Below are 121,896 nucleotides of genomic sequence, written 5' to 3'. Positions count from 1 at the left end.
TGCATAGTCTACTTATCCCCTGGAGAGTGTCTGGAAAAAGGTAAAGATAAGTCACGGCAGGGGAGAGTGAAGCCTGTAGGGGAAGTGAAGATTAGGAAGATATGATGCTGCTAGTCATGGCTGAAAACATTTAAACAAGGAGGAAAAAGGCCTAGCCACCAATGTAACATTTAGCATGAACGAGCCATGCTGGTAACTGAAGCTGGTTGACATATTTGCACAAAAGAAGTGTTATTGAAAAACAGCCTTTACAAAATGAAACTTTTGGAAAACATCGTCGATATTATTGAAATTTTGATAGTATATTGAAGTGTTTTTTTTTTTTAAATTTTATTCAAATTTTTTCATTTACCAAAAACTGTTTTTGTACTGCAAACCGCATTTTCAGTACACAGACATTTTTTGAAAATTTTGGTAAAACAGATCATGGAAAATTTGGCCAAAATTGGCAAAGGGATCTATTTTGAATCCTGTCAAATGGAAACATCAACATTTTTCATTACCTAACTTCTCCTGTATTTTGATCTCTTAGTAACTCCTTAAGCCGGTTCCTATTTACAGCAGCTGAAGTTTTGATTCTCTGGATTTCAATTCTAAGATACATTTTTGCATTGGAACAAATGAGAAGGAAAAAATACCTTTCCTTTCTCTTCCCCTTCATTTGATTTACGAGACATCAGTTTATGGAGTATTTGATAGCATTTCTTTTATTGTCAGTGTCAGTTAAGTGGTTCTTACATGTCAACAAATACGTATTTCAAGTCATAATTACACATAATGCTATATGATAACAATAACCTTAAATTGTAAACTGATTGGCAACCCCAACACAGGAGAAGGAAAAAAAAAAGTCATTTTAAGAATCATGGAAAGCAGCTGAAAATATGACGTGTATAGCCAAGCTGTGCAAAGTAAGTAAAATTGTCCGTAAGCAGCGATGAGATTGACTGCTCAAACTTTCAAAATTTCCTTATGATGAGCTGGAAAATAATTGTGCCCTTATCCCTGCGTCCAAAGAGACATCTCTCTCTCTTCCCCCAGCTTCCCTCTCCAACATACTGCAAAAGGGTGCCAGCAACTAATGCAACACTACCAAACAACAAATCTAGCAAAGAACACGTGCATAATCTTGGCACTACAAGCAGGCTGCTCCAACTCTTTTTTTGCATGGTAACATGCCATGGAAGAAAAGGAGGCATTTACTAAGATTTTAGCATTGGTGATCGCGATACTAAAGAGCCTCAGTGCTAGCTAGAGAGAGTGTTGGCCACATGCAGACAGGCTGCTGGTCTGGCTATGGCCTGGCTGAGCAGTTTGTTTCTGACCCCACAGGCCAAGTTCTACCCTCAGTTAAATGCCTGCAACGTGTACTGAAGATTCATGACTAGCAAGGGCAGAATTTGTCTGCACCTGTTGGGGTAAGAGAGAGATCCTGGTGCCCACATTAGCTGCATGAAAACATACAAATACATAACACAAGTGATCTTCATGAGGCAGTGACATTGCATTAGAAAACACCTGAGTGTTGTGCTCTGACAAGGGAGGCTCCTACCAAGTGTAAGTGCAGTCTGAGGGGAAAACATGAGCACCAAGGCTGCAAGTACACGGCCAATCCACACTGCCAGAACACCGAGAGATTGACCTTGGGGTTTGTATTACACACTTTAGGTTGGTTATAATGGAAGCACCTTTCGTCTGTTAATCGAGTTTAGCTTTCAGGCGAGCCTGGGAGAGGGCGGTAGGAGAGACGGGGGAACCTGGGTATGAGAAACAGATATGCCCCTAATCTGCTCATTTTCATTTATTAATATTCGTATCTATCATTTGTATTACCATAGCACCTAGGAACTCTAGGCATGGACCAGGGCCCCACTCTGGGGTCCAATAGGAAAAGCTTTTAATCTCTCCTCTCTAGGAAAGGCCCTGCCTGGCCCCACATGCGGTCATTTAGAACTTCTGCAAAGCGGGGGTAAAATGCTTTCAGGCTGATCTGCTGACTTTTAACATCCACTTTACACAAGTCACATCAGGGCAAGGCCAATGGAGAATCAGGCCTGGAACCACACGGCATTTGCTATCAGATGGTCTCATGTCTAACCTTCACAGAAAATGAAATCCCTTTCATCAGCCAACCCAAGCATGATTTTAGACATGGGGAAAATCTCGTATGTGTGATTGCCGAATCCACCTCCACATCCCCCATCATTGACTTTGTATTGTCCCTTTTTAAAGAAAGCCAATCTGAGTTTTGATGACCGGGATTGTGCTGATTTCAGGCCACGCAGCATGTTATGACAGCCGAAAGCAATTCCAACCGCCCCCTGCGCCATGCAACTACTCTGTTAATGGAGGTATTTGAGGATTTATCAAGCGCTGATTTAAAAGGCCCGTTGTAATTACACAACACACTGCAGGACTGTTCTGTCTGACACATGCCTCCATCCTCTTCCAATCTAGAGCACTAGACCTGGCTGCCGTGAAATTTACACAGTTTCACTGCTTTTCAAAAACACCCCCTCGGGATGTAGGACACTAATTCTTTCACAAGACCAGAACTTCAGCTGAAGTCAATGGAGCGGTGCCAATTTACACCAGTATCCTTACTGAGAGAACCAGCAGAAATTGGCCAACAACCAGTAGGTCACCATTAGAAGAGTTAAAACAGGAACATTTGCATCCCAGTCCACTGTGCATAGAGTAAAAACAATGAGGAGTCCTTGTGGCACCTTAGAGACTAACACATTTATTTGGGCATAAGCTTTCATGGTCTGGAATCCAAATAAATTTGGACTTATGCCCAAATAAATTAGGCTCTAAGGTGCCACAAGGACTCCTTGTTGTTTTTGCTGATACAGACTAACACGGCTACCGCTCTGAAACCTGTGCGTAGAGTAGTCCCCTCCCCCATGCCTCACGTCTCATCAGTTAAAATAGCAGCACTCTGTTGGGGGCTCTTCAGAATTGCTGTTTTAATAGCAGGATTGAATAAACCAGCCACTGCCCACAAGGATAAGATGAGCTGTATTAACCCATCATTGGACCCTACACAAATGTACGCTTCGAGGTTTGGCCCGGCCGCCCCTCTGTCATGGCTTTGCAACCTGGCGCGCAGAGTCACAGTGCCGCTCAGGTCTGGCCAGTCCATTTTGGGCTCCCTCCAGGAAGGTGGGCCCTAGGTACATACCTTGGTTGCCTATGTGTTAATCTGGCCTTGAGCATTGGCTGCTGAGAATGAGACAGTCAGGGGAAGTATGGGCCGTGACCCCCTTAGCACCAAAGTAAGCTCATGCACAGCCCAGGGCTAAGGCTTGTATTCTGAACCCAGGCCAGGGAGCAGTGGGCAGAAAAGGAAGAGGCGTAAGCAGCAGACGTACAGGTCCCCAACCGAGGGGCTTCCTCACTAGGGAAAAGCAGGATGTTCTTAACTGGAGATAACTAACCTGAGATAAAAAGAAAAGGAGGACTTGTGGCACCTTAGAGACTAACAAATTTATTAGAGCATAAGCTTTCGTGAGCTACAGCTCACTTCATCGGATGCATTTGGTGAAGTGAGCTGTAGCTCACGAAAGCTTATGCTCTAATAAATTTGTTAATCTCTAAGGTGCCACAAGTCCTCCTTTTCTTTTTGCGAATACAGACTAACACGGCTGCTACTCTGTAACCTGAGGTAAAATCCTAGCGAAGACGAGGCAATATGTAGCTTTCATGAGTTAGCAGGTCAAGAGAAAGACTATGGGGGATCTTAGGACCTACCTTGACCTGATAACCAATCTGTTTGGTCTTCATTAGGATTTTACTTGACGTTACCTAGCAGGGCGGGCAGAGTGGCTCCAGCCCTCCAGTGCCAGGAGGTGCGGCCTCAGCCCTGGGAGGGAGGGCAGTGCAGCCCCAGCCCTCCCCCCAATGCCAGGAGGATGGGCTATGCTGCCCCAGTTCCCCCTCCCCCCCCAGAGCTGGAGCACCAGGAGGGCAGGCAGCATGGCCTGAGGACCACCGCACGGGGGAGCCGCAGAATGGGAAGCAGGACAGGGAAGGCCGGGGGGGGGGGGGTGGGCGAGCGTGGGCGTGGCCACACCTGGCTGTTTGGGGAGGCACAGCCGCTCCCAGCCTATGATACCCACCAGCAATGAGCACCTGACAGCCTGCCCAAGAACGAGCACAGATTAGTGATACCAGAAGCCAAGCATTACTGTTTCTCTACCTTGGGGGCTGCATTCACATCCACTGCCGGCATGCAGGGATTTGCAAGACCCCTGGTGCTGCTGTCTCCATGGCTCCATGATGGCTAGGCACAAAACATTCCCAATGGCTCAGCTTCCCCTCCCTGCTCTGGTATGGACAGCTGGGATGATTTAGTCCAAATTCGTTGTGCAGGGTGGAAGATCAAAACAGAATATGGAAGATATCAGATTACAGAATTAGTCAGCAGCAAGATCACTCTCTCCATGGCCAAAACCATACACGTGAGCCGAGAATGTAGTGCAAAGGCACCCAGGAGAAGGAAGAACACCTGTACCTTTTACGTAAATTGGTCATTATTCAGCTGTGCAAAGGGAGGAGAACAGAGTGAGCGTCTGGATCCCAAACAGGGACACTGCTTTTGAACTGCACATTAAAATACCTTATTTAATCCTAGCCCAAAGCTGTCAATTAAGTTTTCACGTGGTTGACTTAAGTTTTGAATGGAATCCAACCTTGTAAAACAAAACATGGTGAATCTCTTCTGAGCAGGGAGAAGATCTGCCTGCGTGTCACCACCTGAACTTTTGGCTTCAGCAGACTTGCCCAGAGGAAAGAAAGAAAAGCAAAATTGCCCCACTCCTGGGCTCCTCCCATCTCCCACAAGTCATCCCAAGAAACAAAACCAAACCATGTCCATCACAAGGACAGGTCATGAACATACCAGGGGACCTTCACAAGCCCATCCTGGAAGGTCCTGCTGCTGTTGCTCCCAGAAAACACACTCAATGCTGTTTCAAATACAACTATTTTGCCCGATCTTTACATGTTTGTTTGTTACTCATGGGTCTTGCAAACAGAGAGAGACTGCTCAAGGCTGTGTGCATATTGACCCTTGTGAAAGAGCATTCTAAACAGTTAGTAAATACAGCCCACCCTCTGCTGGTGAACTGACAGCTGCTGAAACTCTATTCAGAGATATACCAAATCAAAAGAGAGCTGGTCAGGGAATTATTTCCCCCATCAAAAATCTCGGGTAACATTTTCAAAAAGTACCTAGGTGACTTTAGGAGCTGAACTGCCATTGACAATCAATGGGGCATAGGGTCCAAAAGTTACTCAGCTGCTTTGGATGAAAATTTCTTAACTGTCTCTAGTTTTTAGCCACTGGTTGAGGTGTGCCGCTGCAGCTGCATCTGTTCAAACCCCAAGTCTAGACGGGCAGTCCACAATACACAGTGACGTGCATCCTGTGTAAGCTACCCCCATGTGAGACATGTTCGGTGTGTCTAAATTAGGGGTTTGCACCAGTGCAGCCACGTCACCGTAGCTACACCCAGGGCTGAAAGCCGAATGTTCTGATTTGTTTCAATGCATTGCAATGTGCAAATAGTTATAGTGAAACTCTGCACCGTGCACAGCTGTTCCATGTATGTTCTTCTCTATACATTTAAGAGGTTTCCACTTTATGCTACTTCTAATTAAGGGAACAGGAATGCATCATGGGAAATGAGGCAATAAATAGGTTTCCTCTCCAGCTAAAGGCACTTAGAAGCAAACTCAATGAGACTGACAAATGTTTAATTTTCTCCAGGTACATGGCAAAATGTTCTTTCCCCAATTTAATGACTCAGAAAACTCCAGAGAATTAGCAGAACAATGTTTATATAAGGTTGTGCAAACTTCCTTCCTGAAACCCAAACCTTAACTCATCGCAATGAAACACAGGGCAAAGGGATGGTGGAACTTCCTTCAGGAAGATTGCCAGGAATGGGTACCCAAAATACAGCATCCACATGAATGTACAGACAGTACTAGTTGCTCAGAGTTTAGTAACAATAAAAGGATCCATTCTTTTCTTGATATATGCTTATAATTCCAATATGGACAGTAATTTACTTTCCGCTGTATAAATGAAAATGATCATTTGCCTCAATGACAGTTGCTGGTGTGATTGAAGGTTAACCTCTAAACGACTTATATACTAACCCCAGTGCATACACACAGTGACAACTGACTTCCCCAGAAGCTGAGCATGTGGACTGAGGGGAGTATGAGCCAGAGGGCCAGATCCTCAGCTGGTGCAAATCGACACTGAGTAAAGTGACAGACCTATCTAGTGCTAGGGGACTTTTAAAGGGAGGTTCTCTCTGACTTGAGGGGCCTTACAAAACGCTTTGTGGGGCAGAACCATGTTCAAGTCAAGAAACAGCTAAAATGGTCTTTTTGGCTCTGTTTGGACTATCCCTAGTTTCTTCCTTTCAAAAAAAATTCTGCATGCCATAGTGACATGCAATTGCTTTGTTCCTCCAGAGACATCCTGTAACACACAGGGAAGATCACCTTCAGGGTATGCGAGGGCTGAAATTTCATATGGCAGCAAGGTAGTAGCATGCTCTAGCTCAGCCATGCTTCCCAAGGCAGCAATACATTTGAAGTCTGCAGGGAGCACTTGCTTCACAAAAAAGGTCCTTAAAAACAGCAGTATAAACAATGCACACTCTCATTTTCACTGTTTACTGTTGAAACATAAATTAATTGCATGAAGGTCTTACAAACCATGCATGTCAAAGCCTTTGGGGGCATTGGTATCTGAGGCCCTCTTGCAGTATGATGGGATGAACAAACACAAACTCAAGAAGGAGCAGCTTAAACAGCAGAAGCAACATAAAATTTCTACGAGGTTAGACCAGAGTGACCAAACTGTGTCTTATGAGTCTAATGTAGCCCATGGCTTTCTACAACGCAGTCCATGGATTCCCTCATCTTTAATGGGGAGGGCAGTGGTGGTGGAAAGAGTTGGGGAGACATGGTCAACGCCTTGGAGAACTAGAGGTCCAAGAATTCAATGCTCCATAAGTGAGATAACACCAACTGTCTTAAAAAGGAGGCCATTTCCAATCTGCTTTGCTTAATGCAAAGTACCTGCAGCCCTGGAGCTCTGGGTAAGTTGCCCAAGTGATGTTCAGTTGGGCAAATTTGGTTGTCCCAGGTTAGACTGACTGAGAAATGACTCGCTAACCCTACAGCAGAAACCCCATTTATCTAACTAGGACAAATGAGCTTTTGGGGTAGGCAGAAGACTTAAATGCAAGCTATTCACGCTGGGGCATGTAACCCACTGTTAGCCATTAGGGGATTTCAGATAAAATGGGTCCAGATAAATGAGGTATTACTGTTCTTAAAAGAAATGCTGGTGTGTACGTCATCCCCTTTAGAAAAATATGTATATGTATGTAATGCCCTTTAAAGACCCTCTCCCAAATCAAACTAACAACCTTCAGGTTGCTTTTAGCACAGATCTTGCCTTTGTATTGTCTTAAATCATCTGTGAATCCAGAACCAGAAGGGAATCTTTTTGCTTCACCCTAACTTTGACTCCTGAGTTGCTTGGTTCACACAAGTGCTTGTTTAAACTCTGGATGTATCAAGCCACGGGATCCAGAAGAGGATAGATTATACTTTGCTGGGCAAAGTCTCCTTCACAAGGACACTTACTGGTATATTCAGCAAATGTTGAAACAGGTTGAAGCTTTTTCTGGTAGCCCTTTATTATGTAAAAAGCCCCCGGAAAAGATGCTCCATTCTAGGGTGTGACTATCTTTGGAGATTCCTCTTTTTGTTAAGTTTTCACAAAATACAAAATTAAATGCATTTTCTACATACAGAACCAAGACTCAAGTAAGTGACTAGCATATGTACAACAACTTACACATTCTGTCTTGTTTTTAAAAAATATAAATATCGATAACGTTCAGGAGCATCATGGGTTGGTTTTATTTTTAAGGCTTCATTCTTTCAGATCCTTCATTATTTAACGATAGTGCCTCACTCTGATTGAGATGTTGGGGTGGGGGGGAAGCAGAGGCAACCATGCCATGTTACCAAAGATGACATCTTTGTTCATGATGAGCTGGCCCATTCAAAAATAAGTGCCTCCTCCTCATACCTTGTAGCCAGAGAAATCTTTCACCTCCCTCTAGAGTGAGCCAGGCTGGATTAAGTTTTCATAGTGAGCTCTCGGGGCGATGGCATAGGGAGAGGAAAACAAAGACTTTATTACTGGTTTTTTCCTTCCTTGGATTCTCTTTTTAAATCCATCGCTCCATTGTAATTGTTGAGAGCTCTCCGAAAAGTATGCTGATTAAATAAACTCAAGCAGAAGAGCTGTACCCGAGGCTTGTCCGGGAAAGGTTAAAGTGAAGAGGCCGATGGTGTAGGTAAACTACTGCTGACCCCCGGGGGGGTTGTGGCTGCTGTGGCTGGAGCCGCTGCTGCTGTTGTGTCCGTGAGGATGAAGTCTGTAGGGAGGCTTTCCGTCAGGCACTTGAGCTGTTCCTGACCCAATTTAATCTTGTCGTCCAGCTCCCGCTGCTCTATGAGAAGCGCGGACTTCATCTTCACAAAGTGCTGGTACTCCTGGAGCTGCTCCTCCGAGAGGTAATTGCCCAAGATGTCCAAGACCACACGTTCTCGCCGGTCCAGGTTCTCCTTCAGCTCCCGGGCATCCTCATGCTGGCCAGCCAGCAGCTTCCTCTTCTCATTCAGAGAGCTCTGCCACATCAGAGACAGGGAATTAACATCACAGTGCTAATCCCACGACCTCTTCCCCTCCCCACAGACAGCCTTTCCCTCCTCTGGCAGTGATGGCCTGGGGACTATGCTTCCCTCTTTCAAGGTCACACACATGGAGAAGGGGAGTAACATTTCACTGCGGCTCAAATATGAATCCTACTCAGTCATACTCTGAAACTGTTTGGTCAAAATGGTGGGTGAGGTCATATCTTTTATTGAACCATCTTCTGTTGGTGAGAGAGACAAGCTTTCGAGTTTACACAGAGCTCTTCTTGTCTCTCTCACCAATAGAAGTTGGTCCAATAAAAGATATTACGTCACCTACTTTGTGTCTCCAATATCCTAGGACCAATACTTCATACAGCATGGCCAACATAGTGCAGATGGGGTTAGAAATTGTTAACAAAACACGATCGAGCCATGGTTTCTACCATGCTTTTGCCCCGCGAGCATGGTCTGGCCACACAGGGCTAAAACATGGTTAGCTGGAGCCAAGAGACCACCATTTGTCCAGCTATGTGCTGCTTCATCTGCAGTTCAGCTTGCACAGCTGATGGTAAGACCAGTCAAAATAAATTCTTTTTTTTACATTGCCAAGATACACGGGGCGAGAGTCATTTGTACAAAATATCAGCCAAGATTCGTGGGGCCAGAATCGTGTTTTTTATACCCATGGAACAGGCTCAACTGTTGGCTCCACTTTGGAGGCTACAATCCTATATATGGCTGGGAGTTTCAAAGGTTCCTAAGAGACTTGGAGGCCCGGTTCCCGTTGACACACCTAACTCCTTGAAACCCGTTTGAAAGTCCCAGCCTATATGTGTGTGTTATTCTAATCACCCATTTGTTCAGCACTCTGAAAATCACCAATGTTCTAAAGTTTACAAAAAGAGACATACCCGCTCTTCAGTATTCACATCTTCACCTAGGCTGCTCAAAACGTTCTCTACCCGGGCCAGACGCCCTGAGAGAGAGAGCAAGAGGTTCACCACTTTATCCAGGTCGCCTATGAACATCTTGTATTTGTCAAACTCGTTGGGCTTGCATAACTTGCTGATCAACACCTCCACCTCCTCTCCCAGGGCATTATTCAGCTTGATGTCTTCTAGCAGGCTCTCCTTAGCTTCCTTCAAGATCTCCAGTTTGTGGGACAAACTCGTGATGAGCTCAGCCTGGTAGGAGGGAAAAATTATTACTGGTCTTTATGGTGTATGCTGTGCTGTCTGTGTGACCATATGAAAACATGGGCCTGGTCCCGTTAGAATGAAAATTCAGCAAATGCTGACAATGATCACAGTGGGATGAGCTGGAGAGAGAAGAGGAAATGGAGGAGACAGTGAAACTCAATGGGAGAAGGTTTGAGCTGTTGGCCAAATGATATTAGGATACCGCTTTACTTGCCTAGTAGCCCAAATCATAACCTGCTTTTGTAATGACTGGGCAAGATTTTTGGTGCCACACCTTGATGCACCACTTGATATACCTTAGAGGGAATATTGAAACTTCCCTTCCTTTGTAAAGTGCTTTGAGATCTCTGGATGAAGAGTGCTTTATAAAACTGTATATATTGAAATCTATGAGAGTTAGGCACTTAAGTACCTTTAACAATCTGGGCCAATATCACACTCCCACACCTTCAGGATTCTTGTTTGCATGTTACTTTTTGCACTGTCCTTTGTTCAAATAAACATTATTTTAAAAATTGATTGAAAAAAGGGAGCAATCATGACTAATTAACCAAGACTCTGGCCAGGGTTGTTACGGGGTAACAAATGCCAGGGCTGCAAGTTGTTAGCTGCATAGTGCATGCTGGCTCAAAAAGCCTCGAGGGAAAAGAGAAAAAAAACTTGTCATGTTTTTCCCTCCTATTTTTGTCCTCTTAGATTGTACTATAAAGTGCTAAAAGCTTGGGCCTCTGAAGGACTTAGAAACCTCAGCATCAGGAGCAAGTGCCACTTTCAATTTCAGCTTCAGCCAGAGCTATGGCATTTCTCCCTTGGCAGAACCCACCGCCTGGGCTGAAGTGGCCCTCGGCAAAGAGAAACAAACCAGCATATAGCTTTACCATCATAGAATAGAATATCAGGGTTGGAAGGGACCTCAGGAGGTCATCTAGTCCAACCTCTTGCTCAAAGTAGGACCAATCCCCAATTTTTGCCCCAGATCCCTAAATGGCCCCCTCAAGGATTGAACTCACAATCCTGGGTTTAGCAGGCCAATGCTCAAACCACTGAGCTATCCCCCACCCAAAGTTCTTCTGAAGGAGAGTTAAAGCTCATTTTGTGAAAACCCCTGCAGCTGTTCCACAGCCAATGGGAAAATCACCCTCAAGTGCAGCCATACTGTGCATGTCCTGGAGTGCCTGATTCCGATTAGGATTTGGAGGAAAGCAATGAGTACATGTATTCCCTGGAATGAGGCTGGTAATGCTACAGTTCTGCTTTCACTTAGCAGTTAGCCACAGCAGAGTGTGCATCAGGAGCCGTTGGAACACCACGTGTTCTGCTTTTGCTTTCAGCTTCCTATGGAGTAATAATATATCATTATAGCTAGTTGAATATGCATTGCACACAGAGGCTACAGGGTACAATATGAGGTCTCATTCCAAAGAGTAAGTTCCTGGGGTATTGAAACGTTTCAAGGAACAACTCTCCTTCTATCAGAAGTGCCGGTAATTTCATGTAGGCAGACTCTGTGCTTCAAATAAAGTGGATCTTTCACTACCGTCAAACAAACTGTAGTGGAAACTCTGGGGATGCTTGGAAGTGGTCTTTTAAAGCAAAGAGATGCCCATTAGAGGTGATTTTCAATGCAAACGTCCCTCTATCTAATTAATACAGTATCGTTTAGCCGGTTACCACCAGATGGCTGCATGATTCACAGATCTGTTGGGAGTCTAGAGCTGTCACCAGCAGTTAGTTTTCTGATTGCCGAGTCCATTAGCATTTCTGTGGCAGGGCCGAGGGTCAGTGAAATATGAACAAATACTCTTAACCATAGATTTCAGCTGCCCAGGTTCACAGTGGTGAGGCACAGCTAAGTCATTTCATTTTATAGCTGGGAATCTCCAAGGGGAAGATGACTGGTTGTTGGGTACTAATGCAGAACGGTTTTTGGAAGGGGGAAGAGAAATTATAGGCTCAGCTCCTGATTCATTAGCATTACACTGTAAGCTCATCAGGGTAGGGACTGTATCTTCCTATGTGTTTGTGCAGAACCTAGTCCAATGGGGCCCAGCTGTGACTGGGGCCTCAGAGCTACTGGAATACAAACACATCGTAAGAATGGCTCTGATCCTGGGTTGTGCTTTGGTCACTTTGCAATGCTCTCCCCTTGCAAAGTGGCTCTAATCTCGGTGAATTCAGCCTTCCCAGTGCAGGCAGATCCTCAGGGGGATTATCTGAACCACCATAGCTGCTCCTTCACCAAACTCTGTTGCAGCCAGTGCAGGGGGTGTGGCCATGGAAAAGGGGCGTGGCTTGGGAATTCCTATGCCCTAGTGCAGGGTTCCCAATTTTTTTCCCCAGCGTCTCACTGGTGCAGCTGCAATGGGCACTGCAGCCCACTATTAACATTCGGCCGTCAGGGAGAGGGGCATCACTGGGCGTGAGCTGCCCCTCGCCTCAGCAGAAACCAGGGCCAGTGCAAGGGGCGAAGGGGCCATGCAGGTGCCACAGCTAGCCCCTGCCAACACCTCCAGCCTCAGCAGCCTGCTGAGTGCCTTGATCTTGTCACCTGCAGCAGCCTTGATCTTGTCACCTGCCTCAGTCAAACACCCAGCACTCTGGGGTGCCTCCCGGCCCCCCCCACCTGGGAATGAGGAAAGGGCTTGAGGGCTGCCACTGTCAGGAAGAGGCCCAGCCGTTTCCTTGACGGTCCCCATCATGGCATCATCCAGGTGGAAACCGAGTGGCACCACCGAGTCCTGGTACCTGGGGGAGCCACGGGACCAATACTCCAAAGAGCCTGACACTCACTGATCATGGGTGCGGCAACTCAGAGCAGAAACAGCCGTGAACCTTCCAGCCTCCTCCAGCCACCCTGGGAGCCACCGCCTTCTCCTTGCCCTCCATTTGGCAGCACTGCTTTGCCCTCTTCCAGCCCAAGGCACAGGCCATCTCCAGCAGCACTCTGCCAACAAATACAGTTTGGTGGGGGCAACATTCCCCATGCCCCTCCCAAACTCCACTCATGGCTGACCACCCGGGACTATGCCATGGCCCACCTTTAGGCTGCGGCCCCCAGTTTGGGAACCCCTGCCCTAACAACCCCTTGTTGCCTTTGGCAGTTGATGTAGTTTAGAGCAGCCTTCAGACTGTTGTAATCCATGCTAGAGAGCCAAGAGGCACAGAGCAGCTCCAGGATAATGGGAGTGAAAAGAGCATCTTTGTGCTCCTTGGCTGTAGCTGAGGATCCAGTCATTCTAAACACATAAGAGGACCACACTGGTCTCACCACATGTGATCAAGAATCCTTTGCTACTCTGACCCCCCCCCCACCATACAACAGCCAAGCAAATACCAAACAGCACCCCCTGGCACTAATACTTCTGACTGCAGACCAAGTTTGCTCCTCAGTAGGAAAGAATATGTTTCTACTGTATGCTACAGATGGGCCCCCGCTTTTGGGCAATGTGAAACCATTAGCTGTGCGGCTGGGACACAGGACATCATCAGCTGAATTCAGGCTCATCCTATTAAACTGGGCTGGGTGGCAGAACCTCCTTGTGCCAAACTGTTTGTCCTGAGCCTCGGCTCATTTGCTCCTGGGTAGCTCCAGTGGCTTCAGTGAATTCACTCCAGATTCACACCGGCATACGGGAGAACAGAACCGAGGTCCCTTGTCTTTTGCAAGGTGCCGTTGTAGTGACCCAGCTAGAATTCAAGCGCCTGGGAAATGGGGGGCAAAAGCGTCGGGAGCCAAAGGAGCAAAGAAGGCAGCTGAATTATTACAGGTTTCAGAGTAGCAGCCGTGTTAGTCTGTATTTGCAAAAAGAAAAGGAGTACTTGTGGCACCTTAGAGCTGTAGCTCACGAAAGCTTATGAATTATTACAGTGGCAAATGGGAAAACACCACAGAGCCACTCAAAGGGCCTGGTCTAAAGCCCAATGGGAGCATTTCTATTGACTGCCACAAGCTTTGGATCAGGCCCGGAACGCGCTGCATTGGCGCCATTCACTGGTGATCTGCAAGTTTTGCTGGAGAACCATGACAGGTCATTCAGAATGTTGTCTGTATATAGTCCCTGTCCTTGAGCCCCTGGTACCAGGACAGTGTCAGGTGCTGGGGGTGGAGGCCGGGAGCAAACATACCTTTTAATCAGAGCTTTGTCCTGGAATGCCTAGGAGTCTGAAATGGACCTGAAAGCACTTGCTTTGTATTCATTAATCAGTGACTCCCCTGCCCTTCCAAATGCCAGCTCACACAGTCCTTTGCATATTTACAATGGAATGTGCTTGGTTTACTCAAATGACCTCTTGGAGTAGCTGCTTCCCCTCATAATACCTATGCAAATGTTACTTCACACAAACGCCCAACAAACATGCCAAAGCAATCTCGCTAATTACTCAGATCCATTTCTGTTTTCCCACGCAAATGTAACCTTTGATTCTTGGGACTTGTCCTCTTCTGGCAGGCTCACACCTACTTGCTGGCTTGTCAATCCTTCACTACATGCATCTGAATTATTAGCTCAACCCCTTATCCTTCTGTCTTTTTGTTGATACGGGCGGATGGGCGTTAGCTATGTTCAACAGCACTCAAAGAATTAATCCAATGCTGCAAAACTTGGACTGGCTGTAACTAGTAGCTTTAAAGTGAAGTGTGCTACAAACTGTGGACTAGGCTAATTATTTAAACCAGGTGTTAAGTGGGGCCGAAGGCACAAGCTAAATGTTTATGATTACTTGCGCGTTGTCAAATCATTTATTCAGTGTGCAGTTATTATCCCGCATCTCTGCAGAATCATAGAAACGAGACAAGGCCTGTTACCTTAGCTATATTACACTGCCAGGGTTGGATTGCTCCCTACAGAACATTTTCTAGCACATTGCTGAGGTTTATTTTAAATTTCCTATGAAATGGGGCTTCCCAATTCTATCTTTAATTATTTGTATTCCGGGTGCACCTAGATGGCCCAAATGAGATTGGGTTCCCCTTCTATCTAGGCCTTGTACATACACATAATAAGAGACAGACCCTGCCCCAAGGAGTTTACAATCACTGTAGACAAGACAGACAATGGCTGGGAGCAGACACAGAAGGGAAACTAGCATTGAGAGGTGAAGGGACTTGGCCAAGCTCACACAGCAGGCCAGTTGCCACACTGGGACTAAGACCCAGGTTGCCAGATTCCCAGTCCAGTGTCCTAGACACTAGATCAAGCAACGTGTGAGATCAGTGCGCAAAGTATATACACATGTGTTTACAACACAGGGTACTTGTGCAACTCTTTGTATATTTCAATCTGTTCAAACTAACCTGTCACACTGAAGGAATAAAAATACTGTTATGTTATCCTGTCCCGTGAGACACAATGTGCTGTCAAGTTACAGCAGTGATTTGTTTTTGTCATGGGGGGCAAAGAACGTAGAAATATGTGTGGGTTCTCTCCAGCAACAACCTGCCTCCAGGGATTTGCGAGCTTTTCAGTGTCCATCTTTAGTGGGTCACAAAGGTGAGAATTCCCCTGGCAACCTAGGAGCCCTGCCACCAACCCTGCCAGAACCAAGTTCTAGGAACGGACATCAAGAGCCTCAGCAACAGAATGGAACAAGAGAGAGCCCAAGGCACTGGGCTGGGCATCACAGGACCTGGGTTCTATTCCTGCCTCTGCCACTTACCTGAACCGGGACCTTGGTTGGGCAAGTCACTACGTTTCTGTTTCCTCTCCCACCTTCTGTAAGCTCTTTGGGGCAGGGACTCTCTTTTCATAGAGACCGTATGGCACCTAGAACAACTGGGGCAAACCTCAAGCTGACACTAGGAAAGCCAAAATTCGCACCAGTTGGAACCAGTGTTTCCTCTAATTTTTCCCATGTGCGGAATTGATTTTGTTATATGCACCAATATGGAAGTAATGTGTGACTTCATATTGGTACACAAAACAAAATTCATGGGGTGGGGGTGGGGCCGAGGGGTTCGGAGTGTGGGAAGGAGCTCAGGGCTGGAGCAGAGGGCTGGGTGCAGGGGGGGAGGGCTCCGACTGTGGATGTGGGCTCTGGAGTGGGGCCAGGGAACAGGGGATCAGGGCTGGGGCAGAGGGTTAGATTCAGAGGGTGAGGTTGGCTGGGGGTGTGGGCTCTGGGGTGGGGCTGGGGATGAGGAGTTTGGGGTGCAGGAGGGTGCTGAGGGGCTACAGTGGGGAAAGAGGGCCCCCCCCAGCTCTCTCTCCCCGCAGCAGCACACGCAGACCAACAGAAACCCATGCTGTGAATTTACCTTCTTCTCATTGATGTCCAGCTGCTCCTCTTCCTTGTCCACATCTTTTGGCAAGTCTCTGATTTTATTCAGCAGCTCTGCTTTGGGGGCCGACATGTTATAGTAAGCAGTGCAGGTGACCAAAGTTACAGCAGCTTCCTTTTCTTCTCTTCTATACCACAGTGAAAAAGACGCACAACAGATCCAGAGAGGGCTTAGTTTAGATAAGGGAATAGAGAAATGTCAGGGTATCAGCTGGGATAGTCTATTAATAGGGTCTATAAAGGAGACTGCCACTTCCCACCAGTAGATGGTGCATGTCAGCCATTTTTAAACCCCTCCACACTGGGAAAGCCAGCACAATCGCACTGATGTTTGGTTGTCTGCTAACAACTTGTCTAAACACTGGGGCCGGATCCTCAGCTAGTCTAAACTGATATAACGCCAATGAAGTCAATTTAATTGAATATCTTATCCAGCATAATCCAGTTATAATTTATTACAGCAGGGCTTCTCCAGCTGTTGTATTTGGCCCTCTGTCTTACACTAAGTATCAGAAGGGTAGCCGTATTAGTCTGGATCTGTAAAAGCGACAAAGAGTCCTGTGGCACCTTATAGACAAGTCTATAAGGTGCCACAGGACTCTTTGTCTTATGTTAGGCATTCTTCAAAGTTTTGGGTAATTTTTGCAGCACACAGTAGTGTTTTTTATAAGGGATTTCCCTGGGCTCCCCCCCAAAAAATATTGCCTCTCATAAACTATCTGCCTTCCCAATGATTTGGTCCCAATTCTGTTCTCCCACCAGTTTTACACTGAGGTAATTCCATTGGGTTCAGTGGAGTTACTCCTGGTCACCCGGGTGTGAGATCAGAATTAGGCCCTTTGTCTCTGGTTTGGGGGCATAGCATGGATCTCAGTTTCCAAAAACATGAGAAATGTCATTGCAGAGATTAGCCAACAAGGGGGTGGAGTGAAGCAATCTTTCTCTCCCCATGTGTCTATACCAAACTCAGCACCATATTCTCTACTGGTCTTAGTGTCCTGGAGCTTAGAGGAGAGAAGGTCCCGAGGTCAATGGCTATGCACAGCCAAGACTGTAGGAATCCCTTTTACAGAATGATTTGCTAATCCCAGTGTATGGGGACTGAAAGCAAACTAGTGCTCCAGCCTCACTGGCAGGAGGAATTCAGCCTGCACTCTTCCATACAAGCGAGCAGGCTAAGAGCACTTCTTATATATCCGCCAAACCCTGAAATGAATCGGGTTCACCTGTCATCCTCAGGCACTGTTCTGCTGGCTTTCTTTTGCATCATTTTCCTTTTCATGTTGTTATCTTTCAGCAAGCTGGTTCCATTGGGAAAGATCCCTTCCATTAAGTCCATGGTTGTCTTCATTCTGGAGTCTGGATCTAGGATATCTGCTAGAGACTTATCCCTGTGGACGATCTCCTTGGCCAGGGCCTCTGACTTAATATCCTCTGGGGTCTTCTTCTTCTTCACTTCAATAGCTGTGCCCTGAGTCCCTGGGCTGAGGCCACCATTTTCCGAATCCTTCCCCTGGGCCTCTGGCTCTTTCAGGTTGCCTCCAAGTTGCTCTGCATTCTGCTTCTCAGAGTTTGGCCACTCCCCTTGAGCAGCAGGTGACTGGTGCAGTGACTCAGTGTTCCCAACAGGTGGTGAAGCGGCCCAGTTGGTTTCCCTGCTGATGGAGCTCAACCCCAGCTTTCCCCTGTCAACCAGACTCCTGGGAAACCTGCCGAAGCTGCTGTGGACAGAAAAATTCTATGACAAACATGGGGTGAAGGGCTCCTTTTGGAGAGTGAAGGTACGGCACAAGCAAGAGAGGTGTATAGTAAATCACATTTCCCTTTCCACTACACGTTCACTGGTCTATTTGAACTGTAAGCTCTTTGGGGCAGAGACTGCCTCTTGCTAAGTGTTTGTACCTAGAAAACCCACTCTAGGAAGCTAGTGGCACCAGAAGTAAATGATCCCCATGATTCTGAACACAGTTGCTTCCTTATTCCAGTAAAGATTGAATGAGTGAGTTACAAACTTCTTGTGTTGGACAATGTGGGGCAACTGTTGTGCTCACTCCCAGTGACACGTAACAAGCTGATCCTTGCTGGGGGAGCTAAAACGACAGCAGCCATCCTCCTAGCAAGCGTTCAGAGATCAGGTTCGTCCACCCTGCAAGGAAGTCAATCAGCTTGACATTCTTAAGCTGGGAACGAGAATAAGCCTGAACAATTCAAATCCTAGCTGTCCTTTTCACACTGACACCAAAGGTTCGTTAACAACTCACTGCCACAGCCCTGCTAATAAAGTCGGGATGGGCCTGATCCTCAGCTGGTGTAACTTTGAAGTCCATGAAGCTGCTCTGATTTACACCAGCCCACAGCCTGCTTTACAAGTGACTCTGGCGGGATAAACTAATTGCATTTGGGAGCTGCGATATTTGCGTAACCACCTCTTGACACCTAGTCACCATGTTGTGTCGGGATCGTTTTGCGCAGGCTCCGTGATATATTCTGGGACACTTTGATCCTGCAAGCCTAGGTTTCATGTGGGATCATCCCCCTCAAAACCTGGGAAGTCCCCCTGACAACTGGAATGGAGAGCACCACCGCAGTACATCAGAACCCCAGGACTGATTCTCCTCTCACACAAGAATAAATAAGGAGTAAGGTCACTGTGCTGTAACTGAGAGGAGAATCAAGCCCAGTATATTCTCTTAGTTACAGGCCTCAGTGATAGCCATAGGTTTATGAGACCTATGCAGCTGCATAGGGCCTGTTTAATCAGGGATCTCCTTGCCCTGCCAGTGCCACTGATGGTAATGGACCTGCCAACTTTGGGTACTGACTCAGGCTCACAGGTCTCGGGCTGCAGGGCTAAAAACAGCAATGTAAACGTTCGGATTTGGGCTGGAGCCTGGGCTCTGAAATCCCAAGACGGGGATGTGTCTCAAGACCCCAGGCTCCAGCCCGAGTTTGAGCGTCGACATCGCTATTTTTAGCCTTGCAGCCCGAGCCCCACAAGGAACAGTAGGTGTCGTGGGGCCTTTATTGCCGTGTAGGTGCCATAGAACTTGAAAACCAGAGGGGACCATTTCGTCTGCCCCACCCCCGGTATAGCACAGACCACAGTCTCAGCATTCTGTGACATCTTCTTCTTTCTTAGTGTCACTGATCCTTCCCTGTCTGCCCACAGAGCCAGAAGCTAGCAAGTTCTGGTGACAGAGACTTTGTCCAACTTCCCTGCTTTCCTTACTGTGTATGTACACTCCCTAGAAGCCTTTCCGCTCAGGTGGTGTCTGTGAATGGGTCCCATGGGTATGCAGTGTGTGTGTGTGTGTGTGTGTGTGAGGTGGTCCATCCCAGATGGATTGGGCCCGGCATATCTTACCCCTTATGGCCCTACAAAGACTAAAGCTGGCCCGGGAAGACACCATGGCGTTACAGCTCTCCCTTACCTTATTTTGGTCTCTTCTATAAGCCTCGTGGATTTGTCTCCTGTTGCCCCACCTGCTTCAAATGCAGCCGGAGGAGGAGGTGGAAATACCTCTGCGTCGCTTGTGAAAGTGCTGGGGCTCCACTCAGGAAGAGGAGGAGGTGGTGGCGGAGGCGGTAAGGGTTTAAATGCAGGCTGCGAGTCCTTGATAAACACCTCATCATCTCCCTCTTCCAGCAGGCCCGGTGGGGGAGTCAGCTGAAGGCCTGACTCAGAGATCCGCAGAGAGATCTTCCCAGAGGGAGGAGGAGTCTCTGGATCAGAAGAAGTGCTGCTTTGTGTTGGTAGGCTCTGCCATCTTTGAAAGAGCTTCTGCCCAGACACCTGAGAAGACACCGAGCTCTTTGGGAAGCTGTCATCATTGACCGAATGAGCCCATTTCACTTTGGATGGGAGGAGTCTCTGAGTCGGCATGGCCGTTCTCTGCATTGCTTCTTCGGCTGAGTCCTCAGGGGAGCTGTCATCATGGTACAGAGGCCATGCCTGACCCTTATCATTGCCTTCAGCGGGGACGGTGTCTAGTTTGGTACGTTGCCTCATTGCCAGGCCGTCCCCAGCAGCCTGCAGATCTGAGGGAGTCTGGGTGGAATGAGCAGCACTAGATGAGGACTGACCAGGGCCAGAAGGAATATGGTTAAGAAGCAAGGGTCTGGTGCCCTGCTTAGGTTCGGAAGAATGATTCTTCAAGTCTGTTGGCGATGAGACACACCTTTGGGTCCTGCTGATATGCCTAGGGGATTCTGAGGCCTGGTGACTCTCAATCAGAGTGGATGAGCTTGTGAGGTCACTGCCAGGAGGATGGGGACGATAATTTGGGATTGTTGGCTTTTCAGGGTGGCTTCTTTTCCGACTGCTGTAGGGCCTAAGATAAGATATAACTAAGATAAATCTACCATTTTCATTCAAGGAACAAACATAGCTGCCGTGTACCCCTTTAAAAAGCTAAGAACTCACATTAGACCTTAATACCAGAGGCATGCTGCCAATTTCTGCCTCCAGTTAAAGCTGATTTCAGTGGGATTGCACTGGTGAAACCAGCAGTTAATTCTGGTCCACTTTTAGAGTAGGCACACAGATATTATGGTGATGGGCTGGGCACCATATAAGGACCTAGAGAAATAAAAATTACAACTAATCTATTAATAGTTTTTTCCCCCCCCAAAGGCTGATGTGTAACAGGGTGAATAATCTGGTTTGAGGACTGTAGGAGAAATATATTTCTGTGGGCATGAGATTCATGAAGTTTGATCCAACTTACAGAAAACAGCAGGAACTGTAGCTAACAATGGAGGCAACATAGCTAATCATGCAAGACCTAAGCAACACAGCTATCTATACAGGGACAACCTAGGTCCAATGAATTAGTTATTTAGCTCCAGTTAGCATCTTGATTTATTATCGGCAGTGCACATAGTGACTCCTAGAGTGAAGGTTGCCAGACACTTCTTATTAGAAGATCCTGTTTTCGGTTGCTTATAATTTTGCCAAATTTAAACTGTGTGGGCTGAAATGTCCCATGCTGGGTGTCTGCTTCAGGCTGATTTTTTTTTTTTGGAACGTTTCAGCTAAAATGCTTCCAAGAATGAGACTAGGGAGAAATATATTGTTTTATCCATCTTAAAAAATTCTTATAACTGTGAGGTCCTCTGGAAAAATAGCATATTATGTACTATTCATGCAACTGTTATTAGACTTATCGTAACGCATACACACAAGGAGGGCCCTAGTAATGTTACAGAGGCAAACTTAATTTTTACATTTCCTAACTTTTGAGTGCTCCACTTTGCAACATCAACGTTCTTTTAATGTAGGGTTGAGGTGTTTTTGTTTTTTTTACATAGTGCCAGATGGGCTCCAGGCACTTTGCAGACAATACAAAGACAAGTACTTTGCTCCAGTGAGCTACCAATCTGAATGGGCAAGAGACTAAATTGTTCACACCACTTTTAAGGATGTTCTCAAATGAATCAGAAATTCAGCACTAGTCTTGAAAGTGAAAGCCCCACTTAGAACATCATATAAAACTCATGAGCCTGAGCAGGTATTTAGCTCAAAAACAAAATTAAAGATAATACATACAAGATATTCCAAGCATGCATTAGGCTGTAGAAAAAAATCCTATAGTATTGCCATTATATTTGTATATAGTTAAAGACTATACTATTGAAATGATCTGCTACAGGTACTGTATGAGATTTGGGGCCAAAAGGTGCTTTCAGTTATGCTGGTGTACATCAGCAATAACTCCATGAAAGCCTGGGGGTTACTCTGGATTTACATTGTGTAACTGAGAACAGAATTTGGCAGCTCATGCCTGGGAAGACGGGGAGATCTGTGGTTCTTGGACAGTAGCAATGTGCAATCTTTGAGCCACTCAGTGTTTGTCACAAGAACCGGATGGTAGTTCTCCAATTTAGAGACCTGTCACACTGTAGTAATATTTGCTGATCCTCAGACTGGTAGAGCCACATCAGTTACACATACTGCACTAACACCACAGATGTTGGAACTTGGCATTTGGGAAGTTGGCTAAGGGCATCGCAGCATATGGAAAGGAATACAAGTCAAGGGACCACATTAGCTCTAACTTGTCCATTTAAAGGACTAACCCTGCTCTAACAAAGCTCTTTGTAAAGAAATACGGTTGGATTCTGGTTGCCACTCCAGCCGCTTATAGAACAACAACCAGGGAGAATTCCACTAGCATAGGAGCTGCACAGTCTGGCATACGTGACCCTTTGCGGCCCTCGGCCTAAGGGGTGCACTGGGGGCAGAGCTGGGAGAGGTATTGAGGATGTGATGTGGAGAAGCTATAGCACTCAGCTTAGCTATTCTGGGCTGCGGAACAGTCCATTGGCAGCCATAGGGAGGCTGTCATAAGGTAGCGCAGCCATTGGGGCTGCTCTAACTTACACCGGGGGTCACACTGGTCCCTGGCAAGTACAATCTGGCACAGGTAGTCCTATTGACTTCAGGGGTCCTCCTCATGTGAATTCACTGATGTGAGTAAAAGAGGATCACAATCTGGCCTGAGTGGGCTTTTTAAATCTTGGAAGGGTCCAGCCCTGTTCCCACTGAAGTCAAAGGCAAAACTCCCACTCACTTAATGGTGTTGGGTCAGACTCAAAACATTTGGGTTCTAATATTAACACCCACAGCTGACTGTGTTAGCAGGTTACCAGGGTGACCAGAGGTCCCAATATGATCAGGACCGTCCCAATATTAGGGGCTTTGTCCTATATACGCAACTATGTCCCTCCTTCCTCCCCCCCTCCCAAAAAAGTGCCCCAATTTTTCACACTTGCTATCTGGTCAGCCTACATGTCAAGTGGGGTTGATGAGACAAAACCACCCACAGAGGATCCTTTGGTGACACATGAACAAAAAAGTGTCACCACTGAGTGATCCATCTATGTTTTTTTCAAGCACATGAATGGCACCAACACAAAACCCAAGTACACAACATGACATGGGCCCAGTGCAGGGCTGCGGTGAGTGGGCACCAGAGTCAATGGAGTTTCAGGGGTGTATTTGGTCCCTGCACTCCATGTTTTATCTATCCAAAGAATCCTGACCATTAAGTGCAGGGCACTTTACATTCCACTGAAAAATATGCTAATATAACAGACGAATTGCGGATGCAGTAGAAACATCACAAAGATGTGAAGATAGTAATAACAATCCAGGAATGCTGCTCTTGGCAGGAAAACACATAACATAATAACCCCTCTCCTGCCCCTCTTGGCTCACTTTCAGATCTGGTGTTAAATTCAATTACTTAGAAAGCTGCTTGGAAACGATGGAAGTTACAATATCATGAAGAATTATGAAACACTGAAGGTAAAAAAAATGGAGAGGGCAGGAAGAGTTTAAGAATAAGAGCCAGCTGCATCATTCTCTAATGAGCACTGCAAACACTGTTCAAATCCTGTAGGAAAACTGCATGTTTTAAAATATTCAAAAATGGTGGTGACGTAGGACAAAATTCTCTTCTGTGGTTTATGCTACAATGTAGCATAGGAGGAGCATAGGAGTCATGAGACTGGATCAGAATCATCTAATCCAATATCCTGTCTCTGACTTGCCCTGTCTTATCCACCTGGATTGCATTTCCAGCACTCGCTGCATTGTTGCCTCGATGCCGTTCGAAGGCGATTTGGGAGATGGCTGGGGGTGTGATTCCCAACGTGATGAAAGGGTGGAAAGTATCTTTTTAGTCGGTGGCTGGAGAGCAGAATTCCCTTTTGACTAATTATCTTAATACTGCCTGGGTTTTGCTATGATCACATGTGTCTCGGTGTCTATAGCTTTGCGTAGGAGTCTTGTTAATATTTAAATTGCAACAAATATATAAAACTGACCACCTTGAAATCTGGTCAGTATCAAAAAGCCTGTTACTTAGCAGGGTCAGGTACTCTGCATGCCCCTGCACCCCCGACCCAGTCTGTGGGCTTTACAATCACATTTAAATGTGTCCCTCTCTCTATACTGAGTGGAAGACCCTGACTGTACAGGGAAAACAAGGAAACCGCCTCACAGCAAAGCCCCCACCCCAGCAAGGTACTTAACCACCTGCCCACCTATAGCCAATGGAAACGTTCATGTGCTAAGACTAGATACCCTGCTGGATCAGGGCCAAATAAACATACAGGAACATTAGGGTAATTTTTCTCCAGTTTCTCTCAGTTGTGGCTGTAGAGATTTACAGAGACCCAGGAATTTAAGGTGTGACATTTAACAATAGCCGGTCACACGTTGTCAGAGAGAAGTGTTATTTTTAAGTCAACAGGACTTCTGCATACTAAACGAGGATAGACCATGCTACAGAAATGTGCATTGGGGAGAGGAGATCGGAGAGAAGGTTTTACCTTTAACTAATTTCTGTGCTGAAAAACAAGAGCTAACAGCAGCTTAGCCCCTCTAACTCAGCCAGGTGTATCACGTACGACAACCAAAATGCAGTCTCCCAGTGCACCCACAGCATATGGTTTGTCCAGCTCCTAATATCCCATTCATTTAAATCGAAGACGTATTACAATTGCTGCCAACAACAAAGGGGTTAGCACCAGCAACTGGAGAAGAGACATAAATATAAACCTACCCATCTCCTGCACCAAACATGTAAGAAGGATTTTTCACCAAGTGGCCAAATTCATTACTTTCCCCTCTCAGCAAGTCCTGGAATACAAAAAGGAGCAGAGTGAGCAGCAAGTTGAAAACGGCTGAAGCTTCTTAACACAAGAGCACTCTGTGTGTCATTTACATTGGGAAGTAAAGAGCAGGAGTGTGGTCTAGTGGTTAGAGTAAAACTATGTCACCAGAGAACTTCTGAGGTGCTCGCTAAACCAAATGGATTCACCCCAGCTGACACACGGAGGCCTGCTTGGCAGCACTTCTACCACCACCCTCCCTAAGAGGTTCCACGGAAGGATGGGGGCCTACGTTCCCTTCAGAGCTGCCCCCCAGTGAAGGCTGCTGTGGAGATGCCATGAACCAGCCATTGCCTTCACTTCCCCAGCCAACACCGCTCCCTTTCCTGCTGGTCACCAAGGAAGGGGAGACTGTGGTGGTTTTCTGTGGCCAGTGGCTCTGTGGCCTGACTTACCACAATGGAAGCCAGAGTTGAATATTGTCCAGAGACTGAAAGAGCCTTCAACCACACTGTGATTCTGAGGCTGCCATTTTCCCATCACGCCCTTCCTCTGATTGGCAGGACAGCCCGTGTGAGCACAGCACAGATCTTGCTCCCATTACAATCAACGCAAGTTTTGCCCCAGGTGGCTTAAATGGGAACCGGATGAGGCCTGTGACTTCCTAAGTGGAAGCTAATTGTCAGTACTGCAGTGGTGCTCAGCTGGCCAGGGTAATTGTGCCCTGTAGCAGCAAAACCCTTTTCCTTGGACACCAAGCCACCATGCAGCTCTTCCTGACCAGAGCTCTGCCCAAGCCTAGCATAACGTGCCATAGCCAGCTCATCACCACTGCTGTACTGTAACAAGTCTCTCCATCCTTTCGGAGCCCATTTCTGATCCATGAGCCCACAGCTAGATCTTCAAAGACTCCCATGCAGACACCAAAATAAATGGCTGCATTTCAAAGGACCTCAGCAGGTTGGCTGCTCTGCTCTTTTGAAAGGCTAATCACTTGTCTCCATGGGAGTTGCTGGGTGCTGTGGACATTTGCAAATCCAGTGTTGAACACTGAAAAATCTGGCCCCGAGTTCTTTTGGAAATCTGGTTCCGACTGCTTCCCCCATAGGATTTAAGTCTATTACCTGACAGGACAGTAAATGCTGAGCATTAATTTCAAGAGCTCAATCTTTCCTCCCTAACTTTTCTAATGAGGTTTTCAGTGTAGGGCCTTCTATTCCAATTTTTCCCAGGTTTTGTTTGGTCTCTTTCCATTGTTGAGCATGAGAGGGATAGGGTTTGTGCTGATCTTGATTTAGATGTTGGGGAGCTGAAAGATAGGTGGGCTGAGACAAGTCAAAAGAGCAGAGAGAGGAAGACAGAGACTGTGCTCTGCAGACCGAGGGCTAATAATTCCACATGGCTATTGATTTCCTCACGTCTTTAAACAAATTCCTACAGCGACACCGTGCTGGGATGCATATTCAGCATGAAGAGAACAGCATATACCATAAGCAAAGCCCTGAATAGCATAAAATGAGCTAAGTAGGCTTATAAAATGAGAATGAATGTTTTCCACAGAGGAGCTGAGCTGGTTAAAAAAAAACAACTGTGTGTTCCCCTCTTCACACACACTTTTACATTTTTGGTTCTGTACTGTGGACTCTAGCCCCAATTCTGAACAACATCCCTATTCATGAAAGCAGACGCATAACTTAAGTCCTAATGGATTTTTAACTATGTGCTTGAAGTTAAACATAAAGATGCTTTCCTGAATCAGGGTCTAAGAGTAAAATTTTCAGTAGTGCCTAATTGCTTTACGGCCCTAAGTCCTATTTTCAAAAGTCAAAAGCCTAAAGCACTTTTGAAAAGTAGGATTTTGGATTGTAAATCATTTAGGACACTTTTGAAAGTGTTACCCTTATTGCTGGATTTAAGCATGTGCTTAAGTGATTTTCTGAACTCGGGTTGGTTAGAGTATCTGCACAGTTGTTATCTTCTTCCCAGCGTCAGTTCCTCAGCTCACACCATTTGGCACCTTCAATCTCACTAATGCATGCATGGGGAAAAAAGCAAAAACAAGCCACCAGGGAAAATAATAATAAAAGGTCTCAGGATGCTCACAATTTGTGCCCCTGATAAAGACAACAGGCTTGGTAAACAGGAGCTTGGAACAACTGGTTTCCAGACTGCCATCGTATAGTACCTTTTAGTGGGGGGGGACGGGGGGGAATATCTTCTGTCTGTACTTTCTCATCTGGAATCCTGGTTATTTTTGTTCCTTCTCTGAAATGCACCAGGATTCAGAATTGGCTTTGCTTCTTGGTTTTCACAATAACTCTTTCTTAAGGATATGTCCTCTTATTGAATATGAAATGTTTCACAATTGACAGCAGTTGTAGTAATGTTATGTAGATGGGTCCATCGTCCAGAGTGGGGAAAAAACGATGGGATGTAAGCACTAGCTAGGTAAGGTGTTTTAGCCATTTGATATTTAGGTGCTGGTTTTTATGCTCTCCATTTAGAAAGCAGCGAAAGGACTGATGCATTTCAAGGTGGGAGATTTAAAGCAAAGTGTACGATGGTTTTAGGAAGGACAGGCTCCCATTCTTGGTGCATTTCAGAGAGGTTCTCACTCAGCAGAGCACTCCATTTGCTAGCTTATTCAATCCTTATTTAATTTACTCTACTAAATACTAGAATATCGCAACTGGATAATTTTTTTACAGTGGCAGCGGTTCCAGATGTAGATGTTCTTGTTGAGTGGAGCTATACCTTAAAATCTGGGCCTACATGGGCAGCTAGGAAACATTTTTAGAAATAATTCTGCCTATCGAGCTTTCATGCTGTGTTTTCGCTCCATCTCCCGCTCTCTCTCTTTCCAGCGAAGGGACCCGATATGAAAACGATGGGACGAATCAGCCCGGCTCCACTCATTGCCGTGGTGTCAATGGAGTTATACACTGCTTTACACCAGCTGAGGATCTGGCCCAGGATCTTGCTATCTTTGAAGTTCACTTGCTTCATTTGCTCTCACTAGAGTCACTCAGCCCTCCCATCCATTTGTGGCAGCATCATGATTTTCACAACAACCGACTGGATGTAGAAAATATTGGCCCGGTTTCTCCCCCGCATTTGGACAGTAGGGGGATTCTCCAGGGTTGTAGAGGTAATTTAATGGCTCCTAAGGCGTACTCCTTCCTGCAGGCAGCAGTGAGGGCATGGCTGGGGAAAAGGGGCGCATGGTTGGGCTTCCATGCACCCCAGCTGTTGTCATGGCCTTTCGGAGTCATTGGTGCCCCTAGCTGGCTCTAATTTATGCCAGGGAAATGGCCTGCTGCACTGCAGCTCCAGGATTGGGGGAGTTTAAGGACACCTTTGTATACCCCTTTTCAGAGCTGTGCTCCGTGCTTCTGAGCTGCAGCCAAGCCTCTAGACCTAGGATTTCAGACAAGGAATACGCAGCAGGAGCAGATGTACTCTTAAAAGCATTTACACAAACATCCTTTCCCCAAGCAAATCTCCCTAGTGTTAACAAAACGGGAAGAGAAATACAGAAGGCGTGTGCTATCTAGCCAACCAGCATTTCAAACTGCACCAGGATAATTTAAACAGACCATATGGTCTATATCGCAGTACACATTTAACCACATTGTGTGTATGGATAACTGAATGTCAGGCAAGCATCATAACACCCGCAGCCCACAGAGACTTCTTGCCTGCGAATATCAATTGGACAATATACTTACCCGGTGTTTCTTGTCGGCTGTAGGAGATGACCTAGAGCGCACATGCACCGTGACTGACTGATTATCAGATCTATCGAGCAAGTCTTCTGCAGACACCGATTTCCCAGATTTCCCAGGCAATGAGGCCTTTTTAAAGGCCTGCTCTTCCATCCTGTAGAGGAGTTGGTCGTGTGAGCCACGCTGACCTGCCTGAGTGCTTTTCAGGAGCTCCGGTTTGGCTCTGTTATCTCGACGTCTGTCCATTTTAAACTGACTTGCAAAGGAACTGCTGCTTCCATCCAGGTGCCCTTTCTTTTGCTCAAACCCATTGAGATCAAAGCAGCCCGTCAGCCCGGGGGGAAGGGTACAGGAGACCCGGCCCGTTCTAGATACCTGCTCTAGCGACTGTCTCCGGCGGTAAAGCTTCTGATCCTGGAGAGAATTCATGCTGGAGGCAGAGGAGAGGCTCTGGCAGTCCAGGCCGCTGGCTTTCAGGTAGGAGCTTTGTGAGTGCTCTCTCAGGACCCCAGCGTCGTGAGAAGGCCGCTTTCCAGTTTTGCGTTCAATGTAGTCCGCGAGCGCGTTCTGTTGGAGCTGCTTCAGCTCCGGCTTGGAGAGATTAATGGTGGAGCGAGCTTTGTTCTCTCGCTCAAAGATCTTGCGCCGATCAGCCACAGTGTTTTCTGGGAAGATGAAATGGAGGCCTTTCTTCTGGGAGGAAAAGGGCGAGGGCTCATGGTCTGAGACACCCACTTCATTTATTTTCTCTGGCTCGGAGTAGGACCTCTTCTTCTGCTCGGCTGTCAGACGCTTCCTGCCCCCGATGCGGGACATGGGCTGTGACAGCCCAGCGTGGCTCTCCTTCTCCGTATAATCCAGGAGAGCGACACTGTTCTGCGTAGGAGTGACGCTGTGTCTCTCCTTGGGGACATGAGGGGAAGCTGTGGTGGTCCTCATTCCAACGTGGGCCGAGGCCGGCCTCTGTGCACTCCTCTTAGGTTTGCTCCTAAAGGATGGGCTGACGTCAAGGTCTTTGCGCCTGAACGATGTGGCTCGTAGGACCTTGGACTGAGCGTCTTTAATGCTGTTTCTGTAGTTTCTGCTGAACGAGATATCCGGCTGCGTTCCAGGAGCATCTTGGACATTATCCCTCCACAGGATTTCCTTCTCTGGCTCGCACATCAGCTGGACCGTGCTTTTGCTCCTTGTCAGACCATAGTACTCACTCGGCCGCACCTGATTTGCTGCCGCCGCCATCTGCTGCTCCACAGGATGCCAGTCAACCTCCTCAGGCTTCGCACTCCCGTTCCTGCTCACCGGCTGCACACACGGTGGCGTCTCACAGCCAGTCATGCTGGGTAGCCTGCATGGCTCGCTGGATGGCTGGCCATGCTCTTGGGAGTTTGTCTTGTTCCGTACGTCCTCCGTGCTGTTAAGAGAGCACCTAGTGCCGGATGATTGGCTTGGCCTATTTGGCCCATAATTATGTCCAAAGCTGGGCACACCTATGCTCGGGGGCCTTTGACTGCCTTGCTCACGTTGCTCGATCTTGCTGACCTTCTCCAGCACAGAACAGTGGGATTTGCTGGATTCCAGTTTCCCAGGCTGGATGCTTTGGGTGCTGCTGGAGCTTAGCCGGCTCCTGCTGAAATCGGAGGCCTTTGGGTGCAGCAGAGAAGAGGGCTCCTCGTACTTTGGCTCTGCATTGTGGAATGGGGCCATGCTGGTGACGTCATCCTCATGCCGTGTGAAGGTTTGTCTGTCCAAATCGCTCCATTGGCCACACCCTTGCCCTCTTCGATCCTTCTCTGCTTTATTATTGCGATTTGTGAAAGACAGTTTGGCATCAGAATAGCCCTCGCATTGTTGCATCTCCTTTAGCTCCAAACTATTTTGCCTTCTGGTGCTCTCTAGGCTGTTCTGCAAGGATGAAAAGCCAAGCTGCTTGGCTTGACCGTAACACCACTGATTCTGGCTGGTGGGGTCTCTCTCACTTTTCTGTAGATGAGCATTTTTTTCCTCCTGCAACTCAGCCGCCCAGTACTCCTTGGGCTGACAGAGAGCTTTGCTTCCACTGGCATCCCTCGAGTGGGCTTGCAGTTGCTGTGAATTGTGGTTGGAGTGCGGGGTGTTGCTTGTGCTCTCTCGGATGCCATGTGATGCCAAATAAAGGGAGCCTGACTTGTCCTTTTGGGAAGGGGTTGAATGGACGTCAGGGCCTGATGTACTGTGCGGTTTGTACTGAGCGAATTTTGCTTCCTGCTTTTTCTCTGCAGCTGGTGGCCCGTGGTCCAGCCGATAGAAGATGGCTGATCTGTTTGTAACACTTCGGTTTCCATTCTCATCGATGCCAGAATGCCTGCAGACCGGGGCCTTCTCATACGAGGCTGGAAGAGGTGGAGCGTATCCACTCTCTTTGGCCAGAGCTGGATAAAGCATCCCATTATTGCTTGCCGAAGGCTGGGGCACCTGGGCAAAGTGTGGTTCAGGGGAAGGTACAGGGTAGACGCCAGTAGGAAGCAAAGGCTGTCCCGGCTGTGCTGCCTGAGAATAGCTCTGCTTCGGTTTCACTGTGGGGCTGCTCTCAGGGCTCTTCTCCACCACAGTGTGCAGCTGCCCTTCCACAAACATGGGTTTCAGCAGCTGTCCCTGCCCCAGGGAGGCAGTGCCAGATGACGGAGGCCAGGCCCCTTTCGGCTGAACTCGACACGGCTTATTTTGATCGAGACTGGAACAGGAGCTGGGCCTCTCGTGGTGCCTTATTGCCGCATAGCTGTCACTGCGAGTTGGTGGCATGGGGGGCCCCTTCGGGTGCTGACCCTCACTGTCAGAGGAGCTCCTCCTTTGCTGGCCCCAGAAGGGGACTCCGCTGTACCGGCTGTGACCATGCAGCCTGCTGTAGCCACGGCCTTCTGTCTGCGTCCGCCCCTTGCCGCTTGTACGCAGCGCGGAGGAGTTCACTTCGTACTCCTCAGAGACCCCTCGCTGGGCGTTGTAGACTGTCTTGATGTACCTGATGTCAGCCTGCCTCATCCCTTCCTGCGGGCTGCCTCGGGAGTGCACGTTGTCCATGGAGAAGGAGCGCTCCTTGCAGAAGGAAGGCGCTGGACACTCGGGGATGCTGGAGTTGGTGGAGAAGGAGCTGTAGGCGGAGTCCCTCTTGCTGTGGAGTTGGGCAAGCTGGTCGATGCTGTTGGTGGACTTGGCTGGCGAAAGATGGCCAGGGTGATATCCAGAAGGAGATTGGTCCAAGGTCTCCATGCTACCCCATGAGCTGTACTGGTCAGGGCTTCTCCTCAGATAGCCATGGTCATAGCCAGAGAGATCACTCGTTGAGGAACTAGAGGAGAGAGAGAGAGAAGTGAAAAATAGACTGTTAGCGAAAGAAACATGCTTTGGCTTATAAACGAGCTCAGAGGCAAGATGTTTAGTTTTTAGAAGAACAGACGAAAACCCATATTTGGGCCTGACTCTGTTTGCTGTCTGCAGTCATCTTGGTTTACTAAGAGAAATTGCTTGACATTGCAACACGTCTCCTATTTATCACTGGGGGCGGGGCGCGCGGAGGAGGGGGAATAAAGGCGGAAGCACTGTGAAAACTTTGGAGCCAGGGAAGATCTGCCGCACCCATCAAACCCATCCAAAGCATTTAAAAAATAAAAATAAATGCAGATGCCAGAGAGGGAAAGAGCAAGGGAGTAGGAGCAGCTTTTGGGGGGAGGAATTGAATCTCTCCCTTTTTTTTCTTTTTATGGAGTTGAAGGCTACACCCTGGCAGTCTTCCTGGAAACTCAACTGTAGCAGTGAAATTTTGTTTGCTGTGAGAAAACTAAACAGACAAGACAGAAAGGAGACAGGGGGCATGTGTGTGTGGATGTCTGTGTGGGAAGGAAATTACAGTAGTGTTTTGATAAGGCCCCAGGAAGTCTTTAGAGCCTCACCATGGATGTAGTTTAGCAGGCAAGGGCGTTCCCCGTTAAGGGATCTGCAGAGCATTAGCTAGGTCAGATATAAGTTGGTGGAGGAACCTCTGATGTGGTCACTGGAAGTCTGTCCATAAAGAACACTATTCAAGTAGTTACTGGGAGGGAGGTAGCTGCTCTTGTTCCAGACACAATTATGTTTCAGAATGTGTTTGTTCACATTAAGGGGGAAGGTGACGAGGTTTTAAATTGTTGGGCGGGACTTTCTAGGCTCACAACTGCTGTTTCACTCAATCAAGTGTTTCTGGGGCTAAAGAGGGTAATTTGAGGTACTACTTTTCCTCTCCCTTTGTCCTATGCAACTCTCTCGGGACACAGCTCACGCTGTAGTCGTTTAAATGCCACTATGAGCAATGGCTGGAAGGAGTTGCTTGGGAGCAATGTAAAATGATACCCTCATTCCCCTACACAAGGAGCTGAGCATGCTGCTCCATCACAGCCATTGTAGCTCATGGGAGATGGGGATTCTCAGTAGCTCTGAACATCAAGTTACCATGTCCTCTAAGGCAGCTGGTGTAAGGTAAAGCAGCCCCCAGGCTAATCTGTAGCCACTAAAGAGTCCATGGTGCCTCTCAAAACACATTCAGACTGTAACCTCCCCATGCACAGCTGGACTGAAGGAGTTAAGCTGTGCAAAGGACAGCTAGAAAGAGAGATGGGTGGATAGCCTTAAGGAAAGGCAGCGAGAAGGAGACTGCCTGTAAAGCAAAGGATAAGATACGTGTAGGAAGGGCTGCAGAGACACATATACGGACATGGAGGGGAATAACGTCAATGAAACCTCAAAACAGCAATGTTGTTCATGTCCAGTGTCAGCTGCTGATCTGCTTTCACATTTTATTTTGTTTCTTTTTTTAATCAACATTGGGCTATGGGTTTCAGACCCCAACAGCCAGATTCTCAGCCAGGGCCCCAGCATCACACCACACACTCCCGATGTGTGGAGTTGGCAAACTGACCACTAGATGCCACTGGTGTTCCTCATTAAAAACACCTGGAGGAAAAAGCAACCCTGGCAGCAGGGAATCCAGGCTGGAGTTCTCTGCCAGAAATGCAGCAGCTGTGATGCAAAGCCCCTTGCTCTCAGATGAATGGGCTGCTAACAGGATAATTTGAGCGGAGGGCTGGAGGGGAACACGCATTTCTACTGTAACTCTTTTTTTGTAATCCTAGTTTGTCTTCCCCTGCCCCACCCCACAGGCTCTTTGGAGCTGGTTCTTGGCTGACATTTGCTGTGCCAGCGTTTAAATTGCCCAGAGGGTTTTCACAGAAGCTGTGAGGAGAATGCCCTCCTTCTGAAGCCCATCTGCCTTTCAAGGGGAAACGAAGAGGGTAGAATTTTGTACATCTCTCCCCAGACTGCCCTTGACACTTACTGACAAGTGTCTTCTGGATCTTCTTAGCGCAGTCGGAGATACATCTGTACAGACTCTGAAAAGAGAACACCTCCCCCGCCCCCTTCCCCCCCCCCCCACAGGCTGGGATCATGGCATTTGTTCAAGTTTGCAGCTTAAATAATGGCTGGAAGGGTCGGATACCATATTCTTTTAACAGAACTAGGATCCCAGGCTTAGTCTTCTGGGACTGGTAACCCACCACACTGACTTAGGAGGGAAACACACACACATAATTATAACTCTGACCCCTGCAGAAAGCAACTGGCAACATCAGGAAATCCCTCACTGAACGTCTCACCCTGGGAGGGCCATCAGTGATGTAATACCTTTGGCTATAATGACTGCTCATGAAAGCTGCTTGTTACACTGATGGGTGATGTTTCCATGCTGCCTGGGTCATTTTCTTATTTCTTTTTATTTGCTAATTGTTGTGAGGGATAGCTCAGTGGTTTGAGCATTGGCCTGCTAAACCCAGGGTTGTGAGTTCAATCCTTGAGGGGGCCATTTGGGAACTGGGGCAAAAATTGGAGATCGGTCCTGCTTTGAGCAGGGGGTTGACCTCCGGAGGTACCTTCCAACCCTCATATTCTATGATTCTACTGTTTTTTCTTCACTGGGGAAAGCAACAGGGTGGAGAATGTTTGTGAGGTCTTGAAGGTCCTGGGAGTGTCTCTCTCAGATACTACTATCGATAAAAACTCAGGGCTGGCTAAACACATTTTTAAAAGTTTTCTGCTTAACATGGGTTTAAAGGAGTTGCCCAGTCAGAGTAGAGCAGGGAACACAGTGTTTAATCTCTGAAGGAACCAGTTTTCAAGACTAGCTCTAGGTCTTGAGTTGTTACATCACAGAAGTACAGTAGGACTTGGCTAGGTCCCTGCCTAGAGTTGTCATCTAGCTCTTAGTGTGATGCTGAGATTTGACTCAGACTCTACTGAGATGGTTGGAATACAGGTCCAGATTTTTAAGGGAGTTCATCACCAACATTTCCTATAAATAAACAGGTTTCAGAGTAGCAGCCGTGTTAGTCTGTATTTGCAAAAAGAAAAGGAGTACTTGTGGCACCTAAGGTGCCACAAGTACTCCTTTTCTTTTTTCATAAATAAACAGGCACCTAAATAAAATGCAGCTGACTGCTTCATTTAGATGCCACGTAGAAGCTGAGTGTTTGTAAAAATCCAGCCCCAACTGTGGATGATGAGCACTTTTGAAAATTTTGCCTGTACATATTAGGGGCAAATGATCGTATTGGCCTGACACATTGTGTCCCATTCCTTTGTCTTTGTTCTATATTTAGGCCCTGATCCTGCAGTGAGCTCCACACAGGCAGATCCTCGAGCCAACACGGAGCCCCGTTGAAGTCACTGATGCTCTAGGGATCATTGGAGCACACTGTTGGCTCAAGGCCTCAGCTTAGAAGCCTTGTGGACTGGTCTTACTACGTGTATGTAAAGTGTTGACAGGCACTACATAGAAAAATAATGATAATAATCATAGCAGCCAAATACTGCAGTACTTATCTAGTGCTTGACCCAGAGCCTAATGAAATCACTGGGTGTCTTTCAACTGACTTCACTGAACTGTATGTCCTTATACACATAAAATTAGCATTTAAGTCAATGGGAGTTTTGCTTGTGTAAAGGCTGGGTAAGGACTGGCAGGATCTGTCCGAATGCACCGAAGTAGGTTGCAATAGACAGGCAGTCCGGCAGGGATGACTGATTTTATTGCTCAGAGAGGAAGTCTACTTTTTCTGGATGAGTAGAGTGTTTTCTTTTCTTGGAATGATACACTAAACAAAAACAACTCTGCTGTATTCCTCTGAGTTTTACAGTACATGGCCAAGACCACATGGCCCTCACCTGGAATGGTAGGACTGATGCCAAGGAGTGCCAATCGTGCCCTGAGATATTTGCATCATGCTGGGATCGGGTTGGTTCTCTATGAATTTGGTTGAATGCCAGGAGTGCGGTCGGCCCACAAGTTCAGCCCGCCTAGGTAGAAAGAGAGAGGGATCCGAAATATTAGCAACACCCAGTCATTTGGCTCTTTTAGATTCATAGATTCATAGATATTAAGGTTAGAAGGGACCATTATGATCATCTAGTCTGACCTCCTGCACAACGCAGGCCACAGAATCTCACCCACCCACTCCTGCGATAAACCTCTCACCTATGTCTGAGCTATTAAAGTCTTCAAACCATGGTTTAAAGACTTCAAGGAGCACAGAATCCTCCAGCAAGTCTATGGGTGTTCTCCAGAATTACAACACATTTTAGCAACACACTTATAGTAAAAGCTCATCATTTTACATGCAGTGCTTTTATATACATTTTAACAGGACAATGATGTTCAGCAGATTATGAGTTTCCAAATAATACCTCACAAGGTATACTTTGTACAAAATGATATCATAACCATATAGAAGTGTTGAACATAGCAGTACAGGATGTCACACCCTGACTCTCCCAACCCCAGCATCCCCCATTACCCCTGACATCCCTAACTCCAGCATCTCCCATGACCCAAACCCCCAGTATCCTCAGCCACTGTGTAACCCCCACACTCCCACCATCCCCATGACTCCACTCTGCCGCTGACCTCCCCACTGGGGCAACCTGTCATCATCCTTCAGTTGCTGCCACTTGGTGTCCCCTGTCTCCCCATCTCTGTGCACCCCTCTCTCCCCATCTCTGTGTGTCCCTGTCCCTCCCGCCCCATCCCTGTGCACCCCTCTCCCCCCATCTCTGTGTGTCCCTGTCCCTCCCTCCCCTTCCCATCTCTGTGCACCCCTCTCTCCCCATCTCTGTGTGTCCCTGTCCCTTCCTCCCCTTCCCATCTCTGTGCACCCCTCTCTCCCCATCTCTGTGTGTCCCTGTCCCTCCCTCCCCTTCCCATCTCTGTGTGTCCCTGTCCCTCCCTCCCCTTCCCATCTCTGTGCTCCCCTCTCTCCCCATCTCTGTGTGTCCCTGTCCCTCCCTCCCCTTCCCCATCTCTGTGCACCCCTCTCTCCCCATCTCTTGTCTGGGGCAAGAGCCATGTAAACGGACATTGGCAAATAAATATCAATCAGCACATATCACTCCTCATGCTTCTGTTTGCTGCTCCTTTTCAGGCAATTAATTTGAAAGAACACCGAGTTATTCATGCCTCCTGCCGCATGTACACATGACAGCACACATTCCCACCCAGGCAAACTCATCCTCATGCCAATATGTGCCCATCAGCACATACTCTGACATGCTTACACACATGGATATGTACAAACATAGTGACCACTGACACGCAAACTTATTCAAAATTGTTACCCAGTCCACTGGCTCCTGGTAGAGATTTTTCTTCGTGTATCTTAATTACAGACATGGGCCCTGATCCAGCAGGATGCTGATCCCTTATACCCACCCATATGGACACAGGAGTCCACCTACATGGATTAGCTTGCAGAATCGGTGCTTTTTTGGTAGCAGCTACAGAATGTACTGTGTGATGCTACTTGATAAAAATCCAATAGATAATTAACATTTTTCAAAAGGTATTGTTTGTATTAAAGTAATGGCTGGCAGAGTTATCTAAAGAATTAATGCCCATAAAGAGAAAGCTTGGGCAATATTACATAGGGTTCTTCAGTCCCTTCAGTGCCTATAAATGCCTACAATGACATATGACCAACGAAGTACCATCTATGATTGTCCTTTACATCTTACAGTACCTTTCATTTAGCCAGCCATCTCTTCACAGTGTGTGTCCCAGGTTGCAAATGCAGCCCTAGCACAAGAAGGGTTTAATTGCTTCAGTCATCATTGCTGCACAGAATCTCAAGCAGTTTTGGGCAAACACACCATTTTAAAGCACAGAGTGGCCGAGGAGAAAGTCAAGCCAGGGAACCAGCTCAGTAGTTAAATGGACCTGAATGGGCTCTCTTTGGTCCCAGAGCCTGATTCTTTCCATTTTTCTTTCTTTCCCTCTGTGTTTGAACTCCCTCTCCTCATTTTTGTCTGTCATTTTGGTATAGCCCCATCACGGTAGCAGCCACGCTCTCTGGGTGATACTCAGTCCAATGCTGAGGGCCAGCACAAGACCTATGTACTACCCACATCTCACAGAAGTCCCAACTTTCTAACAGATGAATCACCTTATAGATAACTCAGCCTGAACATACAGCATAACAACTGTACAATTCAAGGCAAAATAATACTTCTCTGTGCCAGGTCTCTCTCAGAAGTCTTTGTCTCACTGAGATTTTCATACATTATGCACAATGTGTTCCAAATAAATTAATAAATAAAAAGCCCTAGGTAGACACAAAACAGATATTTTGACCATGGCTTCCACTAGTGCTGCATGAAGTTGTGGAAAAGATGGTCAAAGGATAATATAATCTATAAATGCTACTGCTATGAGCCAGATATGCAGCTGGTATTATGCAGTTGATATAAATTGGTATTTACACCAGCTGAGGATCTGGTTCCATGTTCTTCTTAAGGAGAAAGTGCTGAGAAAAATTAGGGCATAACACCATTTCACTATTTTTTGCAAACCATTTTCTAAAGATTCCAGAAGAACAAACCATTATTTCAGTTTTAAGAAAAAAGAAAAGGAGTACTTGTGGCACCTTAGAGACTAACAAATTTTTTAGAGCATAAGCTTTCGTGAGCTACAGCTCACTTCATCGGATGCATTCAGTTTTAAGGGCACCTTTGATCTTCATGAAGGAAAGAGATCTGTTTTATCTCCCTGTTATGACAGGATCTCATTAATAAGAGCTAAACTGAAAATTTAAAAAGGAGGAGCTGAACAAATCAAAATTTTACCTGTAGGTATGTTTAAACAGAGCTCTTTTGTTCCATCCCTTGCCAAGAAAACAAGGAAACTGAATGTGGTCGGGTGGAAGGCTGACGGAACTGGATTTACAAAGTAACTCATATTGTCACCTTCTCTTATTCCTGAAGCGTCCCTTCATAACACAAAGAGACTTGGGGATTTAAAGGATTTCTTTGTCGTTTTGATAGAAGCGAAACCTACGCCATTTTCATTTCTTGCTTGGGAAAGCCCATTGTTTGACAGATAGAAGTATGTTTTCCCTTGAATCCTTCAGCAAAGAGCTGTAAGAATTGTGCTGCCCAGTCCTTTAAGCCATTAATACTTTAAAAACAATTCAACCAACAATCCTGTCATAGCTTCATGAGTAAACAAGGAAGCTGTGAATCTAACTCAAAAGACAAGCACTACAAATTTAAGTGGGGGATAACCTTGCATTGTGTCCACATCTAGTTGTTGCTGAAAATGTGGATTAAGTGTAATAGAATCATAGGAGAGTTTAAACTAATAGTGGTGGTGGGTGCTTTGGTACAGGTGCACAAAACTCTGTGCACGCAAGCTCTGTGGAAAATCGGAGACTGAAACATGTGTTTGTGCCCCAAACTAACAAGACTAACTGATCCAACTCCTATTGAATTTAATGGAAATGCTCCTTGTGACTTCACTAGGATTGGACCCACAAGTCTACAGATAATTGTTCAGCTGATGTCTTCTGTGTAAGTGTGTGTCTGCGCCTGTGTGCATGTGGTACAACACCATAGGTTCCTGGCATGTGCCTTCTAACACAGGATTAGTCAAGGAGCTTGCTCTTTCAGGTATTTGCACAAATCTAGTTTACTCCTAATAAGGCCGTCCTTAGAGGAAGGAGACTGGTGCAATGGAAAATGCTGGATCTGCAGCTGAATATTTACCTCCAATTGTGTATTATGGGAAGATGACCACATTTAACTCATCAAAGCAAAGCACTGGTTTACCAAAGGCAGGTCTTGATTGCAGTCTTTGTAAAAAACATTCCATACATGTGCTTTACCCCAGGGTACAGGTTCCAGGTACCAATATAAAATCACTGCAAGAGTAAACATTTTTTAAAAATGGCCATAGAACTGGCTTTGGAGAGGCTGCAATATTGTGAGAACCTGACTCTTATCCTAGACAGATAGGCACAGTTGTAAGCCTTGCAGTTAATTTCTGACTCAAGACAAACAATGAGCCAGACCCTCCGCTGGTGTAAATAAGTGTAGTTCCATTGGCTTCAGTGAAGCCAGGCCAATTTACAGAAACCAAGAATCTCACCAGAAAGTAAGTATTTCAAAAGGCAAAACTGCTTCAGCCCTGAGCCCGCGCTCAAACCCGGAACCCCTTCCTGTACCCCAAACCCCTCATCCCCGGCCCCACCCCAGAGCCTGCACCCATACCCCAACCCTTTGCCCCAGCCCTGAGCTCCCTCCCCAAACCTGGAGCCCCTGCTACACTCTAAACCCCTCATCCCTAGCCACACCCCAGAGCCTGCACCCCCAGCCCAGAGCCCTGACCCCCTCCCGCACCTCAACCCCCCGCCCCAGCCCAGAGCCTCTCCCACACCCCAAACCCCTCATCCCCAACTCCATTGGGTCACGGCCATCAATAATTTTCTTCAACTGAGTCCCCAGAAAAAAAGTTTGAAAGCTGCTCATCTAGACCATCCCTGACAGGTGTTTGTCTAACCTGCTCCTACAAACCTCCAATGATGGAAATTCCACAATCTCCGTAGGCAATTTATTCCAGAGCTTAACCACCCTGACAGTTATGAATTTTTTCCTAATGTCCAACCTAAACCTCCCTTGCTGCAGTTTAAACCCATTGCTGCTTGTCTTATGTCAGTGGTTAACGAGAACAATATTTCTCCCTTCTCCTTGTAACAACCAGAGCGGGTCTGATTCTCCTCTCACACCTTTTTAACACCAGTGTTGCTCACTTCATGTCACAACAGTTTTGTCTGACTTAGATCAGTGTAGCTGAGAGGAAAATCAGGCCCAGTTGTTGAAAAGTATTTGCTTTATTTTTGACTGAGTTCCTGATCAAAAGGAAAAAAAATTATCCTAATTTCTGTGCTGATTTTGAGAAAAGAAATAAAGCATACCTGGGAAAAAGCTTTTTGGTTTTGCCATTTTAAAAACAAAGAGGAAAAACAGCAATAGGAGAAGGCAACAGTGAGACATTTAAATTCACTTGCTTTTATCAGTGTGTTGAAGATTACTCTGATTTAGTGTTTATCTTGCACTGTGGAGCTATCTGGGTTAGTCAGGAACAGTTAGCTTCTCCACTGTTATACATGCCTATTCATTTTATAGTGCAAAGATATGGATACTTTAAATCATACCTAAGGACTTCACTTACAACAAGCATGGAATTTATTCATTGCTTGACATATCCAGTGATTTATTAGGGAAATTCCTAGTGTTATGGAGAAGTTATACGAAACTCTTCAAGCTTCGGATTGTGGTAAATAGTGTGCTGTGATATATAGATATAGATATAGATAGACAGATATATGAAGATAATGAAAACCACAGGAAAATACATGGAGGAGAGGAGGAAAAATACATGTCCCGAATGCGAAGTTTTTGAACATGTATATATGGGCCAGATCCTCAACTGGTGTAAATCAGTGTAGCTCCACTGAAGTCAATGCTGATTTGCAGCTGCTGAGAATCTGACCCTCAGTGGGAGAAAATAGCTCTGTAGGATCTCTGGAGTGCTCCCAACAAATAAATCGCAGAACATAACAAGGCAGCAGAGCTGTGGAGATGCTTCTTTGCACCTGTCGTTCATCAGAATGTTAGTTAAGCAGGGCTGGATTCTCCACTGCCTTTCACCTTGTGCAGTAACTTATACCAGGGCAAGGCATGTGCAAAGATTACACAATGTACTGAACAATGGGAATCTGGCCCCTAATTCTCTAAGCTCATCTCCAGAGAATACTAAAACACAAAGCAAGATGAGTTCCAAAACAGAGACATTACCTTGTAGCAAACATCAGCATTTTTGACAGCAACCCTCTGGCCAAATCAACATCATATGGAGAAGGTGCTTTGCACAAAACCCTTTCTCTGTTCTTCTTTCAGCCTTTTTTTAGATATAAAAGTTCCCCAGGAGCTCCGTTTTCTGCTGCAGTTGTACATTCTGATCTGACTCCAAGGGACTGAGTTTAGGGAAATTTCATCAACCAACCATTCCACTAACACCACAAATTAAAGCCACACTGGTTCCAGGGGTAGCAGGCATCCCACAGCGCACCATGCTAGAAGAAGTTAACTGCTGAGTGTCACAATGCGATGCAAGAAAAAGCAAGGAGGGGAAGAAAACTGCTGACCACTTCCACTGGGGAAAAAATGCTTCATGGTAGAACCTAAGATAAAATCCAAATTTCCTTTTTGAATGATATCACCAATAATAACTGCAGCCTCCTTCACACACAAAAATGATACTGTTTGCAAAACCCCACGAGAATTCCTTTGGAACACTTCACTACAGGCTTCATTGCAAAACACTGCAAAGACCTTTGGAGGGGAAATGAGCAGTTTGGGGAAGCCGTACATTTTGGTGCCATTCCTATCAAGTGTGGCGCAGTCGTGTTGCATAAAGGTTGCCATACATATATATCAGCTCTGGGGTGCATATCAGATTAAATGAACAGGGAAAATGGGATCTCGGACAAAGCAGTCCTTATAGCACACCAGTGAAACCCCCTGATTCTCACGTCTCAGCAGTTCATCAAGAGGGTTCCTGACAATACGTCAATAAAGTAAGGAGAGAATGGATGTCAGGGCCAGCACTGTAAAATTACCCCGAGTCTATTGTCGGGGTTTAGAACTTGGCTATAAAAATTCATTTCACTTAAAAGGGGCAAGTTGTTTAAGAAGTGGTTACTGCAAAAGTGGGCATACATAACAACTGCCTTTCAATATACCACATGCACATGGCTTAGCAAATCCATACTAAATGAGTAATCTCCCATCTGAAATCACAATCGTCTGCCTTACAGAGTAAAACTTCTGTTTTAATGACAAGCCTAAATAAAGGGAGCTCTTTACATGTCAGGCTCTCTCTCTAGTAATTAATAGGTTTCTCCATCTTTTATATGGACTATTTTTTGTGGTTAGTTACACCCAGGAAACCCCATTACAGTCCATGTCCTGTCAAAGTGCTCTGCACTGTCTTGCTGGGGATCTAGGTTTGAATTAAAAAAATGTTTTTAGGTGAATGTAGCTCCTGATTCAGCCATGCACCGAAGTGCAAAATTAACTTCATTACTGTGTTTGAGTCCCATTTAAGTCGGTAGAACTTAAGCATGTGCTTAAGTACTTGGCTGATTCAGGGCTTTGAGTGTTTATTAAATGGGAGGATTGTCAGCAATAGCTAGAGTCAGGCACAGGATAAGAAAGCACTGGGCAAATTTCTCAACAAAGTCATGCTGCTGCATCGCAGTGGCCTGCAATAGCTCTGGCTATTCCAAAGTATCCCTTGAGCAGAGAAAGGCAACTCAGCGAAATTACACAGAGTTTTGAGACATGGGTGAATGTCTAGCATGAGACCACGAATCCCATCTTCACTCATGAGCTAAGGTAGCTCTGCAGAGATGAAAGGCTAGTGCGTTAATTCAGTACACTGCCATGGGTAGAAACTTCAGATTAAATGCTCTCTCCAACTCGTACTTAAATAATACACACAGAGACCCATCAGGTCCTTCTGAAGACAAGAAGTGGTTGCAATAAGCATTTCAGCCAGACTGGGCGGGTCAAGAGGGCTGCCAAACGTCTAACAGGGTGGTCTACCTTCTCTTAAATGTAGCACTCACTTTGTGGATCTGAAGGTAGGAGGGGCTTACAAATATACACTTTAAAAGCACACAGAAAGCATTCAGTCAACAGCTTCCCCCCTACCCAGTGCTAGATGGAAACATGTTACAGCCCTCAAGGCAGCTATAGCTATAAAATTACCAAATGGATTTACTATTTTTTTAAGAAGTTTTGAGCTTTGAAGAATTCATTTAACATTAACCTTTTTGCTTCTGTGGATTATGGAGCTTCCATTGCTGGTTGAGGGCTTCAGACCAAGAGCCAAAACATTCAAGGGAAAATGTTACTGGAGAGTGGCAGACAAATAGTAATAGGGGACAAGAAGAACTTTAGACTGATGTCCAGGTTTCAGTAAGATGCTGAAGCTAAAGAGGAGGATTCTGTAATGAACGCCCCTTCATCAGCTGGTATATCATAGAAACCCAAGTCTACAGCTGACTAACTTAATTTGATCCATGCAGGGAATAATGGGATGTAATTTAGTCTTTTAGAACATGAATCAGTGTACAGTAAAGGGCCTATCACTGAGTTTGACTGATTACCAACTAAGTCACCATTGTCAACACACCAATCAGGTGATCTTCATTTGTCAATCACAGTATGCAGTGAGGCTACAAGTGTACAGATGTTCATCAAACTCATGGCTGACATATGAACCAAAGAACCTTTGGTGAGTCTAGATTTTCCCAGTAAAAGCTAATCCATGTGGATGGACTCCTGTGTCCATATGAGTGCCTATAACTGTCAACCAGCATGGATCATCCTGCTGGATCAGGGCCCATTTCTGCAATTAAGAAACACAAGGGAAAATCTCTAAGTTAAAGAGACCTGAGAAGAAGGAATTGTATAATGAAAACATTGTCATCAATGGAGCTAGACTGATTTACACCCACTGAGGATCTGGCCCAGAGTTTGTCACATTTCACTGTAGCAATATACTGAGCACCATTATAATAAGGATATGTTCTATGTGCATCCACCAAAATGGCAATCAGTCCTCAGAGCCTGAAAATAAATCAATTGCATTGCACGTCCTGCTTCATATTTATATGGGCCCATCCTCCTCATTGCAGTCCTTGTGCTTTGCTATTAAGCAGAAGGCGAATGAAAACTAAAACACTCAGAAAACCTATTAGGAATCCTACAGAGTGAAGCCACAATCCACTCAAAGAAACATCATTCATAATTAAGGTGCAGTCATGGTTCTCTGACTAGGCCAATTAGAAAAAAAACCAACCTTAATAGCCTCAGCTTTATTTCTCTTTACTGATTCTGTTTGTTTAGACTCACCCAACTCTTCTAAGAAGTTTTGGTGCCAGGCTGGGAGGAAGCTGTGTTCCTTAACAGACATTACTGAAGAACAAGGAAAACTCACCAGAAAGATTACTCAAGTCAATGAAGCGTTACGCAAAATGTCACCAGATCAACATTGGGCCAATCATATCTCCCCACAAGGTTTGCAAAAATGGAACAGAACTACACGCTCACATGCATATGCTCAGGCAACATGCCCACTAACAGCAGTGTGCACCAGTTTAGGTAAGACCTGTGAATATACTGCAAATTGGCTTTTAATCCTGCTGGGTTTTGTTTTTTTTTTAAATAATTCAAAATATATTGAGAAGTACATTATGGGCTGTTTCCAATAGACAACTCTCTGCGTGAGGAAATCATTTTAAAGTGTCCCCAAGATTTCTAGCTTGTTTGATGTTTAGTCAAAGATCAAGAGTAAAATTTATCTGCTGAGCTCACCAGAGTTCTAGCATGAATCAGTTTGGTCCCACTTGTATTGCTTGCCCCATTCCCAGTGCTTAAGACAGGTTTCACTTTTGGCCTTTAGCTGAAACAATCAAATGCTATTTGTTTACTAAAAAAGAAAAGGAGTACTTGTGGCACCTTAGAGACTAACACATTTATTAGAGCATAAGCTTTCGTGAGCTACAGCTCACTTCATCGGATGCATCCGATGAAGTGAGCTGTAGCTCACGAAAGCTTATGCTCTAATAAATGTGTTAGTCTCTAAGGTGCCACAAGTACTCCTTTTCTTTTTGCGAATACAGACTAACACGGCTGCTACTCTGAAACCTATTTGTTTACTGTCTTTGACAAGCTACATTTAGGATACCTGAGTTGTGCCACATTGAATCTTTATAGCTGTGTCATGTTGCATTAGTTGTGGGAGCTTTAACACACCTCTGAAATCACTTTACATTTACTTAGGGCTTGTCTAGATGAGCACTTAGTTTGTGGCAAACTGCGGTGTAAATCGACCTCACACTAGCCTGCTGTGCATTAAGTGTCGACGTGGACCCTGCTGCTCTGTATCAGAAGTTCCCTAGTGAGCTTTGAGCTAGTCCTGTTTCAAAGTGGTGTCACTCTGACTGCTTTAGGAAATGGTTAAGAGTGCAGCAGCAGGGTGCACAGGGACAATGAGTGAAAAGCAGGCTAGCATAGGGTAGATTTACACCTCACCTTGCTGTGAACTAAAGGTATGTCTACACAGCAAAGAACACCCTGCAGCAGTGAGTCTCAGAACCTGGGTCAACTGACCCAGGCTCATGCTACGGGGCTAAAAATAACAGTATAGGCATTCCTGCTTGTGCTGGAGCTCAGGATCTGAAATCTACTGAGCTTTTACAGATGGTGAAACTGAGGCATACAGTGGTGAAGTGACTTGCCGAAGGTCGCCCAGAGCTAGTAACTGGATTATGCTCTAATTAATTATCTAATGCTTAACTGTCATTCAATAAAAAGTGCAACTAACAGACAATATCTCTTAGATTTAAGGCTCATCTTACTCAAGCGAAGAGTCCCACTGACTTCAGCTGACATTAACTGGACAACTCACTTGAATGAAGTGAGCGGGATTTAGCTGTTAATATGAGAGCTGATGTAGAATAACTACATGCTCATTGATTACTAGATTCAACAACTGTGTCCTACTGGAATCTTTTCTGAAGGCAGATTTTTAACAAGCAGTAGTATTTATTTAATCCCCTATATAAAGTAAATGAAAGGGGTATATCAGATCCTAAATTTGAAGGGAAACCATACTGGTGGGGTTCCATTGCCAGAACATTTACGCCGTTCACACATGATTGTGGCTTAGGCAAGCAGAAGTCAGGACCGATTAATTGTTCTTGCCTGGTGTTACCTAGAGAACAGGAAGGCTGGAATGAAAGGCTGGAGGGGTCTGAAATACAGCCTCTCCCCTGTTCTCATGTTCTTGCTACAATTTCATGGGACTTTCCTTTACTGGAAAAAAGGAAGAAGGAAGAGATATGGAAAGGGTGCCTGATTGTATTGTATGGCTTTTATACTTTTCAGCTTATGTCTTGGTGAAGTACTCCAGCTATTTCTGTCTCCCCAAGCATTACCACTCTAGTCTCCTGAAGTGAAGCCAAAACAAAAGACCCTGGGCCAGACCCCCAGGCCCAGCTGGCATAAATCGGTACAGCTCTGTTGAGGTCACAGAGCGATGCTGATTTATGCCAACTGAGAATCTGGCCCAACAGGTTTAATGCAAACAATTTTTCTGGTTCTTCTTCAGTCAATACAGAATTAGTTAAAAAAAGACAAGAGAACAAGGAACACTAAGATGCTTATGCACTCTGCTAGAAAACACACAGCAACCGCATCAGGAGAGACTTCTAAACAATGGATGGAATGTGCTTTCCAACTCTCACTCATTTCCAATAATGAGCCGTACAGAGGCGGTGACTGGCAGGAAATATGTCACACTATAAGCCTGATTATCCAAATGTAATGGGGACAGTGGATAATGGCAGATAGCAAAGGGGATTTGCACTGTAATTAGCAGACACCAGGAACACGATCCTATTTTGGCTAACGGTTTCAGATGGGATATCTGAATTCCACTCTTTTTGTGCTATACGTTCATACCGCTGTGCCGGATTCGCCTCAGATATACCCAGATGCAAATCAAAAACAGCTCAGTTGAATTCAATGGAGTTACAAACATAAAAGGCCTTGTTGCCACACACCTACATTGTTTCTACACCAGTGTATGTACATCTGTATATATGCATTACATACTACATATATTCTGAACCAGACCCTTAGCCGGCGTAACTCACAGATAAACACATTGACACCAACAGGGGATCTGACCCTCTGGTTTCACCTGAGTTCTCCTGATTTGCCCCTGAGCTTGTGAGAGCAGTCTCCAGGCCCTATGGCCTCAATCTCACACAGCCTGGACAGAGTGGAGAGCAGGGCGGCTGCAGGGAGCTGGTTGCAGCTACCTGATTCAGCCCTGGTGCAAGTTCAAGGTACCAGGGTCAACCTAACTTATTTCACTGGCCTAAGGCCTCTTACATCCGTGAAGGGGCAGGCAAAGATGAGCTCAGGTCTGCCATGATCCCTTCCCTACCTGCCCATTCACTGCCCCCTCCTTCCCCTTCCCCTCGGGATGGGAGAGGGCAGAGCTGCCTCCACTAGTTTTACATCAACAGAGAGTTGCCCGGCACAGAGGTAATTCTCCATTAGCCTTCTCTGGCAGCTTGCAGTGCCTAGCAAACCTGAAAATACAGACCATATATGTAACATAACTCAAATATGTAATATAGCTCAGATGACTAAGGAGCCAGCACGTCTTTCATACAAAACCTTTTAATGAAGAGAGTTCTTGATCTGGATTCTCTAGACCTGATTCTTCACTGCTTTGTACCTTATATAGTCATTCATGCCTGTGCAGAGTGGCTGTAAAACAGGATCATTACAATCTAGTAGCATTGTATACCCACTTTGCACTCCACAAAGTGCTGGGCAACAAAGAATCAGGCAGGTGGTACTCAAAGATTACACAGCATTATATAGTTAACGATGCCAACTCCAGGACAGATCCTCAGCTGGTGAAAACAGGTGCAGCTCCCCTGATTTCAACAGACCCAAATTTCCATCAGCTAAGAATCTGGCCCTAGAATCCTGGAATTTCCCAAAGACTGGAAACACTTATGATCCACCCTGAATTTCACAGAATGTTTTAGACAATCAGTGCTCCAAAGCACTTCATCATTTTGGGTGTGTTTATAGAAAGCAAACAAGTTGTGAGGCTGCCCCTGCTGGCAGAGCCAAAGGTTAAGGCCATGCAGCATATTCCCTCCCACTCTCAAATTCTTCTACATTAAGGCTACTTCCTGTTTGGAACCAAAGTGTCAACCATTGATACACAATATAGACAGGCAGCAGACACAGCCTGAAATTCTACCCTCTGTGTAATAAAAAAAACCCCCTGACTATGCCTCTGATGGTAAAATATCACAATGAAGCACTAAACTGTGACGCTTCTCTCAAGTAACTACTGTTGGGAATTAAAGATCTACAAGCAGGAAGTACTAATCTTTCAAAATTTCCATTAGTTTTACTAAAAAAACAATTAAAAACTGGTCAAAATAAAAAGGGAAACATTTTGATTTTGTCAAAATGAAATATTTCTTTCAATCTGAAATGAATACTTTTTTCACTTTTCAATTCACTGAAAATTTTCCTTGATTTTTCAGAATTCCCAGCAAATCAAAAAATACGTTATTTGCACAGCTCTAATCTTCAGATGCCTCGATACCTCTACAAATCTATCCCTTGGTTCAAAGCAATGGAGTTACTCCAGGTTTACTCCAGTGCAGTGGAAAGCTGAATTTGTCTCTACTTCTCTAATTGTCTTCTCCAGGACTGACAAAGTTCTATAAAGAAGAGGAAAGGAAAGCACACCTGAGTCAACCAGTCTCCCCCCTGGGCATATCAGCAACAAGAGTGACTAGCTTCTCTGTGCAGAGTCCCACACAAACATTACCAACAGACAGCAAAGTTGTCCCTTGCTCAGGGCACAAGATTGAATTTATTTCCCTGGTGTTAAGCTGGAGGTGTGGGAAGGGCTAAGTATGAGGTGGGGTAATTATTCTGACACAATCCCACTTCCTGACGCTTCAAAAATTTGACACTTACACGGGTCTAAATTGACTCTTCTCCCCGAAGATGGAAGTTGTGTTTGACAATGGACCCAGCTGAGGATCTGTCCCAGAATGAAATTCAAAGTATACATAAATAACTGGAATATGTAGAGGGCAGGAAGAGAATCATGAATAAAACCATCTTTTCTTTCACCTGTTCTTCAGCCGTGGTTTAACTCCTCCTGACCATGCTGTTTTGCTGTGCTGTAAATCAGTGGGGATACACTCTGGATTGAGGGAGTGGGAAGCTGGCAGGTCAGTGTGTTTCTTTGCTGCACATGTGTCCCTGTCAAAAGAAACCAAGGGAGTGTCAAAGTTCATGGAGTGCCTGAGACAGACAGACAGACAAGCGCATGCACACACACATACATTAAGATCACATTCAAAATATCAAAGAAATATGTAGATGGGGAGTATTACATCAAAGCCTCATTTTTTAACATGCACCAAAGAAAATGTCTGGAAAACAGCTGTGAAAAGCCATTGATGTGCCTATTCTTCTCCATGGGAAAGATGAAAGAATACCTCACCACCAAAAATGGATTTGTAGGGTGAAATTCTGCTCTCTGTTCTATCTAGACAGAGTTTGGTCATTAAAACACTTCTCCCTAAATGTTTTGGAGCAACTGTGCAATAGAGCAACACATATTGTCAGTGATCGAGAAGAATCAACTATGGGATCAAATATAGAAAGGATTCAGAGAAAGACAAAGTGGGTGAAGTAATATCTTTTATTAGGCCAACTACTGGTGGACGGGATAAGTTTCTGAACTTCAGAGCTCATTATCAGGTCTGAAAAAGGTAAACAGAGAGTTAACCAGAGGTCAATGCATTAGCCGACTGAGAACTACAAATGTATTAACAGACTGAGTCGGGGCTGCCATTGTGCCGGTCCGGAACTTACACACAGTAAAAGGCAGTCCTTGTCCTTTGAGATCTTACAGTCTACACCAGGGGTGGGCAAACTTTTTGGCCCGAGGGCCATATCGGGGTTGCAAAACTGTATGGAAGGCCGAATAGGGAAGGCTGTGTCTCCCCAAACAGCCTGGCCCTACCCCCTATCTGCCCCCTCCCACTTCCTGCCCCCTTACTGCCCCCACTCAGAACCCCCAACCCATCCAACCCACCCTGCTCCTTGTCCCCTGACCGCCCCCTCCCGGGACTCCTGCCCCAACAGCCCCCTGGTACTCCACCCCCTATCCAACTGCCCCTTCTCCCTGTTCCCTGACCTCCCCAACCCCTGACAGGCCCCCTGGGACTCCCACAACTATCCAACCCCCCTCTCGCTCCCTGTCCCCTGACTGCCCCCCAGGACTCCCCACTCCCCATCCCCTTACCATGCCGGAGCCAGCCATGCCACCACGCTGCCTGGAGGAACGATGGGCCAGAGTGCTGGCGGCGCAGCATGCTGAGGCTGCACGGGAGGGGGACAGTGGGGGGGAGTGATGGGGGCGAGCATCCCGTGCCAGGAGCAAAGGGGCCAGGCAGAACGGTCCTGCGGGCTGGATGTGGCCCACGGGCTGTAGTTTGCCCACCTCTGGGCTACAAAGACAAGACAAAAGCTACGAGAAAGGAAACATTATCCCCATTTTACAAATGAGGCCATTAGCTATTAAGTGACTTGCCCAAGGTCACACTGGAAGTCTGTGTCAGAGCAGAAACTGACCACAGATCTCCTGTCTCTGAGGCTAGAGCCTCAACCACAGGAACAGCTTTCCTTCTTAGAAGAGTATCAGGAGTGCAGAGCGGAGGAACTTAGCTTGGGTGAGCTCTAGTTCTTCTTGTTTTAAGGCTGTATTACAGGTAATTCTCCTAACAGCAAAGCCATTGATCTTACGCCCGTAGATAAGTCCTACCTACCCTAAATGATGGCGAGATAGAAAGGTCTATCCACAGTTCAGTGTTTTTCCAATTAGATGAATACACAAATGGCTAGCCCACCCCATCAAAAACAACACAGATGATTATTCATTATGTCTATTCTTTTAGCATAGAAAATAAAATATCTTGAAACACTGGGTGTTCTTTCTGACTCTAATTTTCACAGTCAAATGTGGGTCTGGTTTACAGTCACCTCTCTGCCAAAGTAAGGAAAACACTGCATACAAATCTGTATGAGAAGCATGCTCTTTCCCTGTCTTTCCTTCACTCCTGCCTAGCCCTGAGGAGAGCTACAGACTGAGATGGGGAGCAAGTGTCCCTTGTTCTACTTTTAATAGGCTTCAGTCTGAGAGCACATGCCAACATATGAGGCTTTAGATATTTCGGATGGCTTGGATTCCATTCCTGTGAGAGGCCAGCCTTCTTTGTATCCATGTAAATCCTCCCCCTCCAAGTCCCCCTCCCCCGCAAGCCCCCCACGTGTCAGGCAAGAATTTTAAGTCTCACATTGCAGATGAGATATACCAGGGAAGCAGCAGCACTTTCACCTAGATTGGGGAATTTCATTGGTCCAGAACGAGACAAAACGGCCTCCTTCCTCCCTCTGCTTATCTGTGGCTGCGTTTTACCTCAAATCCTGCCTTAGCTGCCTTTTTTTTTTCACCAAATCTCACTCCACTTCGCCTCTCACCCAGTTTGACCATCCTACTCCCCTCTGTATAAACCTCTGGGGAACCTTGTAGGTATGAATAAGGAGGCGTTATTTAGCAATTGAGACAGTGGGCCCTTACAGTTGCTCGAGGCACATACAAAACAATACAAACTCATGGACCAATGCCAAACAAAATAGATCTCCCTCTGTATAAAGCTAACCAGATTCCTCTGAGGAAGAAGCCTGCATGAATACTAGGCGCCAAATTTCTCTTGTTTACACCAGTGACATCCCACTGAAGCCAATGGCTCCACTTCTCCAGTTTAATCAATATAGTTATTATTACTCCTGATTTACGCCTGTGTGGGAGAAGAATATTTCATTGCAGGATAGAGCAGAGAGGAAAGAACTGGTCTTGATAAGATTAAAACGTAACCCCTTTTTTGAAAAAATAAATATTATTGCTTATACTGCAGGAGTGCCTAGAGGACAGATGTGATGAATTCTTCATCATGTTTTGTATGAAGACCCTGTGTGCCTCAGTTTCCCCTATGTGCTATGGTTAACTAGGTTGGGGGGGAAAGGTTGTGTACCTTTTGCAAAGCTCCAGGTGTGACTGATGCCTGGCTGTCTGGGGCTGGCCCCATGCTATGAAGAGTCTCAGAAGACAATTGCTCGGACTTTTGGTACCTAACAAATAACAATTATGGATGATCCATCCCTCTGCAGAAAGCCAGCCTGGTTTGACCAGATGGAGAACAAAGGGCTAGGAGGAGGGCCAGGTGACAATGTTTGCCCAGGAACAAGGACAAAGGAGTGAGGAGGGGCCAGGGGGCTGTTAAATGTGGGTTGCTGGAAGCAGGAAAAGCTTCTGGATTGGGACTAAGAAAGGGTCAGAGGAGAGCTCTGGGCTCTGAACTGACTCAGATGGCCTATGCTGTAACTCTCTGTTCTCTGTGATAATCAGGGACTTTCAATGCTGCGTTCCAAACATCTAATACTCCCTTCTGCTTTTATAGCACTGGCTGGGAGTCACTCCAGATAAAGGAAACTGGGAGTGCATTGCTCCCTTTAGGTGTGTAAGTCTCCCTCCGGGGTACAATCCAGGTGGACTTGATGCAGGGAGCTCATGGCATAAAGTAGGAGTGCTGAAGGCTCCGAGGTTCGGTCCTAGGAGGCAGGGAAGCCAAGGGGTTTACCCCAGTGAGAGTGTGACCCTAAGGGGAATGATGCATTGAAGGGTTTCTCCCAGGGACCGGACCTGTGGATCCGTGACAACATGGCCCCATTATGCCAAGCTCTTTGCAAACATACAGCAAAGAAATGGCCCCTACCCTGAAGAGTTTACACACTTGCTCTACTTGTTTTTAGACAGAGCTGCTCTTGGGGGGATCTTTGTTACAAGTGAGCACATGGAAGGAAGCATCTGAGAAATCTATTCTTCCAAGATTTCCAGCACCCTTTGGCAGACCTCAGCAGATCAGAAAAGCCCTCAGGAGGTGGGTGCTGACTGGTAACTTGTTTCCAAATGAGGAGCTTGACCCTGCATTCTTTGTGTACTCAAAATTCCCCACTGATTTCAGTAGCTTTGGACACATACAAAATGTAGGGATTTGGTCCCTTTGGCGGTTTGCTATCACTAGTACAAAGCAGGATATACAGTTATACTATTGCACTGATACTAGGCCAAATCCTCGGTCCTGTACTTCTGCAGAGGAGAGCCTTACACTGGCAGAGAAGCAGTATGGCCAGCCAAAAACCATGAGTGAGCCTTCCCCCGCTCCATGAGACAGACTTAAAATACACGGAATTTAAGAATGATCCATTTTGGGTTCTTTTCATTTGCCTGGTGGGGCTGGAGCCTTCAGGAGGCAGTCAAGCCTTTCTTGGCAACCAGGAGGACAGAAACGTACCCTGGGTTTATTCACAAACGCTGGGCATCTCCTGTAATTACATGCCTCCAGGAGCTGGGCCTTTAAGAAAAACACCAAATATTGCAAAACTCAGGCTCAAGTTATGAGAGCTCTCAAGTGGCAATATTGGAGCAAAGAGAGCACCGCTTCCACCCAAAACCCTCCGAGCACCGGTCGCTTCTTCCGTGGGAGTGGATTGGGCTGCCTGGCTACAGAGTAGCTTTTCAGCTGCTGCCCAAGAAGCCTGTTCCCCCAGGAGCTGCTTAGTATCCCTGGGTGCTCATATCAGCCAGGCTGTGGGGTTGTGGGCAGGCTCCTTCCCATGCAGCAGCAGGGTCAGGTTGTGGCCCATCAGCTGCAGTTTTGGCCTGACACAACCGTGTGGAGTGGATACAGAGAAGTAGCACTTTTGTTTCCAATCCTCCATTAGTCTAAACATGGAAACAGTAATCTACCATCAGCTCTTCTTCACTCTATGGCAACGGGGAAGAGAGACCCTGGCGTAATGAGCTGTCTCATTCTGGGGAGATGGTGGGATCCTGTTGAAATGTTAAGATTCTCAGGACATGCACTTGTCCTTAGCTCTGGGGCAAATTCTGACATCACTACTCAGGCCCTGATTCTCAGTTACACTTTATGCCCCTCTGGTAGCATAAAGGGGCCTTAAAGTGAGTGTAACTAATTTATGCCACTTGAAGTACCCGCCTTGCACTACCAGCTTGGTGGAGAGTGAGTTTAGCAATAGCCTACCAGAGCTAACTTGAATCTAGCTAGCCCAGGTAACAGTAGCATTGAAGCCAACACATGGCCCAGCATTAATCATACAACCCAGCATGGGCTCTGGGGACATACGCTGCTCACTAGCCCACTAGCCCACCCTGGAGCCTGCGTTCTCTTTGCTGCCATTGTTACCCACGCTAGCCGGATTCAAAGTAGCTGGGGTAGGTTAGCCTGTGCCAGCACTTAGCAGTGTACACATAAGCCCTTGTGTAAATGAGAAATCCTCATTAACTACAGCAGGAATATTCAGCACCAACCCATTCTGGGAGTTAAAAATAATGTATTCCTAGTGTCCCGTACGTGACCCAGAAATGGAAGGATCAGCACCAAACTTTCCGGAAACACCAACAGGTGCTCCTCGGTAATATAACTTCCCATTCTTCTTGTGAAGTTGCACTCCATATGCTTTATGAAAACATGCCTATGAACGTGAATATGATGTCACTGGAATATGCTTTACACAAAAGGTCTCTTGTAAGGTATCATTACAAAGCTTATAATCTAGTGAGTGTTTTCATCCTATTTGTATGCATGTATCATTCTTGTATCTGAAGCTAGAAATATGAAGTATAACTCTGAAGTCCTATTGTAATTATGCGAAGTGTGGGCCATTAATGGTGGTTTAGAATCTTGATGGCTCTGATTGACTAGGACAATTGGTTGTGGATGTTCCTGTGTACGTGTGGGCCAGCCCGTGAGTAATGAAGAATGAGATCTTAGAGTGACATATAACCATGTAACCTGGTAATGAAATCCATCTTAAATCTGGTACTTTTCCATTTAGAAGGCGGGGTGGGGACCCAGAGAGACAAAAGATTCCCGCCTTGTATGAAAGCTATAAAAGGGGGTGGAAGAGGACAAAGGGGGCGGCCAGTCATGCAAACACCCCTGTTTTCTACCTCAGATGTCTGCTCGAACTAACAAGGACTGCACCAGGGTAAAGGATCAGGCCCAGACTAGGAAGGAGTCTAGTCTGTGAAACAAGTTTATTGGAACATCTTTGAGGGTGAGATTTTACCTGTAAACAGTTTCTTAATGAATTAGGCTTAGCCTTGCATGTTTTTGCTTTATTTTGCTTGGTGACTTACTTTGTTCTGTCTGTTATTACTTGAAACCACTTAAATCCTATTTTTTATTCTTCATAAAATCACTTTTGTTTATTATTGAACCCAGAGTAAGTGATTAATACTGGGGGGAGCCAACAGCTGTGCATATCTCTCTATCAGTGACATAGAAGGTGAACAATTTATGAGTTTACCCTGTCTAAGCTTTATGGGGAGAAGAATCTGTGCAGGCCGAACTCTGATAAAAAAGAAGAAATGCTAATATATATGCCAAAATCGCACAGGGCATGGTAGAGAGAGGCTACAACAGGGAAACACAGAAGTGCCGCGTGAAAATTAAGGAGCTCAGATAAGCCTACAAAAGACAAAGGAGGCAAACGATTGCTCTGGGTCAGAGCCCCATACATGCCGCTTCTATGATCAGCTGCATGGCATTCTAGGGGAGAACCCTACCACTACCCCACCACTGTCCATGGACACCTGCAAGGGGAGAGTCTCACGCAACAGGGAGGAGGATTTTGTGGATGAGGAAGAGGAGGAGGAGAATGCACAGCAGGCAAGCAGTGAATCCGTTCTTCCCGGCAGCCAGGACCTTTTCATCACCCTGGAGCCAATACCCTCCCAAGGTGGGATCCCCAATCCTGAAGCCGGAGAAGGCTGCTCTTGTGAGTGCACATTTCTAACTAGAGTACAGGGTTTAAAAGCAATAGTGTTTAATGTTTGATTGGTCCTGAAGAATTGGGATGCATTCGCGGCCAGTATAGCTACTGGAAAAGTCTGTTAACGTGTCTGGGGATGGAGCAGGAATCCTCCAGGTACATCTCCATGAAGCTCTCCTGGAGGTAGTCTGAAAGCCTTTGCAGAAGGTTTCTGGGGAGGGCTGCCTTATTTTATCCTCCACGGTAGGACACTTTACCACACCAAGCCAGTAACAAGTAGTCTGGAATCATTGCAGCACAAAGCATGGCAGCGAATGGTCCTGGGTTTTGGTCGCATTCAAGCAACATTCAGTCTATATCTTTCTGTGTTAGCCTCAGGAGAATGATATCATTCATGGTCACCTGGTTGAAATAGGGGAATTTTTGTAAGGGAACAGTAAAAGGACATCGTTCATGCTGGGTTATTTGCGCTTGGCTAAAAGGGATCATCCTGGAGAATAGCCACACGGCGGGGGGAGCGGTGAAGGGATCATCCCAGAGAATAGCCACGTGGTGGGGTGGAGGGAGGTGTGTGCTGCACATCCATCCGAAAACCACAACCTCTCCTTTTAAATGTGAAACCCAACTGGTATTGCTTGCTATGGGAAAGGATGGCGCTGCAGTTTGAAACCATTCCCACATATTATGAAGGCAGAAGAAGCCAACCCTGTGTACCAAAAGGCTTACCAGGGCTGCCTGGAAACCGAATTTTGTTGCCCAGCCGTTTGTGATGTGTCAGCATACTGGCAGGCGCTCAATATAAAAGGCAAAATGTGACCTTGTACCTAAAGCACATGTGCTGTCTGCTGTGAATTGCTTGATTCACTGTGAAAGAGTCTCCCTTTTGTTCTCAGAAATGTATCATCTTAAATTTTATTCTCCCTTTTTATCTCCCCCCACGTGCAAATGTTTCTATGCTCCCCCTATCATCTCCGTCCCTGAGGTTATCACAAATTAGAAGGCAAAAAATATGCACTCGCAATGTCATGTTTTCTGAGCTCATGCAGTCCTCCCACACTGATAGGGCACAGCTTAATTCATGGAGGCATTCAGTGGCAGAGGCCAGGAAAGTATTAAGTGAGCGCAAAGAGCAGAGGCAGAAGGCGATGCTGAGGCTAAGGGGGAGCAAACAGACATGATGAAGCATCTCTTAGAGCTGCAGGAAAGCCAACAAGAGCACAGACCCACTGCATCCATTGTATAACCACCTGCCCTCCTCCCCAAGTTCCATATCCTCCTCACCCAGACACCCAAGAAGACAGGTGGGGGAAGCTCTGGCCACCCAGCCACTCCACTCCAGAGGATGGCCCAAGCAACAGAAGGCTGTCGTTCAAACAGTTTGATTTGTAGTGTGGCTACAATAAGCAATGTGGCCTTGTCCTTCCCTCCTCCCGCACCCCACCCCACCCAGGCTACCTTGTCAGTTATCTCACTTTTTTTTTTTAATTAATAAAGAAAGAATGCATGGTTTCAAAACAATAGTTACTTTATTTCCTTTGCCAGCTGTGATTGAAAGGGGGAGGGTGGTTGGCTTACAGGGAATTAAAATCAACAAAGGGGGTGGGTTTGCAGCAAGGAGAAACACACACAACTGTCGCACCATAGCCTGGCGAAAACCATGAAACTGGTTTTCAAAGCTCTCTGATGCGCAGCACACCTACCTGTACTCTTCTAATTGCCCTGGTGTTTGGCTGTTCAAAACTGGCAGCCAAGCGATTTGCCTCAACCTCCCACCCCACCATAAACGTCTCTCCCTTGCTCTCACAGATATTATGGAGCACACAGCAAGCAGCAATAACAATGGGAATGTTGGTTGTGCTGAGGTCTAACCTAGTCAGCAAACAGCGCCAGCGAGCTTTTAAATATCCAAAGGCACATTCTACCACCATTCTGCACTTGCTCAGCCTATAGTTGAACTGTTCCTTACTATTGTCCAGGCTGCCTGTGTACGGCTTCATGAGCCATGGGAGCAAGGGGTAGGCTGGGTCCCCAAGGATAACTACGAGCATTTCAACATGCCCAACGGTAATTTTCTGGTCTGGGAAGTAAGTCCCTTCTTGCAACTGCTCGAATAGCCCGGAGTTCCTAAAGATGTGAGAGTCATGCACCTTTCCCGGCCATCCCACGTTGATGTTGGTGAAACATCCCGTGTGATCCACCAGTGCTTGCAGCACCATTGAGAAGTACCTCTTGCGGTTTACGTACTGATTGGCAAGGTGGTCTGGTGCCAAGATAGGGATATGCGTTCCGTCTATCGCCTCACCACAGTTAGGGAACCCCATTGCAGCAAAGCCATCCAGTATGACCTTCACATTTCCCAGAGTCACTACTCTTGATAACAGAATGTCAGTGATTGCATTGGCTACTTGGATCACAGCAGTCCCCACAGTAGACTTGCCCACTCCAAATTGATTCCCGACTGACTGGTAGCAGTCAGGCGTTGCAAGCTTTCAGAGGGCTATCGACACTCATTTCTCAACTGTCAGGGCAGCTCTCATCTTGGTATTCCTGCGCTTCAGGGCGGGGGAAAGCAACTCACAAAGTTCAAGAAAAGTGGCCTTACACATGCGAAAGTTTTGCAGCCACTGTAAATCATCCCAAACCTGCAACACTATGCGGTCCCACCAGTCTGTGCTTGTTTGCCGGGCCCAGAATCGGCATTCCACTGTATCAACCAGCCCCACTGCCACCATGATGTCCCAATTGCCACAGCCCATGCTCTCAGGAACGTCTGTGTCCATGTCCTCATCACAATTGTCCTCATGCTGGCATCTCTTAGTCTGGTTCTGCACATACTCCAGAATAATGCACGAGGTGTTTACAATGCTCACAAAAGCCGCGGTGAGCCGAGCGGGCTCCAAGCTTGCCGTGGTTTTGGCGTCTGCACGGGTAACCCAGGAAAAAAGGCGCAAAACGATTGTCTGCCGTTGCTTTCACGGAGGGAGGGAGGGGCGACTGACGACATGTATCCAAAACCACCCGCAACAATATTTTTGCCCCATCAGGCATTGGGAGCTTAACCTAGAATTCCAATGGGCAGCGGAGACTGCAGGAACTGTGGGATAGCTACCCACAGTGCACCACTCCGTAAGTTGATGCTAGCTACAGTATTGAGGACACACTCCGCCGACTTAATGCACTTAGTGGGGACATACACAATCGACAGTATAAAATCGATTTCTAAAAATCAACTTCTATAAAATCGACCTAAAATCATAGTGTAGACATACCCTAAGAGATCATTCAAGGAGAAGTGGCCCATGAACACCTCTGCAGTCACAGGATAAAAAACGGGGGTTAGTGGGTGACAGACTGTCCTAATAAGCCATAAATCTAGTGTCTTTATTAAACCATGATTTTTAGTGTCTAGCAAAGATATGAATTTTAGCTCCCAGGCTCAGCTTTTGAAGGTGTTGTGCAGATTTCTTTTGTCCAGGAGGACTGAGCAGTCAGATATAGAATGATCGTTTCATGAAAAGCGTTCACCCACAGGTGACAGAAAAAGGATAAAAGACAAAAACACCCCATGTGATAATCAAACAGTTAATAAATAACACAATGAATTAAACCTCACAACAGCTGCAAAGTACCTAAGAGATAGGGATCATTTTATCACTAAAATGCAGATGCCTCTGTTTAGCAGCATACAGTAACACCCCATGACCTTTTAGGACAGGAAGTGAAGAAGAATATCCTGCCCAGGTGAATATGCAGGGGAATTGTAGATAGACAGACTATTGCTAGCTTAATGGACAGTAGGGTTAACACACCTACTCTTACAAAAGGTGCCACAGAATCTACTTATAATGCCTTGGCATGACATGTCCCCTGAAAGATGGAAACTTCCCACAGCACCGCACTCCCATAGCAATCCTTGACACCGCACTGAATCCAGCGACCCGGTAGTAAGTTCACTCTCTAGGAAGGCTCTTTACAAACATGATACCTGGCTTTTCTTCCATTTCCCAGTTTACAATGGAAATAGTCATCTCAGTGCAGGGAATAAATCAACAAAATACCTTGTGCCTTGAACTGTCATTGCTCAGCTCAAGGCCCACAAGTCGCTTTCTTGCCTTCTTTACAGCAACTTTTTTTGGACAATATGAAATCTCCACAAGGGAGCAGGGTCCACACAACTCTCTCTGTGATACCACTTCCCTCCCTGGGAGTGCTCTGGCAGACAGACTAGCAGGCCCCTTCCACTTAAATTGCAGTACCCAGAAAACAACCTCACAGTTACATAGTTTAAAAAAACAAACCACAGTGACCATCTCGGAAAAGCACAATCCCGCAATTGTCCTTTATCTGTCACCCAGATATAACACTGTTTCTAAAGGCTAGCTGGGTCTATGTACCCTCTACCCCCACTTGAAGTTGGCAGCTGTACCCAAAATATTTTCTTTTCTGCAAAGTTCTTGTCGAACTGTTAAATGTTATTTATACTGGCTGCTCCCATTGTGCCTTTGGTATTTAATGCTGCACACGTTAATGACTCGCTGTGCAAAGACATTCTGTCCACCCTTTCCTTAGCTTAGGTGTGTAGCCCTTTTGCTCTTCACTTAACACTTGCTCAGCAGTAGCAAAAGAATGCTGCAGGATTATACATTAAAGCCAAGATTTCTAAAATTAGGAGTCTGAAGTTAGTCTCCTAAATCCATTATTAAGTACATAAGTAAGTAACCTGATCTTCAAAAGTTCTGAGCACCCAGCAGCTCCAATTGACTTCAGTGGAAGCTGCAGGGTTCTCAGCACTTTTGAAAATCAGGTCACTTATTTAGGAGCTAAAACAAAGGTTTAGGAGCCTAATTTTGCCTTAATAATACAAAACACTACCTCTTGGATTAGCGATACTGAAGTAGTTTGGGTCATTTCTGTAGAATACTGAAGTATTAGATATATAAAAAAAATAAGGGATACAGTCTTGTGGCATTAATCCTTTTAGAATTTTGTATACTTCAAGGAAGGCTAATGGGAATGTATTGAAGAGGGAATATCCCTCCTTATCTCCTTTATTACAGAATACAGACCTAGGTTTCCAAGTCATCTTTGTTGTAATCTCTTTAAAACACTGGTTTCCCTCATCCATTTCTTTCCCATTTCTCAAATAGCTATAGGGTTTTTGAATGAAAAAAGGATTTAACACCCTCACTCCACAAATAGTCTCGCTTGGTAAAACCCTGTCCCCACTGAAGTCAATGAAGTTTTGCCATTGACTTCAATGGGACCAGAATGTCACCCAATGAGCTATTTGTGGAATAAGATATTATTCATCATGACTAAGGTGTCAGATTCCGTAGCTGCTTTTTTAAAGTTAAAGCTGACATGTCTACTGTTTTTTGGTCATTCATTAGACCCTTCATAAAATACACTAAAATCTTTATAAGAAATCAATCTTATTAGGCAATCTTCTGTCTTAAGAAACTGCCACTTTAGTATCCACAGTGTAGTGGGCCAGATCCTCAGGTGGTATAAATCAGTATAGCTCCAGTAAAGTCAATGGAGTGATGCCATCCCAACTGATGATCTTGGTCCACTGAGGACTAAGGCTCCAATTTTATCAGAAGACCACCTCCATTAAGGCAAGTTTCAGAGTAGCAGCCGAGTTAGTCTGTACCTGCAAAAAGAAAAGGAGTACTTGTGGCACCTTAGAGACTAACAAATTTATTTGAGCATAAGTCTTCGTGAGCTACAGCTATAGCTCACGAAAGCTTATGCTCAAATAAATTTGTTAGTCTCTAAGGTACCACAAGTACTCCTTTTCTTTTTTCCATTAAGGCAAGTTTCTCTTTGTAAGTATTGCACTATCTCTGCAGTCCATCACTCATTGCCTCTTTTCTAAAAAATGTACCTGCTTAAAGGTTTCCCCATCTTTTACCACCTCCTTTAGATTTCTGAGATGGATCTTGTGTGGCCTCAGACTCATAATTGCCCTTAATCAACTCCCCCAGAACATGTAGTCTGTTTCTAGCATTTGATATCTTTCATCCTCCCTTTACCTCCACCATCAGACCTTCCTTTCTAGAGAATTCATTGAATATTTTAGTAACATCCACCTCTTCTGTCCATAAATTACTTTGACCTCCTCCTAAAGGCTTGTCTGTGTCCTGCACTGACCTCTTGTTAACTACGTACTTGAAACATTTCTTATTATTTATCTTAACCTCTTGGGCACTTTGCCTTTCATTCCCATCTTTTTTGCTTTCTTTATCATTATTTACAATCTCTGCATTCCATCCTGCATTCTCTCCGGTTGTTTTGTGTACCTGATATATTCCATCTCTCTCTCTTATATCACTTTCTTTAATGTACTTTTGGTGTCTCTGTGTATTTTATTGCCAGACATTATACATAATTCTTGGACACACATTTATTTCTCTCTGAACACTTTCTGCTGGCCCTCTGTGCTCACTCTCCTTCCATTGCTTTTGTCCAAATGATTTCCTCCAACACTCCCTGTATCCACTCCCAGAATCTGCACTGCTAACAATCTGCACCATGTTTGCGTCTGTCTATTGCTTTTAGATTAGAGTGGACCTCAACCAAACCTTTGGATCTCAATACCCCCAATTATTACAGTGTTGCCAACTCTTGCAATTCTATTGTGAATTTTGTGCTCTATTTTCCTTAAATCCCCAGCTCCTAGAGTCAACTGATTACAAGAAAATCCTGGGTTTTGTTTAAAAAAGAAAGGAGGAAGTTTTCAGCTAGTATAGTCACAGAAACAAGCTTGAAAACAAGACCCCCCTAAGGGTTAAAAAACCAATAGTCAAATAAAGTGATTCCGTTTATTAATTTTTCAAATATAATTATTTTAAGCCAATTTCATAATTTGTGGGGCCTGACATTTATTTTTAATGTTTGGGATTGACGATACTGTTATGATAAACAGTATTGTGCAGGGTTTACATTTCACAATTTGCAAAAAGGCTGGAACTTCTTACACTGGGTGGAAAGTGAAAGCAGCAATCGGCCATGTGAGTAGTGACAAAAACTTGTCCTCTGCAGTTCCACTGAGCTCTTTGGGCATTTTCTTGTATATTCTGATTGAAAACCCCCAAACACTGAAACATTAAATGATCAGACTACAAACAGGAAAATGACACTCACATCTGACATGCTCACCAGAGGAAGGAAGTGAAGGGGTTAAGCCTCCTTTCTATCCTTATCATGCCCTGTGGTGTTGGGTTGCTGTTACATAATGTCACACATTGTCCTGAAATCACTGCCCCAGCAGCCCTGGGCTCAGCCAGTGAGATAACAGCAGTCTTTTGGCTTGAATTCTGATACCTCACGATGCAGGCTTAAGGCCAGATCTCAAAGGGACAGTTGTCAGCTAGTGAAACATTTATTCCTCCCTGTGAATGAAAATGTCCCCAAAATGAAAATCCTCTATCTCCTGGAAAGTGGAATTGATCTCTTCCTCTTCTACACTATTCCTGACTGTTTTCATGGTTGACAATATTTAAACGAAGGGCTAACCCTATAGTTCTGTGTTTTGAACTAGACATTACCATGTGAGACACACTCTATTAACCGCGGCATGCTCCCCGGCATGCGTGTTGTAGATATCACTGCACTCCACTGGGTGGAAAGACAGCACTGCTCAAGTATCTGTCATTTTGTTCCTACTGTGGCTGGTCCAAAAATATCACATAATCCATACTGCTGGCACAGACAACAGAGTATCTCCTTGAGCTTAAGTGGTTGTGTCCTGTGGTTTGAGAGCACGGGATCCTGAGTCCTGTTCTGGATGCTGTGCATGTGGCTTAGCTGATAACGGCAATGCCTGTATAAAGGTAGCCATGGGTTCAATACACTGTGCTGCCAGGATCTGGGAGCACTGTGCTAAATCTGCCCCAGAACCCTGCCCTTCAGCTCCATTGATTAAGGAGTCCCTCTTGTCACTAGGCAGTGTGGCCTGTAGCCAAACTAGAAATAGCAATGATATGCTCTAGCGCTCAGATGCTGATACGTAAGTTCAGAAAAGCGTCAAGCGGAGCATTCTGCAGCCAGCTGGAAGCAGGGGAACCTGTGGGAAGATGGGAGGAGCTGCAGAAAAAATCCTGCTTAAGATCCATCCCCCTCAAAACAGGAATATTTTTTTTAAAAAATAGAGATTCGTATAAATCACAGTAGCATCTGCAGTTACATTCGCTAGGATAGAATTACAGGGGCTAAGAATCCTCATGCTAGGGCATAAGATGCTCACTGGCTAGGGTCAAGAAGAGAAATTTCTAGGGAACTGTAGAGCACAGTTTGGTGAATTATGGGGGACAGGGACAGAGATTATCCCTCTCTCAATGTGTAGGCTACCATTGGAGACAGATTAAAAGATTAGAGGTCACTGGGCTACCCTGATATGGGAATTCCTAAGTAATAAAGTCTCAGATTGAAGAATCTGCTGCATTTATCCTAAGGGCTCCTTGCTGGCAGCGCAGAGCACATGACATTGCAATGCAAGAAGAAACGAGAGAGAAGGACAAGCCAGCTGAAATGAATTAAGTGTCTCTCTCAGCAAGGTGGTTCCTTTTAAACAACTAGAAACTAGACTTCTGTGAAAAAGAACCACCACAGTCACCCTGCAGAGTGAAGGCAGAGAAATGCACACTGATGTTCAGCTCTGCAGGGGGAAGGCTGTGGAGAGAAGTGGCTGAATTTTGATCATGCAATATTATTTAATCTCAAAGGTTTCTAGCATTTTTTTAGTGTTAGATTGGATCTATTTTCGTTGATCTGACCCCAATCCCACAATCTCGCCACGCTCTGTTCGCGTGCACACACACAAACATACATGGAAATAAAGATGCTTCACCTCTATACCTGTTTGCAAGCAGAGAACTGAATGAGGGATTTTCATTCATTTGGGGAAAATGGGTTCCTTGCTAAATTTGGCTTTCGCTGAGGGATCTTTGAGAAAATGAACTCCCTCTTTGTTTGGGAGAGAGACCTAATCTTCATTTGGCCCTGGGGGATTATCGGGTACTTAGAAAGGCGCTCACATGCACATTTTTAGCTTGTGCCAACAGCATTTGTGTTCACAATATCCAGACTTCATTCTACTCATTAGGTTAGATAATAGGCATTCCACAGAGTTCTGCTCTTTAGGTTAGATAATAGGTATCCAGATCTTGGACCTAGAGATTTTTCACTCTTTAAAAATACCCTAAATTGCTGCTTTCTGAAATGCCTGACATGGTCTTGCATTATTGGTTGTTCTTTCTGTGTATGTGAATTTAGTGCTATGAAAGCCATCGGGCTTGCAGCCCTCATGACTTAAGTCCCTTATTTATCCACAGAACAGGCCATGGATGCTGAAAGGTACCCATCCGGCCTGCCAATGTGACTTAACCTTGACAGGAAGGAATCACCTGTAGGGCTAGAAGGTAGCTCACAGCAGACTTCCCGGAAGTCCCACTTTGACCCCCTCCTGTCCCAATTGCAGTGAACATTTTAATTATTCAGGGCTGCCTGAGGGGACAAAAGGGTCAGTTTGCCCTGGGACCTTGTTTGAGAGGGCCCCCAAACCAAGTGGCATTGCAACCTGGTGCACAATGTCACACCACCACGCATGTTTGGCCTGGACACCCCTTAGACTCTGTCTACAGAGGGGCAACTGGGCCAAAGTTGAGTGGCACTCAGGTTGCAGTGCCAGTCAAATTTACCCTTCTTCTCCATCTACAGAGAAGCAAATGGGCCAAACCTGAGTGGTGTCGTGTCCTGTTTTAGCCACTTGAAATGTTGGGAGGTATAGTTCAAAGTTTTCATGCCCCGTCAACACCTGGCATCTTTGTTAAGAGCGCAGTGCTGGCTTTCATGACGCCCGTCACTAGACTGGGACCACCAAACTATCTGATTATAGTTTAATATTTCTATCACAGCATCACCAAGAGGCCCCAATCCAGCATTGAGGCCCAGTTGTGCTCATAGACATATATAACAAACAGATGGTCCCTGCCCCAAAGAGCTTACAGTTAAAATAATGTAAATGTTAATGAAAATGTCATTTTCTATGTTTCTAAAACTTGAATGTATGAAAATTCAATATTCTAAAATATCTCAATCTTTCATGTAGGCCATCCGCTGGTGGTAATTTTCAGCCACAAGTGAAGTGGGCTGGATTTAAACTATTGACTCAGAGGAAAATTTCACTGAGCCATCCAGTTCCTGCCTTGTATTAACCAACTAACCAATCCTGCAAATGCAGTCTGCACATGAGCAGGCCCATGGACATGAATGGGACTGCTCCTGTGTTTAAAGCAAGTCTTTACAGGATTCGAGACACCACTGACTTTCTGAGGAAACTACAATCCATCGGGGATCTTCCTGAAAACACCCTCCTCGCCACTATGGACGTAGAAGCCCTCTACACCAACATTCCACGCAAAGATGGACTACAAGCCGTCAGGAACACTATCTCCGATAATGTCACGGCAAACCTGGTGGCTCAACTTTGTCCTCACCCATAACTATTTCACATTTGGGGACAATGTATACCTTCAAATCAGCGGCACTGCAATGGGCCCCCGCATGGCCCCACAGTATGCCAACATTTTTATGACTGACTTAGAACAACGCTTCCTCAGCTCTCGTCTCCTAATGCCCCTACTCTACTTGCGCTACATTGATGACATCTTCATCATCTGGGACTCATGGAAAAGAAGCCCTTGAGGAATTCCACCAGGATTTCAACAATTTCCATCCCACCATCAACCTCAGCCTGGACCAGTCCACACAAGAGATCTACTTCCTGGACATGACGGTGCTAATAAGCGATGGTCACATAAACACCACCCTATATCGGAAACCTACTGACCGCTATTCCTACCTACATGGCTCTAGCTTTCATCCAGATCACATCACAAGATCCATTGTCTACAGCCAAGCTCTACGATATAACCGCATGTGCTCCAACCCCTCAGACAGAGACAAACACCTACAAGATCTCTATCATGCATTCTTACAACTACAATACCCACCTGCTGAAGTGAAGAAACAGATTGACAGAGCCAGAAGAGTACCCAGAAGTTACCTACTACAGGACAGGCCCAACAAAGAAAATAACAGAATGCCACTAGCCATCAACTGCAGCCCCCAACTAAAACCTCTCCAATGCATCATCAAGGATCTACAACCTATCCTGAAGGATGACCCATCACTCTCACAGATCTTGGGAGACAGGCCAGTCCTTGCTTACAGACAGCCCCCAACCTGAAGCGAATACTCACCAGCAACCACACACCACACAACAGAACCACTAACCTAGAAACCTATCCTTGCAACAAAGCCCGTTGCCATCTGTATCCACATAGCTATTCAGGGGACACCATCATAGGACCTAATCACATCAGCCACACTATCAGAGGCTCATTCACCTGCACATCTACCAATGTGATATATGCCATCATGTGCCAGCAATGCCCCTCTGCCATGTACATTGGTCAAACTGGACAGTCTCTACATAAAAGAATAAATGGACACAAATCAGATGTCAAGAATTATAACCTTCAAAAACTATTTGGAGAACATTTCAATCTCTTTGGTCACTTGATTACAGACCTAAAAGTGGCAATACTTCAACAAAAAAACTTCAGAAACAGACTCCAACGAAAGACTGCTGAATTGGAAATAATTTGCAAACTGGATACAATTAACTTAGGCTTGAATAGAGACTGGGAGTGGATGGGACATTACAGAAAGTAAAACTATTTCCCCATGTTTATTCCCCCCTCCCCACCTCTGTTCCTCGGACGTTCTTGTCAACTGCTGGAAATGGCCCACCTTGATTATCACTACAACAGGTTCCCCCTCCCCCCCGCTCTCCTGCTGATAATAGCTCACCTTACCTGATCACTCTCCTTTCAGTGTGTATGGTAATACCCATTGTTTCATGTTCTCTGTGTATATAAATCTCCCCACTGTATTTTCCACTGAATACATCCGATGAAGTGAGCTGTACTTCACGAAAGCTTATGCTCAAATAAATTTGTCAGTCTCTAAGGTGCCACAAGTCCTCCTTTTCTTTTAACTCTATAAAGAGATTTTTAGGACACATTTTGTATGGAAAATGACCATAAAACTTTAGGGCCACATCAGTATAGTTCTATTCACTTCAATGGAGCTAGGCCAGTTTATATCAGCTGAGGATCTCACCCATATTGCCTGTTGTGAACGAAGTACACTAGATTAAAAAAATCACCGTTGTCTTGGGTTTTCAAACAGCATCCCAATGGAAGCTGTAGAATTTTAAAAGCAATGCATTCTCTATCTAAATCTCTCCTTGAAAGCTAAACATTTTTGTCCAGTCTGCACTAGTGGAGAACCAGATCTGTTGGGAAAACAGCTTCACTTAGTACAGTTTTAAACAGATACAGAAATACCAAGAAAGTCAATGTCCACTCTATCCCAGGCCAGGAAGTGCTGGAAATCTTATACAAGATTTCACACACTTGCTCTTGACAGATTTCCCACAGAATTTCCCGATTGGAGAGGCCAAGGTGTGTTCAGGTATGTTTAAAACTTCAGATAAGTATAGGTACCATGCTAACAGGCATCCTAGAACTACAAGTGATTATAAATATGGACAAAAAGAAAAGGAGTACTTGTGGCACCTTAGAGACTAACAAATTTATTAGAGCATAAGGATGCATCCGATGAAGTGAGCTGTAGCTCACGAAAGCTTATGCTCTAATAAATTTGTTAGTCTCTAAGGTGCCACAAGTACTCCTTTTCTTTTTGCGAATACAGACTAACACGGCTGCTACTCTGAAACCTGTAAATATGGACAGACAGGCAGATGTCTGAAAACTTCTGAATGCCAAATCAAACCAAATCTGAACCTCAAAACCTTTTAAGGTTCATCATAGACAGTAGTGCCATAAGTCAACCTCTCCACTGTGAAAGCCACAACATTTGGAATGGGATCTGAACTTTTCCAAATTTCAGGGGTGTGTGGATTGGGGAGTTTGGTTTGCTCCATTATAGAAGTAGGGGGCAGTCATAAAGCCTGAATCTGGATCCAAACTTCTCCCATGCGGAGGAGTGTTCAGATCTGGCATTTTGGTTTGACTTATTTCTCATGCAAATAAGAATTCTGCCACGTTGATGTACAGATGATCTACCTCATAATAGAACAATAAGTAACATATAGCCATTTGGTTCAGTGATTGCTCTACACAGGTGAAACTAATAAAATTGTTCATGCACAATATGGCACACATTTATAGTGAGAATTGACCTATGCAAAACTCATTCAGTTCCAATTACACCATTTGTTTCCTCATACACGATACTGTAATGGGAGTAAAGTGCAAACGGCCTGCCAAATGAACAGAAAATCTCCCAGCACATGCCAAGGGAGGCAGCAACAAAAGGAAAACAGGTCTCCTGCTTATGTGAAACAAGATGTCCCCTTTTAGGGCTAATTATAAAAATAAAATAGTCTCTAAAAGAAAAGTTCACTGGATCTAGAAGCTGAAGACACTCTAAGTTGAATTCAGACCAAGAGATTCTGTAAACAAATAATATCCTTCCACATTATTTTTACACTTAGCTCTTAGAACACTGGCATTTTCCAGCTGACTAAACAAATGCTTCATTAGATTAATTTGATCCAAACACCCAGTCCAAACACATGCAGAGCTCAGATTCCAGATCTGAAAGTTACAATTGGCCCTTTTAGGCAAGATTTTCAGAAGGGAACAGCACAGCACAACCAGGGCCAGATTTTCAAAAGTGCCCAGAATGTTGGGTGCTGAGCTTCTTTGAGAATCTGGCCATAAATGTTACACTGGGAGTTCTTGGGTGCTCATCTCTTTTGAAAATTGGGCCCCAGTTGTGGAGGCTGAGCACTCGAAAATCTGGCTGCACATTTCCAGAAGACTGACTAAAACCTCAGATCCCAATATGCTCAAAGTTTGGTGGGGATTCAGAATCAGGATCTGAATTTTAACTTTGCAGCTGTAACCCAGCTCTGCTATCTAATCTGTCTCTTTGCATCTTTTTTTCAAGTGTTTTCCCATATGCTTAAATTCTAATTGCAGTAACATGACAGTGTTATCAACTGGCTGGGGGTAATGGCCTGAAACATCTTCGCTCACACAGGGCCCAATTCCAAGGATATGTCCCTGTTCCCTAATCAGACTTATTTAAACATCACCCACATCTTCTTGGGCCAAACCCTGAAGTTCTTACTCAGGATGACTCCCAATGACTTCTGCACTTTTTGATCTCACTGGGAGTTTTGCCGAAATAAGGAGTAAAAATGACCTGAGGATTCTGCCGATATGGTGTACAGAAGAACTAGCACTCTTTGACCCGGTGATCCACCTCCTGTTGGTTTACAGCCCAGAGAAGGTGGGTGACCTACAGGGCTACAACTACACTGCATACACCAATGGTTTGTAGCCCAGTCAGTTAAGCAATTGAGATGGGAAATAGCTTTGCAGTCCTGTGCATTTGTTAATTGTCACACTATGCTTACAGCCTCCCTGGGAGGGAAAACCACTTAGCTCCATCCTGCCTTTCTCCTGCATATGATGAGAACTATTATTACTTGTCATTCACTCCAAATCATTGTTACCATCCCCGGATGAAACAAAAAGGTCCAAACTAAAGTAATCAAAGAGGTAATGAAGAAGAACAAAGACAACAACTGTTGACCAAAGCTCCTTTAATATGGCAATGCTCTGCATCAATGACAGACCTAAAGGCACAATCTGCCTTCATTTTTTTAAAAGGAGTATTTTACTGCAATTTGAATATCATATAAGATGTGGCATCTTGTTTTCAATGCCATCATTGGTGTAAAGTTCAAAGAGCTATAGTCCTTGGGATTTTTAATAGAGAATAACAGCAAGAAAAACATTCTAACAGTGGACTAAAGGAATCCACAATAGATACACCATAAGAGGGCCTTGCTTGTTTACAATCAAACATGAAGCAAGGAATACACTCACTGATGCATCTTATCTCATCCACACTGTGTTGATTGTCTGGTGGTGGTGGTGGGGGGAGAGAAACTGCCTTTGTGGAGGGTTTGGAAGTGTGCTCAGAAGTTACAGTGGATGATTTGCAGAGGGCTTGTCTACACAAAGTCAGGGGTTTGGGGAGCCTTCCAGATCAGTGTTTCTCAACTTTTTCAAGCTGGCAACAGCTTATTTGAAATAAATGTTCATGACTGCCTGACCTTTACTCTAACAGTAAGAGTAAAAAAAAGTCTCAGTGAGAACAATATTATCTATCTGTTCAGATTGTAAGCTCTTCTGTTCTGTGCTTGTACAGCACCTAAACAACAGGGTCCAGCTCCACGATTGGGGCTCCTAGGTGCTACCACAACCCAAATGATAAAGAATAATGATGTATTTGTGTGTGTGTTTCATTTCAACAGGTTGACAGAGAATACTTGACTTTCAAGGGTAGGATGTGCAAGGAGTGAGATTTTCTTTGCTTAGACAGCGATCACAAAGCATTGAAAATTGTATTTCCCCACCCACACAATTGCCCTTCATGACTTCCTTGGAGTTACAACCATCTAGAAATATTGTTCTAGGTGAAGAGTGCTACTGAAATATCAGGTTCCTGTTGTCCCTTTGAGAGGAAGGGGGGAGATCTAATTCAGAATGAATGCCCATTTTGCAGTGTACAAGCCATCCAGTGCCCTTATGGGACAACTGAGAATGTGTAATCCCTGCAATCATTTACTTTTCTCCTTTGCTTATTGATATGCCCGTTCAAACAGGAGAGAGGCAACAGCATGATATATGCAAAGAAGAAAATAGCAGTTATACTGACACAAGGTTCAACCTCCCACTCCCATGGAGCTTGGCAGCCGATGAGGGTGTTCAGCATCTTGAATGATTGAGCCCATGCAGCAGCTGAACTGCTAATCAATGAAGAGCCTTTAGTCCGGCTGATTTTTAAAACAGAATCTGAGTTTCCTGCAGTCATGGCCCAAAGCCCTGCTACTTGGAATAGAGTTACTGTAGGCTTTGTGCTTAATGTGCTCTGATGTAAATCCGCATAGTTTCATTGAAGTCAGTGGGCAGGGCAGTCAATGGAGTTACACCAATTGACACCAGCTGAGGATCTGGCCTGTGAGTATTTTTCATTAAAATTCACTTTCGTTCTTGGTCACAGCTGCTGACACAGTGTCTGACGCAAGCCGTTTAGCTTCCAATAAGCTCCCAGGGGCTCCCATGACTCATTCATTCAATCTCGGTTTCTCACTCTATTTTTAGCACCTATCTGTCTTTCCCCATTCAGATTAGATATTTGAGAACAGTTTAGGGTGGGAGAAAATATGAAGTCACTCAACATTTCTGATTGCAGGAGACAAGCTATTGGTATCTCTGACCTTGCCCTATGCATCCTGTCTCATCACGACCACCTCTCACACAAACAGAGCTGTAGCTCACAAAAGCTTATGCTCTAATAAATTTGTTAGTCTCTAAGGTGCCACAAGTACTCCTTTTCTTTTTACAAACAGAGCAGCAAAAGAGACCACAGAAGCTGCTTCACACTTTCTCTCCTTTCCAGACAGGTAGAAACCCCAACACAAAGATCCAGCTGTGGGTGAATGGCCTCCACAGGCCAGACCTGGGCCCCATCTCACATTCCTGCTGCTGCCGGTGAGGGGTAAACTATGGGAACTGACACAAAGGAGCTAATTTTAAAGAGGAAGCAGCAGGGAGGCGAAGGAGAGGGAGGACTATAAGAGACAATAAAGCAATTATTCTAATTTCAACAAGGGATTCTCGTGGGCAGTATTGTAAGTGTGGAAAGGATAAATGGGCTCGAGTCTTATGATCAGTTCCAAGCTGAGACAGATGCCTAACATACAAGAAGTAGGTGCAGGCTTTCACAGCTCTCAGAGACCGGAAGGGGCAGTCTGGCTGGAAATTCCCACTTCTCTATGACTTCCTCCTACCGGCAAGTTAGTTTCATCATTTCTAAGCATGAGATCTCTTTGCTGTGCACCACCTCCAAAGCCTCCAGTAATATGAACTGTAAAGCTTTCCCCAAGTGTTGCGTTTCTTTCATTTTGGGTTTGGCTGGCGAGCTAATTGGTTTTGCTTTTGGAACCAAGCTCCACTTGGGCTGAACTGGGATGCCGTTAGCAGAGAACCCAAGGACTGAATGAATATGAAAACTGAGCTATTCCCTCATCTAGAGATGATCCTCACAGGTCACCCTCTAGGATAAGTTCTACTGAATTTAAATGGATTTCCACAGAAATTACTCTATAAGCCTACAGAATTTAATAGAGAATGAGATCCCTACAACAGGATTTTATACCGTCGGTTGGCTTACAAACTCTACAGTTTGGTCCTTGGGTGGGATTTTCAAAATTACCCAAGTGATTTAGGAGCACAAGTCCTATTGGCGCTCAAGGGGACTTTGTTCCTAAGTCATTTAGGCACTGTTGAAAGTCCCACCCATCATCATTCTATGTTAAATTCTATCAGTCTTTTCCTGAAGGGCAGCACTGATGCACATTGGCAAGGCACTGCAGGGAAGGACTGTGCTGTTACAGCCTATGGCACACCCATGCTGAGGCTCCTCCAGGGCTGTCAAGCTGAACCATCATTGCACAATTTAAATACGTGGATCTACTTTACAAGCCTTACCTGAGAGAAGAAAACGCTCATCAGAATTGTTACTCCATGATCAGACGTACGAAACAGCAGCTTTCTCCCCAAAAAAAGGTTCCATCAAGTGACCATTTGTCTCTAAACATTGTCTTTAACGGGCCCCTTGCTTAGGATTCAAATCCACGCTATACACAGAGTGGAATTCAGTGGCGGAATGTATAGAAATCCGAGCTTTGCTTTCCATACCAACAGACAAAGGGTAGCAGTGTGTGCCCCTGGTCCACCCCTCCCCAGGTCCAGAGAACATTCTATCAAGAAATTCCCCCCTGGACTAAATCTTGGTTGGGTCTGTCCCAAACACAGTTTCTCATTCAAGCCACACCAAGAGCCAGAAGTGCCAAACGCTTACACCCAGTGAACTGCAAGTTAAATCCTATTAGGCAGCCATCACTGTCAATGTTTATTCCTAACGATTCAGGGACAAGTTTGCTAATAAAAGGTGTCAGCTGGAGCCTGGGAGATGGAAGTGCAGCAAGAGAGGCGTGGGGGAAAGGGCATGACACGTTAATCAGCACCAACCCTGCAAAACCCTGACAGGAACAAGGTAGTAAACTCATTAACCACTCAGGCAACAAAATCCTTGTGCATTTCATATAGCGGCTACATCTTGCCTAGGCTCCGCAGCTCCACTTGCTTGAAGGTTTGTCATCTTTTAAGGCAGGCCTACTGGGCTTTTTTCTTTCAATCCCAAATGTATCAAAACCAACACAACACGGAGGTGGTTACTACAGACTTTCCCTTTGCCACAGCCAGAGATAATTTGTTCACTCAGGTGCTCTCTTATTTATTTGCTGTAATACCTAGCGGTTCCAGCTGAGATCAGAGCCCCACTGTGCCAGGTTTTGTACAAACATATAGCAAGAGTCCCTTCCCCACCAAACACACAGTTTATATAGACAACAGAGGTGGTGGGGAGGTACCACTACTAGCCCTGTTTTGCAGGTGGGGAATTGGTACACAGAGAGAGGAATTCACTTACCCACAGTCACGCAGTCTGTGGCAGGGCTAAGAGCTGAACCCAGATCCCCTGAGTCCTAGTCCAGTGTCTTAACCACAAAACCATCCTTTCGCTGACAAGTTTTGGGGCTGTCTTATTGAAGCACATGGGATCTCTCAATAGAAGAAGACAAAGTAGCACCTCAGAATTTGCCTTAAGTATCTTCTAGCTAACTACTTTTCTTGTGTATATTAACAAAAAACCTGACCACCCAACTCTTGTCACAGATCAGATAGATGGTGCAATGATTTCTTTTAAAATAGGATGTCTTTTTAGCCCTGCAATACAGCGCTTTTCAAGACAGCACACTTTTTCATCTATCTGGCCTCCATCACCACAGTATGCAAGCAGCTCACAGACACCAGTGGATCTACCCTCCCACTCCCATTTAGCACTCCTCTGAGGAATGGGTGGATGCTTGTCTCAGTTTTGTAGAAGTGGATTTGAGCCCAGAGAGGTTAAGTGACTTGACCCAGGAATTTTGTGCCACAGCCAGGCAGTGAACCCTGATCTCCTGAGCCCATGTGGAGCACAAAAGCATTCCTCTTTGCTTTCTCCATGGTCATGGTGAATGTCAACCCCTCCACAAGTGCAGTAAAGGTGATTATGACTTCTCGGCCCCTTTTTGAGGCGGATCAAAGCAGGTCTATTTATTTGTGTTCAAATACGCACACTCTGTAGCTGTGTGAATGGTAGTCCATGGTCTGTGAAATAAAATATCTGAGGCAGATCTTCAACTGGTGTAAATCCAGTGTGCCTCCTTCAAAGTAAATGAAAATACGCTGATTTACACCAACTGAGGATCTATCCCCATACTGTATGCAGAATCTGTGGGGCCAGACTCTGCTTTCAGTGACACCCATTCAACCCCATTGAAACCAGCTGATACATTTTCTTTTATGCAAGCATTTCCTTTCTTCCCGTAACGCTGGCCACCACAGCCGCTGCCCTAGACAGCAGCGTTATAACAGGTTACTGTCTGAAATAGCCAGGACCCTATTGTTTTGCAATAATTTAAGGCCCAAGATGCTGGGAAATACCGTTACAATGTGGTGACCCAGACATATTGTAACATAGTGTAGTCTGAGCTTCACGGATGGGATAAAACCATGTGACTACAACATTAAGAGAACCATGCCTCAGCCCTGGTCCTTTTTTAGGGCTGTAGCTAGTTTTTGGAACATAATTATAACACAGCTTTGCCCCATCTAAACTGCCACAGCACAGGTAGGGCACATTATGCTGGAAGTGCATATCCTGTCTTGGCTATAATTATACCATGGGCCAGCCGTTAGTAGCAATGTTCACCATGTGCTTTTGCTTAATTTACCCTGACGCCTCCGGACCTGAGTCTGACTTCACATGTGCATCTGCCTATAGTTGTAATGGAATTTGAAGACCGTTCAGCCCCAATGCACATCAGGTCACAACTTAGGAACAACTTACATGGCTATTTTGATTGTCTGACTGAATACTCAATGCCTCTTTAAGGTAACTTAATGAGCAGGAGGCTTTCGGGAGGTTATCAAAAGCACCTAGGGGATTTAGGAGCACACGCGCCATTGACAGTCAATGGGAATTGTGCTCCTTATCCTCTTGGCCTTTTTGAAAGTCTCCCCCTTCATTACCAGAAAGGCGTTTTTTTATTTCGTGTAAATACGATGAAATCAAAACCAGTTCATTTAATCTGGTTTAATTTTCTTTAGATCCCACTTTAAAAAAATGAAACAGAGCCCCAGCCAGCCAGCACCACCACCAGCATAAATACATAATAACCCTTTCCTGCTTAAAAACCACTGGCCACTGAGTCCTCCTTAAAAACAAAGTACTGGTGGTAACTGAAGAAGTGGGAGGCATGTCTATACTGTGGGTACTTATAGCGGCACAGCTATGTTGCTGCAGTGCCATAGCATAGATGCTTCCTACAATGATGAAAGGGTGCAGGGTTCTGTTGCTGCGGGTGACCCACCACTCCAAGTGGCGGTAGCTAGGTTGATGGACCAATTCTTCAGCAGAGCAATGGGGCTCAGGGGTGGGAATTTATCATACCCCTGAGCGCCCACAGCTATGTTGATCCAACTTTTAAGTGTAAACCAGGCCTTAGACAAACATCTGTCAGGGTGGTCTAGCTCTACTTAATCCTGCCTGGGGGAGTAGGAGGAAAGAGCTGGGCTAGATGATCTTTTGAGTTCCCTTCCACCCTACATGACTATGATTCAAGTCATGGCAAGTAAACAGAGAGGTGATTGTCACACAGGTAATGTTAAGCATTTGCTACATCATCGCCACTGAACAAGACTTTTGCTCAGCAGCAGCAAGTTAAATTGCCATGATGCCCTTGGACATCTTATAAAGCCAGCACTGGAGGGGAAAGAGGGGAGTGTTGTTTATCATTGTTAATCACAATATGGTTATTTATATTATTCTGGGCCGCTAGGCAGTGGATGAAACAACCAATCACGCTGCAGATTTCCTTTCGAATGCTTGTGAACAGCCCATGCACTTATAAAATGTCCGTCTCAGTGACTATTATTAATCCAGAGTGGCACTGGATTAATGACAGCCTGTCTCCTATCAGTACAGTACGCACTCACAGAAAGAAAAGGAGTACTTGTGGCACCTTAGAGACTAACAAATTTATTTGAGCATAAGCTTTCGTGAGCTACAGCTCACTTCATCGGATGCATTCAGTGGGGAGATTTATATACATAGAGAACATGAAATACATAGAGAACAGAAAGGAAATGCTGGCCAGGACTTGTCTAAAAATCTGACATTTGCAACCTTTTCAATCTTCTTGTCAGGACAGATGCTACTTGGCGCTCACCACCATTGCTCTCCCAGGGCAGTGGGAGTGGGGGTGGGTGGGCATTCATCTTTTGTTTAATTGCCACTGTCAAAATGGGGGAAAGTGCCATGGTATCTCAGGTCACACAATGGGTAGATTTACAGGATGCTGTCAAACATCATGGCTGAGAAAGCAGTGGTCTGTGAAATCCCAACTTTTGAAGAGCAGCCTCCAAGGGCCCTTCGATTTGGGCTTTGTCCAGAAGCAAAGATTGAACTGGTTTAACTCAAAAAGTTTTACAAATCAATTTAAACTGGTGCAAACCCCATGAACACAGGTAAATCGGTTCACCCTGACTTATATCCATTTCATTTAGAGCTAGGGATTATTATTATTATTCATTTGGTGTATCTTCTCTTCTCTCTTATCCCCGTTTTAACACCCATTCACACGGTCAGAGCCATGCAAAGGTGCTTAGTGTAAGTGAGAATCAGAGCCTCAAGCTATATTACCGCAGGAATGCACAAAAACATAGAATGTTTTTAGAAATGTCTAATTTCAAACACCTGATGTATCGTAGACCTTAGGCCAGATCCTCAAATAGGGCAAATTGATTGCATATTACAGGGTTTCTTCTTTTAGCTTACAGAATATATTTTAATTCCCCGCATTATTATATTATATATATTGTGAATTTAGTGTGCCTGATCCCGCAAACCATTGGTCATAGGAGTCACCTTTCCTTTCTCCAGTAGTCCCAGAAAAGCCAATGGGCCTATTGTGAGTATTGAGGACTACTCACATGATCGAAGGGTTGCAGGATCAGGTCCAATATAACTGGACTTATTAAAATATTTCTTAGCCTCTGAGTTGGCAAAATATTTAAGCATGTGCTTAATTTTAGGCACGGATTGAAGTCCATACCTAGGGCTTGATTCAGCAAGATCTTTAAATACACTCCTAACGTTAAGCCCAGGAGTAGCCTCCCTGCACTTAAAGTTAGGTGCATGCTTAAGTATCTTGCTGAATCACGGCTCTCCTCAGCAAAGCACTTATGCTCATTCTTACCTTTAAGCTCCTGTTCAAATTCCATTGACATCACAATGGGATGTTGCTGACTAGGGACTGGATTACTTACATGTTTAAAATTAAGTAGGTACTTAAATACTCTTTTGAATTAGGGCCTCCTGAAAAATGTGTCATTTAACTTTCCAGCCAATCCCTTTCGCAAGCAGTACCTCTGGGGTGCCCAGAGATCAGACGCCAGCAGATGGTCTTTCCGCACCTCAAACAGTTAAGACAAACCCTTTGTACTTCCCAGTTGGAGTCACCAAACGTTAACAGGCAAACAGTAACATCTGCCAGAAGCATGAATTACAACTGAATATTGAACTTTTAAAATATATCAATTTTTATATTTATTATTTGTATTGCTATAGCACCTAGAAGCCCCAGCCCTGGACTGGGACCCCATTGTGCTAGACACTATGCAAACACAGAACAAAAAGACAGTCCCAGCCCCAGAGAGCTTACAGCCTAAGTAAAGAATGTAGAATGTCTTCGAGCAGCATATTGCACTGGGTCAGACCATGCTCTTCTTGTTTTCGATGACTAACCTCCTCCCAATTGCAGTGGGAGCAGGAGCAAGGCCAGCATCCTTTTGTTTTCTCTTTGACTGGGAATCTAGGATATTTAAAAAAAAAAAACCTAAAGACTCCTGGGATTTTTAGCTGCATTTTATTGGCAGCACCGGATCACTCCCTGCCTTCCGATCCATATGTAGGACTCTCACGCCCTTCAATGGTAGCCCAGTGGGCAGAAGGATGGAAAGGATACTGGTGCAGAGTTTACTGCACATTCAACTCCTGGCTTCTTGGAAAAGCTTTAACTCAGCTAATGATATATTGGGCTCTGGAATGCAATCACTACCAGCCAGGATTGTTCCATACTGAGTTTGCTTCTTTCCCATGATCTTACCCAAACGGCACTAACTGCCACTCAGCAAGCACCAGGGATGACCTGATCCTCTAAACTTTGCTCACGTATAGAGCTGCCACCTCTCCAAGGTACAAAAAAAGGGACATCTGAGATGCTCCTGAGCCCATAGAACTAGACAGCTGGCAGATTTCCCAGGACAGCTACCTCAGAAAAGGGATGATCCTGGGGAAATCTGGACCAGTGGCAACTCTACTCATGTGAGCAGCCTTTCTGGACCTGTGAGGGCACAATGACTTCTCCTAGGGGCTTGCTGGACTAGGCTTCATGTCTCATTCAAAGGATTTCCACACCCCAACCTTTATACCTTGATCCTGCTCCCACTGGAGTCAATGAAAAATCTCCCCAATGTTTTCAATAGGACCAGGAGATTAAGCCCACACTGTTGAGGGAATGCACAGGGTCTGAAAGCCTCATTCACCTGCTTGCCTGGAGCAAGCAGGAATTTGGAGCAGAGGAGTGAGCTGGCTGGGACCCAGAGAACAGAGCAGCTACAGCTACTGATTTAGCGGGCACAAAGCAAGTTGGGAGCAGAGCAGCCCAGGGGCTGCTGTTGCTTTAAGAGATGGGGATGGGGACAGAGTGGCATAGGAAGTCGTGCTCAGTTAATTGGAGGGGAAGGGAAGGGGGAACCCAGGAATGAACCTGTGAGTGGCTGGCTGCATAGGACTATATGTGAGTGTGAGTCTGTGTGGGTTCAGGTAGTGGGGGAGTACATTCGTGTTTGAGTGGGTGCATATGGGTCTGTGGATGAGTGGTTGGGTGCATACATGCAGGGTGGCAAGTGGGTTGGTGGGTGGGTGCATGGACGGGCATCTGTTAGAATGGGTTCATGTGGGTGAGTTTGCAGAGCAGGTACATGAGGGCTAGTGAGCAGCTATGGGGAATGGAAGTGGAGAGAAAAATGTGGGCAGACCATTTAAAAAGCCATACATGATATAGAAAGACAGATCTTTGGGGAGATGCAGGAGATGGACAATATAGACAAAAAGATTGTCTTCTCCTCGCTATCTAGGGCAGAATTTCTCAACCTTTCCAGACGTCTGTACCCCGTGTAGGAGTCTGATTTCTCTTGCGTACCCCAAGTTTCACCTCACTCAGAAATGACTTACTTACAAAATCAGACATAAAATACAAACGTGTCACAGCACACTGTTACTGAAACATTGCTGACTTTCTCATTTTTACCATATCATTATAAAATAAATTGATTGGAATATAAATCTTGTACTTACATTTCAGTGTATAGTATATCGAGCAGTATGAACAAGTCATTTTCTGTATGAAATTTTAGTTTGTTTTGACTTCGCTAGTGCTTTTTATGTAGCCTGTTGTAAAAGTAGGCAAATATCTAGCCGAGTTGATGTACTCCCTGGAGTACATCCAGGGGTACAGGTACCCCTGGTTGAGAAGCACTGAACAAAGCAAGCCTGGTTTTCTTGGCACCCCCGGTGGGAAAAGGGTATGGGGGGGAAATGGGTAGCTTGTACCACTGCATCTCTCCATAGAGCTTCTGCCAGCAGAAGCTAAGGAATACATCAGGCCCTGTGGACCTCACTACAGACCCTAAGGTAGGATATGCTGTGGCAGCTTTTACTGCTGCCATTGGGATCCCGTTGGAAAGCACAAACAAATAGAGGTCATGTGCCAATCAGATATGTGGAGGCTTACTCAGAAGAAGATTGCTGATTGATTAAAAGTGCCCATTTATATGTCTTAGGGAACAAAAAACAGCCATTCAGTTTTGTTTCAGTAAATTCTGCTCTCAGACATATGTTACACCTAGCACACTGAAATGCCTAAAAATGTTAGACTTACAGAGTCCTTACTACCACTAGATCAGAGTTCTCTCTGGTCTGATGATACATGACATGAAAGTTTACAAATATGACACAAAAGGGGATTTATGTGGCTCTGAAGGTGGGAAGGTCGTCCAAACAGGAAGAAGTGAATTGAATCACATCTGGGGAATCGCTATCTTTGGAGGAAGATTTCATATTAAAGTTCCCAGGAAAGTGTGTTAATTAAGAGCCTGATCCTTCATTCCTTTCCCTCCCACTGAGGTCCCTGGGAGTTTTGGATGCACAGATAATGGAGCATAGAGGACTAAAATTATGAAGTGAAAGGAAAAATTAGATCTGAAAACTAAATATTTTGCTAGCACGGGGATATATCTGATCTTGTATCTTGGACAAGAACTGCTCATTCATTGACTCTTTTTAAAGTCTAAGGCTTCAAATTTCAAAATGTAAAAATAACACTCTTACTCAAAAGGTAGCATATATCTGACCTAGCAAACGAACATACATCCTCTGCTAAAACTATGTTGTAATCAAAGAGGCAAAATTGAGGTGAGCAGCAGCACCTCTGGGTAAGATTTTTAAGCTGCTTTGTTTAGGTGATATTAACAAGCTGTGATATATAACAAGCAGTAATATGACAATATGTTAACTGCACACAGGAGACCTAAACTCATTTTCTCATGTACCGTTTTATCACCGTTTTATAACTCCTTTCAGGAAGATAACTGTATTGTCCCTCTAGTGGCCATCAAAAACTAACAATCTAGATAATTGAACTCCTATGACACATTTGTATCGTTTTGTCTCTGTTGAACTTGGCTGGAATTTTCAACTTGTATTATGTTGGCTCTGCTCAGGAAAAAAGGCCCTAAAATATACTTTGATTTCCTCCTTCTCTGAAACATACAGATGACACAGTGAAACAGGAAAAATGTTACAACTTGATCAATTTTTTTGTTGTTTTAAAACATTCCAAGAAGCAAAATGTCAAAGCATTTTTAAAAAAAAAAAATGAAACTAAACAACACATTCCTCAGGCCACATTTATCCCTGGTGGTGAGACCACACTGACTTCACTGGATGAGTTGGGCCCCTGATATTTAAGTCTCCTTATAATCAAGATGAACAATTTTCTTTGTTTTGCTTAAAAAAAAAAAAAAAAGCTAGTTGCTTTCTACCTCCAGAACGAGACATTAATAACAATGGACCTCACTCTGATCTCACGTCAGTTTTATACTAGTGTAACTCCTGACTGGAGTGGAGTTATTCTTGATTTACACCAGTATACATGAGAGGAAAATCAGATTTTCTATTACACTGTATCTCTCTCTCTCTCTCTCTGTCTCCAGCTGTAGATGAAAACATTGTCTTGGCAAATAATTAACCACAGTTAAAGTCATAGGCTCCTCCTTGACCAACCCTCTCAAAATAAGTGCTAACATTAGAGAGAATCCTTCTACACACAAAGCTTAGTACCCCAGATCTGGCTGCCTTATAGCCTTCCACTGCAAATAACAGGGATTTTCTGTTTCTTTCAGGCACTAGGGAAAAGAAAAATAACCCTCCAAGTTCTCAGAATTTGTACGGATCTCTCCAAACGCCCCATCCCCGAGCCAGCACTTACCATTCCTAAAATAAATCCTCAGGTCCAGCCCCAGGGGAGGGAACATGAGCCCCCCAGAATCCTGTCAAAAGCCCAAGTTCAAATCTTTTGGTGTCCCACTCCCTGAGGAGGCTGCAGCCCTGCCACAGCTTCAGCGAGAGAGGGAGGCATTGCTTCTCCAGGGGGGTAATTCAGGAGACTCTGCAACAATAGCCTACTCTCTGCAGCCCCTCTCTCCACGGTTTGTCAAGCAGCAGTGCCTCAGTGCAGTCGTATTTGCTGTGATCCAGCATCCACAGTGGATTTAAGGTAAGCCAGCATGCGAGAAGCCAACTATGCAGTTGACAAACAGCCCTGACAGAAAGCATAACTCACACATATATTTGCTGTAGCACATCCAGAGCTGGTCAGGAAAGCACAACACTTTTCACAGCTCCCAAATGATCATCCAACCCTCTCCTTGTTCCCTCCCAGTCTCAGGTAATCCCACAAGAAACCTGCTCCGATTGGCTCAAGGCTGTATTTGCATTTCAATGGCTCAGAAGGCTCCCTCCAGTTTGAAAATGGATCTAGTATTCCCAGGTCAGGTTCTGCTCTGCCTCCCCATCCCTGCTCTTCCTGTCACTGGGCTACTAGCGAATGGAGACGCACTGATTCCTTGCTCAGCTGGGAGAGGCAGCTTCGTTCTGGATTTAGATTAAAAACAAAGTCTCTGCCTAGTTTGTAGCCACTCTGCAGTCCTGAGTAGATCAAATGGAGCATTGATAATAGGAGGTAAAAAGTTCACTGCTTTTATAAAGCTCACATTACAGCAAGGGGAAAAACCATTTTCCTCCTCTGTGCATTCTCTCCAGTATTGTGATAACAACACAACCAGACATACCGGGCCTAGCTCTGCAGCCCAGCGCCCACTGCAATCTATGGGCCTGGTTCTCCGCTCGCACTGATGTAAATCAGGAGTAGTTCTGTGGGAGCCAGTGGGCCTGATTCTCCTCTCACTCACACTAGTGCCACACCACTGACCTCCACGGAGATACTGATTTCCACCACGGAAAGCGAGGAGGCCCAATGGAGGAAAAATGAGGCCCAAGGGGATACCCAAGAGGAAACCAATCAGTTCAAAAGCTGAACTCCCATCCTTTTGGTACCTAACACTCATCCCTTAGTGACCCGTTTCCCCCCCTTTTGCCCTCTGTCCTCCTTTAGGGCTGTTTCTGTGCTCGCAGCTGATTCATGCTGAAAGGCCCGGTCAGTGTTCTCTGTTGTTCTTCCTGTTTTGCACCAGAGCGTGAATACCGAGTCTAGCCCTCATGCAAAGACCTTTAACACCACTTAACTCTCACACCTTTGCAAGCTGCTAGCAGCACACAGATGTTGAGCAAACGGGAGGACTGCAAACCAGTAGGGAAGTGTGAGGTACATCCAGTACTGAAGGGGAAAAAATCGTTTAGACTCCAAACAGAAGAGTAGATGGAGCCTATAGAAATATAGTTGTTCCCCTCAAGAGATGAATAACTCCATGGAGATATAGGTGAGTTTCCACCAGGAGATAGTCTTGCTCATAAAGTGACTTTTATTCAAGGAACTCTAAGAGCTTTACAAAAGTGGCTATTACTCTGATCTCCATTTTATAGATGGGGAAATTTTTGCCGTGAGAGGATACGGGATTTGTCCAAAGTTCACACAGCAAGCCTGTGGAAGAGCTGGGGATAGAACCCAGGCCACCTGAGTCCCAGGGCTTTGTCTTCCCAAGAGAGTACATTGGTTTAATTTAAATGGGCTTTTAAACTCATGTAGTTAAGCCAGTGAAATAGGTTGTGTGGACAGTCTTATTTTGACTTAAGTGTGTCAAGTTTTGGTTTAGCTTAAATGTATTCCTAATCATTTTAAACTGAACTAAAATGAATCATTCCTAAACTGAAATCAAAGTGTTTACACAGCATTTTGCATTGGTTTAGCTAGAATCAGCTTGAATTCACAACTTACGTTAAACCAGTGCTACTTTTCATGTAGACAAGGTTGCCAGCTTCTGCTCTAAATACCACTTCCATGCTACCAGCCTGAGAAATCTACTGGTTAGCAAGATGCACATACTAAACACATCTATGTGCCACCTTCCCAATTCTGGGATGGACTGGAAAAATGGGAGAGAGGAAAAAGGCTGCGGGTGATGGCATAACTGCTGTAAGTGTTAGCTAGGACCTTTAATAATGAAGCTTGTGACCTGAATGTGGCACTGTCTGCCACAACGGGGACCTTGCAGGAGAAATGTCACTTTCCACATTCTGCAGACTATGCTTCTTCACCTGTCCCCAGCAAACACTGGTATGTTACCACCTGACTGGGCACAATGCCAGTTTATTAGATGGGCATGACTTTAGTTTTATTACAGAATTAGCATGTCCATCAAGTTTGATTAATAAAGGCCAGATTACCATCCAGGAAAGTCAAAATAGCTCCAATACCTACCATGAAGGGGATATGCCATCACCTTTCTAGAACAGAGAGGGATTCATTCTGATACCCAGAAAGAGCTTCCTCAGCTGTGCAAGGTGAGTTTTGGGGTATAGGGAATGAGGATTAAGTAGTATGCTAGGGGTGGGGACAGTGGGGAAAGATTAGACTGAAATCTCCACCCTTGCAGCGTCTCTCCACCAGAATCGGGTTTACCATGGTGCCGGGCCCAGAGTCAGAAGGGGCTCCGGGCTAGCCTGATCCCCTGGCTGGCTCAGGAAAGCTGCCCCAGCCCCTGCTCCACCCACACCCCACTTCTTCCCACTCCTGCCCCCATGCCACCCCTTTCCCTGAGCTACGTCCGGGTGACTGCAGCAGGGGTCGGGAGAACCCTGCACTCACCGGGTGGCGGGAAGTGGAGCGCCCCGGCCCTGACCCACTCCACTGGCTCATGCTGCGGGGCGGTTTTCCCCTGCCCCCCAAGCCTGGGGTGGAGATGGAGCAGTGGGGAAGGGGCATGGGATGGGGGAAGCAGGGGATGAGGAGGAGATGGAGTGGTGAGGAAGGGGCATGGGAGGGGGGAAGAGAAGGGGATGGGGAAAGCGAGGGCAGGGGGGAAGGAAGAGGGTGGGGTGGGGAGGAGATGGAGCTGTGGGGAAGGAGCATGGGAGGGGGAAGAGAAGGGGCATGGGAGGGGGAAGAGAAGGGGCATGGGAGGGGGAAGCTGGAGCCCAGCATGCGGCATCCCCTTGGCAGAAGCTGGGGCTCCACTGTTCAGCAGGCCCATCAAACCCTCACCCTGACAAGCCCTACCTCCCCTGCATCTGTACCACCCTGATGAGCACCCCCAGACACCCTCCCCACTGAGCCCCAACCACCTGCACCCCCACCCAAATGAACCCCACCTCTCCTGCACTAGATCCCCCCGTTGAGCCCCCAAACATCTTCACCTGGATCCCCTGCAGAGCCCCATTGCCCCTGCACTTGGAACCCCGCAATGAGCTTCTGTATATCCAGATCTCCCACTGAGCCACCTGCATCCAGATTGCCCCACAGAGAACTCTCTTACGCCCACCTAGATTCCCCCACACTAAGTTCCTCTGCACTTGGATCCTGCTGCCGGGCTGAGCCTGCTCACCCACACCTGGTGCACCTGGCACAGGGGGGGCAGGGCCCCAGGGTGTTTCTGGGGCAGGCCTGGCCCTTGCACTGTATCAGGGTCAGGTGCAGCCTCACTGCTGAGTCCCTGTCCCGGGGTGGGATGGCGGGAGGCTGCAGGGTAATCTCCCATCTCCATGCAACCAGTGGCCTGTGCTCCCCACTGCCATGTTTGAGCCTCCACATTTATTTATTGACAAATAAAATTTGCAGAATTTTAAAATATTATGCACAGAATTTTTAATTTTTTGGTGCAGAATCCCCTCAGGAATATGGGGTGCTGTGCAGCTGTGATAGTGGGACTGTGAGGAAGCTGGTGGGCAATGTGGAGGTCTATGGGCAGGGGGCATTGGGCGAGCGGTGTGGTATGCAGGGTGCTGTGCAGTTGTGGTGGGAGGCCAGCAGGGGAGGTCTCTGGGAGGGGTGGGGGCTGGGCATAAGGGTGGGGCACTGGGCAGGGGGCTGTGTGGTGTGGGCCCACCCTCAAGGGTAAGGGGAATGCTGGAAGCACAGGGCTGGGCAGGCCAGTGTGCATCTGGCAGCTGCAGGTTCATAAACAGTGCCCTCATGCTGGGCTGCATGGAGCAGGGCTGCTCCCGCCATGCTGTGCCTCATTGTCCCCAGCCCACCCTTCACTCTGGAGACTGACCATCCCGCCCCCCCGCACCTTGCCCCATGGGGGCCCACAAATATGTTTGGCGCCAGGCCCACAAAAAATTAATCCGGCCCTGCTCTCCATGGAAGAATCCCACACATGACACACCTTGCTCAGTGATTGTATAAAGTAGTCAAGCAGTCACAAACTGTATGCCATCTGTGTGGGATTCTTTCACAGAGAGCTACTAGCAGGGTGGAGATTTCAGTATAATCCTTCCCAACTCCCTCACCACTGGCAGACAGCTTAGTCCTGATTTCCTTGAGGCCAAGGGACCATTTCTTCTCAACAGAGCCTTGAATGTTACATTCATTCTGCTAAAGCCTGACGTGACTTTTGCTAGCCAATCAAATTAACGTAATTTCCCTAGATTTTGCAGCAGTCAAGCCAGGGGCTGTATTTTATAGGGCCTGTTCCACTGTAAAATCTATAGTGTATATTGCCGGTTCATGCTCATTCCATTATGAGACACATGGGTCCAGTGTAATTGCACCATATGAAATATGCAACCGAGATGTGCAAACAGTTTTCCAGAACTTTTCTCAGGCAATGAAACAAAGTCCCTTCCTGGGCTATAATCATAAAAGCTTCTTAGCAACAGGCATTTGTTCTTGCGTGTGATAAAAATCTAATAACCACAGCTTGCCCCCTAACACCTTAGATTCACTGTAACTGGTGGTGGTTTGTTTCAGCATTATGCGTTTCTGAGAGTCCAGGTACAAACCTTCAGGCAGCTTGCCACCCCCTTTCCAGCTGGGAATTAATTAGCAGTGATTATAACAAGCACACATTCTGATAGAGGAAGTCCGCACCAGAGCTTGCAGCCTGAGTGCCTTGAGCAATGATCATGTCGGTACTTACAGGATAAGTGAGGCTGGGTCATGTCAGTACTTGGATAGGAGACCCCACCACTCAAGGACTAGGTGCTGTAGGAATTGGTGATTAAAGGCTTCACCTGAGAACTGCTAAGAATCCATAACTCTCACTTAACTTCTCCATACGAGTTCCGAATACGTGGCCGTAATCCCTCTGGGTTAGATTGTGCTACCCTTGCTCACATTGAATAGTATGTTATTCCTTTTGAAGTCCCTGGGACCAATTTGGGAGTAATGTGCTACTCAGCATGAGGAAGGGTGTTAGTTTCTAGCTCTCTGCATCAGTATTAAGCAGTGCCACAGTTTGGTAATAGCAGTTACTATGCCCTGGTCTACACTACAGAGTTAGGTCAACATAAAATAGCTTCTGTCACCTAACTCTGTAAGCATCTACACTAAAATGTTGCTTCCGCCCATGTAAGTTGCCCACTTCCCCGACTTAATAACTCCACCTCCGTGAAAGGTATAGCACTTAGATCGATGTAGTTAGGGCAACGCAGTGTCTGTGTAGACACTGCGTGATTTACCTTGACTGCTGCTGCCTTTCAGAAACTGTCCCACAATGCCCCACACTGACAGTTTATAGATTCATAGATACTAAGGTCAGAAGGGACCACTCTGATCATCTAGTCCGACCTCCTGCACAGCGCAGGCCACAGAATGTCACCCACCCACTCCTATGAAAAACCTCACCCATGTCTGAGCTATTGAAGTCCTCAAATCATGGTTCAAAACTTCAAGGAGCAGAGAAGCCTCCCTCCAGTCAACCATGCCCCATGCTACAGAGGAAGGCAAAAAAACCTCCAGGGCCTCTCCAATCTGCCCTGGAGGAAAACTCCCTCCCGACCCCAAACATGGCAATCAGCCAAACCCTGAGCACATGGGCAAGATTCACCAGCCAGATACCCAGGAAAGAGTTTTCTATAGTAAATCAGATCCCATCCATCTAATATCCCATCTCAGGGGATTTGGCCTATTTACCCTGAATATTTAAAGATCAATTACTTACCAAAATCCCATTATCCCATCATACCATCTCCTCCATAAACTTATCGAGTAGAATCTTAAAACCAGATAGATCTTTTGCCCCCACTGCTTCCCTTGGAAGGCTATTCCAAAACTTCACTCCTCTGATGGTTAAAAACCTTCATCTGATTTCAAGTCTAAACTTCCTGGTGGCCAGTTTATACTCATTTGTTCTTGTGTCCACATTGGTGCTGAGCTTAAATAATTCCTCTCCCTCTCCTATATTTATCCCTCTGATATATTTATAGAGAGCAATCATATCTCCCCTCAACCTTCTTTTAGTTAGGCTAAACAAGCCCAGCTCCTTAAGTCTCCTTTCATAAGACAAGTTTTCCATTCCTCGGATCATCCTAGTAGCCCTTCTCTGTACCTGCTCCAGTTTGAATTCATCCTTTTTAAACATGGGAGACCAGAACTGCACACAGTATTCTAGGTGAGGTCTCACCAGTGCCTTGTATAACGGTACTAAAACCTCCTTATCCCTACTGGAAATGCCTCTCCTGATGCATCCCAAAACCGCATTAGCTTTTTTCACAGCCATATCACATTGGCAGCTCATAGTCATCCTATGATCAACCAATACTCCAAGGTCCTTCTCCTCTTCCGTTACTTCTAATTGATGCGTCCCCAACTTATAACTAAAATTCTTGTTATTAATCCCTAAATGCATAACCTTACACTTCTCACTATTAAATTTCATCCTATTACTATTACTCCAGTTTACAAGGTCATCCAGATCCTCCTGTATAATATCCCGATCCTTCTCCGAATTGGCAATACCTCCCAGCTTTGTATCATCTGCAAACTTTATTAGCACACTCCCACTTTTTGTGCCAAGGTCAGTAACAAAAAGATTAAATAAGATTGGTCCCAAAACCGATCCCTGAGGAACTCCACTGGTAACCTCCCTCCAACCTGACAGTTCGCCTTTCAGTAGGACCCGTTGCAGTCTCCCCTTAAACCAATTCCTTATCCACCTTCTGATGTTCATATTGATCCCCATCTTCTCCAATTTAACTAATAATTCCCCATGTGGCACGGTATCAAATGCCTTACTGAAATCTAGGTAAATTAGATCCACTGCATTTCCTTTATCTAAAAAATCTGTTACTTTTTCAAAAAAGGAGATTAGATTGGTTTGGCACGATCTACCTTTTGTAAAACCATGTTGTATTTTGTCCCATTTACCATTGACTTCAATGTCCTTAACTAATTTCTCCTTCAAAATTTTTTCCAGGACCTTGCATACTACGGATGTCAAACTAACTGGCCTGTAGTTACCCGGAACACTTTTTTTTCCTTTCTTAAAAATAGGAACTATATTAGCAATTCTCCAATCATTCGGTACTATTCCTGAGTTTACAGATTCATTAAAAATTCTTGCTAATGGGCTTGCAATTTCAGGTGCCAATTCCTTTAATATGCTTGGATGAAGATTATCTGGGCCCCCCGATTTAGTCCCATTAAGCTGTTTCAGTTTCGCTTCTACCTCTGATATGGTAATATCTACCTCTATATCCTCCTTCCCATTTGTCATGCTACCATTATCCCCAAGATCCTCTTTAGCCTTATTAAAGACTGAGGCAAAGTATTTGTTTAGATATTGGGCCATGCCTAGATTATCTTTAACCTCCGCTCCATCCTCTGTGTTAAGCGGCCCCACTTCTTCCTTCTTAGTTTTCTTCTTATTTATATGGCTATAGAACCTTTTACTATTGGTTTTAATTCCCTTTGCAAGGTCCAACTCTACTCGACTTTTAGCCTCTCTCACTTTATCCCTACATCTTCTGACCTCAATTAGGTAGCTTTCCTTGCTGATCCCTCCCATCTTCCCCTCCCTGTATGCTTTCTGCTTCTTCATAATCACCTCTCTAAGATGCTTGCTCATCCAGCTTGGTCTACAACTCCTTCCTATGAATTTTTTCCCCTTTCTTGGGATACAGGCTTCCGATAGCTTCTGCAGTTTTGATTTAAAGTAATCCCAGGCCTCCTCTACCTTTAGAGCCGTAAGTTCTTCAGTCCAATCCACTTCCCTAACTAATTTCCTTAATTTTTGAAAGTCAGCCCTTTTGAAATCAAAAACCCTAGTTGCAGATTTATTTTTGTTAATCCTTCCATTTAGTTTGAACTGAATTAGCTCATGATCACTTGAGCCAAGATTGTCCCCTACAACCATTTCTTCTATGAGGTCCTCGCTACTCACCAAAATTAAATCTAAAATGGCATCCCCTCTAGTCAGTTCAGCAACTACTTGATGAAGGAATCTATCAGCTATCGCATCTAGGAAAATCTGAGCCCTATTATTATTACTAGCACTGGTCCTCCAGTCTATATCTGGGAAGTTAAAGTCTCCCATGATCACGCAGTTTCCATTAGTATTTACTTTATTAAAAACATTAAAAAGGGCTCTATCCATATCCAAGTTAGATCCCGGAGGTCTATAGCACACCCCAAGCACTATCGTAGGAGAGGCTTTACTAGTTTTCTTCCCCAATGTAATTTTTGCCCAGACGGACTCTGTCTTATCCATTGCATTGCTTCTTATTTCTTTACATTCTAACTCATCATTGATATACAATGCTACTCCACCCCCTTTACCTTTGTTTCTGTCTTTCCTAAACAGCACATACCCTTCAATACCTGTAGTCCAGTCATGACTACTATTCCACCATGTTTCTGTTATCCCTATAATATCTGGTTTCACTTCCTGCACCAGTAGCTCTAGTTCCTCCATTTTGTTACCTAGGCTCCTCGCATTGGTGTACAAACATCTTAATTTTTGCTGTTTGGCCTCGCTCACATTTTGTACCCTATGAGGCACAGTCATTCTACAGCCAGTATAAGCTATTAGACTGGTATCCACACCGCCCTCGCTCCTTATATACATACTCCTACCCACGGCTGTATCCTTTCTTACTTCATCTTCTTCCCTCTCAATGCTAAAATCTGGCGTGGAGATTTTCTGGACATCTCCCATCCATCTCCCCCCAATTCCTAGTTTAAAGCTCTCTTTATCAGTTGTGCCAGCCTCGATCCTAGAAGTCTATTTCCTTCCCTACTCAGATGAAGTCCATCCCGAGAGAACTGACCTCTGTCTGTGAATGCCTCCCAGTGGCCATACATCCCAAAGCCCTCCTTATAGCACCACTGCCTAAGCCATCTGTTGACAGTCATAATCTTGTCAGACCTTTGTTGCCCTTCTCTAGGAACAGGAAGGATCCCGCTAAAGATCACCTGAGCCTCAATTTCCTTAAGTGTCTTCCCCAGCCTAGCATAGTCTCCCTTGATACTTTCCAGCGAGAATCTGGCTGTATCATTTGTTCCCACATGAAGGATAATTAGGGGATTCTTTCCCACTCCCTTGAGGATCCTTTTCAACCTCAGGTCTACATCCCGTATCTTAGCACCCGGAAGACAGCACACCCTTCTATTCTCAGGATCAGCTCTAGTTACAGGCCTGTCTATTCTTCTCAATAAAGAGTCCCTGATCACATAGACCTGCCTTTTCCTGGTGACAGTGCTATTCTCCAGTCTCTCCCCTGTTCCCTCTGGCTGCAAGTTCTTTCCATTCCTATTTTCCCTTACAATCCTCTTCAACCCATCCTGTATCCTCCTGGGGCTCATATTTGTTGTAGTCTCCCTTGACTCTTTCCCTTTTCCTATAGGACTAGCCTCTCTTCTCTTCTTCCTTACCCTTCCACCTTCAACAAGTACCTGCTGAGCCCCTTCTTCATTTTCCAACTCTGCAAACCTGTTCCTAAGCTCTATTTCTCCTTCACTAGCCCGTCTTTTTCTCTGCCTGGTTCTTTGAGTCACATGTTTCCACTGACCACTTTCCTCACCCAGTCTCTCCTCAAAATTCCCCAGCCCTGCTTCCATCCATGAGTCTGAGCTTTTCCCTTCAGATACCTCATATCTTTGCTCCATCATCTGCTCAAACCCCTTCCTAAACTCAACCAGACTTTCCACCTGCATCTCCAAACCTCGGATCTTTTCCTCCATCAGCTCTATCAGACGGCATTTCATGCAGAAAAAACTCTTACCGGTTCCCCCCTCCAGGATCATGTACATACCACAGCTTCCACATCCAGTCATCCTCAATGTGTCTTTCACTACAGGAGTCACTCCCACAGCTGCCTCTGTATCTGTCATCTCCTTCCCACCTAAATCCTGTTAATCTGGGAAACACAAGCCACACCAAAAAGACCACCCCTCCCAGCAAAAGCAAACCCCAAACAAGCACCACAAGCCAAACTCCCACTCAAACTCCCCTGTTTAGAGCTCTGTTTGCTAGCTCCTGTGCCGCTGCAGCTGTCTGTGAAATTGTTAAATTGTTAAATTGTGTTAAATTGGTGCAAGCACTCCTGGTGAGGACATGCACTGCTGACACAAGGAGCATAGCACGGAAGTGCAAAAGCAATTTCATTACTGCGGTGGCTGTATGTTGACATAACTTAGGCAACTTAATTTTGTAGTGGAGGCTTCCCCTTAGTTACAGAGAAGCATATACCTCATATAGTGAAATGTATTCTGTTAATGTCTGAAGTCCTTTGAGATCCTTGGATTGTGGGTGGCGTCCAGGCCAAATTCCAATTTGGGAAATCACATTACAGTCCCTGAAATTCCCCTCTAATTTCAGCTGGAGAAGATAGTCTTCACTTTATGCCATGAACTGCTGCAGAGCCCTGCTCTGCACTGTGAAACAGCTGCTATGTTTCACACCAGAGATGGGGGGTGGAGCAGCTTCTGTTCGTAGGGCCGGATTGCCAACGGCTCAGCGGTCATACTCAGGGCCACATTTTTAAAAATAAATTAAATAAATAAATAAAAGAGTTCAGCTCCCATTTACGGCCCTCAGGAATGGGCACCTTTCTCCTGAGGAGCATGGGGGTGCGGAGCTGTTGAAAAATCTGGTCCTTATTCTCGTGCCTAAATAGAAGCTCAGCACATTTGAAAACACAAGACCTACCTTCAAACAAAGGAAAGGACATGATGTTGTGATCAATAGTTTTTCACCAGTGACATTATGAAAGGTGACCTTGATGATACCAGTCTCAAATTATATATTCTGTGAAGAACCATGGGGCAGATTCAGCTAATTTGGGGTTTTTTGTTTTTTTTGGTAGTGTTTTATGTTTGCTGTTTGATTCTGAGGATACTTTAATCCTATTTAGTGCACCAGAAGAAGTCATATGATCTCTCTTAACAAACCTCAATAATTAGTACTTTACAATGAATTTTCCTCAGCGCTGGGGGTGTTTTCATTGCCTTTGAAAATGTGCCTTGACCTAACATCAAAAGAGAAACTGGGGAAACTGGAGATAGACTCTTCTGGCTTTCTGGTGCATTTCTCAGAAGTGTTCCAAGTCAAATTACAAGCTGTCTGAGTGAAATATTATAGAGATGGATTTACCTACCCTTTGAAAAAACTCATTATTAATGGAGTCACTCCCTGTCGGCATCTTGCACTCCTGAACCTCAAGCATGACCTAAATTCACATTTATGACAAACTGGCCACACTCTCGCATTCATCTAAAGCAATGTGGTTTATTTACTGTTTCATAGATATGTTTATTCAAGAGCAGAAGCCTTCTCCTGGCAGCTCATTTGTGTCTCGTTTGCAGGCCGGCACAGCTCTCCCCGGACTGGGGTTGAGCTTCAGGAATGTGTCCTATTCTGACAGGCATGCTGGGGAAGTTTGGTGTGGTTTACATTTATAACCTGGAAATAGAAAGGATCTTCCTTTGTTTTCATTCCCATTTCTGATATTTAGTAGGAGCCAGGTATTTCATGGTAGGACCTGCCTCCTCCCTGAATATTCCAGTTGTGTTGTCAATACAAAACTATGCACGGATTCTGAGATGCCCTTATAAAAAAAATGCTACAGTCTCCTATAATGATCACACAAAATTCTGCAGTAATGACAGATTATCCCCTGGATAGGGGCTTATTAGCACTGCTCCAGAGGTGCAAAACTTCCCCTAAGCCAACCACTGAAGAATTCAACCGCACAGTCAGGGAAAGCTTGGGAAGCACAGAACCTGCTCCCCCCGCCCCCCCACAACCACCAATGATCGGGACATGGTTGGAGAAAGGGATATGACTGGGGTTGTCTTATGTCCCAGCAATCCCTGGTTCCCAGAGTGGTCTCTAAGGGCTTGTCTGCACAGTCTGCTGGCACTCAGCAAGCCAGGGTGTGAATGTATAGCACATGAGCCTGTTGTGTACTGCTTGAAGCAGGGCACTACAGAATTTTCAGTGTGCGGTAGTGGGGTCCACATGGCCAATTAGCGTGTGGCAGGCTGCCATGCTGTACGTTCACACTCTGGCTTGCTGTGCACTAACAGATCATGTAGATGAGCCCTAAGATAGCAGGTGATATTTTATTTACTTCTTCATATTCCTCTAATAGCTCCTATCCTGAAGCTCTAGAGCAGTGCTACTCAAAGTGGTGGTCCATGGACCGGTGCCGGTCCACGAGTCGTCAGCTGCGGGTCTGCGTGCACATTGGAAAAAAAATTGCCGGTCCCCCACGTCACATAGCTCGAGAAGCACTGCTCTAGAGGATCATGCAAATTGTTTAAATACAGAGGAATGGATAGACATCCCAGAGTTAGTGACTAGCGCATCCAAAATCACACCATCCCACACAACGCAAACCTCCCAGCCAAGTAATAACACCCCTCATCTGACTGCCAAAAGGCTTGGGAAAGTAAGGAAAGCATAAAGTGTGCTCTTGCAAGTCAACAATTTTGAACTTTGTCAAATCAAGTGGAGAGACGTGGGGTCCAGTGGGATCCAGAAATTGCCCCAATTCCAGCTCCCTCCCATTCCAACCAGGTGGCTGTTAGTTTAAGCACTGAAATTGGCTATCACTGCGGCAGAACCACATGAGGAGAGATTAGGTCTACCAGAGAAGTGCAAAGCATCATTATTGAAGGCACAATGCTGCAAGCCTTACTCACATGAGTAATGCTCACTCAGCAGAGTAGCTGCATTCATATTAAACAATGTGACTTGTAACATGGCCTTGTTATCAAGGGGACTACTCTGCTAGATAAGGATTACTCACCTGAGAAGGGCTGCTGGATCAGGCCCAATGTACATAAAAACTGGCTTTTAAGTCTATTTTTTAAATCCAATTTCCTGTCAACCCTAAATCACAAAAGAAGTCTTTTGCGTTTGCTCAGTCCTAGAATTACACCCTGTCCAGAAAACAAATCACCAGACATAATTTTGCTCTTAGGAATGGTTTGTGGTCTTACGGTGCTAGCATGGAGACTAAGTCACACTTTTTACTCGAAAGAAAGAAAAATCCCTTCAGATTAGGGTCAAACTCTTTGGCAGGGGGATCAGTAGTTTGGATTCCTGCACTGCAGGCTAAGCTGGAGATAAACAGAGCCGTTCAGTTTACAAAGCCACTCTCACTTCCCAAGAACTGTACTGCACTCTGCATAACGTACGAGTGCACATTTTAGAGGTCCACTCTTACATACCCTGCTGTAAAGAAGGAACAACTCTATCGGAGTCAGTCAATGAAATTACATGAGTTTAAAATTGGCACGAGAGCAGAATCAGGCTCCAAGAGTTCACATTGCCCTCTTCCCTTTCTGAACTGTAGATGAAAACAAGAAGAAGCCTAAATGCCATTTCTAGTGACCTGGAGATTCTGGTATATGTATACTGAGCAAAGGGCTCGCTGAGAGGCTGCCTCTTCTGACCTCCCATCAACATGTGGGATCTGTGAGGCATTCTTGTGGTCATTCCTTCCCAAAGGCTGAACTGGGAAACTCCCCCAGATGGTTTATCAGTGCTCAGGTGTAAGTGCTTTCAGACCTCAGGGCAAGATGCATAGTTGGAGCATATTCTCTGCTCTTCTGGGACACAGTTGGGAGGGTTCCTGTTTTAGCCCTATGCAGGTGTGGCTAATGGTAGGAGTCAATTACTCTGCTGCTTGTGGTAGACAGGGTTGGGTACACTGACAAAACATTTTTGCATTTCGTACAGAGCTCAGATGCCGCAGTGATGGGCACCAGCACAGATTCAACAGAGATACCAAAGGACCCCATGGCGCCAGCAATGCACAGCCTCACGCTGGGAGCCATGCAGAGTTACACCATCCCGGGGAAACTCTGAGAAACCTTTTACTCTTTAGAAGTAATATTCCTCTGGAGCGCCTTGGTGTGCAAAGAGAGCACGCACACGGCGGCACCCCTTCAGAGACTTGGTCTTCAGGAAGTCAGTGTTCGGAGTCTGATTGGGAGAGATGTGCTATTTTCCTTGTCTTCCAGCATTCAGAGCAAGTCCGCGGGGCCAAATACAAATTCTCCTAGGCTGGTGTTGGTGTCATACGATGATGATGAGAGGTTCTCTGCTACAGAATGGAAATCAGTGTGAGCCCACGACATCACCTGCCCTCGGGGAGCAGAGGTGGAGGGAATCAGTCACACAGGAGAGATTCATTTCATGCATTCTAAAATAACTGCCTCCCACTCTCCTTAATAAATTTGTTAATACAGCCTGAATGCTCAGAAACAAGTGTGAGCTGCAGCCGCTCAAGTCCACAAATAACACCTATTAAAAACAGACATACATGAGTAAACAGTGATTCATGCTTTCACCGACAAAAAGCAGGGCAATTATGACTACTAAGATGACACTCACATGGTTCTGGTTTTTGTGAAGCAGCAGAGACCAGCTTACAAAGCGTACTGTAGTTGTACATTTACTTGCATGAGCTGCCAAGTCAGGAGTTGCTAGGTATGGGCCCAATCCTCTTCCTCTGGCACCGAATTTAGGGGGAGCAGGACTGGGATCTCCAGTGCATCCAATGTAGTAGCAACAGGATGTGTTTATCATACATGATGTGCAATCGCTATATTTTGCTAAATGAAAGCTAATAATTAATGGCTTTCTCTGGAGTGTTACTAACAAGCAATAAGAACAGTGAACAGACCCTCAGCTGCAGTATAGTTCCAAAGCCAACTCACATGAATAGAAACTCTATTTCTTTGGATCAGGTCCCTGCTGAGGATCTGGTTCGGTCTTGTAAGGGAGGAAAACAAGCAGTATCAAAATATAAAACACTCTGTTGATTTTAATATGTGACCACTAATATAGACAGATCTAAGCGGCACCTTCCCATCTTCATTAACAATGAACGCACCGAGACATAGAAGTATGGATGTTTGTACAAACACACACTTGCCTGTATATTTAAACAAGAGATGATACAAATGAGTGAATAATAAAAACTTCCTTAGGCTCCTGTGACAGAGTTTTTAATTTGTGTTTTTTTCTAATCACCGTTAAAAAAGGGAAATAAACATAAAAGACTATGTGAACCCAATGTGATGGGTTGGCTCAAACTCACAAACACTAAATAGACAGACAGACAATTTGACATGATGGGAAAGTTGAGGTAGTGACAAGCATTTTGACAGACTGATCTTAAATTAGCATCCGAGGGAGTTTTGATAAAGCTCCAGTCCCCCCTGAGACACTGCTACATTACAACAATGCTGCAAAGTCCTAGCACTGGAATAACTTGGGATTCCAGGTATTCCTATAACTATGGGCACAGGCTCCCCTGCATGTGGCTGCCATGTAGTTCAGGGCTCCACCAACAGCATGAACTAGAAGGGTACGATAACTCAGACATTTTCCTTCTTCCTATTTAAAGAAGGCTGAGGCTTAGGCTTGGACTGAAACACAGGGAGTACAAATCATCAGATGGAATGAGTCCCAACTAGCAAAGAGAGTGGGAGAGTGGGGTGGAAAGTATTCTAGTCTAGTAAGTCTTTCAGCCTTATTCCCCATTGTTTGTCACCAAAAAGATGCTGCACAGAGAGATGAGCTATTCTTGGTTCACATAAATGAAAAACAGATTTGATATGAAGTAAAAAGGACAATGTCAAATGCCCCGAAAGACTCAACGTCTTGAGTCGCAAAAAGAAAAGGAGTACCCGTGGCACCTTAGAGACTAACAAATTTATTAGAGCATAAGCTTTCGTGAGCTACAGCTCACTTCATCGGATGCATTGAAGTGAGCTGTAGCTCACGAAAGCTTATGCTCTAATAAATTTGTTAGTCTCTAAAGTGCCACGGGTACTCCTTTTCTTTTTGCGAATACAGACTAACACGGCTGCTACTCTGAAACCCGTCTTGAGTCGGTAATTTATGTTACTGGCTTCCTTGTCAGTGTAGATGCCAGGCTTCAGTAAATCTGGAGCAGGCCATGCAGTGACTCTGGCAGCTGGGGCAAAATGCATGGCCTGTGTCATGTTTGCCAGAGCAGGAAGGGCAGGAGTGGGATGGAAGGGAGGAAATTAGTTTCTAAAATAAAACATAAGCTGCATTTGAGAAGGTTGATTTCGTTTGAGGGGTTGTTTGCAACTATAACTCATCCACAGACCATGAGGAGTGAGAGCCACGGGGGAAAGGGGTCACAGCCAGGGATATCAATCAGAGATGGGCAACAATAGTGGGAGGTTTAGGTTTTGCAAGACTTCCCCAGTAAGCTTTTGGTTTTGCAAAACGCAAACCTTACACAGGAGTGGTTCAGAACCAGCCTTTTTAGCCAATCCTCCAAAGCTTGGGGAAGTTCAGATAAATGCTTCTGCCCTTGGCTCATCTCTACTACAAATTAATTCCTGTAAGGTAGAAAAAGAGATGCTCACATAAATGTAAGGCGACAGACACTCTTCTGGGTAAAGGTATTTTTCCCAGTATACAAAAGCGATTTCTATTGGTCTTCCCCTTGCATTGCGAGTCTCAGGGTCACTATACTGAGCCAGGAGGCTTATAGTTAAACCAAAGACAACAAAACTCCCTACAACGTAGCAGGATATGATCCATCATTGTTCAGTTTCACTGGACAATGGCTCCATTCCGTGTTACCACTGGAATACAGATAATAGAATAATAGTTGTGATATTGCTGATAGGAGACAGGGGAAGGTGTTCTGTAAACATGTAATGGAGAATTAAAAAGCAAGACCTGCAGCCAGGAGAGGCATAAAGAAGGAAGCACAGACTGGCAGATTTCTCCTGCTTTGAAAAGCTGCTCTCTCCTTCTGAACTGCTGACAAGCAGATTAAAAAAAAAAAATAGGACATTTATACACCAAAGAAAAGGGAGGAGGATTTTGAAGTCCTAATTAACAGACTCTGTCCCAAGTCACTGCAGTTCAGCTGCAACACAAAAGTTTGACAGAGATGCATGGAACCACAACAACTTGCTTAGACAGTAAGACACTATAAACAAAACCAGCCACTCTGGAAACCCGACCCCCTCCAAGCCTCCTGGGCAGAGGGGTTTGCCGTTGGGAGGCCGAGTCTTTTGCACTCACTAATAAATTTAATTTAGAGAATCTTTTGTGGGTCCTTTTTAAAGGTTGTTTGTTGATTAAAGCAGCAAACAACAAACTTTGCCTTAATTTATGCTTCTTTTAGCATTTCGAGCTTGGGGGGATGCTTTTTATAGAAGTTAATGAGGCAGAATAGCTTCCCTATGGGAAAGATATTTTCTCACCAAATTAAAACCTGTGTTGGGGGGGGGGAGAAAAAAAAAGGGATGAAGGTGGCTTTTCTCTAAGAAGCTAAATAAATCTCAGAGCAGGAAACTTCTCCAACACTTGGAACTGTCCTTATCAGAGGAGATCTGAGAACAGCAGCTTCACAAGATGTTCTTTTTTGGAATTTTACTTTTCACTTGAACTGTAATAAAGCATTGTTTGATGAAAACATACAAACAAGTCACTGGGGGCTAGAGCATGGTGTTACCATGAGCTCTGAGTGAGAGGCTGCTCCTGGGACAACTTCATTCCCCACCCACCACATTAGAGGGTGGTAGCCCCAGGGCAGCAGCATTTCTTGCCCCCCACAACTGGGTATGTGGGTAGCCCATGCAAAGGAATAAGGAGGGATGCATGAGATCCCATTACTCCCCTGCATGGGTGCCTAAGGAAGCTAATGACCAAGCCCCATGTTAATATTCTTTCTAAATTAAAGCATCACCTCTGTTTTAAATACAGGCGTTTTTGCTAGTGCAGTGCTGTAGAATGCAGATTTAGGGACTTTCAGATCAGACGCTGTTATTATCTGTACCACAGTAGTGTTCAAAGCCCCCAGCCAAGATGGGGGCCCGTTGTGCTAAGCGTCATAGACAGACATATTAAGAGACATTCCCTGCCCCACAGTCCTTACCAAGTAAATAGACAAGGCAGATGAAAGGAATACTGCTCTTTCTGTTTTCCTGAGGGCAAACGGAGGATTGGTGAAGTGCCGTGGAATGACTTGCTCAGGGTCACACACAATCTTTGGCAGAGCCAAGAACTGAACCCACAAGATCATCCTTCTTCTCCCTGGGCCTCTGGAGTTACTCCGATTTCAATGGAGTTATACCAGATTTACACTGGTGTCACAGACAACTGAATTTAGCCCAGCCATCCTCATTGCCCTTCCGGCAAGTTTAACTCTTTGTTTCAGCCCTTCTGCTTGGCCAATCAGTCGGGCTCCTCAGTCTCCTGAACATTCCCAGCCTTAACGCTGTGAAAGTGTGAGCATCAGGTTATCTGACTTCAGCATTGGAGCAAGCTTTGTTCCCTTGTAACTGCTAGAGAGGGAGAAATGAAAGTGAAATGCTTGTTTATTCAATTCAGTGCCAGGGAAAGATGCAGAATTAGCAGCGCTGGAGACTGAACTGAACTCCTTGTTATACGGAGGCCAGGTGTTGCACAGACAATGGCGGTAGCAGCTTCACTGCAATGTTCTTCAACTCTGAACTGAAGAAACCACCTTCGAGGCATGGTTTAGTCCTCATGGCCCATTCAGGTAATGGCCATGTCTCTGCTAACGTGGGAGCTAGGGTGACCAGACAGCAAATGTGAAAAATCGGGACAGGGCCTATATAAGAAAAAGACCCAGAAATCAGGACTGTCCCTGTAAAATCGGAAGCTCTAGTGGGAGCTGACAGTACCAACAGCAGTGGTAGTGTTTGTGACACTTCTCTTCTGGCGACTGGCCTGAGACCATAACACTCACACCTGGTGCTACCGAACAGTTGTCAAGGTGGTAGGAGCTTTCACTCACGGTCATCTCAGAATGGAAGCCGGAGTCAATCCAATGACCTGTGCTGTGGAGCAGAGAGAGGGCTCTGGCTCTAAGTATTCCAGACAGGCTGCTTAGATCACAAAGCCCTGCCTCTGACTAGGATGGGAGTTGTATGACTTAAACCCCTTCTCACCTCTTGAGCATTTCGAAGATTATGCCAATAGCAGGAAGCGTCACAGAGTTCCAGTTATGGATTGAAGTGTTGCCGAGGCGCTCAATGAAAGAAGCCAAACCTGAAACCACAACTGGCCATAAACCTGAGAGAACAGGAATGCTTTCTGTTTACTCTGAAACTGTAGTGGAGCCATAGCTATGCTGAACCCCGTTCGCTCTGGAAGTAACCCCCAGTAACCTCAGCTCCAGGTGGGAGCACAAGCCAGACCAGATGGGAGCAGGGTATTGGGCAGATGAATTCCCACAATGCTTTCAAAACAATCGATCACACTGGCTATGTGAAAATGGTCTGGTAAAGAATCCCACAGCCCTGATTGGCAAAGGCTCCTGTGCCTCCCAGGTTCAGTCCATATTTGGAGGATGACAAAAAGGGGTTATGAATGGATCAGTGCAGAGTGTGTAGGGACAAAGGGGACTTTACTACTGATTTTATGGTTTCTAAAGAGCCAGGGTAGCAAACAGTGCACAGGTGGTGGAGTCTATTGCGTTCACTGTACGCCATGTTGTAGTCGTGTGAATCAAATGAAGTATTTTTAAAGCTTAATATTGGAAGATTCATCTAATATACAATAACAGCCATCAGTGCCGGATGTAATTAATTCCTGGACAAACAGGCAGAACAATGTCCATAGAGGATAGAAAAGCTCGAAGTCTGGTTCTACTTCCAGCACCATGAAAGAAAATTTCCCATTAGTTCCTTGCTACAGCATCCTTGAACGAATTTCTCAGCACACTGATGTCGAGTTAAAACTCCCGGGAGGCCCCATTTTGAACTTTTCAGTTTTTGGATGTTTGTTTTTTTGGCAAAATATTGACATTTTCAATGGAGAGCAGACACTTGTTCTGTTGGAAAACAGTTTCAACCAAAAAATTGACCAACCCTAATCCTGGGGCTAGACTGTGGCTACCCTCGCCCCCCCAGACACACATTGATGCAAAAGTGGAAAACAAGGGCACATGGAACCTTCCACTCCAACCTTTTCATCCTTATGCTCTCCGAGTACAACGACAGAGAGTTTAGCCGCAGTGGTATAACCCACCAAGACACTGCCTGCATCCCACACCTGACAGAAGGCTGAACCAGTGCAGGGAGGGCTGTTGCACATCGCAACCTATTCAAAGTTTCACCGGTGACCACTGCCCTGCTTGCCCCCAGCAACATGGTGCCAGTAGTGGTTACCCAGCACTGTTAATAGAAACGGTGAGAGGGGAACTATTTTTATACCTCCTAAACAAAATTCTCTTTTTAAAACTATGTTACACACTCTCAAGCATAACCAGCTGGATTTTATCCAGTGCTCTGTCCTGAATCCTGGTCATGGGAAATATGTACAAAGTATAGACAAAGAAGCTAGAGCCAACAGACTGCCACTCCCAGTGAAACCCAGTACTACAGGAATGAGAGAAAGAACTCAACGGACATCAAAGAGTAAACAGCATGGGAAATTCCAGTGGTTCAGAAGGGTTGATTAAAAATCAACTCTTGCAAACCAATACAACTCTCAACGGCTGATCTGGAAAGCAATATACTATGCATGTTAGAGAGTGATAAATTGAAGTCTGAGAACCACTAAATACTCCCTTTCGGTGCATGAAAAGGTATCAAAAGTATACTAGCACCAACTGGAGACAGCTGCAGCTGTGGAGAGGCATGCAAGAGCATATCAGCTGGTGTGGGGAAAGCTGAGGGAGCATCACAGAGACTGGAGGGATGCTGAATGAGAAAGCACTGAAGTCAGGGAGTAATACAGGGAGAAGACAGAATCTCAGAGGGAGCATCAGAGGACTACAGTAAACTTATTTGACAGGGCTTATTTGAAAGCTTTAGCAAGGAGATTTGAGCAAGTGTGAGAAAGAGGCAAGCCTTGAGAGAGCCCAATGAAATTAGCTGATGGAAAAAGTATGCAGGTGGGGGACAGGTAATCTAAGGGCTGACGTCAGATGCGCTGGGAGAAGACATTGTGGGGAGAATGAGGTTTGGAGGCACATGGGGGAATGGAGGTGAAGCAGTTCTGGTAAAGCACCATCATTAGTTTTCCTTCTAGATATCCATTGAGCACTCACCCATAAAGAGCATCTATCGGCCATCAAATTACACCCTGCAGTGAAACAGTCTCCCGGGCTTCTCTTGAGTGAGACAATGATTTCATGATGCTTTGGGGACATTAAAATATTTTCCTGTCTGCTAGGGTTATGGGGTAAGGCAGCTCTGTCCACAATGAGATGATCCACTTATCTATCTAGTTCTCTTCTATCTGATCCCTCTCTCTCTCTCTCTCTCTCCCTCCACGTGTTATGTGCAAATGTGCAATAAAATCTGAAAGAGTGACTCAAAATAATGGCCAGGAAGTGCAGAACTACAGACTGTGAGGTTGCTTTCTTTAGCCTAAATGAAAATGGGCCAGACCTTGAAAAGTGCTGAGGACCTAGGGCCTGATCCAAACCCTCTGAAGTCAACGAGAGGCCTTCTGCTGAGCGCAGGCAACTCACATTAACAGAAATTGTGGGTGCCCAGCAAGTTGGAAGGATATTTGGGCATAAAATCCCTTTCTAATTAGTGATAACAGAAGTCTGAACTAGACTAAACAAAAGTAGACACTACAGTACTTTGACTTGGCCAACTGGGTGGCCTTGCAAACAAAGGATCAGAGTATGATTTTCAGTGAGTCATAGCTTGAGTTTAATCTTGCTGCTTATTTTTAACGGCTTTCTGCTGAATCTGAGATGATCTTCACTGTGTACACAGGTTTCAGAGTAGCAGCCATGTTAGTCTGTATTCACAAAAAGAAAAGGAGTACCTGTGGCACCTTAGAGACTAACAAATTTATTTGAGCATAAGCTTTCCTGAGCTACAGCTCACTTCATTGGATGCATTGAAGTGAGCTGTAGGTCACGAAAGCTTATGCTCAAATAAATTTGTTAGTCTCTAAGGTATCACAGGTACTCCTTTTCTTCTTACTGTGTACCCAGTAACTCACCCGTTATTTGAATCTTTGAATACAATGATTCAATAAGAAATTGATACTAAGATTGGTTTTTTTGGGGGTGTTTTTTATGATTATTTTTCTTTAAAAAAGAAGAGTCATCCAGGCTAACTCTTGGCTTCACTTTGACTCTTCTTTTCCGACTCTTCTGAAATCATGAGAAATATGTACGTTTCAGCACAGTCCTGGAGGATTTAGCCACACACATTCTCACCTCCCCCGCTCAGTAATGTAGATGAGGATTCTGAGCTACAAGCACAAATGTGTTGTAATGAATTCTGAAACCAGACCAAACCTTCTTGGTGGTGTTGCAAAGTCAAAACTTCAACCAGATTCTCCAAGATTTGGGAGCCTTTTGGCAAATCTGGATGTCAGTGTTGCTCCACATTAATAGCACCAAACCTAAGCCAACTTTTTTGGGTCTGGACCAAATTTGAAGTAGCCTTTGGCTGAATTTGTAGCTTCCAGTGCAGCGTAGATAGTGTGAAATTTGGCGGTTGTGGTTTGAGTCAACCCCAAATCTAAAAGCAAAACTCAAAGGGTGAAAATCTACATAAGGTGAAACCAAAAGGACAAAAACAGAATGCTTGAACCACTGTGAACAGATACTGCTGGATATTTTATGCTCAATTCTATTCCTACACTGTTGGAATTGAGAAGCTATAGACCTCAGCTGTAATGTTGGCTGTGTAAAGTTCTAGTTGCCCTTATTTTTAAGGGCGGGGGGGGGGGGCAGTGCTACAAATGGAGATGGAAGCTATTCAGCATGTGCAGTGCACCAAACATGGGACTATGGACTTCTGCGTTCTAGTCCCAGTTCTAACCGGCTCCCCTTTGCGATGCGGACAAGTTACTTAAGATGTGTTTGAGTCTGATGCTATCATCTGAGGAGAGCTGGACAAAAATGTTCCATCCAAACATTTTCAATGGAAAATGGCATTACTAGTTCTTACCTATGGCTTGCAGAGGAATTGTGAGGAATGAGGATGATGAGTTAATGTCTGAAAAGTGCGATCAGGGTGTAAAACACTAGCTAGATAAGTGCTAACGCTCAGAGCCTCCAAAGTTATTCAGGCTCCTGACTCCCTGCTTTCGATGGGAATTAGGCAACTAAATACCTTTCAGGATCTGGGCCCTAGTGTTATTGTCTGCCTGTTTTGGAGAGCATGTACATTAGCTAGTGAAGGAAGGCTCTAAGCTACTCCCCTTGAAGTACTGTACATCCTGGGTGTATATGTAGTTCTACAGTACTTCTGACTAGTTTAACAGGCCAATGGATGTCACTGTTGCTCCATATAAACTGCACTAGAACAGAATTAAAAGCAATCAGACAGTTAAAACATAAGTACTAGCAGGATAGTTCTTGATGGTTTTGGTTTGGCACCACCTTTACCGAAAACTGGGTATGAATTATGTGTACATAGGAAACTCTTTTTCAAGCACTTCACCTTTAGAAATTTGACTGATAAACTATTATTAGCAAGAGAGATAAGGTAAGGCTAAGAGCTATGCACACACAAAAAAGAAGGTTTCAGAGTAGCAGCCGTGTTAGTCTGTATTCGCAAAAAGAAAAGGAGTACTTGTGGCACCTTAGAGACTAACAAATTTATTAGAGCATAAGCTTTCGTGAGCTACAGCTCACTTCATCGGATGCATCCGATGAAGTGAGCTGTAGCTCACGAAAGCTTATGCTCTAATAAATTTGTTAGTCTCTAAGGTGCCACAAGTACTCCTTTTCTTTTTACAAAAAAGAAGGTGAGGCCTGTAGCCAGGGCTTGGAGAGCCAGAGGGTGGAGGCAATACACATGTGCTTGTAATTAAGGTCAGGGGTCAGTTCAAGGAAGGCCTCCAAAGCTATCCCCTCCTAGAAGGCTCAACATTCATTGTGTGAAATTCTACCCTACTCCTCACCTTACCACTTGTTCCAGAAACAGTATTTTCTCAATTAACACTAAGGAACATTCAGATACACCAGAAAGGCTGAAATTCAGGCCATCCAAGACACATTTTTATTTCGGTTTCACATCTCTAATGTATACAACCTTCCTAAATGTTTACCTGGAGGGAACAATCTGGACAATCTAGTGCCCTGGGGGAAAACACAGACACTTTTAAAAAAAAATGTTACCCTAAGTCATTTAGGGGCATACGTCTCCTTTTCAAAAGCACCTAAGTCACTTAGCAGCCTAAGTCTCATTGATTTTCAATGACTCCTAAGTGACTTAGGCACTTTTGAAAAAGGGACCTAGGCTCCTAAGTCATTAGATGCTTTTGAAAAAAATTCACCCACAATTGACTAGTTCTCATCTTTGAAGTTCTCCTTATTCCCAGACTTTTCCAAACTGTTATAAGCATTAGTATTGTTCCTGTTCACACCACCTGATTCACCACTTCTCTGTTGACTCTATCTAGGACCTCAGTGAGCCACTGATTAATTTGTTGCTGCTGTATTATTAAAGAGGATTCACTCACTGTACAACTAAATACTCTCTGAAAAGTGTGAAATGAAACTAGGCCACTGTGAGGCTATTTTAGTGATAGCCAGTAATGCAGCTGCTATATTTCTGGGTCAGTTGCCACTTCGATTCTAATGGCTTTGTAAGGGTCTACAAAACAAATGCAATGTTCACTCTCATTCCCATAAAACATAGAACTACAAGCCAGTATTAACATTTTTCTTGATATAAAAGGTTTTCAGGTGATTCCCACTGGTTCAATGAGTGATTTGCACTGAACCACAGACAACTGTTTGTGAAACTGATGGAGAAATACAGTTACCACAACACATGACAAAAAAAAATGTGCCACATCATTCTTAAACCGATACATAAGGTTGCTCCATTCCTCTCCATCAAATCTCTTCTCAAGACAAATTCAGGATAGTGCAAAGATTTCAGTTATGCCTTTACTCCTCCAGACAATGAGCCCAGTGGGCAGGCCCCATCTGCCTTTGGATTGGGACAACCATTTAAATGGGCAATAGATCATGTGCTGTACCAACATGTCCCAAATATGAAGATTTCACTCATTGTGTCTGGATGTATATATCTATGCCAGTGTCTGAACATTGGCATCTCTTAACTTATCAAGATTGTCATTTCATGCACATATAGGGTGACCATAAAGTCAAGTGAAACTCAATAGCTCTCTTACATCTTTAGGATGACAGAAGACATAAATAGGAACACAGGAATTGCCAGACTGGATCAGAGCAGGGGTCCATCTTGTCCTGGAACCTTTCTCCAACAGTGGCCAGTACCAGCTTCTTCAAAGGAAAGCACAAGAAACCTCATGCTGGGTACCTATGGAATACCCGGTCCATAAGGAACATACCTTCCTAAACTCTGTCAGCTAGTGTTTGCCTTGTGCCCTGCACAACAAAGGCTTCTAATTTTTTTAACCTATCTAATGTAGCTCTGGATATTCCTGTTATCTGTATAAATTTCCAGGCCTTTTTTTTTATTCCAGCTAAGCTCTTAGCATTGATATGTTGTGGCAGTGAGTTCTACAGACTAATTACACATCACGTAAAACAGCACCGGTTTGTAATTTGCTGCCTTTCCATTCCACTGACTCTCCCCTTATTGGAATACGATGTGAAGCTCCATTTCTCAATACCACTCATTATTTTGCATACCTTCCCCATGTCTCCTCTAAGCAAGGGGACAATAAAATGAGGTCAGGGATGTTTCCCTTTACAAATCAATTTGATTTTTAACTAAGACATTTACATGGTAAGCACTTTGGGGCAGGCACTGTCTTTTACTACATGTCTGTACAGCACCTAATACAATGGGGCCCCTACCTGGTTAGGGCCTCGAGGCGCTACTCTAATACAAATAAATACTAAAATCAGAATACAGGTTAATAAGTTCCATGTGCCAGATGCACCCTTGGTTTGTCCTGTTTAAAAGGTATGTTTAATGAGCACGATTTTCCTTTCAATCCCTTTCTGCCAGCATCCCAGCCTGTATTACAAACAATCTAAGTGGTATCTGATTCAAGAACAATGAAGGAAAAGCCAGTTCTTATGCTGTAATTTTCAGTTAAGTGTCGCTCACAACAACACTTTGCACTGATATAGCACTTTCCAGCCAAGGATCTTAATGCTTTTTACAGAGCTTGGTACATTTTATAATTGCCCCAATTTCACAGATGGAGAAACTGACACATAGAGGCAGATGCTCCATGGAGCCATGACAAATAACAAATACACAACTCCCTAGGCCTCTTTTAAAATCAATATTCAGATACTAAGGAATCATTTAGCAATCATGGTGGAGCAGAGAAACAGCGTGACATTGATTGCTGATTCAGACCTGTGAACGACTGTGAATAGGTTTGTAGGCACTGCCAGGCATATGCTTTAAATGGACTTGGCGTGCCAGTGACCCATTGTTTAGAATCACTGAATCTGTTCCCTGGCAATCACCCATACCTAGGGCATTTATCAGGATCCTGATGAAATCGATTCTCCTGTACTCTTATTAGACTCCCTTGAAAATCTTCTTGTCTCCGCTCAGAATAGACGGAGCCTCTTTAACCTACGAATCCTGCTGGTTACCTCATTTGCATTAAGCAGGAGCCAGCCCTTTGGTGAGTTTTGTGCTACACATTGATTCACCATGTCCAGCCACAGACACTTACTGTTTGCTCTCTTTAGCCACTTTCCTAGCAGACAAAGCCATTACACACTACAAGGCTACCTGCATGCCCCTAAACACAGCTGGTCTAAAAGACAGCATGTTGATTACTTCTGAAATTAGCAGTCCAGCCTGGAAGGACAGAGCCACACACTTTAGCCCTTCTGTGGAGGGGTGGTCACCCGCTCCTGCCTTAAAAGCCCAGGGAGAGGGCTGTGGCAGGGAAGGAAAAGCGGGGCTGATTGGGAGAAGCAGCCTCAGCTGGAGGCCACGCCCCAATCAGACCGCGGCTGGTTTAATCAGGGCCCAGTTGGCCCTTATAAGAGGGCAGTGGGCCAGGAGCACACAGAGTCTCCTCTAGCTGTGGAGGGAGATGGGCCTGGCTGCTGGGGAGCATACCAGGGTACCTGAGGTGAAGCAGGGCTGGCGAAGGCCAGAGGAGCAGGGAGGCTCCAGCCGGAAAAAGCTGCAGGCCTGGCAGATGGCCTAAAACAGGGTACTGGGGTTGCAACAGGGCAGCCCAAGGGTAGGTGGAGGCAGCAGGTCCAAACCCCCCTTGCCTATGATGACTGGCTTATACAGACTGCAGTCGGCCCCAGTGAAATGGGGTAGATGGTGACTGGCAGTAGCCCAAAGGCTGAGGCAAGGTAGAGAAGAGGGTGAGGGGAGACCCAGATCTGTGAGGTATTGCCTGGAGGGGCAGCACCCCAGGCAAAAGGGCACTGGAGTCTGGGAGGGACATGGGGGCCAGTGATGGTGAGACACTGGCAGAGGGTGGTCCAGAGCTGGTTAAAAAGAGCTAATTCCCAGACAGCCAGCAGGAGGCGCTGCTGGGTGAGTCTGTGACCCATTACACCCTCTTTTCCAAATCGCAAAATAGGTTCCTTTTATGTTTGGGACAAAGGTTTTGCTTCTTATACAATCTAATGATTCCTAGCGTGAGTGGCATAAAAATAAATCATCACCACACGCTGATCTTATGATTGCTACCACATGTGAGTCTGCTCTCGATCATACCACAGCATCATTGGCACTGAAGTCTTTGAGAGCAGAATCTGGCCAGCTAACTCTCTAGGCTCCCAGGGTGCACTGACTATACTTTGCAGTGCACACAATTGGGAGCTGATCCTATTCCTACTGAAGTCAACAGGACTTCAGTAAACCAGGCGTGGGCCCCCTTCCTCCTGCAACTGCTTTCTACAGGAACTGTTCAGGGTGTGACCGAAAAAGATTTTCCTTGGGTCTCCCTGGACACCAGTGGAAAAACAGCTGGTCCCTCCCTGTGAGCACCAGACAGGTGTGTATCATTATGTAGTTTCTGTTGTGAAATTCTCCTTCCTCTGTGTGTGTGTGTGTGTGTGTGTGTGTGTGTGTGTGTGTGTGTGCGCGCATGCTACTGGGAGGGGTGAGTTCAGAATTGCCATGGGGCTACGTGGGTGTTAAGCTGTTAAGTCTAACTCATGTGGAAGGAGACTCCTTTATTTAGAATTAATCTCCAGGAACTTTTAGAAGACTCATCACCTTGGGATGAAGGTTTTTGCCAAGTGTCTTTCAACATGCCTTTTAAAATCTCACTCATCATTTCGTATCTCCCTTATTCCAACTGTCAGGGGGACCCAGCTGAGAGAGAGGCTTGCATTATGATCTCTCAGTTGTATGTACTACATCTAAACACAGGATGCCACTAGCTATGGGGATGTTAGTTGTCCCATGTTAGCACTCGGTGAAGGGCTAGTTAATTTCAGCCACTAATACATGTGAAACTAATTACATTAGTTTGCAAATGGGATTGGGGAAGGGGGGAGAAAAATCACAAGGGGAACAATTTTTTACTTGAAATATAAAGTAAATGGCAAAAATGAACCAACTGGATCTGCATATGGTAGAGAAGAATTTAGGCCAAGATTTTCAGATAAAAGTGTGATTGAGCCCATAAGTGGAGCCTGATACTTAAATAGCCAACATGATTTTATATTATGTTATGAAATCCTCATCAGATCTAATAATAAACTTAATAACAGAAGCATGTTTAAATCATTCCAGTATACACACGTTGGACACTTTAAAAGGAACGGTGTACTAGATAAAGGAACAAAACAATCCAGCTCTCATTGGGCGATTTCTGCATCATTCAAGAATGTCTGTTCAGTCTTGCTGCCCAGTGGAGAGCTACGACATTAGGGACTGTCTGGCTGCAAGATCCCTTTCTAACTGCCGCCAATTATCCTACCACATCATCCCTAGGTTTCAGCAATTTACACAAGAACAACCAAAAACCTCAACAGCCACTAGGACAACAGTCAGAGCGGGAAACTGCGAAGGGTCAGGATGGAACCCCCAGGACTTTCAGCACAGTATATCTTCTACAGTACAAGTAAACATTTCAGTACAATCCTTCCCCAAAACAACAACAGGAACAAGGACAAAAGAGATTAAGGAAATCCAACAATATTCTGGCAGAAAATTGCCTTCTCCAGACACTCAGGGGAAAAAAGCCAATGAAACTAGATTATCAAACCTGGCATGAAATGCCCTGAGAAAAGAACCTGTGCGCAGGTTGAGAATAGACCCTTCTGCTTGGATTTCCAATAGAAACTAATGACAGGTTTCAGAGTAGCAACCGTGTTAGTCTGTATTTGCAAAAAGAAAAGGAGTACTTGTGGCACCTTGGAGACTAACAAATTTATTTGAGCATAAGCTTTCGTGAGCTACAGCTCACTTCATCGGATGCATCCAATGATGTGAGCTGTAGCTCACGAAAGCTTATGCTCAAATAAATTTGTTAGTCTCCAAGGTGCCACAAGTACTCCTTTTCTTTTTAACAGAAACTAAGGCTTTCCACGTACAGTGTGCCTTCCAACAGAAACACTCACTAACCTAGGTCATGAGACTGTCTCTCATACTGTACTCTATGCCCCCCTTCTGACATCTGTAAATATTGAGCGCACACACACACACACACACATATAGAGTTAACTCACAGACCTTGGTGCTGCTGCCCAACAGGCCAGGATCTTCAGAACTGGGTGCGGGTCTGAGTGCATAGCGAGCTGTATATGGAGCCCGTACGCCAGTGACATGCGGCTTTACCATTAATGCTATAGTTTCCGACAAAGAGGTGAAGCTGTGCTCAAGAAGGGTATCCCAGAGGGAGGGAGACAGAAAGCCAGTCTTGCTCACACCTTGAACAGGCAGACAACTAACTAGGACAAAGCTCCTCTTCCTAACAACCTGAAGCTGCGGTCTTGCTCCATACCTGCTCTGCAGCAATTGCAGGCACCAAGGTGATGACAACACTTGAGTGAAAGAGAGCAGAGTGACTAAAACCGGGAGGGGGAAATACTGGGCATTTATAAAGGATACTCCTCATTTGTTTTTACCTTTTTCAGATGTTGCCTTTGCTACTTAGAAATCCACTATATTTTCCCCTCCCCTATTCAGTCACTCTGACCCCTGTTGCGTAGATATCATCTTTTACAGATGGGCAAGATGATGCACTGAGAAATTAAGACCAAAATTTTCAAAAAAACAGGAGCCTAAAATTAAGCTCCTAAATCCTTATTTTGTGGTCTACTTAAATGGCCTGATTATCAGAAATGCTGCGGATCCAATAGAGCCCATTTGACTTCAGTGGGAGTTGCTGGGTGGTGAACAGTTTTGAAAATCTGTCCACTAATTTAGGAGCCTAACTTCAGGTTCCTATTTTTGAAAATCTTGGCCACAGTGAGCTGCCCAAAGTCACACACCAAATCATCAGCAGAGCAGGAAATAGAATTTAGGTTATTGACTTCCAGTCGCCTTCCCTAGACAACACTCCCTGCCCATTCGTGTTTCACTTGCATCGTACGTTTCCTGAATTTATTACTCTCACAATGCAATGAGAATATATCTTTCCACTACACCAGCCACAGGAGAACATCCCACACACAGTTTAATTAATGAGGTGCCTAAATCTTCTTAAATCAAAATGCTTTCTCTCAAGCACATAGACCAATGCTGTGGTGCCTTCCTTTGATCTCCATGTTACTCAGGCAACTTCCAACTGGGCTGCCCTTCAGAGCTTGTTTTTGATACCTAAATTCTCCAGACATCATTAAAAAGGTACCAACATAAAACAGGAGCCATCAGCAGCAAATAAGGCGCTGCTAATCCCAATCCAAAAATAACATCTGCCCACATGACAGCTCTAAGGAGAGCTGGGAGGGAATCACAAGTCTCATGCAAGAGAAGAAGGGAATGTTTTCAATTACATTTGGGTGCTGGTGCCACTCTATCAGTTATCCAAGCTCAGCCCTTCCTGTACATAATGGGCATCTGCGTTGCTGCCACTGTTGAAAGAACAGTTATACACTGGGTTAAATATTATTGTGGATACCAACTGCTGCCTTACTAGTAGAGAAAACATATTTCACAACCAGGCAGCTTGCTGGCTTTGCTCTCATTGATTAGTGATAGCCTTAAAACCTTTTCCTTAGCATTTGCTTAAGTCAGATTAGCATCATCCAGTCACGTACTTGAAAGACTATTCCACTGAGCAATACTTTGTTAAATTCTGATTAAACAATGAGACATGCCAAGGCAGAGACGATGGGGTATTAATTCATACCTTGCACCTCCTGCAGAGACCTTGTCGACAACACACTGATGTGGGAAATTTAACACGCTGTTTGAGGCCTAGAATGGGAATGACACTGCAAATTGCTGAGCTCCCTTAAAGTTTGGGTTGTGGCAGGCTGATGCACATGATCGGGCTCCAGAGTGACTGGCTGCAATTAAACCAACTAGAGAATACTATTTTTACAAAAGAATAGTGGGAAGTATTTTGAAAAGTGCTCAGCATCAACTTCAACATTGATTCCAGGGAAGATAATGGTAAAACTCTCCTTGATTTCAAGGGAAGCAGAGGTCGGCCAATGCTGAACATTGTTTGAAAATGTGGCCCTATGATGTTAATTACGTTAATTAAACCATAATTTCAAATATGGCTGAAAAACACAACTGTCAAGTAAAGGTCTAGGACGAAAACCTCATTATGCTGTTACAAATGCAGATAGGCTTTTGAATCACATGACATGATGAAAGACATATGGAGACGCATCTCATGACTCCAAGGAACCAAATAAACTCTCAGCTATCAACAAATGAGGCAACCACAGCAGTGCACTCTAGTGAGAGAGGAAAATCAGCAGAGCATTTAAAGGTAATATAACCTCCTTTTATTACCATATAAAACTGCTGAGCAGGGCCCACAACATTTTGACCTACCAATTATCTTGTACATTGAGAACTTGGGTTGGTCCCAATTCAAAGAATTTTACATGATAATAAAATGAAAATATAATCCCTTTGAATGCTGTGGAATCTGATGGAGTCGTGTGTTTGTACAGCACCTAACACAGGGGGGTCCTGATCTTGTCTTTGGGTGAAACCGCAGAACAAATAAATAATAAAATAATAATAATGTCGACTGCTTTTGAAACAACGTAACAGATTTGAGTACCACAGTTTATCTGTGTTCTAGCCTGTGAGCACCAGACTGGCAGGACGTGGTGATGAACAGCTTTTTCAATATGTCACATCATATTTGAAACTGTTGTATAGTCTTGCAATGTGCATATAGTGAGATCATAGACTATTATACATACAATATTGATGGGGATTCTAGAAAGCATCCAAGCTATTTGACCAGCTAAAACACAGGCCAATAATTCTCTAGCAATACCATATGGCTACCAAATGAAGTTGAATTACCCTGAAAATATTCCATACACCTATGTTTTTATTCCACTTATATTAAAACAGTCACATCTTCAGTGCAAGGCAGAGCATTGCCTGGGGATTAGCAACCAGCCAAGTTTAACAGATTTGGGGCCAGCAGCTTCTCTCAGCAGGTCATTAATCCCCCCCAAAATGCCTTTCACCTTGATCACTGGACTTGAGGATCTGCAGGGCGTCACTGTGAAAACTGATTATCTTTGAGGGTTTCACCAAAGGCTCAGAATCAAAGCTTGGGGGGAAACTCAAAGTACACAACTTTTGACTCTAGAGAAACTTCAGCCTTCTGAGAAAGGGAATTTCAGGAAGTGAAGGACTATTTGAATAACATGTTGAATTACCACACGCTTCTAACAGAATGCCTCACTCATGCAGTTATCTTGGGTGCTGCACATAAAAAGAGCTAATTCTCCCACCACTGCCCCGTGTTGTCATGTGGGTACCTCCCCTTTATTAGCATGAAAATTAATTTCATAGCCTTCCCTTGTACCAGAGTAGAGAATACGATCCTTCCAACCCTTACCCACATAAATAGTCCTAGCTTCCTCCAAAAGCCCTAGACCCCTGAGTGTGCAATGAACTTATCAGCTTCTGCTTAGTGACCCCATGTGACAGTGTGAGCAGCTGAAAGGCCGACTCATCACTCTGGGCACTTTGCAAGAGTCCACACCAAGGCCAATGTAAAGAGATAATTGGTTACATTCTGGATAAAGTTAGTAAGGGGGATGCCACTCCTCAGCTGGGGACAGCTAAAAGCGAGACAGGAGGGAGACAGAAAAGGTTGGGAGGAGAGACCAAAGAAGCCCAGAACCTCAGCTAGGTGAGATCTAGCACCCTGTGCCTGGGGAGAAGGTAAAAAGCCTTACGTTGTGGGGGACAAGCCCCTGTATAGCACATTGTAAATAAGGCACCCGGTGTTGATAAATAAGGCACACGCTATGCTGGCGTGCGTGAGGACTGTTTGCAGCAAGGACTCCAGGGTCAGGTTAACTCCTCCTCTGACACCCCAGTCTAGGAAAATACTTAAGCATGGTGCTTAACGTTAAGCACGTCCTTAAGTCCTGTGTACATGCTTAACTTTATGTATGACCTGAAATCCATTTTAATGGGAGGTGACTTAAGCGTGTGCTTAAAGTTAAGTACGGGTTTGAGTGCTTTCCTGAGTAGGGATGCTTCCCCTTAACCAGGGCCTTCTCAAGGAGCACCTGAACAAGAGCATGGAGCAGCTCCACTCACACAGCTTGCAATGTAAGAATCTGTTCAGCAAACATTGTTTGGCAGCTCCACAAACCATAACCAGCTGGAAAAGCAAATCTGCCAATCTACAGGAAAATCCAATGTTTGCTCAGAGGTGCCCGGGAGGGATAGAGACTTCCTTGTATCTGTGGAGCCCTAATCCTGGATCCAGCAGAGCCAAAAATGTGCTCTTAGGCAGTTGAGAAAACAATTGTACTTTCTCCCTCTGTGAGCTAGATTGTGTATTGAATATAATCTTAGGTGTGGCAGCACCATAGGGAAAGTTTATTCAGCATTCTTGAGTGGAAACAATACCCAGTACTCAGGTTGGATGGAAATGTTGGTTCTATAGCATACCTACACTCCTCTGCTAGGTTGGCATGCCAGTCCATATTTCATTACAAGCAATCATAGCTACTGACATTTGTAGCCATTATATCCTCCTGAGAAGTTCCCCCAGCCTCTCTCTGCACACCAGGGCAAGTTGCACATACAGAAAGGTAAATGCACCTTGTTTAACCAGCAACAGTGGCAGGTGTCTATGAATTCATCCTCTCCCCAAAGGTTTGTTATAATAGAAATTGAAGTCTCACGATGCCACAATTTAGCACTTTCACCCACACGTTAGTTAATGCAAATTCGGGACAAATTCATGGCGTCTCCTATGGACGAAGCCAGCGCAGAAATCGGAGCTCACGTACTGTCTGTGCAGGTTGGGAGAAGTGGGACCAAGAATACAGAGAAATGACTCAGTCAGCCATCATATATAAAGAAATATTTCCTGGTGAACCAACAAAGCTCCAGCTCTCTGACTTTTCATTCTTCTCCAGACACATTGTGCTTCTTCTAGCTCAGGAGCATTCATTCACATTCTCCTCCTCCCAGTCAGGCTGGGATTCTGACAAATGTTCTCCAGGCTTTCAAATACTCAAACACAAAAGAGAGGAGTATACTAAAAAGAAACGGCAAATATTGGTTTAGCAGTTGAAGTCAGAGTTTGCGTAAATGACAGGGAGGAAACAAGAACTACCCAATATTACATTGATATCTACACAGCGGCATTCAGGAACCAGAACTCCATCACCCCAGATTCAAAAAGGACATATAATTGCTCATATAATAACGGACATGTCTTGTTCTGGTAGCATTCCCATGTCTTCCAAACCCTATTAACACTTTAAACTATTCTTATGCAGGGAGGATATTCCAAGTTGCCTCGCATAGCCATAAAATGGTTTTTATTTTCCAAATAAGTTAAAAACATTGGTCAAATGTTCATGCATCCAGAAACCAACGTCTAAGGCCCTGATTCAGCAAAGCATTTATACTGGTGCTTCACTGACTGCATTATTTTTTTTTTTGCACGAGTTTGTTTTCTGCAGACAATTTTGATTTTTCATCAAAAAAATGAACATCCCAAACCCAAAATATTTCAATTTAGAAATGTTGCCAAAGTACCTCATAGGAGCTGTTGTTCGGATACCCTAAGTCTCCATTCTCCTCTATAAGCTGACTCCTCGGCCAGACTAGATCGCTTCTGATGCATTACCTCTCCTCTCTGCTTGCAGCTGTGTTAGAGGTATGGAATGTTTAGAAGAACAACAACGGGATTGTTAAAGATGAGCTCTCCTGCCCAGTCCTCAGACTTCCACTGAAAATCAATGGAAGTTAGGGGCCTAAACATCTTCGAGAATCTGGGCCTCAGTGCCTTCATAAGGAGAACCACTCACCCCAGGGTTTAAGGTTCTTCAAACCTGGGATTTGGGTTCAGATCCAGCATTTGGTTTGGGCCATTAAAGAGCTGGAAAGTTTGGATCTGGGACCAAATACATCCAGGGTGATGTTTGTACTCAGTGGTTTAGGGCCATTTCTACTGCTACAGCATTTCTAATGTTCTTTGCCTCTATGAACGGGGGTGGAGGGAGACCTTCAGACAGTATAAATCAGCATCATGCCAGTTAAGTCAATACCCCCATGCCAGACTTTACATCCACTGAGGAATGAGAAAAATCCATATGAAAATACTTGGGGCAAAGTGGAGTTTTCCACTCCAAATTTAAGTCCTTATTAAATGGTGGATACCCAGGGCCTACTTCTCTTCTCATTCACTCCAGTTTAATGACAATATAAATGAATTAACTCCAACAGAGTGACTCCTGTGTAAATGAGAGCAGAATCAGGATCCAAACTGGTTGGCCAGGAGCAGCTAGCAAACCCTCCTTGTTAGTCTCTGTAAACCCCTGAGCCACCAATTATGCTCAAGCTATTTATTCTAAAGAGATAAATAACACAGCGTGAAGAGGGAAAAAGTGCCCAGGCAGTCAGTTCCCTGCCTTCCCCGGTTATTAACTGCATTTTTAAAAATGAATTTATGGGTTCTTTAACTGTTTGAAACACTGTCTTGCTTGATTCATTGGTTTGGTCTCCAGTGAAGAATCAAAGGCTTTTACAAGAATGGTGAACACTCCACTACTATATCAGTCTAACCTGAGTGATAATAGCCCCAATCTCTGACAGCTTGACCACTGTTATAGATACATAGCTGGGTTTTTTTGGAGAGAGGGAAGAAGTTTGTAACGCACTGCTTTGTTCAGCTGGTGTCTTACCCTCCTGACAGGCTGGAATATTTTCTGTGTACCTCCCAAACCCAATCAAAACAACCCCACAGTGTAAAAGGTGCAGGAGGTGACTTTTGACACTTTTCAGGACTTACCATCCCTGGGAATTCTCATGCCCCCCACCTACCCTTGGTAACCTTCATAACAAAACAAGGCTGAATGCCTTCAGAAATGAGTCAGGCCAGAGCAAATGTTGCTCGTGTTTTATCACCCAGGAAACTCAGAAACTTTCCAAGAATGAAGTTATGGGAGTAAAGCAGGCAGCAGGGTAAGCCAGGGAGCTCTAACGCACGGTCTCTCGCAGACAACAACGCCTCAGTGTCAAAGCAACAAGACCAAGGGCATACACAAACCAGAGAAGAAAGCCTCTATAAGAACCTATGAACGCTTGGTTACGAAGAGGTGGCAGAATACTAAAGAAAGAGAGACAGAGAGAGAGAGAACAAGCAGCAAGACACAGACATGCCTGGAATACTTTTTTTCAGGCTGGCATAAAGAATTTAAGGAATTAAGAGGGTTTTCTTTTTTTCCTCCTCAGAAGAAATGTGAAGGATTTAATGATTACTCATTTTGATGGAACAGAAATACTAGCTTGTCTCTTTCCAGGGCACTCTGCTATATCTAACTTACTTGCAACTTCAAAATAAAGATGCTGCTGCTGTTGTCAGCTGGTGTTAGTGGGGATAGCTAGAGCTGAGTGGATGATGGATTTTTTGGTTCACTGGTAACTGTAAATAATCGGGGAATAAATTGTTTCACAGCGAACTGAAAAAGCACGTTTTTTTGCAGAATTTTTGGCAAAGAGAAATGTTGGGAAAAAAAATGTTTCAGGCTGAATAAAATGTTTAGTTCATCCTGAAACAAAATGTTTGAGTTTGAGCTTTTTCATTGTTTGTTCCCATAACACTGAAGAAAGTTTCAAAACAAAAAGTGTCATTTTGAACCCAAAAAAATCCACACATTTCATTTGGAAAATGATGAAACATTTCAAATTTTGACTTTTGTTCAGTTTTCTCAACAGGAACAACTGGGCGAAACCCACACAAATTCCCAAAACCTTTCACCATTGCAGGCATGGCATTTTTTACCACAGAAAGGTTTTGGCTGAAAATTTCCCACCCCCCAGCTCTAATTTTAACACCTTTTGATATTCTTACATGACAGAAAGAAAAGGAGGACTTGTGGCATCTTAGAGATGTAGCTCACGAAAGCTTATGCTCAAATAAATTTGTTAATCTAAGGTGCCACAAGTCCTCCTTTTCTTTTTGCCAATACAAACTAACATGGCTGCCATTCTGAAACCTTACATGACAGAGTTTGAGGATTTCAGAAGAACTAGGATTGAACTAAATAGTGAAATCTATCTCACTATATGTTTCAACATTTTTCTGGGTTTTACAGAAGCAGTAACACGACCCCGTGCATTTGGAACAGTCTCTGCCACCTCATTCAGAAAATTACCTCCTTCTCCTCTCTAAGGGCTCCATCCTCCAACGTGCTGAGCCCCAGTCCAACAAAGCTCTTAGACACACAAGTAGTCCTGGGGATTTCATTACTTGCATATTTAAAGTCAATTGTATTCTTAAGCACTTTACTGCATCGAGCCAGAGTGCTCAGCACGTTGCAGGATCAAGCCCTAATTTACCCCACAGAACACGTTTCTTCTACAAAGCCTTCCAAGTAGGACAGCTGCTGAGGTTCACAGCAGGACCCCAAACTTTAGGTATGTCTGCAACGATTTGTCTTGTGTTTGCACTACATTATAAACTCCTCAGTTCAGGGAACGTGTCTCTATTTGTGCAGCACCACGCACGCTA

General features: G+C 45.0%; 1 protein-coding gene and 1 long non-coding RNA gene across 2 annotated transcripts; one reads left to right on the top strand and one right to left on the bottom strand.

Moving 5' to 3' along the window:
- Positions 1-684: 684 nt before the first annotated feature.
- On the bottom strand, positions 685-109,033 carry SHROOM3 (shroom family member 3). The gene is made up of 11 exons (XM_043513206.1): positions 108,961-109,033; positions 49,703-49,834; positions 35,786-35,917; positions 28,565-31,883; positions 24,788-24,864; positions 19,649-20,548; positions 17,444-17,938; positions 16,195-16,345; positions 9,654-9,926; positions 3,663-8,733; positions 685-3,440 (listed from the first exon to the last, which is right to left on the bottom strand). The coding sequence occupies exons 1-10, from the start codon at positions 108,981-108,983 to the stop codon at positions 8,374-8,376; spliced, it is 5,862 nt and encodes a 1,953-aa protein (XP_043369141.1). The 5' UTR covers positions 108,984-109,033; the 3' UTR covers positions 685-3,440; positions 3,663-8,373.
- A 1,766-nt stretch (positions 109,034-110,799) lies between these two features.
- Positions 110,800-112,887, top strand: LOC122459829. The gene is made up of 3 exons (XR_006280775.1): positions 110,800-110,862; positions 111,654-111,747; positions 112,695-112,887. It is a non-coding gene; the product is annotated as an uncharacterized LOC122459829 (long non-coding RNA).
- Positions 112,888-121,896: the final 9,009 nt, after the last annotated feature.

Source organism: Dermochelys coriacea, chromosome 4 (genome assembly GCF_009764565.3).
Source record: "Dermochelys coriacea isolate rDerCor1 chromosome 4, rDerCor1.pri.v4, whole genome shotgun sequence".
Taxonomy (NCBI): Eukaryota; Metazoa; Chordata; order Testudines; family Dermochelyidae; genus Dermochelys; species Dermochelys coriacea.
Note: the sequence above shows the minus strand (reverse complement) of the source record. Positions and strands in the feature narration are given on the sequence as shown.

What these genes read in the sequence shown, in the direction of transcription:
- SHROOM3 (XM_043513206.1), bottom strand. Translation starts at nt 108,983, where the DNA reads ATGTCTTCTGTCATCCTAAAGAT. An exon ending in CAGCCGACAAGAAACACCGG is followed by an intron (nt 24,865 to 28,564) that starts GTAAGTATATTG and finishes TTTGTATTCCAG; the next exon opens with GACTTGCTGAGAGGGGAAAG. An exon ending in ATGTTTGGTGCAGGAGATGG is followed by an intron (nt 20,549 to 24,787) that starts GTAGGTTTATAT and finishes ATCTTATCTTAG; the next exon opens with GCCCTACAGCAGTCGGAAAA.